This window comes from Schistocerca piceifrons, chromosome 9, assembly GCF_021461385.2.
Source record: "Schistocerca piceifrons isolate TAMUIC-IGC-003096 chromosome 9, iqSchPice1.1, whole genome shotgun sequence".
Lineage (NCBI taxonomy): Eukaryota > Metazoa > Arthropoda > Insecta > Orthoptera > Acrididae > Schistocerca > Schistocerca piceifrons.
Genome location: NC_060146.1, coordinates 148,672,586 through 148,816,764, shown reverse-complemented (window position 1 = coordinate 148,816,764; position 144,179 = coordinate 148,672,586). Strand labels below are relative to the sequence as shown.

The following is a 144,179-nucleotide window of genomic DNA, read 5'->3' as shown; positions in this document are numbered from 1 at the left end:
TGTTGCCACTTCCCCAACGATTTTAGAAATTCTGATGGAATGTTGTCTATCCCTTCTGCCTTATTTGACCGTAAGTCCTCCAAAGCTCTTTTAAATTCCGATTCTAATACTGGATCCCCTATCTCTTCTAAATCGACTCCTGTTTCTTCTTCTGTCACATCAGACAAATCTTCACTCTCATAGAGGCTTTCAATGTATTCTTTCCACTTATCTGCTCTCTCCTCTGCATTTAACAGTGGAATTCCCGTTGCACTCTTAATGTTACCACCGTTGCTTTTAATGTCACCAAAGATTGTTTTGACTTTCCTGTATGCTGAGTCTGTCCTTCCGACAATCATATGTTTTTTCCCCATCACAATTTAACGCTCATCTCTCTCTTAACTCTCTCAATATTTGCTATTTTCATCATGCATTCTTTCACTCTCTTAATCTCTGGAACTAGTTGGCTTGTGCTACTGTGGTAGGTATTGGCTTCATATCGAATTTGGTTACAATAATGCACGACTATGCTGCTCATAGTAGCTTACCCGCATTCCTATTTTCTTATTTGTTCTTAGATCTACTTCTGCATTACCCCAATTGACTCTGTACTTACATCCCTGTATTCACCTACTGGTCTTGACACCGAACTTCACCAATTCCCACTATATCCAACGTCAGTCTATCCATGACACTTTTTAAATTTTCTAACCTATGTAAACGTTTAGCGGGTAATGTGAGCAGCCCTCTTAGAATGTTTGCAGAAAGTACTGTCGTTGATGTGTACTAAGTCATCAGAATATCAAGAGTAATTGCAAAATGATTTAGACATGTTTAAGGCGAGAAGTGGCAATTGACTATAAATAAAGAAAAGTATAAAGTCATCCACATGAGCACAAAACGGAATCCGTTAAATTTCGGTTATACTATAAATCGTGGAATTCTAAAGCCTTTCAGCTGAATGCCTAACGATTACAATGACGTACATCTTAAACTTCAACAATCACATCGATAATGCTGTGAGGGCGCAAACCAATCACTGTTTTATTGACAGAGAATGTAAAAAATTCACTGCAGTGACTGTGTACACTACACTAGTGCGTTCTCTTCTGGAGTACTGCTTTGTTGTGCGGTATGGGATCCTTACCAGACAAGATTGACAGAGGGCATCGAAAAAGTTCAAAGAAGGGCAGCACGTTTTGTACTATCGCAAAATAGAAGGGAGAATGTCACGAATATGATAAGCCAGTTGGAGTGGCAGTCAGAGACGTTTCTGGTTGCGGTGAGATCTTTTCACGAAGTGTTGAATCACCAACTTTCTCCCTCGAGTGCGAAAACATTGACTATGCCAACCCACATAGAAAGCAAAGATCATTGCAAAAAAAGGAAACAAATCAGAGGTTCCACAGATATACACTACTGGCCATTAAAATTGCCACACCACGAAGATGACGTGCTACAGACTTTAAATTTAACCGACAGGAAGAAGATGCTGTGATATGCAAATGGTTAGCTTTTCAGAGCATTCACACAAGGTTGGCGCCGTTGGCGACACCTACAACTTGCTGACATGAGGAAAATTTCCAACCGATTTCTCAAACACAAATAGGAGTTGATCGGCGTTGCCTGGTGAAACGTTGTTATGATGCCTCGTGTAAGAAGGAGAAATACGTACCATCACGTTTCCGACTTTAATAAAGATCGGATTGTAGCCCATCGCTATTGCGGTTTTCGTATCGCGACATTGCTGCTCTCGTTGGTCGAGATCCAATGACTGTTAGCAGAATATACAATCGGTGGGTTCAGGAGGGTAATACGGAACGCCGTGCTGGATCCCAAACGCCTCGTATCACTAGCAGTCGAGATGACAGGTATCTTATCCGCATGACTGTAACGGATCGTGCAGCCACGTCTCGATCCCTGAGTCAACAGATGGGGCCGTTTGCAATACAACAACCATCTGCACGAACAGTTTGAACGACGTTTGCAGCAGCATGGACTATCAGCTCGGAGACCATGGCTGCGGCTACCCTTGACGCTACATCACAGACAGGAGCGCCTGCGATGGTGTACTCGACGACGAACCTGGGTGCACGGACGGCAAACCGTCATTTTTTCGGATGAATCTAGGTTCTATTTACAGCATCATGATGGTCGCATCCGTGTTTGGCGACATCGCGGGAAACGCACATTGGAAGCGTGTATCCGTCATCGCCATACTTGCGTATCACCCGGTGTGATGGTATGGGGTGCCATTGGTTACACGCCTCGGTCACCTCTAGCCCGCATTGACAGCACTTTGAACAGTGGACGTTACATTTCAGATGTGTTACGACCCGTGACTCCACTCTTCATTCGATCCCTGCGAAACCCCACATTGCAGCAGGATAATGCACGACCGCTTTCTGGATACAGAAAATGTTCGGCTACTGCCCTGGCCAGCACATTCTCCAGATCTCTCACCAATTGAAAACGTCTGGTCAATGGTGGGCGAGCAACTGGCTCGTCACAATACGCCAGTCACTACTCTTGATGAACTGTGGTATCGTGTTGAAGCCGCATGGGAAGCTGTACCTGTACACGTCATCAAAGCTCTGTTTGACTCAATGCCCAGGCGTATCAAGGCCGTTATTACGGCCAGAGGTGGTTGTTCTGTGTACTGATTTCTCAGGATCTATGCACCCAAATTGCGTGAAAATGTAATCACATGTCAGTTCTAGTAAAATATATTGGTCCAATGAATACCCGTTTATCATCTGCATTTGTTCTTGGTGTAGCAATTTTAATGGCCAGTAGTGTATTTAAGTGTTCTTATTCCGCTAGCGTTTTTCGAGAACAGAACGGCAGTTAAATAGTCTCGAGGTTGTTCGTTGAACCCCCCCCCCCCCCCCCCCCCCCCGCTAGGCAGTTAGGTGCGAATTGCAGAGTAGGTATAGAACACTAAGATTTTTTTTCTTTTGTTCTTTCTATCACTGTCAAACCACAACAACATATAGATGTTCTATATTGCCTTGATAGTTACACTGAGCCGTCCCATTTACTCACGCTCTGACACTCCACTCTTTTCACACTCGGCAGACATCAGCAAACAACACCCTGTGATTGCGTTAGCGTCACTAGAATAAATTAATGGGGTAGGAGTGGACCCTTATTCTACGACAGAGCACATCGGCGTTTAGCTGTACAAAACTAGTTTATTTTCCATATTATCTTCAATGAAGCACACTGGTTTACACAGAGCGTGACAAGACATTTTCAGGACGACTGTCAAGATAACGTATTACCTCCTGATTAACAGAAATAACGCTGAACACAACAATAATAAATTTAAATGGAGGTTCTCTACAAGTTGTTTCTTACACCTAGACAGTGAAGCACTGTCTGAGTTGGCCAATATTACGTCAAATCATCCTATTCCAGGTTCTAAGTTTGGTACTGTTTAGAGTGACAATCAAGTATATGGATGGTGGTTAGTTTTTGAGACAAGGTAGGCAAAAGACTATTCAAGGTTGCTCTTGTTCACAGAGGACGCAAGCTAGTGATCCAATATTTGTTTCGCCTCTGCCAGCGGCATTTGCCTTTACCTGCGACGTGTTGTCGGCTGTATGGCTGCCCTCGCCCTCTGAAAATCCTATAAAAGGTTAATCAAAAAATTTTATCAGTCGAAACTGCCCTATGTTTCTCATTAGGTGATAAAACATGCACTCATCCCTAGTCTAGAAAATATGGCGGTATACAGGCGCATAGATGGAGCAACATGTATACTTCAATGGTCTCTCATGAGAACAAGTAACTACGTGGATGATTCGTTTCTCCGCTATTGGAGCTCAACGACCTTTCAGCTAATATCTAGGTGAATATCAGCCGAAGTGAATGCAGTGTTCACACAAAATTCCTTTTTTTGCGTCATGCAGAGCGTGAAGCGCGCTGTTCTACTACACTTGATGCTAGTTCAGAGGACAGTCGTCGAAGTTTTCAGTATTCTGTCTTTCGTAACATATTGGCCCTACCTGTGTTCTTTCGTGCTTCGTGTCACGGCTTTTTTTTTTACCAATGGCAGCGTTTCTTTTAACTCGTGGAAACTACCCCGTCAATCGCTAAGTGTGTACCTTAAAATTGCTGTAATCTCGGCACTTCTACTCCTTCCGAGTTTATTTCAGCCAATCAGATATATTGTGCCCACTCCTGAAGCTACACGCGTACATCATGTGAGCACCACGGATCTTTCCAGCGATCAGAAAATGCGAGTCTCTTTTAACTGCATCTCAGGCCTGTTTGTATCCATCTGGAAAGTCCCCAACACAACTTTCTAAAGAATTTATCCGTTACAGGCAGCACTTGCCGGTCACCTGCTCCCTTCAGTGGAGTGCCTGTTGCGTTCACCGCAGGTCACACTCTGGTAAGAGTCTCCCACGGTACGTGGGCCATGGCCTGCGCAACCCAGGTACATCCCAAACTCAAGCGTCTCTTCAAACAGCTTTTTTTCACCTTTTGCTCATTGACATGCAGGATTTGGTTTAGGTGTCCTAATACCGTTGAATCGAGTGTCATACCTTTTTAGATTACATACAGTACATTTTGATAGGCAAATCTGCTCACTGTCACCGAAGTATGTCATGTGACATATCCATCTACTCGTTAGGATGTATAAAATCTCCTCTAAGCTGCGAAACTAACATTCATTTGAGCTGCCACCTTACAATGCCACTGATGTAACCATTCAAAACATTATTCAATGTAAAACTTTGAACATATCTGCTAAGGTTCAGTGACCGTGTCAGAATTATATTGGAACAAATAAGCCCTCGGTCACAAATATTAAATCAAAATTGACCTGCTTTCGTCGCTACTATGAGCGTCGTCTTCAGAATTAGACTAGATGGCGCTCGTAGCAACATCATGTTTACTTGCCCACACTTTCTAAAGTGGGCAACTCAGTCTCGTTGCAACCCTTGTTCACAGTACGAGCAGGCCTTAGCGGCTCGCCATCTCACAAGTTTCACGACGTCGCCTTTCCGGCTTAGATCTTTTTTAGTATGTGACTTGTAAGTACTTCATCTTTTCCAGTCAGTACAAACTTTAATTTCATTAATGTACTATATACCTAATATGTTTTAGAACAGTTAGTCTCATTCTGAAGACGACGCTCATAGTGGCGTCGAAACCACGTCAACTTTGACTTAATGTTTGTGACCGAGGGCTTATTTGTTCCAATATTATTCAATGTATCTTCTGTATAGATATTTGTATTATTTTCATGTCAAAACATACATGTTACCTTACTGTCAATAAATTTGATTTGGAAGCAGTGTATTACATTTCATGAATAACTTGTGTTAAATTTTACACTCCTATCCCTAAATGTTGTGACCCCTGCACACCGCAATGTAGGCTGTGCCTGGTGGCGTTGTGGGCAAGTGACCTTGTAACAGGAAGTATGTAAGCAGAGCAGACATGGACGGAAGATCGCCCCAGCAAAGATATGGGCTGCAAGTGGAGAAATCCATTGAGATAAGCGACTTTGACATGGGGCAGATTAACATGTGTAATACTATCTCGAAAATGGCGAAGATGGTCGAATGTTCATGAGTTACTGCCATGAACATCTGTGGAAAGAGGTAGAAAGACACCGAAAATACGACTAGACGCTAAATGATTGGATGTCCATGACTCTTCGCAGAACGTGGGGTTCAGGGGCTTGTCTATAAAGTAGGCTAGATGGTAATCTGTCTCGTCTCTTTGGGTGAATCACATTTTTGTTACACTAGGTCGATGGTCGCCTCCACAAACGATATCATCAAGGTGAATGATGGCTCGATACGTGCAGCGCACTATGTACGAAGACTGGTGGGAGCAGTATTATGCTATGGGAGACATTCTCCTGCACGAGCATGGGACCTGTATCCCGTCATGCTTGATGTCTTTCCTGACGGCAATATCATCTTTCAGCAGTGTAATTGTCCGTGTCTCGGAGCCAGAAACTTGCTACTGTGCTTTGAGAAGCATTATAGTGAACTCGCGCTGATGTCTCTGCGACAGAAATCGCCTGATGCATTCCTATGTAACCCATCTGTGTCGCTATCGGGCGCCTGCACCACGTCCACAAATCAGCGGCCAGTTATTTACGCAAATTACATGACCTGTGCATAGTGGGCATGCCATTTACCTCCACAAACCTATCAACAAACGGTTGGATCCCTAATACGCGGAATCAGTGATGTATTTCGTTCCAAAAACTGACAAACAAGCTATTAAGCAAGTGGTGATAATGCTTTGGTTCATTACTGTATAATCCGTTGGTTTCGATAGATGGAGCCGGCTGTGGTGGCCGAGCGGTTCTAGCCGCTTCAGTCTGGAACCGCGCGACTGCTACGGTCGGAAGTTCGAATCTTGCCTCGGGCATGGATGTATGTGATGTCCTTAGGTTAGTTCGGTTTAAGCAGTTCTACGTCCTAGGCAACTGATGACCTCCCATAGTGCTCAGAGCCATTTGAACCATTTGATAGACTGAAGTCTACTCCTTTCCCACTTGGAACATTTCATTCCAAAATTAATTTACATGAGACAGCATGTCGATAATTTTCGTCATCGAAATCTTCATATCTCTTCCTCAGTACCACTGATGTCGTTGGGGTAAAGCTGGGATAAAGTGTTACAGGTTGTAGTTCGTAAACTGGATCTATATCGGGACAACGTGAGTGGCTTCGAAGTGGTAGCTGGATGAAGTTGCAGTCGAAGAGTATGTGAAAGGCATAACGGGTGAGATATATGGGACACGGGTTCATTGGTGCACCATGACATGTGGCTAGATTATTACTGGGCAGCTTGTTGCATGTTGAAATTGAGTTTTTCTGTTGATGAAATGGATTCTTAGACGCCCTAGGAAAGGGAGGTGCGAGAAAAAAAAACAAGTATTATTTTTCCTTTACTGTTATTTCATCTCCCTCGCACCATTCTGGCAGACGTTGGCCTATCAATAATATAAACTCTCCACACCAATTCGTTTTAAAGTACATAAACTGATACGGTCAATGAGGTGAAATACCTACGTAGGTTCTTAGAATTATTTCAAAGACGATTTTCATTGCTTATACACTCCTGGAAATGGAAAAAAGAACACATTGACACCGGTGTGTCAGACCCACCATACTTGCTCCGGACACTGCGAGAGGGCTGTACAAGCAATGATCACACGCACGGCACAGCGGACACACCAGGAACCGCGGTGTTGGCCGTCGAATGGCGCTAGCTGCGCAGCATTTGTGCACCGCCGCCGTCAGTGTCAGCCAGTTTGCCGTGGCATACGGAGCTCCATCGCAGTCTTTAACACTGGTAGCATGCCGCGACAGCGTGGACGTGAACCGTATGTGCAGTTGACGGACTTTGAGCGAGGGCGTATAGTGGGCATGCGGGAGGCCGGTGGACGTACCGCCGAATTGCTCAACACGTGGGGCGTGAGGTCTCCACAGTACATCGATGTTGCCGCCAGTGGTCGGCGGAAGGTGCACGTGCCCGTCGACCTGGGACCGGACCGCAGCGACGCACGGATGCACGCCAAGACCGTAGGATCCTACGCAGTGCCGTAGGGGACCGCACCGCCACTTCCCAGCAAATTAGGGACACTGTTGCTCCTGAGGTATCGGCGAGGACCATTCGCAACCGTCTCCATGAAGCTGGGCTACGGTCCCGCACACCGTTAGGCCGTCTTCCGCTCACGCCCCAACATCGGGTAGCCCGCCTCCAGTGGTGTCGCGACAGGCGTGAATAGAGGGACGAATGGAGACGTGTCGTCTTTAGCGATGAGAGTCGCTTCTGCCTTGGTGCCAATGATGGTCGTATGCGTGTTTGGCGCCGTGCAGGTGAGCGCCACAATCAGGACTGCATACGACCGAGGCACACAGGGCCAACACCCGGCATCATGGTGTGGGGAGCGATCTCCTACACCGGGCGTACACCACTGGTGATCGTCGAGGGGACACTGAATAGTGCACGGTACATCCAAACCGACATCGAACCCATCGTTCTACCATTCCTAGACCGGCAAGGGACCTTGCTGTTCCAACAGGACAATGCACGTCCGCATGTATCCCGTGCCACCCAACGTGCTCTAGAAGGTGTAAGTCAACTACCCTGGCCAGCAAGATCTCCAGATCTGTCCCCCATTGAGCATGTTTGGGACTGAATGAAGCGTCGTCTCACGCGGTCTGCACGTCCAGCACGAACGCTGGTCCAACTGAGGCGCCAGGTGGAAATTGTATGGCAACCCGTTCCACAGGACTACATCCAGCATCTCTACGATCGTCTCCATGGGAGAAAAGCAGCCTGCATTGCTGCGAAAGGTGGATATACACTGTACTAGTGCCGACATTGTGCATGCTCTGTTGCCTGTGTCTATGTGCCTGTGGTTCTGTCAGTATGATCATGTGATGTATCTGACCCCAGGAATGTGTCAATAAAGTTTCCCCTTCCTGGGACAATGAATTCACGGTGTTCTTATTTCAATTTCCAGGAGTGTATAAAGTTGTTTTTTCTTATTTTAAAATCAAAGAATAAATTTAAAATAGATTAAGAAGGGGATAATGCAAAAAGGGGCATATACTGAGAAGATGCGCTATACATTCATTGAGATTAAGGACTTGCAATGGGAAATAATACAGTTCTGTAGGCCTGCAGGTGTAGATCTAAAATGAGGGTTCAGGTGAGATCTACATCTACATCTACATCCATACTCCGCAAGCCACCTGACGGTGTGTGGCGGAGGGTACCCTGAGTATCGGTTCTCCCTTCTATTCCAGTCTCGTATTGTTCGTGGAAAGAAGGATTGTCGGTATGCCTCTGTGTGGGCTCTAATCTCTCTGATTTTATCCTCATGGTCTCTTCGCGAGATGTACGTAGGAGGGAGCAATATACTGCTTGACTCTTCGGTGAAGGTATGTTCTCGAAACTTTGACAAAAGCCCGTACCGAGCTACTGAGCGTCTCTCCTGAAGAGTCTTCCACTGGAGTTTATCTATCATCTCCGTAACGCTTTCGCGATTACTAAATGATCCTGTAACGAAGCGCGCTGCTCTCCGTTGGATCTTCTCTATATCTTCTATCAACCCTATCTGGTACGGATCCCACACTGCTGAGCAGTATTCAAGCAGTGGGCGAACAAGCGTACTGTAACCTACTTCCTTTGTTTTCGGGTTGCATTTCCTTAGGATTCTTCCAATGAATCCCAGTCTGGCATCTGCTTTACCGACCATCAACATTATATGATCATTCCATTTTAAATCACTCCTAATGCGTACTCCCAGATAATTTATGGTATTAACTGCTTCAAGTTTCTGACCTGCTATTTTGTAGCTAAATGATAAAGGATCTATCTTTAGGGGCAGAAGGGTAATCGGGTGGCAGGAAACAGATATGGAGTGGGGGAAGGAAGAGAAACTGGAAAAGAGAAGAGAGGGTTTTACAGTGCAGGTATAAATAAAGGATTCGTGTTGGGTCTGAATTTGAAGAATGGAATTTGTTTAACTGTATCAAAGTGAGAATCGATTGAAGTTCCGTTGGGAGAGAGCAGAGCAGTTTTAAACTTTATGTTATGACTGGTCGCACATCAGGCATTTGAATTCGGTGCCTCATGTGTTTCATGGATCTACTGGTAATGATAGCCGGTTTCAAACGTGTTGAGGCTGTCGTCACAGTGTGCTACATTGCGTATAAAATAAATGTCAGTTTAACATGATAGGTAGAATTGCCAGAACTAATAAAAATCACTATATTTATTCAGGGCACACTATATACGGTTCATCTCGTAAGAAGAGTGTGAGAGTAAAATATACATGTCCATAAGCGGTCATTTAGATGCTGAGTTCAAACAAAATAAATGTTCAGTCCCAGTTTCTAAGTCAAATCCAGAGCGCTTGTTTGAAGAGCATTAGCCAGTCTGTAAACATTGATAGACCATAGAAGATAACATGAAGATTACATGGAAGTAAATCGACAACTACTGATTGGCAACTTGTTGATATCTCGCAGATGACCGCTGATTTCACTTCTGAATTGACTAGACTGCTCGACATTGTCCCACTACTCGGCCGGTGTGCAGCCGTGCAGACTCGTAAATAGCAGTCGAGGAGAAGGATAGTTGTTTGCGCTCTGTTTCTGTAGACGTGACTGGGGTAAGGAGGCAGTGTGGCAAAGTAGCTGCCTTCTGTAAACATGTTGTTATTATGCTGTTGGCCCCTGCCAAACGGGCAACCTGTCAGACACAGGTGCGCCACGGTAGGCCTCAGATGCGGCCATCGTACCCGGTGCCACGAATGCTGTGCCGGCTCGACTGGTCGAAGCGGCGGTCCACCTCCGGAGACATGCGCTGCCTGGCCCGGCCCACTGCGCCCTCCGTCATGAAGGCCTGGTCGGGAGGCGCTGGCGGCAGACCGATGCCGGCCCTCAGCCTCTGGACCACGGTGCTGTAGTTGGTGGCCGGGTCGTCCTTCATACTGCTGAAGCTCAGCTGCCTCACCTGCTCCTCCGTCACGCCCTTGCCCAAGAAGGCGGCCGTCTTGCGGATCGCCGCGCCCAGGTCCTGCAAACAAGCCACCAGCTACGTCATCCCAGAAGAATGCCACCCAATCTTCATTCGGAAGAATTTTGTCAAGACATCTACATCTACATTTCACAAGCCACCCAACGGTGTGTGGCGGAGGGCACTTTATGTGCCACTGTCATTACCTCCCTTTTCTGTTCCAGACGCGTATGGTTCGCGGGAAGAACGACTGTCTGAAAGCCTCCGTGCGCGCTCGTATCTCTCTAATTTTACATTCGTGATCTCCTCGGGAGGTAAAATTAGGGGGAATAGGATACCTCATTCAGAAACGCACCCTCTCGAAACCTGGCGAGCAAGCTACACCGCGATGCAGAGCGCCTCTCTTGCAGAGTCTGCCACTTGAGTTTGCTAAACATGTCCGTAACGCTATCACGCTTACCAAAGAACCCTGTGACGAAACGCGCCGCTCTTCTTTGGATCTTCTCTATCTCCTCCGTCAACCCGATCTGGTACTGATCCCACACTGATGAGCAATACTCAAGTATAGGTCGAACGAGTGTTTTGTAAGCCACCTCCTTTGTTGATGGACTACATTTTCTAAGGACTCTCCCAATGAATCTCAACCGGGTACCCGCCTTACCAACAATTAATTTTATATGATCATTCCACTTCAAATCGTCCCGCACGCACACTCCCAGATATTTTACAGAAGTAACTGCTACCAGTGTTTGTTCCCCTATCATATAATCATACAATAAAGGATCCTTCTTTCTATCTATTCGCAATACTTTACATTTGTCTATGTTAAGGGTCAGTTGCCACTCCCTGCACCAAGTGCCTATCCGCTGCAGATCTTCCTGCATTTCGCTACAATTTTCTAATGCTGCAACTTCTCTGTATACTACAGCATCATACGCGAAAAGCCGCATGGAACTTTCGACACTATCTACTAGGTCATTTATAAATATTGTGAAAAGCAATGGTCCCATAACACTCCCCTGTGGCACGCAGGAGGTTACTTTAACGTCTGTAGACGTCTCTCCATTGATAACAACATGCTGTGTTCTGTTTTCTAAAAATTCTTTAATCCAGCCACACAGCTGGTCTGATATTCCGTAGGCTCTTACTTTGTTTATCAGGCGACAGTCCGGAACTCTATCGAACGCCTTCCGAAAGTCAAGGAAAATGGCATCTACCTGGGAGCCTGTATCTAATATTTTCTGGGTCTCATGAACAAATAAAGCGAGATGGGTCTCACACGATCGCTGTTTCCGGAATCCATGTTGATTCCTACAGAGTAGATTCTAGGTTTCCAGAAATGACATGATACGCGAGCAAAAAACATGTCCTAAAATTCAACAACAGATCGATGTCAGAGATATAGGCCTATAGTTTTGCGCATCTGCTCGACGACCCCTCTTGAAAACTGGAACTACCTGTGCTCTTTTTCAATCATTTGGAACCTTCCGTTCCTGTAGAGACTAACAGTAGACGGCTGTTAGAAGGGGGGCAAGTTCTTTAGCGTACTCTGTCTAGAATCGAATTGGTATCACGGAAAGTGAAGAGATTGCTGATTTGAAAAGAAATGAAGAAAGATCGCACTGTCGTATTCTTTTCACAAGTAAACGTCATTTGTGAGACTTTAAGCAAGAAACAACAAGGTATGAGACGGGAAATAACATGAAACGGGTGCTACACAGACAGTTTCAGCAGCGTCCCGTTGCATGCGCAAATGCAGATGATTAGGAAAAACAGTTCCGTAATGGTCGAATACAAAATAACTGGTGAGCCTGTCTGATTCAGTCAGATAGATGAATTATCTTTGTATAATGCTGCAAAACCATATTAAAAACACGAGCACGTAAGGTCGGTACAGGGGAACACGAATGCTCGGATTCGGTTTATTGGTCAGGGAAATGTGATTCATCTTCAAAGAAGGCTATGTGTAGAATACCAGTGTGCTACAGTCTTGAGTATTGTGCTGCTAGAGTGTTCGGGACACCCACTATCTCGGATTATTCAGAGGCGTGCCGTAAGATTGTTCCTGGTAGGATCGCTGAACACGCGAGTAATGGAGAAATAATCCGAGAACTGAAACGGCATTCCCTGAACGGAAAAGGATGTTCTTGTAGCGAAACACTACTGAGGAAAAAGTTTGTTTCCGTGGCCATCATCAGCAGCAAGCAGAGAAATATTCATCTGCAAATAAAAAACGCCTTTTTCTTCTTGCAGTGCATTTTAATAGTTTCACACACGTTTCGCCTTTTACTTTTAAGGTATGTTCAGTAGAAACTAGAATGATACAGTTTTCTTTTGATATGCGATATTTGTTGATTATAAAACAGTTCATGTCTTATTTTTTACGTAAATAAGTGATTACTTAAAGTTATTCGAATTTCTGGCTGGCATCTGCGTTTCCTCTCATCTGTTGACTTGCTGAAGGTCACACTATAACTTCACTTATGAAACATAAGCACATTTTCACGTTACGAACTTTTTTCTTCACAACTTTCCTCTTCTTGACATTAGTTACTGTGGATCACTATTATTCCTCTGTCATTAGCTGTAGAAATTTTACCGAAAACTGTGCTGTAAGTCGTAATTGCTGAGCATGAACTTTACGTCTCTTCCTCACTACCAAAAAGAACTTGACGTAATAATGCAGGTAGCCAAAAACAATGGTTACAATGATAACATAGTCATGAAGCTAAACAACAAAATTAAAATTAAAATAAAAACAGAAAACACAAAGACAACAGAACCACACACAATCAGAAACGTTCAGTACCGTAACAACTACACAGAATAACAAGGTAAATATAAGAGAAGGCACAAGACGGTACTCAATGTCATACAAACACAAACTCGCGTATAAAGTCACCAACAGTTTCAAAAGACAGGCAGAAACATAACATATGCTAAAATACGTCACAAAACTGATGAAAGACATAGACGTATACCAGAAGCAGGTACATATAAATTACGTTATAACACTTGTGAGGCACATACGTGAGACAAGCACACAGAACGTTTGATGTCAGATACAGAGAAGTCACATGACGGCCTGGAAGTATCCGAGAAACCACTCCACATTTTCAGAACACCTAAGCAAACACACTCAGAAGCCAACCTCTAGAGAAGAAGATATGAAAATTATTATAATAAACAATAAAAAACACTTTTTAACCATGTAACAAAATTACCACATACAAAAAACCAAAGCAGAAAAGCCTATTGAATGATCAAGTATCAGGGTGATTCACGAATATATGCAAATACTTTAATATGATATTCTATAAGTAAAACTCAAGAAAAAAGGTCCGGAAATGTTTACTTACGGCGTTATGGCTAATAAAAGATTTTGGCTGAATTTAGCAACTTCTAAAAGGATGCGTCAATTAATCAGCGACGCGAGTTGTGGATGATCCTGAAATGTCGGCAAGACGTGTTACACAAAACGTGAGTAAGTTGTATACATTGGTAGGCGGCAGCAAAACTTCGTCTCACGCAAACGCTCCGTGAGTTGCCGTAGAGTTACGACAAGCTGGAAAGGCGTCATCAGAGTCGTGCCTTTCGTTAGTCCACGTTCCCCCTCTTAAAATGTTTAGCGGAACACGTCTAACGTACATCCTTCCTGTTCCTAGTATACTCAGTATAGTGGGAACAGAAAGCATCACATTACGGACTAGACAAAGGCAAAATGACATGTTCTGTTTATTTTAGACCGAGTCACATTATGACACAGTCATTACTGATTCAGACCTAAGATGGCCGTCATTAGATGTTATATTATGGAAGAAAACGGCAAGTAATAACTGATAATAAGTCATTTATTCATTATCATATATGCAATGTCCTAGCGCTAACGGGTCACTTCTGTGTTGGCGTATGTATGTTGTTGTAGTACTGCACCATGGTTCGACACCTTATCATCAGGCAAAAATGGCAATACAAAAATATTTAACATGTGTAGACTTCGATGTTCATCCTATAACCTTTATATTCCGCATGTGAAAGACATCCATTTCTGATTAACGGAGTAAGTCATAATTCTGAATCTAAATACTACAGCATAAAAATCTTTGTGTGTTCGTTTGAAAGCTTCTTGTAGTAATAGTTTTTTTTTCCATACCTCGAAAGACGCTGCAATATTAAAATAATTTAAGAAATTTCACGTAAAATGATGTCTGGCAGCGGGATCTAAAAAAACATTTTTCAAAACATGTGAGGTCACCCCAAGAAACGTTATCTCCGATCCAAAGGGAAGGCGAGACACTGGTCGACAAAGCTAACGACGAACAAAAAATGTGTGGAGACGAACTAGACGACGTCCAACTGTTGTACGAGAGACGACGACAATCATGTATTGTGTTATACATTTTGTAAACTAGCTCATGAGGACAATCACAGATTATATGAATATGTGATGGAGAGGCTGGCATTTTGCTGGCGCTGCCACGGCAGATTTTACCAAATTGATCAGACTGCGGCGGTAGCGTCATAACAGATTCGATAGAAAGGCCAACGCCGACAACGATATTTGAAGTACGCATGTCGACGTCGCAAGCAGGACGTAAAGTTAAATGAAAATCTAATGATCACGGTGGTTTTGAATGCATTGTAGGAGAAGGATGCTAGAAATGGTTGTGAAAACATATGGGGTTGGCAGTAGAAATGAGAGATTCTGCCTGTTTACGTAACTCTGTGTTTGAATACGCATGCCTATACCAGTCTCTTTGGCGCTTCAGTGTACAAGTAAAAGCAAAAACCGCGAAAGTTGGAAACACAAAAATAAATGTCACACTACACACGGGAAATGGCAGTTGAAATGTTACGAAACCACAACGGCTACACAAAAATATGGAGGCTTCCAGCCGGTTTCCTAGATCAGGGAAATCTGCCTTGTTTTCAAATAATGAGTTAGACTCTGATCTGTAGGTTGTTGTTGTGGTTTTCAGTCCAGAGACTGGTTTGATGCAGCTCTCCATGCTACTCTATCCTGTGCAAGCCTCTTCATCTCCCAGTACTTACTGCAGCCTACATCCTTCTGAATCTGTTTAGTGTATTCATCTCTTGGTCTCCCTCTACGATTTTTACCCTCCACGCTGCCCTCCATTACTAAATTGGTGATCCCTTGATGCCTCAGAATATGCCCTACCAACCGATCCCTTCTTCTAGTCAAGATGCGCCACAAGTTTCTCTTCTCCCCAATTCTATTCAATACTTCCTCATTAGTTATGTGATCTACCTATCTAATCTTCAGCATTCTTCTGTAGCACCACATTTCGAAAGCTTCTATTCTCTTCTTGTCCAAACTATTTACCGTCCACGTTTCACTTCCATACATGGCTACACTCTATACAAATACTTTCAGAAACCACTTCCTGACACAAATCTCTACTGGATGTTAACAAATTTCTCTTCTTCAGAAACGCTTTCCTTGCCATTGCCAGTCTACATTTTATATCCTCTCTACTTCGACCATCGTCAGTTATTTTGCTCCCCAAATAGCAAAACTCATTTACTACTTTAAGTGTCTCATTTCCTAATCTAATTCCCGCAGAATCACTCGATTTAATTCGAGTGCAGTCCATTATCCTCGTTTTGCTTTTGTTGATGTTCATCTTATATCCTCTTTTTAAGACACTGTCATTCCGTTCAGCTGCTTTTCCAGGTCCTCTGCTGTCCCTGACAGAATTACAATGTCATCGCCGAACCTCAAAGTTTTTATTACTACTCCATGGATTTTAATTCCTACTCCGAATTTTTCTTTTGTTTCCTTCACTGCTTGCTCAATATACAGATTGAATAACATCGGGGATAGGCTACAACCCTGCCTCACTCCCTTCCCAATCACTGCTTCCCTTCCATGTCCCTCGACTCTTATAACTGCCATCTGATTTCTGTACAAATTGTAAATAGCCTTTCGCTCCCTGTATTTCACTCCTGCAACCTTCAGAATTTGAAAGAGAGTATTCCAGTCAACATTGTCAAAAGCTTTCTCTACGTCTACAAAAAAAAAATGGCTCTGAGCACTATGGGACTTAACATCTATGCGCATCAGTCCCCTAGAACTTAGAACTGCTTAAACCTAACTAACCTAAGGACATCACACACATCCATGCCCGAGGCAGGATTCGGACCTGCGACGGTATCAGTCGCGCGGCTCCGGACTGAGCGCCTAGAACAGCTAGACCACCGCGGCCGGCTCTACGTCTACAAATGCGGGAAACGTAGGTTTGCCTTTCCTATTTTCTTTTAGTCATAAAAATTGCATTAATTCTTTTTAAATCTGTGACGAATATGTGACAGCGAAAAAGTCACGTAATGTTCCAGCACATCCACTGAAGAACTGAAGATGCTCCGGAAAAAAAAGTATAGCGTCTGATACACGAATCTTTAGTGCTATACTCCATCTGATTCCATTTCTTTGTAATCCTCTTCTAGATACATAAAGTTAATCAGTTACATGTCACTAATCCCTTGTAGTTGAAATTCGTAATAACCACCTGTATCGAATGCGATCACCTCCATAAGCACTTCGGACATCCGTCTGAGCCAGTGCCTCAGAATTTCAGTCTCTCGTAGAGTGAAAGCGTGTGACGCTGTTGATGTAGCTTCTGACGGGGCCGTTAAGTTCCTTTGATGTAATTCGAGCAGAGTAGTGTACATGTCCGCTTCGGGCTTAATCCTTCCTTCCCTGTAGTCCCTGATGAGTCAAGCGCCCTCAACACACTAAAGTGTTGACAGAAGGAAGACTAAAGACGTAGAGTCTGCCCCATGAAACCACTACCAAACATTTCATAACATTTTGACTCCAGCGAATCAGCCGTTACATTACATGCTAGCCTATGCTCACCTTTTTCATTACTTCATAGGTGTTCCATAGAATGTTTGGCTCGTTTCGGAGTTTCCAGAATTCCAGCGCGCTGCTCCAGTACGGAGAGCAGTTGCCTAAAACAAAACGAGATAGATTGTTGCAATTAAAATAGATCGCCTCTCAAGTGACAGACAACTCCATCTTGATCATGTTTAGTATCACAGCTGACATTGATGTTAATGATTAATAAAACCCAGCTGTATCAAACTGCCAGTTCAACGCTTTTCTCAAGCCTCTGTTATGCTTTAATAACTTCACTTGTATGGTGTCAAGATACAACATGATAGTGGTAGACTCTTTCACAAACTAGTTGTTGATGGTGCGGTCTTTTCCGAACACTTGTATGATGCACCATATCCTGTGCAAGCCTCTTCATCTTCGAATAACTACTGCAACCTACGTCCATCTTAATCTGCTTACTGTATTCATCTCTTGGTCGCCCTCTACGATTTTTACCACCCACACTACCGTCCAATACTAAATTGGTGATCCCTTGATGCCTCAGAATGTGTCCTACCAATCTTCTGGTCACATTATTTTAAAAACTCATGAAATAATTCTGAATAGTATTTATAGACATTTCAGATTTTTGGTCCACCAGGTGCGACCTACAGTATGTCCGTCGCCAGATGGGCGAGGAATATAAGCCAGAGTGGGTGGTACCTACCATAAGACACGGCGGAGGGACCGATCCATTGTTACTGCTTCTTTACTGACTATACAATACTCGTCCCGACCCCTCCTCTTATACTATCAGGTCCGCCTATCGTGATATCTGGTGGTCATTTCCGCATTACATAGGGTTGTTCGTGTACTTTTGGCCAGCCATTGTATCTCTATCGCAACAAAGTCGGAATTCTCTGTCTAATTACGCTTGCAACCCACTTACCCACATTCTCGAGAAAGGCTTCAATAAATTCGTCCACTGAGAGTTGCATGTTCATCAGCAGACGACGGTGGTGGTAGTACGATATGGCAGTATCCTTCGGATTTCGGCAGACGTACACAATCTGTGAAAGAAATAGCATTCACTGTTAATCGGGAAAACAAGATACAACGTGTGACGAAGCAAGCTGGGATCTTTTTATTTCCTCTCTTTTCTGCCATCATTAAATTCGTTTTTTCACTTTCAACTAATTACCATTAACATACGTAAATATAATCTGCATTTTCATAAAAGAGAAAGGTTGGCCCTCAGTTTTAAAGAATAAAACACCATATCTAATTTTGTGTATGTCATCAATTTCCAAATTTATTTTGATTATTCTTAGTTAATATCTTTCATTATAGGGTGAAATGAGTAATTCTTCCGTGACTTAAATTCTATTGTTGACTTTAAATATTGCAGTAATGATAAACATTCGGAATCACTACAATTCTTAATGTATTTATTTGGCTTAATTCAAAAACATGCTAGCAAAACCAGCTCTTAATTAATCCCAAAGTAATTACCAGTTTCGTCAAAAGTATTTGTTGTGTAACTATATCTGTTAATTTCGTCATTTAAACAAATAATTCGGCTTAACCCTAGTGGTAGAAGAAACTGTTAAAAAGAACCAATTTTTCAATGTATTCAGTTAATTTAATGAGTAATGTAATATTAAACATCAAACAATGTATAGTTTCAGTACCTATTATTCTGTTGGTATATAAAGGCCCGATTTTTGGTCACGAGACAGTCAGTCCAAGGCTGATTTTCAGACGAAGAATCTGTGCTAGTTAGAACAACAACGACGCATCAACTTAACAGTGGAATAAGTGTAACACAAATAGCTTGTGTGTTGAAAGAATGACAGTGTCTGTTGAATACGTACCGTATTATTCTGCAAGTACTATGAACTGTATGGTTATGTTTACACTGCTCATAGATAGTCAACAGTAAACTATTGTAGGAGTATGCTGATGTCTGCCTGCAATCTATTAATGAGGCTTATCAAAATTTGCCAATAGTTAACTGTGTACTATTAGGGGTGGAGAGGGGGGGGGGGGGCTACGAACAGTGAAAGTAAAGAACTGTGAAACGCAACTGTGCAGCTGTCGGCTACATCATTTACAGTAGTTAGTGTTGAACTCCCCCCCCCCCCCCCAGCCCCCATTTTTCAGCCAGTTTAACAACGCAGTACGTCGACACCGAGGACGATCAGCGAAGAAATAAAACAGGCGAACGTCACAAACGCTTTACATCATTTTGTACCCCAAAAAAAAAAAATTTCTTCAAAGGAAAACTGATTAATTTCAGTGTTTAAACAAATTATTTGCGTTTTGGGTAAACTCTGGCTGTAGCGTACACATTTCTGTGCTGCATGGAAATAATTTCTTGAAAGGCAAAGGTCCCGAGTTCGAGTCTCGGTCCGGCACACAGTTTTAATCTGCCAGGAAGTTTCAATTTCTAGAATGTTCGAGAAGTGGAGTAACCTGTTATCAGTTTGTAACCAACAAGCGTCGACGACTGTCAGTAGCAGGAGTGTTTCACTGACACTTTTTTCACCAGTCTTTCAAACGATTTGATCCAGTCTTCCGCCTTTTCCTATCTGGTGTTAGTCTTCTCATTTCTATCTAACCACAACACGCGACTTCTTCTACAACGTTTTTCTCACATTTCACTCTCTGATTTCAGAAACAGTATTTTTCCCTTGTACTGCTGCTTGCACGTCCCTCTATTTGTAAGTATTTTCTACAAATTTCTTTCCTCGCCGCTAATTTCACACCCCATCCGCCCTTCCAAATTTTTGTATTCTTCCTCAGTACCACATTTCAAATGCTTCCAGTTTCGTCTTCTCTGAAGTCCACGTTTGACTTCCACACAATACTGATCCCCAGATGTACTCTTTCAATACTTTTTCCCTTATTTTCGTATAATTAAGTGGCAGCAGCAGAGCTCTTTCATCAAAGAAAGGTTTATTCGCCTGGTAAAGATCCGACTATATCATCCGTACAACCGCTTTATTATTCCTTATTTAAAGTATACTGGCCATTAAATTGCTACACCACGAAGATGACGTGCCACAGACGCGAAATGTAACCGACAGGAAGGAAATGCTGTGATATGCAAACGATCAGCTTTTCAGAGCATTCACACAAGGTTGGCGCCGGTGGCGACACCTACAACGTACTGACATGAGGAAAGTGTCCAACCGATTTCTCATACACAAACAGCAGTTGACCGGCGTTCCCTGGTGAAACGTTGTTGTGATGCGTACCATCACGTTTCCGACTTTGATAAGGGTCGGATTGTAGCCTATCGCGATTGCGGTTTCTCGTATCGTGACATTGCTGCTCGCATTGGTCGAGATCCAATGACTGTTAGCAGAATACGGAATCGGTGGGTTCAGGAGGGTAATACAGAACGGCGTGCTGGATCCCAAAGGCCTCGTATCACTAGCAGTCGAGATGACAGCCATCTTATCCGCATGGCTGTAACGGATCGTGCAGCCAAGTCTCGATCCCTGAGTCAACAGTTGGGGACGTTTTCAAGACAACAACCATCTGGGAGAACAGTTCGACGACGTTTTCAGCAGCATGGACTATCAGCTCGGAGACCATGACTACGGTTACCCTTGACGCTGCATCACAGACAGAAGCGCCTGCGATGGTGTACTCAACGACGAATCTGGGTGCACGAATGGCACAACGTCATTTTTTCGGATGAATACAGGTTCTATTTACAGCATCATGATGGTCGCATCCGTGTTTGGCGACATCGCCGTGAACGCACACTGGAAGTGTGTATTCGTCATCGCCATACTGGCGTATCACCCGGCGTGATGGTATGAGGTGCCATTGGTTACACGTCTCTGTCACCTCTTCTTCGCACTGACGGTACTTTGAACAGTGGACGTTACATTTCAGATGTGTTACGACCCGTGGCTCTAGTCTTCATTCGATCCCTGCGAAACCCTACATTTCAGCAGCATAATGCACTGCACGACCGCATGTTGCAGGTCCTGTACGTCCCTTTCTGGATACAGAAAATGTTCGACTGCTGCCATGGCCAGCACATTCTCCAGATCTCTCACCAACTGAAAACGTCTGGTCAATGGTGGCCGAGCAACTGGCTCGTCACAATACGCCAGTCACTACTCTTGATGAACTGTGGTATCGTGTTGAAGCTGCATGGGCAGCTGTACCTGTACACGCCATCCAAGCTCTGTTTGACTCAATGCCCAGGCGTATCAAGGCCTACTTCTTTCCATCATTGAAATAACAACATTTCGAGGCGTCTTCTCCACTGCCGCTTTCCGCCTCTGGAATAAGGTGCCCTGTAATAAATACACCCCGCTTTAGCTTTTTTCCTATAAACAGGATGTTAAAATGTGTGTTTTGCGAAATATGGGTCTCTGCTTGGAGAAATGAGTAGTTGCTATATTCTTCTCCCGGTGGCACTTGTCTCACTTCTCATATCTCTATTGGGCAAGTAAATTTCCTTTTCCTCTCTTCATTACGTTTGTTCTACCACACTCTCATTTCTCTCCATCTCCCATTTCTCCTCTCACGACCATTAGTCCCACAGCCGTCAGTCTCAATCTGCCTTCCTGCAATTTATCTTTATTATTTCCCGTTTCGAAAACAAATACAAACTGCCGCTACTGTTTTAATTATTTCTGTCGTGGCATAGAATACCATGTCTCGTAACGAATGTAAGGTAAAATTTGAAAGCGGCTGCTTATACGTAGGAGAGAACATTAAGACTCTAATGGCATCAGCGTAAATAAGTAAATAACTTATGGAAATAAAAGAAAACGGCGAAACCCTCTACATCTTAAGACTGTGCACGTTTTGAAATGTGGTGGTTGGATTGAATGTTTAGTTTCCCTCAACAATTCTAGATACTGAAACTTCCTGGCACATGAAAACTGTGTTCTGGAGCAGAACACGAAGCCGGGACTTATGCCTTTCGCTGGCAAATGCTTTACCGACGGAGCAACCCACATGACTCACAAGCGGCCCTGATAGCTCTGCTTACTCTTCTCCTACCTTTCATGGGAAGATCCCTGTTTCGAAACCCGTTGGGCCGCGTTAGGTAGCCGCGCGATCTTGGGGCGTCTTGCCACGGTTTCTGCGGCTCTTCCCGCCGGAGGTTCGAGCCCTCCCTCGGGCATGGGCGTGTGTGTTGTCCTTACCGTAAGTTAGATTAAGTAGTGAGTAAGCCTAGGGACCGATGACCTCAGCAGTTTGGTCCCACAGGATATTACCACAAATTTGCAAAATTTTGAAACCCGCCCCGGTCCGGGGCTCAGGAAGTTTCAAACGAGCGCAGAGTGAAATTCATCCTGGAGTTCTAGAGACTGCTTGACATTTCTGGAAATGCTATGAGATCATTTACCAAGGCGTGGCGATTGGACTTCATCCGACGGCAGTTACGAGCAGATATCAGTCAATTAACGCGCACTGTTCAACAGCTGCCGTCAAAACATACCGGCTCAGCTGTGATAAGTGGATTGAACCCTCTCTGCGACACGCCCCTTCCCACGATAACACCTCTCTCCGATACCTACGATATCATTTCAGAATGCGCGACTTTCGTTACGGGTCGCCACGTCATGTACTCGTGATGTTTACAAAGCTGAATGTTTATGACTCATTCTTATTGAACGTACTTAACCTTTTGAATGGACGCAGTTCTGAAGATAACACGGTAATAATCTTTTAACAAGTGTTATTTATTTCCGTATTGCTTGTATAAGATGACAGTGCCATATTACCTGGGTTACTTGTCCACAGAATCTCCGAAATGCGGTAGTATTCGTAGACGAGCTAAGTAAATCTAGGCATGTCTTCTATAGCTTAACGTGGAATGCTCCAGACTGGGAAGTGAATCAGACTGGATTTACGGCGGTTCCTGTGGTAAACGTTACGGTTCACCTGTCCAAACAGATGCTTTGTGATGAAATTTGCAAAGATTAATTATTGCTTTTTTTCTTTGTTTCGTTTACGCCTTCTATATTGTGTAACATGTGTAAACATATATAAAATAGTGCACATGTATGTATTCTACTGTGGAAGTGCTGGGCCGAACGTAAAATTGTACGTACAGGGAGGCGGAGACAGTTCAATAGAGAGATGCAAGTAATGGCGTTTGTTTGCAGAATGAGCGAAAGGCAAAAAAAAAAAAAAAAAAAAATATATATATATATATTAAGGAACATTAATAGTTAGCTATCGGTGTAGAATGTTGTATAATATGACTGCAGACATTTGGAGATCGAGTTGTAATGTTCAAAAGTTACTGCTACAGAATGTATTTACGGTATGTTACACTTAAGCAGAGAAATATTGTTAACATTTGGAAGGACACTTGTACAAAAAGTGCTTCTGATCGAAAGTATCCGGAAAACAATTCGTGGACTGCAGTATGAGGTGTGTCAACCCTTTGCCTTTGTGACGGCTTGAACTCTGCGGTGCAATTTCTGTGAGGTGTCAGAATGTCTGTGGACGTAACATAGACCATTCACCCTAAGATGAAAGAAAACGTAGTGACGTCGGAAGCTTTTAGAGCGAAGACGTTCTAGCCTATCCCGAATGTGTGGTAATGGGTTCAGGTGGGGGCTATGGGTAGAGCAGTCCATTTCAGGAATATTATCGTTGACGGACATCTGGTTCACAGGTGGCGGTTTGTGATACAATTCGTTATCACGTTGGCATAATCATCATATCCCAACTGTATCTCTACTATATGCAGCACGCAATGCTTTTGATGGTAAATTCCTATCGGACCAAAACTGCTGAGGTCATCAGCCCCTAGGCTTACACACTGCTTAATCCAACTTACGCCAAGGACAACACACACACCCACGCTCGGTGGAGGACTCGAACTTCCGACGGGGGGAGCCGCGCGAACCGTGGCAAGGCGCCTCAAAACGCGCGGCTTCACCGCGCGGCTCACGCAATGCTATAAAACGTGTTCATATCCTTCCGCACTACCTTTTTTCTTCAGCGCAATAAGTTGCCTCACCATGACAAGTGAAAAAACCCCAAAACGATAACACGACTTTCTCGGTACTTCACTGTTGGCACCGATGGCAAGTAGCATTTTTATTTTTTTGGCAAAAATCAAAATTTTGTCGGATTTCCACAGGGAATTGTGTGATTCGTTGATACAAATCAGTCGTTACATGTCATCCACCATCTATTGTTGCTGCTCCGCACACCATCTGAAGCGTTGCTTAGCACTGACCACAAAAATATGCGGCTTATGAGGAGCTGTTCGACAACTGTAGCCCACTATTTTTAACTCCAGAGTCACAGATATGCACATAGGTACAAGATAGGCAGCTGCGCAGAAACCATGGGTGACAGAAGAATAACTTCAGTTGATCGACGAAACAAAAAAATACAAAAAAATACAGGTAGGTTCCGGAGCACGCAAAAACAAATCTCTTAGGAATACAAAAAACAGAAACTGCAGGGGCGTTAAGGCGAAATGGCTGCATGAAAAATATGAAAAAATCGAAAAAGAAATTACCGTCAGGAGGACTGACACAGCATATAGAAAAATGAAAACTGCCTTCGATGAAATTAAAAACAAGGATTGTGAAAAGAGTGAAATACAAATTCGTCTCTTAAATGCAGAGAAGAGAGCGGATAGGTGTAAACAGTACATTGAAGGCCTCTATGAGGGGGAGGACAAGTCTGGTGACGTGTTAGAAGAAGAAATCACGGTCAGTAGGTATGAAATAGAGGATTCCTTATCAGAATTCAAAAGAGCTTAGAACGACTTGAAATCCAGTAAGTTAGGAGGGATACATAACATTCCAACGGAATTTCTAAAATCAATGGGAGAAGTAGCAACAAAAACGACTATTTCAATTGGTGTAGAATGTGTGAAAATGACAATATACCATCTGACTTTCGGGAAAACGAAGATAGCGAGAGCAATCGGACAATCAGTAACAGCTTATGCATCCAAGCTGCTAACAAGAATAATATACAGAAGCATGTAAGAGAAATATGAAAATCTGAAGATCTGTTAGATGATGATCAGTTTGGCTTTAGGAAAGGTAAAGGCACGAGAGAGGAAATTCTGGTAGATAATGGAAGCAAGACTGAAGAAAAATCAAGACACGTTCACAGGGTTAGTTGATCTAAGCATTCGACAATGTGAAATGGTGCAAGACGTTCGAAATTCTGAGAAAAATAACAGAGCTACAAGAAAAGACTTAAATACGCAATATGTATAAGATCCAAGGGGGAACGACAAAACTGGAAGACCAAGAACGAAATGTTCGGATTGAAACAGGTTAAGACCGGAATGTGGTCTTTCACCTGCTACTGTTCAATCCATACATCGATGAAACAATGGTGAAAATAAAAGATAGGTTCAAGAGTGGCACTGCAATTAAAGGTGAGGGGATATCAATGATAAAAAATAAAAATGACATCGCTATAGTCAGTGAAGCTGCTGACAAATCACATTATCTGTTGAATTAAGTGAACAGTCTAGTGAGTACAATATATGCATGGAGATTAAACCGGAGAAAGACAAAAGTAATGAGTAGCAGAACTGAGAATAGGGAGAAGCTTAACATGAAAACTAATGATCACAAAGTAGACGAAGTTTAGGATTTTATGTTACCTTGAAAGCAAAATATCCAGTGGTGGACGGAGCAATGGTGATATAAGAGGCAGATTATCCAGGTCAAGAGAAGTCTACTAGTCTCAAACATCAGTGAGAAAGAAAGTTCTGAGGATATACGTTTGGAAGAGAGCAATGTAGAGTACTGAATTATGGACAGTGGGAAAACCAGAACATAAGAGAATCGAAGAATTTGAGATGTCGTGCTACAGAAGAACGTTGAAAATTAAGTGGACTGATAACGTAAGGAATAAGAAGCTTCTCCACAGAATGGCGAGGAAAGAAATATGTGCCGGCCGGAGTGGCCGTGCGGTTCTAGGCGCTACAATCTGGAACCGAGCGACCGCTACGGTCGCAGGTTCGAATCCTGCCTCGGGCATGGATGTGTGTGATGTCCTTAGGTTAGTTAGGTTTAAGTAGTTCTAAGTTCTAGGCGACTGATGACCTCAGAAGTTAAGTCGCATAGTGCTCAGAGCCAGCCAAAGGAATATGTGGAAAACACCGACAAGAAGAAGGGACGGGTTGATAGAACATTTGTGAGCTATTGAGAGTAAAAATTGTAGAGGAAGACAGAGATTGGAATATATCCAGAAAATAACTGAGGACACACAACCACCCTTCGCGGTACTCGAGGGGCTCCCAGTAGATCACATGAGGACGGTCTGGTCTTAGTTCAGCCGTTGTTCTTCCTTTGTGCTTGCACTTCACGATCAGAACACCAACTGTCGACTTTGGCAGTTTCAGAAGGACTGAAATGTCACTGATGGATTTGGTGCTCAGGAGATATCCAGTGACTAGCCCATGTACGGAGTCGCTAACCTCTCTTGACTGACCCATTCAGCTCTTACTACTGCTCACTATAGTTCCCACCTTCTGTTACACAGACGGATCTGCCAATCGTGACATTTAGTGGCAAATTTCGCATTTCGTGGGGGTATATGTATATCTTTGATTAGATACTCTATAAGTAATGACAGTGTGATGGCACACTATGTCTAATTCCTTTGAGTTAATATGCAATAAACGATAGCTCATTTCCTCGAACATAAAATTTATGTGCGATAACATATATGAAACCAAAGTGCATGAGTGTACAATCTCTGACCCACCCGAACATCCCACCATTAACTGTTCATAATAAAATTTATTTAACTTCTAGAAACAGCTATATTAGACCGCCTTACCTTCCGTATCCACCTTCCGTCCTCCACGCGCATCCTCTATGACCTCATCCCCTTCCCCCACTTTCTCCTTTTCCTTGAACACATCTGCACCCTGTGTATCGTCTGCCGATTCCCCCCACCCCCCTGGTGTCCCCCTCCCTCTCCACCTCCAGCCTGTTGCCGCACCTGTGGGGTTGTGTCTTGCCCCCTCTCCATCTCCACACCCTCCTTTACAATGCAACTTCCAGCACCCACCCCTGCCGCATAATGAGCTTTGCCCTGACATCTATCCCTCCTACCAACTCTAACCCCATCTTCCTCCCCCCTACTAAGCCCCTGAGCGGTTTTCCCCCTCCGACAACCCCTCACTCTTTTGTGTCTCTGCACTCCATCCTGCCTTGTCTTCCCCCTTGATCTCCCACCCCACCTGTCTCCTGCCTCCTGGATCCTCTCGATGTTCGGCTACTTGGAGATCATTTCAACCATTCATCGACGCTAAGTTCCCAAACAACAATCGAATTTTTGTGGATGACAATTCATCAGGTTTTCGCGACTGTTTGAAGAACATTCTGGACTATTTGAGCGAATGGTTTGACCACCAGATCGCCAGGCATGGATCTCAGATCGCCTGACATGGATCCTATCGAAAATTTATGTGACATAATTGAGAAGTCAGTTTTTGCACGAAATCCTGCACCGGCAACACTCTCGCAATTATGTACGACTATAGAGTCAGCATGGCTCAATACTTCTGTACGGTACTTCGTACGACTTGTTGAGTTTTTAATGTAACTAAACATTTTCTTAAAAAATTTCATCATTCATTCCACTTCCATAGGTGTTCAGTTTCCAGAAACTGTGATACATGTGTTCTTTTATTTCCAACTGAGAACCCAAATATAATTTTTTACAGGTTTAGCTTTGATAATGCTTTCATAAACTTATGAAATTTTCCATCCCCTATTTCACTCACTTAGGGGACTGAACTTCCAAAAAACACGGTTTTTTCTTAATTGCCAACCGAGATGTCATACCAGTTTTCACAGACGAAGCTTCAAACATTCTTTGGTAGTTCTTTAATAATTATTTGTTTTCAAAAAAATTTCGCACTTTATTTTACACCGTTAGCAGTTGAATTTTCAAAAATGCTGAAACACTTGTTTCTTTATTTCTGACCGAGACACCAAATACCAGTTTTGGTAGCGCTAGCTTCAAAATTGCCTTAACAGCGAGTATTTTCAAAAAAATCTTTCATCCACTATTTCACTCTTTTAGAGGTGGTATTTCGAAAAATACCTTCTTAAACGACGGTTACAGTATAAGAACAACATCCTGTCCTAATATCACGTTTCGGGCATTAACGTTTTGAGCTGCGCGTTAATGAGTCAGTGAGTCGGGACGTAGCCTATTATACACTATGTGATCAAAAGTATCCGGACACCCCCAAAAACATACGTTTTTCATATTAGGTGCATTGTGCTGCCACCTTCTGCCAGGTACTCCATATCAGCGACCTCAGTAGTCATTAAACGTCGTGAGAGAGAAGAATGGAACGCTCTGCGGATCTCAAGGACTTCCAACTTGGTGAGGTGATTGGGTGCCGCTTGCGTCATACGTGTGTATGCGAAATTTGCACACTCCTAAACATCCCTAGGTCCACTGTTTCCGATGTGATAGTGAAGTGAAACCGTGAAGGAACATTTACAGCACAAAAGCGTACAGCCGACCTCGTCTGTTGACTGACGGAGACCCTCTACTCTTGAAGAGGGTCGTAATGTGTAATGGGCAGAGATCTATCCAGACCATCAGACAGGAATTGCAAACTGCATCAGGATCCACTGCAAGTACTTGTAACGCCGGAAATGCGTATCCTCCTATTTCCATCTATTGTACTATAATTTTTTTCCTTATTTTTGTTACCTGAATATATGACATTTCTGTGTCCTTACATATTGTAATTGTTTTACTATTTGTATATATATATTTATGCATTTATGTCGATGTATAATTGGTTTGTTTCGTAAATATTATTTGTATTTTAACGCTGGGTCTTGCCTAGGGAAAACTGCTATCGAACGATTACATCGATAGGTCGTGTGAAGGATCAAAGTGTGTAGGATCTTTGGTAGTGTTAACTCCGCCGCGTGGAGCGCGGGCAGAGAGAGGGTCTGGCTGGAGTAGCGAGTGGAGCAGGTGTGTTGTGTGACGCTCCCGCAAGTTGCCGCGCTTTCGGGGTTTGGCAGCATGTAATTGCGCTCGACTTGCGATGATAGTTTCTGACACGGTGTCGCGGACGGGAAGCATTAGCTGGCGCACATCAAGAGCCCGTTTCGTCTGGTGACCGTGTCGAGAAGAAAGCGCGCCAACATCCAGCTTCTGCAACAGCGACGGCCGACAATGAGTGACTGTCGCCACCTCCTCGATCGACGGCTTCAAACCTTCAATCAACCAACAAGGAAGACTGGGAGCACGTAAAGTTTTAGAACTGTATGGCAGACCTCAGCTTTTCGAACTTTACCATTTTCGTAACTATAATTACAGCAACTCAGCATGAACATTTGTTGCTCATTGTCCCAATTGCATTACCAAGCAGGGTCCCTTCCTTTTCCGGAATGAACCCGAGTGTCGTTGAAATTCAAACGCCAGCATTAAAATAATAATATAGCATTTCACTGCTTTAATTTCAAAGTTCAGTTAAAGTTTTCATAGCTGGCTACAATATTTAGATTACACAAGCACGAATTAAGAGTGCGAGTTTTGTTACCGTATTTTAGCATACCTGTGACTGCAGCTCAGCTTGGTAGTACTAAATTTTACTATTGTTAATTGTTCAGAATCATTTAATTCAAGTTCAAAGTTAAATCTCTTCTTTCTAAATTGCGTAGATTCAAGTAGCTTTTGAAATGATTGTTGAGGTAGTCCAAGACTAACCGTATTTTACTGAATTTCGATGTGCTTAGAAAGCTCACTATTAACTTCAGTCACCAAATTAACTTTCGATTTTCCGGTTTTATTAATTCTTTTGCTAAATTAAGTCAGGGTGTAGCGAAATTTATTACTTCTGACAAACTTTCAGTTTTCACACTACACGTGTCAACCTTCAGTTGCCACGCTTCTAGTGCTAATTATATGTGAAACAACCTTTCTTTTTCAGTTACTATAGTAATTGTCCTTAGGACTGGCGACCGTAATTTCCCCCAAATCTCAAATACATAATTACCGCTAGTTAATTGTTACCGTAACGGCTGCACATTTACTTTCTTTATTAACTTTACCCCTTTTCAAAATTAATTTCCACCAGTTTCATTAGCACTTTTCCTTTCATTTAGATGTAACCCTTTCCTCCCTCTTTACCGACAGATTAACTTCGGTGACGATTGCTTTTCCCAAATTTCCATTAGGTACACGCTGTTTAATTTTTCACTGTCATTAAGGTCGATAAGTGAGGGGGAGGTTACACGTGGCGACCTGGTGAGCAAATCTCGTAACAAAGTACTGGTTACGAAATGGTCGATACGTCAGCGAGAATATTAGTGTGAGGAATCCTAATTATATTTGAGATTTGGCATTTATATTGAAAATTATTAAAATGAGTGAAGGCAACAATTGCCGAAATTTGGTAGACTTGGATATGGAACAATCGGTCGAACAGTGGGAAACGCGCACCGCGATACCCATTGTTCAGGGGCAGGCGGCTAGCATGAAAGACGCGACCGCCGAAACGCAACAAAGAACAGAAATGGAATTCCAAACTTTAGAAAATGTTTCGGAATCGGAAGTGAAAATCAAATGTGAATCCCTTGATGACGAATACGGGGGGACAATTAAAGAGGAAGCCGCTACGAAAGTAAAACCGGTAGTTTCCGGGAATTTAACTGATTTATTGAATGTTTTGATTAACGAAATCAAGAGTCAATCGGCCAAGCAAGAAGCTCAGTCTGAAAAAATTGAACGAAAGCTAGACAGTCAGAACAAAGCTATTAATGTTGTTAACAACAATGTCGGAGTTGTTAACACAAAAGTTGATAAAATCAAAGAAGATATTGTTGTGATTAATACCGAAATCGGTAATCTTAAACGGGAAATGATAGGCGTTCAGGCGGAAATTGCGAGCATAAATACTCGTTTTTATTCCGAAATTAGCAGAATCGAGAAAAGTGTAGGAGAATCAGTTGCGCCGGCCGGAGTGGCCGAGCGGTTAAAGGCGCTACCGTCTGGAACCGCACGACCGCTACGGTCGCAGGTTCGAATCCTGCCTCGGGCATGGATGTGTGTGATGTCCTTAGGTTAGTTAGGTTTAAGTAGTTCTAAGTTCTAGGGGACTTATGACCACAGCAGTTGAGTCCCATAGTGCTCAGAGCCATTTGAATCAGTTGCTCCGATCATCGAGAATAAGGTGACGGAACAAATTCAATTAGTGAAAAAAGAGGATCAAAAGAAGGTGGAAACTTTAAAGGCTTTAGTATCCGAAGTAGATACCAAAGTGACGAAGCAGGCTAATACCTGCGAAGAGAAAAAAAGGGAAGTAGAAACGCTTGCGACAACCACTTGCCAAGTAATTACGAGAGTGTCGGAATTAGAAAAGAAATTTGACGAAAAAGAGAGCTGCACATAGTTCGGAATTGTTGACGAAAGAGGAGCGGTTTGACCCCTTGAAAAAAGGCGGTATACACGCGACGGATTTCATTAAGAATTGTGAAAGAGTTTTACCCAGATCATGGACTAATGAGAGAAAAATTAATGCGATTATTGATGTGTTGGCTGGTGATGCCAAGCGTTGGGGCTTAAACCTCAACATTACGAACCTGACTTTTGACGAATTTAAAGATTTGTTTCTGGCTGAATACTGGTCAGAGCAAAAACAGCAAAGTGTCTGGTGCGAATTTGTCGTATCGAGGTCTTTCGATGCGAATTCGCGCGGTTCAATGAAGGAGTTTTGTGAGGGCTGGATCCGCAAGTTGGAATATTTGCGTGATCGCCGCACGGAATCCGAAATAGTCTGGGAACTCTACAAAAAGCTTCCAGATGATACAAAGCGCTACGTAGGAAGCAATTACAGGACAATAAATGATTTCCTGTAAAGAGTGGAGGACGAGGACAATTGGCGCAATAATCGCGACAGTGGTAGAGGCCGTGGTAACAACAACGGGTACCACAGCAACCACAACAACGATAACCATGGGAATAATGCATACCGCAACCATGGCAGCAATAACAATAATGGTTCGGATCGTAATAACAATCGGTACAATGCAAATAATAACAGGAATGACGGAAACCAGTATCATACTAACGTGATACGGGCTTCACAGAATAGTAATAACGCCAGAGGGTGTGATCAGCCGCCTCAGCAGCATCCGGGGAGCGTATCTGCTGGGACGAGACAGGGAAACCATTAGCCGCGCCGGTGAGGGGCGAACCGGGCGTGGAGAAATTTTGGCGGCCCAATAACAGGAGAAAACCCAGGTGTCACCGTTTTGAAAATTCCGTGTGGAATAATCAACGGCGGGAGAGTGTGCCAGTGTTAGGAGAAAGGAGTGCGCCCACAAGTAGTACATCAGCTGTATACACGGCAGTAGAAAATACATTCAGTGTCAGTGAGAACAATTTAAGTAGTGTTCCGGAAATCGATTATAAAGTAGCAGCTGTAATACCCACAGCGGAACTGGAGATTGAGTTTAAGAATGATTCGCAAGTGTTGAGAGAAGATCAGATGTCGGATAAAACGTCCGTCATCGAGCGAGGGGATGCAGAGAATGATGAGGTCTGGCTAAGGCAGTTCGGTCGCTTATACGACGAACTAAGAGATTATAGGGGCGTGTACGGGAGAAGTGTTTATGGGGAGCGCGGGCAGGATTTGCCGCGTCTCGTCCCGCAGGAAGATAGTGTTTGTGAAGTGATAGAAAGTTCTGGCCCTAACCGGCAGACTTTACCAGAAATAGTTGATGTTAATGGGGAGCACGAGCAAGATTCCTCGTGTTTCGTCCCTCAAGAGTTGGATGTTGAAGTAGTAACGGAAAGTTCTCGCCCTGACCGGCAGGCTTTACCGAAAGTTATAGTGGTAGAAATGGCCGACCCATCCGAAGCAAAACTCCAGTTTAAACATTGCGAGAGTATTAAGGAGAAAGATTACGAAAATTTTAGTGATAGCCGGACACGATTGGTAGAAAAGCACATAGATTACAGCGTGTATGAGGTTAGAGCTGACGTTATACGGTCAGACGGTAGCAGTGTGGGTTGCGCAGATCCAGAGGAAGTAATTGCAGATGCTACTGGGCACATTCCTCCAAGTAGATTGGCAGGTGAGATCAATCTGACCAAAGTGGAATCAACGAAGGTGACAATTAATGAATTGATAGCAAAGCAACACTCACTAGTTGACGAGTTACAGGAAAAGGTTTCGGTATTGGAGGCGAAGCTACAGACTAAGCCTCAGGACAAACGTGTTGAAATTAACACTGTATGTGAACAGAGGCTGAAAAAGCCGCCAGATAAGCCGGATTTAGGATCAAAGCCGGATGGTTTTTTCTGGAATGACCTGGATATAGAAGAGGATTTACTGTGGGAAAATAAAGAAACAGTCGAGGACTAGTGTAGACAGATAGTAGTGTCTGTTAATATGCACGACCTACAACTAAACGTGTTGATTGACACCGGTGCAGAATTGAGTGCTGTATCTGGGAAAATATTTGAGTTACTGAAAGACAGACCTGGCATCGTAGTTATGCCAGTAACAGGAGTGAAAATTATCGGTGCTACTGGGAAGGCCAGTAAACCGGTCACAAAACAGATTTTTGTCAACTTCGAGATATGTGGGGCACGATTTGAACAAGAGTTTGTCGTCGTGCCAGACTTGACTACGGAAGTAATTATCGGGTTAGATTGGCTATTAAAGTACCGTGCAGTGATTAATTGCGAAAGCAAAACTTTGACATGTACGTCACAAGATAAAACAATAGTAGTTAGTTTTGACGAGGCAGGAGACGGTGTGCATAGGCAATACCAGCCTATACACATTGTTAACTGGCCGGATGCTATTGACGTAGGTATGAATTTGATCTACTGTAATGTGAGGAATCTCGGCATTGACAATAGTGTAGAAAGTGAATTGGAAAGTATTGTAGACGGTGTGTCAAACGTAACACACGAACAAAGACGAGGCCTGTATGAAGTAATAATGAAGAATAAGAGTGTGTTTTCAGACAAACCGGGACTTGTGGAAGGATATAAATGCAAGTTGCATGTAATTCCGTACGAACCATTCTTCGTGAGACCATATGCTACACTGCTGTCCAAAAAGGAAGCAGTGCAACGGGAAATAGATAAGATGATCGAATGGGGAGTGATTGAAAGAAGTACGAGTCCATACAATAATGGTTTGGTCATTGTAGCAAAACGGGATGGTAGTGTGCGTATTGTGATTGACGCACGCACGTTGAATAGGGTCGCTCAACGTGAAACAGACAGACCAGAGAGTATGGAGGAGATTTTGCAACGTTTTCATGACGTTAAATTCGTGACTAGCCTCGATCTGACGGCTAGCTACTGGCAAATAGAACTCGAAGAAGAATCTAGGCCATACACCGCCTTCTTGTTTGCGGGCAGGTGTTATCAGTATAGAGTACTGCCGTTTGGACTTAATATATCTGTGTCCGTATTCATCAGGGCCCTAGATAAAGTGCTAGGACCGGCTTTGAGTTCAAGATTAACTGTATATGTTGACGACCTATTGTTGGCCAATGCCACTTGGCATGACCATTGTGACCTGTTAGATGAAGTTTTTAGAGCATTGCTCCGTGGCGGAATGACTCTAAAGCTAAAGAAATACGAATTTGTGAAGCAGGAACTGAAATTTTTAGGGCATGTAATTACCACTGCTGGTATTACGAAGGAGCCAGAGAAACTAGAGGCAATAAGGAATTGTCCTCCACCCAAGTCTAGGAAACAGTTAAAAAGTTTTCTAGGGCTAACAGGATTTTACCGTAAATTTGTAAAAGGACAAGTGTTTAATGATGAAAATTTGAATAACCTCTTACGCAAAAATGTTCCGTTTGTGTGGACTGACGGGTGTCAGGCCACTTTCGAGAGATTAAAAGACGAGTTGTTAAGATCTAACATACTATTTCATCCTGATTTATCACTACCCTTCCATCTGGGAACGGATTCGTCGAATTACGAGGTGGGGGTAGAACTGTTCCAAGAAGTTGGTAAAGGAGAGGATAAGGAACACCGGACGATAGCGTTCGCGAGTCGAACTTTATCAAAAAGTGAGCGAAACTACACGATTTCTGAGAAAGAGTGTCTCGCTATTGTGTGGGGATTCAAGAAGTTCAAGGGTTATCTATGGGACCGTAAGGTGATTATTCATACGGACCATAAGGCGCTCATTTATCTGAAGGATTGTAAACTACTTTACGAAAGACTGACTAGGTGGTCGCTGTATTTACAGCAATTTAACTATGACATTTGTTACGTAAAAGAGACCGACAATTGCGTAGCGGATGCGCTGTCGCGGTTGCTCGAGTCTAATCAAGATGTATTGAAAGATGAGTCAGATGGAGTTGTTAAATTATACTATTTTAAAGAAGTTGAGGGACGTAAATTAATAGTGAACATCTGTAAGAATCTACGTCGTCATCAGAACGAGCATGGTTGTTCAAATATGGTGAAAACCCGATATGACGAAAGGAGTCCAGAAGGAGAGAAATTAAGGAAGTATTACAAGATATACGATCATATCTTGTACATACGTAAGGGTGAAGATAGTAATATTTGGCGGGTATGCTGGCCCACCAAATACGTCACGGAAATAATAGACTACTACCATTTGGCGTATGCTCACTGTGGACCTAAGAAATGTACAGAAAAGCTGAGTCAAGTAGTGCATTTTAACAACATGTTAAAACGCGTTACTGACAGAGTGAAAACTTGCGATTTATGTCAGAAGGTGAAGGTTACCAACTGTACGAGTCGTGGTCCTATGCAAAGTATAAGGCCTAACGACACCTTTGAATTACTGTGCGTGGACTTGTACGGACCTTTGCCCAAGTCATCAGGAAACTTTGCCTATATTTCAGTAGTGCTAGAAGCTTTTTCCAAGTTCATCAAACTATACCCGATTAGGAAAGCTATGGCCAAAGCGGTCTATAGCAAGCTTGTGAACGATTATTTTGTTCATATTGGTAAGCCCAAGGCGATTCTATCAGACAATGGGGCACAATTTACTTCTAAGTTGTGGAATGAAGGCATGGAAAGTAATGGGGTCAAAGTGATCCATATTTCAGCTTACTGTCCGGCTGGAAATCCCGCTGCGAGGTATATGCGCGAGCTAGGCCGACTTTGCCGTACCTATTGCCATCACAATCATAGGGCATGGGGCAAATACGTAGCAGTATTTGAGAGAATTATGAACACCTTGAGACATGAATCGACGGGATTTTCTCCAGAGGAAATCCTGTTGGATGACAGAAGTAAAAGTTTAGTGGAAGAGATAATCAAATTCCCTCCACGGATTGACATTAGTATTGATGTGAAAAAAGATCGTTTGCGAGAAGTAATGAAGCTAAAAGCCGATGCTCGCATACGTCGTCATGACGCTAAGGCGCGTTTTGCTAAGTTTGCAATCGGAGACTTAGTACTTGTAAAAGCTCATGAGAAATCGAGCGAGATAGACCATGAAATCTCTAAATTTAAGTTTGTTTATAATGGACCATATAAAGTCATTGGTATACCTCACACAAATGCTTATTGCTTAGAGTATCCAAGCTCTGGAAAGCTATTAGGTATACGGAACATTGTAGACCTGAAATTGTACCAACCAAGGATTGATTAATACCACAGAAAGGGTAATTTGTACAGTATGTAAATATAGAGTGTAAGATTTAAGGATGTGCCATGTTGCGATGCTTTTGCCTGACCTAGAGGTCATTAAAGAAGTTGTAATTAATAAGCAATTAATGTTGATTAAATGATTTAAGAGTCACTGAATATTAATCAATTTAAAAATCCAAGTTGCTAGTTTAAGTTTTCAGCTGAGTCACAGTAGATTAAGCAATGTAAATATGATTTTGTAACTAGCTGTAAGATTTCATGAATATGTGTTTTACTAGTCACTGCCGATGTACTTAGACGCTGTTTTAAGTTTCAGGCTAGTACATGCGTGTGATGATGGACAGTGTTGAGTTATCCACTGTGATAGTATTAAGGGACTCCTTGAGATTACTCGGGAGTGAGTTTTTCCTAAAGAATTCAGTGAAACGGATGTTCTCGAAATGCCGTTACGCAGGCGAGTGAGATCAAGCGTGCCGCACAGGCGGGCGCAACAATACTGGCGAGGCGGAGCCGCTGTCGGCTCTTGTGCCGCTGTCGGCATTCTTTGTACTTGCGGGTACGGAAGGCGGAATTGTTTTTTCTTCCTGGACAGCTGAAAGAATTCTACTGTCAATATTTATGGTTTTTTCGATCTGCTGAATATTATTTTCTTGTTTAGCATTAAGTGGACTCTCATGGCGAGAGTATTAATTATGAAAAGGTTATATAAAATGTGTATTCCATGTAATTAATGATTAATTTGCGTATTTTGATATACCTCTTTTCTATGACTATGTACGCTGATTAATTTTGTAAATAGTATTCCATTTCTTGATACTGCTAGGAATTTAGATTTTTAGAATAGCTAAACCATTTTCTATGTTTTCTATGAATTTTAATATGTTGTCAACCTGTTTTATTTTGATCAAGATGACAGAGTGGAATAAGATTAGGAGTGTCTCCACTCAATTATTATCGTCTAAAAATTGGTTTATGGTTAATTAGGCGAATGCTAAATTTTGTTGATGTTTTGAGCATATGCATTTCCACTGTTTCTTTTTTGGGACATTTTCTGAGTCTGTTTAGGTTACACGAACATCTTCAGACAATGTGGGGCACGTGTAACGCCGGAAATGCGTATCCTCCTATTTCCATCTATTGTACTATAATTTTTTTCCTTATTTTTGTTACCTGAATATATGACATTTCTGTGTCCTTACATATTGTAATTGTTTTACTATTTGTATATATATATTTATGCATTTATGTCGATGTATAATTGGTTTGTTTCGTAAATATTATTTGTATTTTAACGCTGGGTCTTGCCTAGGGAAAACTGCTATCGAACGATTACATCGATAGGTCGTGTGAAGAATCAAAGTGTGTAGGATCTTTGGTAGTGTTAACTCCGCCGCGTGGAGCGCGGGCAGAGAGAGGGTCTGGCTGGAGTAGCGAGTGGAGCAGGTGTGTTGTATGACGCTACCGCAAGTTGCCGCGCTTTCGGGGTTTGGCAGCATGTAATTGCGCTCGACTTGCGATGATAGTTTCTGACACGGTGTCGCGGACGGGAAGCATTAGCTGGCGCACATCAAGAGCCCGTTTCGTCTGGTGACCGTGTCGAGAAGAAAGCGCGCCAACATCCAGCTTCTGCAACAGCGACGGCCGACAATGAGTGACTGTCGCCACCTCCTCGATCGACGGCTTCAAACCTTCAATCAACCAACAAGGAAGACTGGGAGCACGTAAAGTTTTAGAACTGTATGGCAGACCTCAGCTTTTCGAACTTTACCATTTTCGTAACTATAATTACAGCAACTCAGCATGAACATTTGTTGCTCATTGTCCCAATTGCATTACCAAGCAGGGTCCCTTCCTTTTCCGGAATGAACCCGAGTGTCGTTGAAATTCAAACGCCAGCATTAAAATAATAATATAGCATTTCACTGCTTTAATTTCAAAGTTCAGTTAAAGTTTTCATAGCTGGCTACAATATTTAGATTACACAAGCACGAATTAAGAGTGCGAGTTTTGTTACCGTATTTTAGCATACCTGTGACTGCAGCTCAGCTTGGTAGTACTAAATTTTACTATTGTTAATTGTTCAGAATCATTTAATTCAAGTTCAAAGTTAAATCTCTTCTTTCTAAATTGCGTAGATTCAAGTAGCTTTTGAAATGATTGTTGAGGTAGTCCAAGACTAACCGTATTTTACTGAATTTCGATGTGCTTAGAAAACTCACTATTAACTTCAGTCACCAAATTAACTTTCGATTTTCCGGTTTTATTAATTCTTTTGCTAAATCAAGTCAGGGTGTAGCGAAATTTATTACTTCTGACAAACTTTCAGTTTTCACACTACACGTGTCAACCTTCAGTTGCCACGCTTCTAGTGCTAATTATATGTGAAACAACCTTTCTTTTTCAGTTACTATAGTAATTGTCCTTAGGACTGGCGACCGTAATTTCCCCCAAATCTCAAATACATAATTACCGCTAGTTAATTGTTACCGTAACGGCTGCACATTTACTTTCTTTATTAACTTTACCCCTTTTCAAAATTAATTTCCACCAGTTTCATTAGCACTTTTCCTTTCATTTAGATGTAACCCTTTCCTCCCTCTTTACCGACAGATTAACTTCGGTGACGATTGCTTTTCCCAAATTTCCATTAGGTACACGCTGTTTAATTTTTCACTGTCATTAATGTCGATAAGTGAGGGGGAGGTTACATACTATGACAGATGGGAAGTGAGAAAAGTTGGATTTCATGGTTGAGCGGCTGCTCATAAGCCACACATCACGCCGGTAAAAGCCAAACGTTGCCTCGCTTGGTGTAAGTAGCGTAAACATTGGACTATTAAACAGTACTGAAACGTTGTGTTGAATGACGAATCACGGTACTGAATGTGGCGGTCCGATGGCAGGGTGTGGGTATGCCGAATACCAGGTGAACTTCATCTGCCAGCGTGTGTAGTGCCAACAGTAAAATTCGAAGGCGGTGGTGTTATTATGTGATCGTGTTTTTAATGGACGGGGCTTGCACCACTTGTTGTTTTGCGTGGACAGGCCTACAGTGATGTTTTAAGCACCTTATTGCTTCCCACTGTTGAAGAGCAATTCGGGGATGGCGACTGCACCTTTCAACACGATCGAGCACCCGTTCATAATGCAGGGCCTGTGTCAGAGTGGTTACATGACAATAACATCCCTGTAATGGACTGGCCTGCACGGAGTTCTGACCTAAATCCTATAGAACACCTTTGGGAGGTTTTGGAATGCCGACTTCGTGCCAGGCCTCATCGACCGACATCGATACCTCTCCTCAGTGCAGCTCTCCGTGAAGAATGGGCTTCCATTCCCCAAGAAACCTTCCAGCACCTGTCTCAACGTATGCCTGCGAGAGTGGAAGCTGTCATCAAGGCTAAGGGTGAGCCAACACGATATTTAATTCCAGCATTACCGATGGAGGGCGCCAAGTGTCCGGATACATCTGATCAGATAGTGTATATACACCGATGAGTCAAAATATTGTGACCACCTGTTCCATATCCTGTAGGTCCACTATGTAAACACAATACAGCAGCGATTGTGTTTTGCATGTATTCTGCAAGTCCTTGGCAGAATTCCAGACGTATGTGGCACCAGATATTTACGTACTGGTCTAGCAATTCCCGCAAATTACGGGATGGTGATATGCAAGCCCTTAGCTGGTGACCGATATGTGTTCCATTTGGTACAGATCAGGCACATTTGCTGGCCAAGACATCAATGTCACTATAATGTCCTCAAACCGCTGTAGCACTATTGTTGCCTTGAAACACGAACAGTTATCCTGCTGAAATATGTCATCGCGATAGGGGGACACATCAAGTAGGAAGCGATGCAGTTGGTCCGCAATAATATTCACATAGTTCAGTGCTGTCATGATGCCTTCGATTATCACCACAGTTCTAATGGAAGCCCAACCTAGTGTACCCCACAGCATAATTCCGCCCTCACTGGCCTGCATCTGTGGCGTGGTGCATGTTTCGTGCAGCCGTTTGCCTGGAAGATGGCGTGTATGGACGCAACCATCGAGCTGGTGTAACAAGAAATGCGATTAATTAGGCAGGTGGCACGTTTCTATTGATCCCTGGTGAAAGCTCAGTGATGCTGTGCCCATAGCAATCGTAACTGACGATGTCGCTGAGTCAACCCAGGAACACGTACAGATCGTATGATGTGGAGCTCCACGTTCAACAATGGCCTTTCTACATCTACATCTACATCTACATTCATACTCCGCAAGCCACCTGACGGTGTGTGGCGGAGGGTACCTTGAGCACCTCTATCGGTTCTCCCTTCTATTCCAGTCTCGTATTGTTCGTGGAAAGAAGGATTGTCGGTATGCCTCTGTGTGGGCTCTAATCTCTCTGATTTTATCCTCATGGTCTCTTCTCTAGATATACGTAGGAGGGTGCAATATACTGCTTGACTCCTCGGTGAAGGTATGTTCTCGAAACTTCAACAAATGCCCGTACCGAGCTACTGAGCGTCTCTCCTGCAGAGTCTTCCACTGGAGTTTATCTATCATCTCCGTAACGCTTTCGCGATTGGGTTAGATAGAGTAGCAATCAGTCGTAAAATTGCTTTAATATGACATTTATAGTCATTACTAAATGATCCTGTAACGAAGCGCGCTGCTCTCCGTTGGATCTTCTCTATCTCTTCTATCAACCCTATCTGGTACAGATCCCACACTGCTGTGCAGTATTCAAGCAGTGGGCGAACAAGCGTACTATAACCTACTTCCTTTCTTTTCGGATTGCATTTCTTTAGGAGTCTTCCAATGAATCTCAGTCTGGCATCTGCTTTACCGACAATCAACTTTATATGATCATTCTATTTTAAATCACTCATAATGCGTACTCCCAGATAATTTATGGAATTAACTGCTTCCATTTGCTGACCTGCTATATTGTAGCTAAATGATAAGGGATCTTTCTTTCTATGTATTCGCAGCACATTACACTTGTCTACATTGAGATTCAATTGCCATTCCGTGCACCATGCGTCAATTCGCTGCAGATCCTCCTGCATTTCAGTACAATTTTCCCTTGTTACAACCTCTCGATGTACCACAGCATCATCCGCAAAAAGCCTCAGTGAACTTCCGATGTCATCCACAAGGTCGTTTATGTATATTGTAAATAGCAACTGTCCTACGACACTCCCCTGCGGCACACCTGAAATCACTCTTACTTCGGAAGACTTCTCTCCATTGAGAATGACATGCTGCGTTCTGTTATTTAGGAACTCTTCAATCACACAATTGGTCTGATAGTCAATATGCTCTTACTTTGTTCATTAAACGACTGTGGGGAACTGTATCGAACGCCTTGCGGAAGTCAAGAAACACGGCATCTACCTGGGAACCCGTGTCTATAGCCCTCTGAGTCTCGTGGGCGAATAGCACGAACTGGGTTTCACACGATCGTCTTTTTCGAAACCCATGCTGATTCCTACAGAGTAGATTTCTAGTCTCCTGAAAAGTCATTATACTCGAACATAATACGTGCTCCAAAATTCTACAACTGATAGACGTTAGAGATATAGGTGTATAGTTCTGCACATCTGTTCGACGTCCCCTCTTGAAAACGGGGATGACCTGTGCCTTTTTCCAATCCTTTGGAACGCTACGCTCTTCTAGAGACCTACGGTACACTACTGCAAGAAGGGGGGCAAGTTCCTTCGCGTACTCTGTGTAAAATCAAACTGGTATCCCATCAGGTGCAGCGGCCTTTCCTCTTTTGAGCGATTTTAATTGTTTCTCTATCCCTCTGTCTTCTATTTCGATATCTACCATTTTGTCATCTGTGCGACAATCTATAGAAGGAACTACAGTGCAGTCTTCCTCTGTGACACAGCTTTGGAAAAAGACATTTAGTATTTCGGCCTTTAGTCTATCATCCTCTGTTTCAGTACCATTTTGGTCACGGAGTGTCTGGACATTTTTTTTTGATCCAACTACTTCTTTGACATAAGACCAACATTTCTTTTAACGGTGTGCTGCCGGCCGCTGTGGCTGTGACTGATGACCTCAGATGTTAAGTCCCATAGTGCTCAGAGCCATTTTTGAATGGTGTGCTCCGAAACACTTTCGCCTGCACCAGCATTGTGCCCTGTCGTCAGGTCGCTGCCTATCGTGGATTACACAGTGGGGGATCCTCCGACTTCTACGTTTTGTGATGGGACGTGGTCGTCCAATACCACACCGCCTACTCGTTGTTTCACCAGCCTTCAACCACTTTCCATAGCTGCTCACGACAGCACTACGCCAACAGGCGACCGGCTCCGTAGTTTCAGAGATTCTCGTTTCCAGCCGCAGAGCCATAACAATGTGCCCTTTTTCAAAATCGATCAATGCGTTTTCGCGTATTGGCCCGTATCTTCGTTGTAATGATTGCCCATTCGTCTCCCTTCGGCTTACTTTCCTCACTGCGTCACATGCCCGCAAAACCACCAGGAGGGATTCAACTTCGCACTGGGCAGTGGTCATAATGTTTTACCCCTTCACTGTATAGATTCGGCAATAAGTGATGCGAAAAAATAAAATTTAAAAGTTATCTTACTAATGTCAGTTGTATTTTAACTCATAGAATAAAAGAGGACTACCCGATTTTGTGAAAATATAAAAATGTAGAAAATACACCAAATTCTGTATCAGTACATCAAGAACTTTTCTAAAACAATAGTAAAAGAATAAAAGAGCTGCAATCTTTTATAACAAGTCATACAAGTGTTTTTTTCTAAAAGAAACTTCTCGTCCAACAACCTCAAGAGCTGTTTTTTATGATGAGCATAAATTTCAATTACGTCGAGGATATCTAGTAAGTGCCCTTTAACGGTCTTATGTAAAATTTTTAGCTTGTCTTGAGTAGCACCCTCATGATGTTTATTTTGTGTTAAGTGTTGACCAAAAAGTGAATTGTTGCAAACAGCCCCAGTTGTATGTTCTTCAAAACAAATAACGAAACTACGACCAGTTTGCCATATATAGGAATGAGTTTAGACAAATGGTGGGAAACTTGCAGAGTTGCACGCTGGGAGAAGAACTGAAAAGGTGAGGGCGGCCTCTGTCAGAAGACCGTAAGAAAGTACTGGTGGAATGGGCTCGGAAGAGGCCGACAGCATGCCGAAGCTGGCAGACGAACAACAGAACAATGTGGAAAATAGTGTTGATCGTGAACGCGTAGTCCACAGTAGCTCAACTACAGTGATATTAAAAAACTGGCCAGGTGCGAGTAGGACTCGCGCACTGAGGATTCTGTGCAAACTTAATTCATGCAACCCCGGAATCGAGAACTGAACGATTTTTGTCATGTAGATACTGGCAAAGTACCGGTACTGGGAATTCCAAGAAGGTATCAAAATCGCTACAATAGTTCTTCAAACTAGCTTGAACATACAAAAAGAAGCGAGGAGGAGTCTTCAGTTAATACGAGAGCAAATCAGAAAGTCGTTGCCTCTGTTTTTTTTTTTTTTAAGCCGGTTTACGGCTTGAGCAAGGGACGAACGCCTATCGCGATCTACCGGGAAATTCAGCCCACATGCCACATGTGGGGAAAACTGTCTTGCTTTGAGAACTATAGGTGGTGGTGTTGTGACGGCCGTGAAGTCTGACAATGAGCGATTGGGGAGTTCCACGTTCGTCTCTGTCTGACAGCAACATCTCCTGCGTTGATGCAATGGTGAAAGCAGACCGGCGCGTGCGCATCACGTCTGGGGGCAGCCGTCAGGTGAAGGCGCCGAGGGATTCTCCATTTGGGCAAGGTGACTCTGCTCTACGACAATGCGAGACCACATGTGGCAAACAGAACTGCCGAAAAGATCTGGGCATTTCACTGGGAGACGCAGGACCACCCACCATACAGTCCAGACCTCGCTCCTAGTGATTTCCACGTTTTCGGGCCGCTGAAGAAATTCCTGGCAGGACAGTGATTCACTAGTAACGATGAAAACCAAGACAGCAACCTGATGGTGATTGCTCAGTCAGCTGGACGGATTCTACAGCAGGGACATCTTAAATTTAGTGCCGCGATGGTACAATTGTGTGAACCGGTGTGGGAACTATGTGTAAAAGTAGTGTAATGCACTTAGAATAGGATGTATATTTCTATACATTACCATGCCTAGTAAAAAATAGAGGACAAGAGTTTCCAATTTGCTTTGGTAGATGCAGAAAATTTAGTAACATATTTTTCATATGCTTACGAAAACATGACTGCAACTTACAATTTACGTTTGCAAGCGGTAATTCTCGTCCACGACCCTTCTGACGCATGATGAATGCAGCCTACGTTCTAGAGGCAAAAACATATTTTTTATGCGATAGAATTACAAAGTAAGAATTTTCAGACTTTCTACTCTACTTGTAGTCTACTGTGGAACATTGCTTCTTGCTACATTTCATGATTCTAGGTCAATGGGGTACTGCAGATTTTATGAGTGGGTTTCGAGTGTCAAAATTGTGGCATAAATGGCAGTATCTTTCGATTGCATTGACAGAAGCTTCAAACTTTTACAACGCCAAGGCACCATGGGCTTTAGTATGTGACATAAATTTCAATTTGATATGCCACACTCTTCCCGAGAATAAGGGGTCTTAACAGACGGACAGACATACAGATCGATGAAAAATGATAAAAAAGTGTTATTTTAGTGTAATACTTAACAATTTTACGGTTTTTTCCTTTACTTGTATCGTAAAATTTGCTTGTTGCCACATTTCATGATGAGTGAGTTTTCGAGTATCCAAATACGTCACGTAAGCTGTCGCATCTTTTGTTTGAACTGACATACAAACTTAAAATTTTTACACTGTTAAGGGATCACAGACATTAGTATTTCTAAAAATTTGAATTTGCTACATCCATATGTTTTAGAGAAAAAGGGGTCTTAACAGAAGGAGAGACAAACAGGTAAAAAGAAAAAAAGCGACAAAAAATAATTTTTCGTGTTATGTTCAGTACTTATGAACTAACAATTTTCGGACCTTTTTCTTTTCTTGTACTGTTAAACCTTGCCAATTGCCAAATCTCGTGATTCCAGGTCAACAGTTGCTCTACCATCTAAGCTACCAAAGCACGACTCACACCCCGTCCTCACAGCTACACTTCTGCCAGTACCTGCAATTGCCCGCGAAAGGCAAATGTCCCGAGTTTGAGTCTCGGTCGGGCACACAGTTTTGATCTGCAGGAAGTTCCAGTTGACCGCCAGTTTAGAACTTTCATGCCCACGTCGTGGCTGCTTTCCACAAGTTCTTCACGTGTCAGAAGCTTCCGTCGCAGTCTCACAAGGAATAGATCGCTTGCCTTCGGGGACTCTCCCGGGACTGCCGGTTCTATTATGCCAACCTAGGGTGTAAGCAGTTGTGTGGCTCGGCCGTCGTTCACGACGATACCCTGCGAACAGATCTGTTGAAGCAGAAGGATCCCTCCTCGGACTGGTGTCTGTCGGTCATTCGTGCCAATTCCCGTTCATCTGCGGCGCTCCGAGGTCTTTGCCGCACGGCCGCCCCATCGTCGCTCGGAGCTTCAGTCGCCGGGACGGCAGCCACACTGACGGCCCGCAGCGGGCGCCGCCGCTGCCGCCGCCTCCCGACCGGGTTACAGGTTCTTGGGCTCAGCACCGTCAGAGGTTACCCTCCTGTCGTCAGTGCTTTGTTACGCACAAGCGCTGTGATCGTCGTTTTCGGCGGGTGGTCTGTTTTGCCTGAAGGATGAAGGGTCATTAGTTTGACGTTTGCTGCACCTCTTCATCAATGAAGTTGGACCTCACAGCGTTGGACCCTCCAGACTCAGGGGATTCTGACCAGCTGCCGAGCGTTTCCTTTGTTCAGACGGTCTTCCCACGTATGGCAGGGTCCATTGCTCTGATAGTCCAAATCAATGGGAGTCTAATGAAAAAATAGTTAGATCTACAGATGCACCCACATGTGCGATAGCTCCTGCTAGAGGGGGTAAACTGTCCACCCCGTACCAGCACCATTATCTACCGTAGAAGATGTAAGAAGAAGGCTTAATGTTTCCTGTTGGACATATGGTCCTCAGCTACTATTACTGATGGTGACTCTCACCGCCGCTTGGGTGCTCCGACACTCTGCCCATTCAAGACCCCCTTGAAGAGCTATAATAATAAAATTATCTGCGTGCAGGAGTGGTTCCTTGAGCAGGTGCAGTATCTTTCTCATGATGAAGGTCCAAGTTGGCAGATGGAAAGATCTTCGCCAAGATCTTAATGAAGCATACCTCCAGCTGCGAGTCGATGCCCCCTCTACAGGGGTCCTATCACCAATACTCCCTTTGGACTCTTCTGGTACAACTGCTTGCACTTTGGGATCGCCAGCGCGCCAGCCATCTTTCAATTCTTTTTGGAGTCAGTGAGTCAGAAGGTCGCCGCCACCGCTAATTACTTAGACGACATCTTAGTCGCAGGGATGTCGGCCCCAGACTTTTTAGCGAATAATCGAGGTTCTGCACGCTGCAGGGTTGTGGTGCAACAGGGCCAACTGTCAATTTTTTGTGTGCCTCAAATGACCTATCTCGGTCTTGTCTTGAGTGCTGCGGGCATTTACCCCACACTGCAATACCGCGAGGCCATTCAGCGGCTCCTTAGGCTGTCAAACGTCTGCCAGCTCAAATCCACCCTGGGTCAACTCAACTAAAATCGGCGTTTCATCCCACATGCTGCGACTCTGGCGGATCCTCTGCATCGCCTGCTTCGCAAGATGTTTCCTGGACCTGGTCACCGGAATGTGATGGGGCTTTCAATCATCTCAGATCTGCTCTTCTTGCTCCACCATGCCTCATCATATACGATCCCGCCAAGCCTCTTATTTTGGCCGTTCATGCGTCAGATTATGGGCTGGAGGCCGTGTTGCCTCATATCGTTGACGATGTTGAGCGTCCAGTGGCTTTCGCCTCGAAAACTCTATCACATGCACAGTGCAACTATAGCCACACTGAGGAGGAGGCCTTAGCCATCGTATTTCGCTTCAAGAAGTTCCACAACTTCATGTACGGCCGTCTGCCCACGCTCTACAGGGACTGCAAGCCCTTGGTCTCCATGTTCAGCGCCACATCCGTCATCTCTACACAGACCGCTCGCCACCTGCACTGCTGGGGGTTGCTCCTTGCAGGATACACCTACGACATCTGTTACCGGGTCACGACCCTCCACGCCAGTTTTAATCTTCTTTCTCGACTGTGGGGGTGGATTCAGACTTCAATGCTGATCCGGTTGCTTGTTTTCATTTGGATCACATGGCCTCCTCCTCTGCCACTGCCACGCTGCAACTGAAAACCTGCCTCGTAGCATGGCACACAGCCTCAGACTCAGTTCTCATGATGGTTCTGCACCACTTTCAACTTGGGTGGCCCTCCAATCGTCATCGGCTGTCAGACCCAGAGGTTTGGGCTTAGTTTCTCACTGCAGTGACTTTTCTGTCTGTGATGGGGTTCTTCTTCTCTAAGGGGACACTGGTCATTGGCATATCGTGATACTGTCCTCCCTCCCTCAGCAGGTTCTCGTGTTCCTAGATGTCGGGCACTGGGGAATCATCCTGACGAAGTACCTCACCCACTGACGTGTCTAGGGTCCTACTGGCTCATTTTGATGGATGCCAGCAGTTGTTTTCCGTATGTCACACACGTGTCTTTGACGACCACCACTCGCACCATTCCAGCCCTTTCTCATATATTCGCCATCAAGGGTCTACTGGAGGTGGTTGTGATGGACAAACGGCTTCAGTTCACATCAGCAGAGCTTACTTCCTTCTGTGCTATGTCGGGCATCCAGCTGCTCCATACAGCACAGTTCCATCCCACATCCAATGGGTTGGCTGAAAGGTTTGTCAGCACATCTAAATCGCAGATGGCCAAACTGTGTCAGCATTACTCGCAGGCAGCTGCCCTCGACCTCCTCCTGTCTACTTATCATTCTTCTGGTGACAATGGGTCTTCTTCAGTGGAGAAGCTGCGCGCTCGCCCTCATCAGACACTCTTGTCACCCTGTTTTCTGCTTCCCCTCGTCACGATGCTCTGGTCTCAGCGCATCTGCAGTTCTCTCTGCAGGGTCCAGCCTGGACGTTGGTGTTTCCCAAGTACCACCCCACTGGGTTCCCACTAAGATCTCCACGCTTCTCAGCTGCACCATGGCAACCGTCTTCCTTGACAACGGTTTCCTCTGTTGGAAGCTCTTCGACCAGCTATGCTCCGTCGTGGGCTGAGTATGAGGCTGCCATTGTCCCTGGCGCCGCGCCGACAGTCTGAGGTCTTCTGGTAGGCCACAGGCTCATCGGACCAACCTTCGCAGCCGCCGCCATCACAGCCGCCTATGCCGACTTTTGCAGAGTCCCGATGGGCGGGTCTGTCGCCTGTGGATGTCGATGAGGTTCCCCTCGCCACCAGCATCTCCACTGCCAACCGTTGTCTCGTTCCACCAGCCGTACCTGGGACCGACGTCGAGATGTGCCTTCGCCTCGCCTCTGGGAGGAGTGGCCTGAAGGACTGCTGCAGTCACTACAGACGCCTACTGCCGCGGCAACACACCAGACAGACTAGTGATGCGGGTTGCCGGCTTTGCTTTGCAGTCTGGACGACGCAAGAGTGTTTATCAGCAAGTACCACAGTTGACAACAAACACGTAGGTGCGGCCACCGTCCATCAGAGGGCATCAACCAACAGCAGAGCAAGGGGCGCGACGATCAACGAACTACTTCGTGTGCAAATAGTCGCGGAAGTATACTTCCGCCTGGGACTAGATAAGCCGGCGCCCAGCTGTTCAGCGGGCAGTTATAGACTTGCCTAGGGCGCAGAAGATCTGCCGGATTAGCGGTGTGCCACCTCGACTATCATCTCTTCCGCAACGATTCCGATACGTATCTTCCGTCGTGTTACGCTAGCCACCAGCTGCTAACTGCCGATTTCGACGTGTAACAGTTGTACAGGTATAGAGTCGAAGGGAACTCTGATTGCAGGAACTAGTTGTTATTTGCTTTATCCGCAGAAGGGATCCTTATTGTTTTGCTGGTTTTGAAATGTGCGCTACGTTCGTGGTTTATCGTAGTTTCCTTCATAAATATATTGGCAAAACGAGTTGGTTCTTGATCTGTAGATTTAGTAGAATTGTTACTGATGTGTCGACAGAAGTGCCGACACAGTGTGGTTTGAGCAGACCGAAATGCACGCTATAAGCTCACGCAGGATGGCGTGAGGTCTGAAACAGGATAAGTGACGAATGCTATAAAGAAAAGTACGTAGCTTCTGGAATACTTAACTTTAATCCATCATTTGTATACATCGTTCTTGATGAGACATGCTTCATACGATAACTATCAATTGCTATGGCGCCTTGCTAGGTCGTAGCCATTGACTTAGCTGAAGGCTATTCTAACTATCTGCTCTGCAAAGGAGCGAGGCTTCGTCAGTGTAGTCGCTAGCAAAGTCGTCCGTACAACTGGGGCGAGTGCTAGTAAGTCTCTCGAGACCTGCCGTGTGGTGGCGCTCGGTCTGCGATCACTGGCAGTGGCGACACGCGGGTCCGACATGTACTAATGGACCGCGGCCGATTTAAAGGCTACCACCTAGCAAGTGTGGTGTCTGGCGGTGACACCACAGTTACTACTACATTAGTGAATGACGAGTGAGATGAATTGGTCTCTCTAAGACAGCTTCCGTTATATCTCTAACTTCTCTGGTTATCTTGCTGCGCCCATATCGGGGCATATGTGCAGCCAATTAGTGCAGCAAGTTGCTCGTCTCTTCCCGGAGCGTGTGCTCTCAGTTTCAGAACAATCTTTCTCCTGGTGAACAATGCCTCTCTTGTTGGTCTGCCACTGCAGCTTAATTAACATCCCACAAACACGATTGCAATTACTAAACTATCGAATGAAGGACCGCGATGATCTTCTTTAGATTTTACCTGTCTGCTGTGTTACTACTACCAGGTAATGCTTAGTCCGACCAGCAAATGTCAAGAATTGCTGAATGAGCGTTTGGCGTTATTGTGATACATCAGTAGTTACAGGCGCATGCGGTCTACACCTTGGCGACAAAAGCCATGCATCGGACCCCCTTTTGCCCAACGTAGTGCAGCAACTCGATGTGGCATGGACCTGACTAGTCATTCGAAGTTCCCTGCAGAAATAATGAGCCCTGCTGCTTCTATAGTAGTCCATAATTGCGAAGATGTTGCTGGTGCAGGAGTTTATGCACGAAATGACCTCTCAATTATGCCCTGTAAATGTTTGAAGGGTTTCAAGTCGGGCAATCTGGCTGGCCAAACCATTCGCTCCAATTGTCGAGAATGTCACACCAGTCGCGAACAATTGTGGACCAGTGACATAGCACATTGTCATCCATAAAGATTCCATCCGAACATTAAGTCCATGAATGGCTGTAAATGGTTTCAAAGTAGCTGCACATAGCCATTTCCAGTCTGATCGGTTTAGTTGGGCCAGAGGGCTTAATCCACTCCATGTAAACATAGCATTATGCCGCCACCACCAGCTTGCACAGTGCCTTGTTGACAACTTGGTCCATGGCTACGTGGGACCTGCGCCACACTCGAACCCTACCTTCAGCTCTTACCAACTGGAATTGAGGCTCATCCGACCAGGCTACAGTTTTCCAGTCATGTAGCGTCCAACCGATATGGTCCCGGAGTGACGCTGCAGACGATGTCATAGTAGCAAAAACACTCACGTCGGTCGTTTGCTGCCGTAGTCCATTAACGCCAAATTTCGCCGCACTGTCCTAACGGCTAAGTTCGTTGTACGTTCCGCAATGATTTCTGCTGTTATTTTTGCATTGCTGTTTCCTCTTAGTACTGATGCACTATGTGATCAAAAGTATCCGGACACCAGCCTGATAATAACTTAAAAGTTTGTGGAGCCCTCCATCGGTAATGCTGGAATTCAGTATGGTGTTGGCCCACCCTTAGCCTTGATGACAGCTTCCACTCTCGCAGGCTTATGATCAGTCAGGTGCTGGAAGGTTTCTTGGCGAATGGCAGCCCATTCTTCACGGAGTTCTGCCCTGAGGAGAGGTATCGAAGTCGGTCGGTGAGGCCTGGCACGAAGTCGGCGTTCCAAAACATCCAAAAGGTGTTCTATAGGATTCAGGACAGTCCATTACAGGGATGTTATTGTCGTGTAACCACAGCGCCACAGGCCGTGGATTGTGAACAGGTGCTCGATCGTGTTGAAAGGTGCAATCGCCATCCCCGAATTGCTCCTTCAACAGTGGGAAGCAAGAAGGTGCTTAAAACATCAATGTAGGCCTGTGCTGTGATAGTGCCACGCAAAACAACAAGGGTTGCAAGCCCCCCCCCCCCCCCCTCCCCCATGAAAAACGCCACCACACCACCGCCTCCGAATTTTACTTTTGGCATTACACACGCTGGCAGATGACGTTCACCGGGTATTCGGCGTATCCACACCCTGCCATTGTATCGCCACATTGTGTACCGTGATTCGTCACTCCACGCAACGTTTTTCCAGTGTTCAGTCGTCCAGTGTTTAAACCCCTTACACCAAGCGAGGCGTCGTTTGACATTTACTGGCGTGATGTGGGGCTTATGAGCAGCCGCGCGACCATGAAATCCAAGTTTTACCATCTCCAGCCTAGCTGTCATAGTATTTGCAGTGGATCCTGATGCAGTTTGCAATTCCTGTGTGATAGTCTGGATAGATGTCTGCGTTGTCTGCGTATTACACATTACGACCCTCTTCAACAGACGAGGTCGGCTTGTTCGCTTTTGTGCTGTACGTGTCCCTTCACGTTTGCACTTCACTATCACATTGGAAACAGTGAACCTAAGAATGTTTAGGTGTGTGGAAATGTAGCGTACAGACGTATGACACAAGTGACACCCAATCACCTGACCACGTTCGAAGTAAGTGAGTTCCGCGGAGCGCTTCATTCTGCTCTCTCACGATGTCAAATGACTACTGAGGCCGCTGATATGGAGTACCTGACAGTAGGTGGCAGCACAATGCACCTAATATGAAAAACGTTTGTTTTGGGTGGTGTTCGGATTCTTTTGATCACATACAAGGGTCGCTGCTGTCGGTGAAGACCGTCGGCCACTGCGTTGTCCGTGGTGAGAGGCAATCTCTGAACTTTGGTTTTCTTAAGACACTCTTAAAACTGTGGATCTCGGAATACTGAATTCCCTAACGATTTCCGAATTGGAAACTCCCATGTGTCTAGCTCCAACTACCATTCTGTGTACACAGTCTACTAATTACCATCGTGCATACATAACCACATCGGAAACCTTTTCATATCATATGTATATCACTATCCTTTAATTTTTGGCAGTTCAGTGTAATTTTGATGAACTCGTGAAAGCACTTTTCATAACTTCGAGATCGATTGCAAATCGATTGCTTCAAATGAATAATTATTTGTAAACTGTAATGTAAAATTCTACTTAATAAATGTGCGTAGCGAGCGGAAGGTGTGGGTTAGGGAGTGGCAGTGGTGATAACAAAGTGCCGATGCTGACGTCAGAATTCCTGGAATGGTCTCAGTGCACGTGGCCGGATGCGATGATGTCATGGCTTTTAATGGTAACAAAGCGCTGATGCTGATTAAGAAGTTGCTGATGCTCATTTCAGCATTTTTCTGCCCAGAGACCACAGTGATTCGCTACTATCGTAATGCAGTGGAACTGCTTCTTTCAGAAACGGTGAGAACCATTGGATGCTCAACGTCTCCTGATGAAAGTGTTCATTAAAAAACCTGAAATACCCTCTAGCAATGTACACCATCTTTAATTGTAAGAGCTTCTAGGCAATAGGTCTACAGACGGAGAGGAATAGAGCGAATACTCTCACCTTTTTCAAAAATATCAGTGGACTTATGTACAGGGACAGATTTCTGACTGGAAATGAAAGAAAAATGGTCCTGTGAACATGTGTCCGGTAATGCATCGTGCCACGGTAGATGGCGCTGACGAACGAAAGTTCCTCTGACGACTTTCCGTCTGTTTTTTGTTGTGTTGAAGACTGTGTGATTGACGCAGCGTACTGTAAACAGCAGAATGGTCCGGTATTTACGTAGGAGCAAGCCGAGATGGTGTTTGTGTATAGCCAAGCAGATGGTCGAGAGGCAGCGCGGCTGTACCAAAACAAGTACCGTCACAGACACCAACCACTTCGCGCAACATTTATTAAAGTCCTTTCTGGGCGTTTGTGTGATCATGGGTCTTTTCAGACAGACGAACGTACAGGAAGGCAGCAGACTGTGCGTACACCAAATTTGGAGGAACGAGTTCTACAGAATTTTGTGACGAACCCTAGCACAAATTCAGGCAAATGGCCCGCAAATATGGTGTAATCCATGATCATACAGACGGCTTTAAGCGTTGTGTTACGTGCTTGGTATTGGTATACCCGTGCTGCCTCTAGACCGTTTCCATCTGCTTGCCCGTACACAAACACCATCTCGCCTTGTTCCCGACATGGATACCGGACAATTCTGCTGTTTACAGCTCGGTGCGTCAGTCACACAACCTGCAACACACGGCACGTGGTCAGAGGAACTTTCATTCGTCAGCGCCATCTACCGTGGCACGAGGCACTACCGGACACACGTCCATAGCTCTTTTTTTCCTCACTTCCAGTCAGTAATCCGTCCCTGCAGTTTGTCAGTTTTATTACTGTTCACCCTGTACACCCAGGACGCTCAAAAATTTAGTGCCCAACCTTAAATTCAGGACGCCCACAATGTTCCGGTTTCAAAACAATGTAGGAAGAGAATCATTGCACAGAATAACGTCAAATTTGAGCAGGATATTTTTGATGCAGCAATAAATTTACTGAACAAAAGAATTAACGAAAATTTTACCGAATCATGGCACTGCAAGTGTCGTAACGTAAATGGGGTCATCCCAAAATGACAGATTACTCGCCATACGACAACTGTAGTTCGAACTGCACATTACACCATCCATTCTGTTCAATGTGCATGAATGCACATGTGTGGTAGTCAACATTTGTGGCACTGTTGCTTAGGCAGGCCCTTCCTCCACGGCAAGGTCGTACCACATGGGATGGGGAAAATCCATTTATAATTGTCCTGAGGCCAAAAACCGCAAAAACCGCATCCCCTCCCAGATGATATCCTCTCTCCTATCAACTCTGGTCCTCATCTTCCTCTCCTTTCCTCTGTCCTTTCCCCAGGCCCCCTCTTTCCCCCCTTCATCCTGTTTTCTCCTCACCTAACTTCTCTCTGCCTCTCTTCTCCCCCCCCCCCCCACCACCGAGTTCTTTTGCATTTCCCCTCCTCTGCCTTTCCCCACTCCCTGTCGCGTCTGACCAGCCCCCCCCCCCCTCTTCCAGGTCCTCACCTCCATCGGCTCCACCTCCCTCCCCCCACTTCGTTTTTCCTCTCCCTCCCCCCTTTTTTTCCCCATAATCTGTCCAGGTTCCCCCTGTCTGCCCTCGGCTGTGGTATGTCATAGTTGTGCCAACTTTGTAGTGCAGTGTTCAAGCGAGGTACAGTCTTGTGTGTCTTTCCAAAATGTTGTGGTTCAAAAATGGTTCAAATGGCTCTGAGCACTACGGGACTTAACTACTGAGGTCATCAGTCCCCTAGAACTTAGAACTACTTAAACCTAACTAACCTAAGGACATCACACACATCCATGCCCGAGGCAGGATTCGAACCTGCGACCGAAGCGGTCACGCGGTTCCAAACTGATACGCTTAGAACCGCACGGCCACACCGGCCGGCCAAGTGTTGTGAACAGAAATCATGCTGTCGCTGGGTGCGAATTTTATATTTCTTGGGAACAGAAACCAGATTGTCGCCGTTTATTATTGTCTGTTATTTTACCTGTCTGCTTCCCTGGTATTTTATTTGTTTTATATTTTAAGTTCCACAGTTTTCCTCCATTTTACCATTTAAGTCACCGATTTTATCGCCTGCTTTTATTTTTTATTATCTTCTTCTTTTTAAAACAAATTCTGTAGGCTGAAGAGCGGCGTACTAAGCTGCTGCCAGCCCGCCCCCTTCGGGAGGAATCGAAACTGAATAAAGAAAAAAAACGCATAAAATGCAAAATGGCATCGGTTTCTGATTGCCGTGAGACTGGCGCAAGATGTGTTCAGTATTATGTGCACCGCATACTGCCACAATTTGAAATCCAGAAACCGCATGTTACATACGAGATCAAGAGATCACAGTGTCTTGGGGGTCACGTAAGGAATGCGTTGCACAATGCGGGCCTTCAGTTCAGCTACGTTCCTAATTAGAGCGTGAACACAACTTCTCTCAGATAGCCCCACAGATCACAAGGTTTAAGAACAGGAAATCTGGACTGCCAGACCGTATGGAAATAACGGCTGATAATTCTGTAGTGTCCGAAATGCCTCTGCAGCAGCCGATTCAAGAGCTGTGAAGTGTGAGGAGGAACGCATATTGCATAAAAATGATCCTACCCACAAATACATGCTGTTGAAGGGCTGGAAGACGTTGGTGCGTAAAACAGCGTTTACCAGTGACGGACGGCACAGATAACAGGACCCATAAGACTAAAACATACGGCCCGACCATAAACGATTCCGTCAACACGCACAACACAGACCCCATTGAAGAATTAATTGGTATCGGTTGATGTGCGTGCAGATATTCTACAATTCTTCATATTGACATGTCTCTGGAAACGAAAATGAGCTTCGTATGTCCACAGAATGCTCCATGGCCATTCATTGTCAACTTCCATGTGAGCAAGAAATTTCAGAGCGAACATTTGTCTTGCTGGCAGGTCATCAGTAAGAACGCAGGGTGTTTCGTAGGATGTTATGCATAGTGCTCGCAGGCATGTCCAGTTTTTGGAAAATTCCGACATTCACAACATTGCTCGAACCCTCCCGCGACATTGTGGCTAACATATTCGACAGATGGCGGATCAACTGCTTCCCTCCCTCTGCCACATTGCACTTCAAAGTAACCTGTCTTTTCGAATTTTGTAATCACTTTCTCCAGACTCTTAGCAGACATCAGAACAATGCCTTTTTTCATACCGTTGAGCGTCCGGAAATTCTGCAGGGTTACTGGAGCACAGCTACCGCTCTTGAAAAAGAGCTTTACCAGCAGCTTGCGGTCCTTCATGGACGCACTCGTGTTAAGCGTCTCGGGTGCGACCTGTGGAACAGGCGCGCGCCGCGCTCTGTTGGTGTGCGTATTCTGACACTTGAAGCTCCGTCTATTGGACAAACTTTTTTTTGTGTTCCGTGCCGTTTCCCCCTGTGTCAGTAATACGCTGCTCAAGTCTGACATTTCTGAGCTGTGGTTCCCTTTCTACAGCGTTTTAGACACCCCAATATTATGACGGAGCCAACGACATATGTGTTGCTTGAGGCTTTCCCGACGGACATGTTGTATATATGGTTCTCGGGCGAGAAGTCGGATGTCATGGTGAAAACTCCACAATATTTCATCAGCGCAACTGGCCGACCTCTTCAGGTGCGACGAACACACAGCTAAGTCCTGTTTTTTTTTTCTTTATTGTTTTTTGACACCTTATACAAAAGGTGGGCCGGCAGCAGCAATATTACGCCGCTCTTCGACCACAGTCAGTACAAATAGAAACAATGAAGACGTAGAAAAACATAACATAATAGTGGACAAAAAAACAGTAGACACATGAGTAAAAAACATGGGGCCATTCACAGGTGTAGTAAAAAATGAAAAACGGTCAGCACTGTACACGAACACTGATGACTGAGATAACACACGTGAACGGTGGAGCGTGGGGCGGTGAAAACACTGAAGCACTAACACGATGGCACACACACAGAACCGATGGTGGTGATCTCCGGCTTGCGAATGTTCACTTGACGTGTGTGAGTCTGGGGACTAGCCGAAAAAAAAGGGGAAAAGGTGGGGGAGGAGGGAGAGGGTAGAGTGTAAATGTCAGTGGCAGCGGAGATGGGGGTGGGGGGGGGAAGAAGGTACAGGGTGGTAGGGGAAGCCAGGGGGGAGGAAGGGAGGAGGAGTGTGCCCAAGGAAAAACATAGGTTGTGGAAGAGAAGGATCAAAGTTGGTAGGAGGGGTAGATGGAGGGATGAGGGCATCATCAGGGAGGGGGAGTTGGCGGAAGCCACCTTGGGCGAGGGTATGGAGAGATGGAGAGCAGGTGGGACGTGGGAATTCAGGCATGGCAGTGGATGGGGGTGGGAGAGGATGGGAGAGACAAGAGGGTGAGGGGGATCAAGTTTACGGGGGTGTAGAGGATCTGTATCTGTTCGAGGAAAAGGAGGAGGTTTAGGAACGGAATAAGGTCATACAGAATCCGTGAGGGGGGAGGGGAGATGGATGCGATAGGCAAGGCGGAGAGCATGGTGTTCTAGGATTTGAAGGGATTTGTAAAAGGTAGGAGGGGCGAAGATCCAGGCAGGGTGGGTTTAGCAGAGGACAGGGCGAATGGGGGATTTATAGGTGTGGAGGTTGGTGAAGGGATCCAGACCCCAGGTGCCACTAGAAAGGAGCTTGAGGAGACAGAATTGGGATCGTGCCTTGGCATGGATTGTCCGGAGATGGGGGGGTCCAGGAGAAAAGACAGTCAAGGGTGACGCCAAGGTACTTCAGGGTGGGGGTGAGGGTGATAGTATGGCCATAAATGGTGACATAGAAATCGAGGAGATGGAAGGAAGTGGTGGTTTTGCATACAGTGATCGCCTAGATCTTAGAAGGATTGACCTTGAGTAAGCACTGGTTGCACCAAGTGGTGAACCGGTCAAGATGGGATTGGAGAATTTGTTGGGAGCATTGCAGGGTGGGGGGGAGGGCAAGGAAGGTGGTGTCATCGGCGTACTGGAGAAGGTGGACGGGGGGTGAAGGAGGCGGCATGTCCGCTGTATACAGAAGGTAGAGAAGAGGGGGGAGGACAGAACCTTGGGGCACACTGGCAGAGGGGTAGAAGGTGTAGGAATCCGTGTTATGGACAGTGACATAGGAAGGACATTGGGAAAGAAAGGACCCGATCAGATGGATGTAGTTGATAGGAAGGGTGAAGGTTTAGAGTTTGAGACCGGAATGCCATACATGGTCGTAAGCACGCTGAAGGTCGAGGGAGAGGAAGATGGTGGATCGACGGGAGTTGAGCTGTTCAGAAAGGAGAGGAGTGAGGTGAAGATCATTGGCAGAGAAGAATGGTCGAAAGCCACACCTGGTAGTGGGAAGGAGGCGGTGCTGGTGGAGATGCAGGTGGATGTGTCGGGTGAGGATGGATCCCAGGACCTTGCCAAAGACCGAGGTAAGACTGATGGGATGGTAGGAGGAGACAGTGGATGGTGGTTTGTCGGGCTTAAGGAACATCAGGATACGGGAGGTTTTCCACAGGTCGAGGTAGTAACCTGTGGACAAGACCACATTATGTAACCTGGCCAGGGTGGAGAGGAAGGAGGCGAGAGCTTCACGGAGGTGGCGATAGGTAACACTATCATGACCAGGAGCAGTGTTGCGTTTCATGCAGAGTGTAGCAATGATATCCTGAGTAGTGATGGGGGCATTGAGTTCGTTGTGTGTAATGTTGTCCAAGTACTGGAAGCCAGGGGCGGCAAGAGGGACAGAGGTGTCAGTTCGATCGCGGACATCTGGGAAGAGGGAGTAATCGAACTGGGGTTCGTCAGGGAGGGTAAAGATATTGGAGAGGTAGGAGGCAAAGTGATTGGCCTTACTAAGGCTGTCAGGGAAGGGTTGGTCATTATAATGGAGAGGGTAGTAGGGGGTTGGTTTAGATCTTGTAAGGCAGCAGAAGGCTGACCAGTACTTGGACGAGTTGATAGGAATTGTAGCATTAAGAAGGGTGCATGTTTGTCGCCAGTCCCGGAATTTCTTAGCCGCGAGCAAGTTCCTGATGTGTCATTGCTGTTGCCGGTGGTGTCGTAGTGTGTCCAGGTCACGTGTGTGAAGGAAGGCATGGTAGAGACGGCGGGATTCATGGAGGAGGAGGACAGCCTGTGGGGGTAAAGTGGGATGCTGGGGCTGGATGGCAATGGAAGGGACGTGGTTCTCCACGGCCTCAGACGAGGTCTGCTGGAGAAAGGAGGGGGCATGGGTAACATCATAAGGGTGGTGGTAGGTGAGGTGGTGGCTATCGACCTGGGTAGAGAGGGTATCCCGGTAGACATTCCAGTTGACATGGGAATAATCATGGACATATTTCGGGGGAGGGTCGATGTGAGGATCAGGATGGGGGTGATTGTCTGAAATGGTGAGGAGAACAGGGAGATGGTCACTACCAATGGGGTCCAGGACATCCACCGCTATGTGGCCAAGGAGGTAAGGGGAGTAGTGGACGACATCTGGAATGATATTGGATTCAGGGTGGGTGTGCTGGGGAATGGGAACGAGGTTGCCTTGAAGGGAGGAGAGGAACCAATGCTACCGCCATAAATGGGCGGCAGAACGACTATGGATGTTGAGGTCGGTGGCAATCACGTAGGAGGAGAAGGGATGGTCGATGTGGGAAAGGAAGTCAAAAGGAACAGGGGCGTTAGGGCGGACATAGATGGTGGCACAGGTAATGGTAAGGCCGGGGAAGAAGAGACTAAGGATCAGGTGTTCTGTGGGGTCGGGAAGGAGGAGTTGGAGCAGAGCAGGGATCTGGCGGTGGTGGCCAATGGCTACCCCGCCTCGCGCTATCGGGAGGGGATTGCCAGAGTGGTGGAGGAGATAGGGCGATGTGTGTACGGTATGCTGGGGCTGAAGAAAGGTTTTATTGAGGAGGAGGTCATCCACGCAATGGGTCGTGAAGGTGTATGCATGAGGAGGTTCTTATTGGTAGGAAGGGAACAGATGTTATTAAACAAGATACAGTGCTGTCACACCATGACAGGGATTTAGACAAGGGTGTTGAGATGGGAGAAGGTGAAGTGGGCTTGGTTATGAGAATAGCTGTCATAGGTGTTGAAATGGAAGACAGATCGGGCAATGATGGATATCTGCTGGAGGGTGTGGGGGTGTTGGAACAGGTGGACATTCTGGGGGACGATGGTAACAAACCTGATGATGCCCTTAGCAGTGGCGGGAGGAGGGGGACGAAGGGAATTGCCAGGAGGGGTGGGGGTGTCCAGAGGTCAGACGGGGACAGTGAGTTCAGGTGTGGTGGGGGGGGGGTTGGGCCTTGCACTTCTGGGAGTAGGTAGGGTGCAGGTGGTTGCAGATGTTGTGGGAAGGAGGGGACTAGAGGTAGGGACACTGCTGGAGAAAGTGTGCCTGTTTACAGTGCGGGCATACGGGGGCCTTGTGGCACTCAGATGTTGGGTGTGCATTGTAGCACGGGCATGTCTGGCATCGGAAGGTTTGAGGAGGGGAACGGGAGTGGTCGACTTTGTTCCATCAATCAAATAGGAGGGCACCCTCCTTCAGGAGATGGTCGATGGAAGGGGCATGTTCAGAGAACACTCCCATAAGGCAGGTGGGGCTGGCAGGGTTGAAAACCCGGCGTAACGCCCATATTTCTAAGTATGGGTGCACCTTAAGCTCCGCCAACACCTCCTCCTCCGTGATCGTCGGACTAAGCAGTGAGGGTCAGCAGGTGACGTGGCGGTTGGGGTTGGCGGGAGGGGGATGGGGAAGGAGCAGGGGTGAGGGGAGGCATTGGGGGTCAAAGCAGGTAATGGGGATTCTGGAGAGGGTGTCTGTGTGAAAGTTGGGGCTAGGGGTGTTTATAAGAACGGAGTCTCGGCAGGGAGTGAGGAGGGAGATGGGGCTCTGGGAAAGTGCTGGCAGAAGAGTAGGGTGAGGTTCCAGGCTTCGAGCAGTATGGGATCCGGACGGGACAGGAGGCATTTGCAGAAGGAGGAGGAAGAGGAGGTGGTAGAAGGGACAGGTGGGGAGACATCCATGGCATCCACAGGGGTGGGAGGAGGAAGAGGCTGAGATTTTTTGGGAACAGAGGCGGCGGGTGTGCCGCTGGGACGCTTAACAGCGACGGAAGCGTGAGAGGGGGCATGGGGGACAGGAGCAACCAGATGGTGGCGTGAGGTGGCAGGTCCTGGTGTGGGAGCCGGAGCTGGTGTGCTAAACCTGACTAGAGCCCCCTATTTATGCCAGTCTTAGGCAGGAAGTGCGCATGTGTGCAGGCGCCAAATTCGATGGCCAATAGCGACGAAATCAACTGATAGCTGGATGGACAACAACGCTACCTGCAAGACGAAGAACCAAAGACTTCGGCGCACGTGCGGAGGCTGCCGCTGCTGGTCTGCACTGCCATCGGCTGCCCCAGCAACCTCTGTCGGAAGCAGCAAGCAGAAATGCGCGTCTGTGTTGGCACGTGACCATCCTCCCATTGTCAACAGAATATTTATGTTGCTGGCGAAACGTCATCCATCGTATGACCAATAGTACTCCTCTCTGCTCGATGCGACTTCAATATGGCCACTGCTGGATCCCAAGCTGTACTGAGCTGAAAGCCCGTGTCTGTTTACAAGACTCGCCGAGCCACGTATTTCCACTGCTTCCTTAATAACACTGTCCCAGTACGAACTCGTGAGACTCTTTGTGTGTTGATAATTCATAGAATGGCCTGTACTGAGACAATGCTCGGCCACTGCAGACTTCTCTGGTTGCTGCAGCAACATAAATATTCTGTTAACAACGGGAGGATGGTCACGCGCCAACATGGACGCGCACTTCTGCTTGTTGCTTCCGACAGAGGTCGCTGGGGCGGCCGATGGCAGCGCAGAGCAGCAGCGGCAGCCTCCGCACGTGCACCAAAGTCTTTGGTTCTTCGTCTTGCAGGTGGCATTGCTGTCCTTCCAGCTATCGATTGATATCGTCGCTATTGGCCATCGAATTTGGCGCCTCCATGCATGCGCACTTCCTACCTAAGACTGGCATAAATAAGGGGCTCCTGTCAGGCCTTAGCAGTGTGTTCGTCGCACCTGAAGATGTCGACCAGTTGCGCTGATCAAATATTGGTGAGTTTTCACCATGACATCCGACGTCTTGCCTGAGAAACATATATACAACGACACACATATATATATATATATATATATATATATATATATATATATATATATATATATATATATATATATATATATATTGCTGAACAACCAGGCATCGGAAATGCATATTGGGTGACCACTAAGCATTTTGCTCAGAGCAGTGCTTCGAAGCTTGTGCAACAGAAGTAGTATTTCATAATAAGTCCTTCATAATAGTAGGTGTATACAGATCACCTTCAGGAAATTTTAACCTCTTCAAAATAAAATCTCGAAGCTCTGCTGTCCCATCTCATAGTAAAAAAAACAAAAACAAAAAGGAAATAGTGGTTGCTGGGGATTTTAATGTAGACTTATTGAAAAGCTCTGTCAATGAACAATTATTGCAGTCAGTAAAACTATCATTCACTTTAGTTCCTACTGTGAATTTTGCTACTGTTGTTGTTGTTGTGGTCTTCAGTCCTGAGACTGGTTTGATGCAGCTCTCCATGCTACTCTATCTTGTGCAAGCTTCTTCATCTCCCAGTACCTACTGCAATCTACATCCTTCTCAATCTGCTTAGTGTACTCATCTCTTGGTCTCCCTCTACGATTTTTACCTTCCACGCTGCCCTCCAATGCTAAATTTGTGATCCCTTGATGCCTCAGGACATATCCTATCAACCGATCCCTTCTTCTAGTAAAGTAGGGCCACAAACTTCTCTTCTCCCCAATCCTATTCAGTACCTCCTCGTTAGTTACGTGATATACCCACCTAATCTTCAACATTCTTCTGTAACACCACATTTCGAAAGCTTCTATTCTCTTCCTGTCCAAACTGTTTATTGTCCATGTTTCACTTCCATACATTGCTACACTCCATACAAATACTTTCAGAAACGCCTTCCTGACACTTAAATCTATACTCGATGTTAACAAGTTTCTCTTCTTCAGAAACGATTTCCTTGCCATTGCCAGTCTACATTCTATATCCTCTCTACTTCGACCATCATCAGTTATTTTGCTCCCCAAATAGCAAAACTCCTTTACTACTGTTAGCGTCTCATTTCCTAATCTAATTCCCTCAGCATCACCCGACTTAATTCAACTACATTCCATTATCCTCGTTTTGCTTTTGTTGATGTTCATCTTATACCCTCCTTTCAAGACATTGTCCATTTCGTTCAACTGCTCTTCCAAGTCCTTTGCTGTCTCTGACAGAATTACAATGTCATTGGCGAACCTCAAAGTTTTTATTTATTCTTCCTGGATTTTAATACCTACTCCAAATTTTCCTTTTGTTTCTATTACTGCTTGCTCAGTATACAGATTGAATAACATTGGGCAGAGGCTGCAACCCTGTCTCACTCCCTTCCCAACCGCTGATTCCCTTTCGTGTCCCTCGACTCTTATAACTGCCATCTGGTTTCTGTACAAATTATAAATAGCCTTTCACTCCCTGCATTTTACCCCTGCCACCTTCAGAATTTGAAAGAGAGTATTCCAGTCATCATTTTCAAAAGCTTTAAGTCTACAAATGCTAGAAACGTAGGTTTGCCGTTCCTTAATCTTTCTTCTAAGATAAGTCGTAAGGTCAGTATTGCCTCACGTGTTCCAACATTTCTACGGAATCCAAACTGATCTTCCCTGAGGTCGACTTCTACCACTTTTTCCATTTGTCTGTAAATTATTCGCGTTAGTATTTTGCTACTGTGAATTATTAAACTGATAGTTCGGTAAATTTCACATCTGTCAACACCTGCTTTCTTTGGGATTGGAATTATTATATTCTTCTCGAAGTCTGAGGGTATTTCGCCTGTCTCGTACATCTTGCTCACCAGATGGTAGAGTTTTGTCAGGACTGGCTCTCCCAAGGCCGTCGGTAGTTCTAATGGAATGTTGTCTACTCCCAGGACCTTGTTTCAGTGCTCTGTCAAACTCTTCACGCAGTATCGTATCTCCCATTTCATCTTCATCTGCATCCTCTTCCATTTCCATAATATTGTCCTCAAGTACATCGCCCCTGTATAGACCCTCTATATACTCCTTCCACCTTTCTGCTTTCCCTTCTTTGCTTAGAACTGGGTTTCCATCTGAGCTCCTGATATTCTTACACGTGGCTCTCTTTTTTTCCAAAGATCTCTTTAATTTTCCTGTAGGCAGTATCTATCTTACCCCTAGTGAGATAAGCCTCTACATCCTTACATTTGTCCTCTAGCCATCCCCTGCACTTCCTGTCGATCTCATTTTTGAGACGTTTGTATTCCTTTTTGCCTGCTTCATTTACTGCATTTTTATATGTTCTCCTTTCATCAATTAAATTCAATATTTCTTCTGTTACCCAAGGATTTCTACTAGCCCTGGTCTTTTTACCTACTTGATCCTCTGCTGCCTTCACTACTTCATCCCTCAGAGCTACCCATTCTTCTTCTACTGTATTTCTTTCCCCCATTCCTGTCAATTGTTCCCTTGTGCTGTCCCTAAAACTCTGTACAACCTCTGCTTTAGTCAGTTTATCCAGGGCCCATTTCTTAAATTCTCACCTTTTTGCGATTTCTTCAGTTTTAATCTACAGTTCATAACCAATAGATTGTGGCTAGAGTGCACATCTGCCCCTGGAAATGTCCTACAATTTAAAACGTGGTTCCTAAATCTCTGTCTTACCATTAGATAATCTATCTGATACCTTTTAGTATTTCCAGGATTCTTCCATGTATACAACCTTCTTTTATGATTCTTGAACCAAGTGTTAGCTATGATTAAGTTATGCTCTGTGCAAAATTCTACCAGACGGCTTCCTCTTTCATTTCTCTCCCCCAATCCATATTCACCTATGTTTCCTTCTCTCCCTTTTCCTACTGTCGAATACCAGTGACCCACGACTATTAAATTTTCGTCTCCCTTCACTATCTGAAAAATTTCTTTTATCTCATCATACATTTCTTCAATTTCTTCGTCATCTGCAGAGCTAGTTGGCATATAAACTTGGTACTACTGTAGTAGGTTTGGGCTTCGTGTCTATCTTGGCCACAATAATGCGTTCACTATGCTGTTTGTAGTAGCTTACCTGCACTCCTATTTTTTTATTCAATATTAGACCTACTCCTGCATTACCCATATTTGATTTTGTATTTATAACCCTGTATTCGCCTGACCAAAAGTCTTGTTCCTCCTGCCACCGAACTTCACTAATTCCCACTATATCTAACTTTAAACTATCCATTTCCCTTCTTAAATTTTCTAACCTACCTGCCCGATTAAGGGATCTGACATTCCACGCTCCAATCTGTAGTATGCCAGTTTTCTTTCTCCTGATAACGACGTCCTCTTGAGTAGTCCCCGCCCGGAGATCTGAATGGGGGACTATTTTACCTCCAGAATATTTTGCCCAAGAGGACGCCATCATCATTTAACCATACAGGAAAGCTGCATGCCCTCGGGAAAAATTACGGCTGTAGTTTCCCCTTGCTTTCAGCTGTTCGCAGTACCACAACAGCAAGGCCGTTTTGGATAGTGTTACAAGGCCAGATCAGTCAATCATCCAGACTGTTGCCCCTGCAACTATTGAAAAGGCTGCTGCCCCTCCTCAGGAACCACACGTTTGTCTGGCCTCTCAACAGATACCCTACCGTTGAGGTTGCACCTACGGTACGGCTATCTGTATCGTTGAGGCACGCAAAACTCAGTACTAACAGCAATGTCCATGGTTCATGGGGGGAGGATTTTGCTACTAGGATATGTTAATGCTCTGACTGCTATTGATAATATCTTTATAGACAAATCTAGGGAAAAAAAAGTCATATCACAAAACCAGTAGTAAATGGGCTATCTGATCATGACATGCAGCATCTTGTATTAAATTATTAAATGTTGAAACTTGTCAGGATAAAAAAATCTATTAAATCTTAGTACAGTAGGGTAACAGGTGAGTCAAAAATTGAGAAATTCAGGAAATTGCTCAAAGACTTAACAATACATGTGACTCACATGGAAAATACAAAGCATTCATTAATAAAGCTGCCTCCACTTTTGCAAATTTTTTTCCCCTAAAAATAACTCAAATCACACAGAAGTCAAAAAATAAACTTTGAATTACACAAGGTAACAGTGTACATGAAGGATAGACCACAATGTCTTTAACTGGAAGGACGTCCGTGTTGAGCTGGATAAGGATAGGTGGCCACTGGTGTGGCCGAGTGTAGATAACTGTTCACTTTTAACCAAGTTCAAATTAGATGAACTTGTCCACACATGGTCGCAGTCGGCAGAGTTGGTGGGGCGCATTGTGCCAAAAGTCACTGGTAGATTCACTGTGGCGAAAACAATGTGGGCTGGCACACGAAGTTCATAAATGACGAAAACAAGCACAAAATAACTCACGATGAGACGATGGTGGTTATCACTTAGGATCTGTTGGAGATAACATACACTAAGTATCGAATACGCATTTATTAATCACTTATATATAACAAACATGGCAGTAGAACGAGTTACGCGCCGAAAGGAAAACAGTCCAAAGAAGCAAAGTCATGAAGATAGGGTGCTCTGCGCCAGAGACGCCACATGCTCCTCTGCTAAATTTTTGTAGCAGTATCACATCTCCTACCTCATCTTCATCTGCTTCCTTTTCCCATTTCATAAAATTTTACCTTATATAGACCCTCTGTGTATTCCTCCTGCCTTCCCTTCTTTGCTTATAACTGGCTTGTCATCCAAGTTGTTGTTACTCATGTATGTGTTTCATTTATCTGCAAATGTCTCTTAGTTTTCCTATCGTTGACACCGACCCTTCTCATAATCATGCAGGTTTTAAGTTTTGAATTTCTCCTCTGGCCAATCGTGCTTTGCCATTTTTCACTTTCTTTCAGTCTCAGCTTTTACAAGCCTGTAAAACATTTTCCCTGGTTCATCAGTTGCAATTTTATATTTTTCTCTGAAAGGACCCAGTTTTCTTCTGTTGTAATCCTTTTCCCTGTTTCAGTTGAATGTTGCGTAATTCTCCCGTCGGAACTCTCAACAATCCCTGATATTTTAACTTATCCGGTACCCATATCCATAATTTCCTACATTTTTGGTCACTTCTTCAGTTTTAGTCTGCAGGTCATAAACAATATATTACAGTGTAGGTGCATGTCTACCATTGTAAATCATTTACAGTTAAAAATCTGATATAGAAATCCCTGTCTTACCATTTTTCCATCTGCCTGAAACTTTCCGGTGTCGCCAGATAAAATTGAGGAATACAATAAACCAATTGTTAACAAGGATCTAATTATGCTCTGTGCAAAATCCTACCAGGCAGTTTCTCCTTACAATCATTTGGGTTATTGTACTATTTTTTCTTGTTTTCCTGATACGAAAATATTTATGTCCCTAGAATCAGAAATGGTTGTTAAATATTCTACAAACATGGCAACTGGAATTGATCATATGGGTTAACCTATAATATTCAAATTATCAACAGCAGATTAAACGTGCTTCTGTAAGTTTTCCGTGTAACATAAATAAAAATTTAAATTCTTGAGGTCTGAACGAAATTAATTATTGTACCTGTATTCAAGCCCATCAAAAATACAGATGAACACTGCTGAATTCAATTTTATATTTTGGTCTCTATGAGTGGTTTTGAGCAAAATACTGCATTGGTGTATCAAAGAAATACATGAAGGAGTGAGTGTTGGTGTCACTGCCTGGTATATGTAAGAGTTCCTAGTGCTTATGTGTCCTACAGCATGCAACAGTTTAATCAGCGAGAAATTGGGCTGCCTGTTAGTTTACTCTTTATGTCGCATCAACATTTATTCTGACTATACTTCTTAGTAATTTGAGTGACAAATCTATACTTATAAAAATATGTGAGTGTGTTTGTTCCAGCAAAGCTCTGGTACGCCTGGAGTAACTTCAAATGGTCTTGGTTCACTTATACATCTTAATATATGGAAAGCATGCTGTTGCTGAAACACACCCTTAGTGGATATAATGGCGGTGTGAATGTAGGAAGGTCGCGGCATGTAAAAATAATGACACAAAGTACATTATTGTCCCATCCTCAGTTTTGTGCTTGTTGAATCTGTTGGTAAGAGTAAAAATGATATTCAACCCTATATGTCACCAAGGTTGTTAAGAGTACACAGTTTCGCTGGGAAGCCCTTACACATCGTCCACACAGTCCAGATCTCTCCCCATGCCATTTCATATTTTTGGAGTCCAAAAGAGATAAATTCACGGCTGCTGATATGCTTTGGATGAAGAGTTGCACACCTGAGTCCACTCATGGTTCCGTAGGCAGCCGCAAATATTTTTCCTTGAATACACTGACGACCTTGTCGCACAGTGGGGTAAATATATACAGTTATTACGATTATCTTTAAAATAACAAACAGTTTACTTACCCTGTTTTTCCAACAGTCTTGTTTCCATATGACTGTTCCTTATATTTTGCAATTCAGCCATTATGTTGCACTGTGTTAGTTCAAAATGGTTCAAATGGCTCTGAGTACTATGGGACTTAACTTCTGAGGTCATCAGTCCCCAAGAACTTAGAACTACTTAAACCTAACCAACCTAAGGACATCACACACATCCATGCCCAAGGCAGGATTCGAACCTGCGACCATAGCAGTTGCGCGGTTCCAAACTGTAGCTCCTAGAATTGCTCGGCCACCCCGGCCGGCCACAGTGTTAGCATTTACATGAAAAATACTAGTTTTCACACTCAGTCTTGTTTGAAAAAGATATGTTCCTACTGCTGAATGCATGGCAGTGTCGAAAACCTGCTTAAAATGGCAATGGAAATCTGCTCTTCATTATTGCACTATATAGTTGTGTGTGTTGTTTTTGAATATTTGGAACATCCAAGTAGTAAAAGGTTTCTCATTTCCTGTTTATGCTCTGCACATTAAGGAGAATTTGTTTGTGTTAATCTATACAATATCACTTTATTTGAACCATGCACCAGCCCTATGCTAGCATGTTAATTAAGGAGGTCACTATTTTTCAAGACTAGAAACAGTGACTGAACGCTGAAAGGCATAATCAGTCTTAAATGATGATGATGATGATGATGTAGAAACAGTCGATGTACAAGTTATATGTCGGAATGGATGACCTGAATGTATCACAGTGTCTGCCATTTCTGTTCATGATCAAACCACCACTGAATGAAGTACTGCCTGTTATTGTGCATCCAGCCTGTAGAAGAAAGGAGTCCCATCCTGTGCTTTGTTTTGTAGCTGGCCTATAATTTCAATGCAGTGTATGCCCATGTTGGCCTTAGCCCACACTAGGTTACTGATTTCACAGCATGTGTTTGCCTTTCTGATTAGCTCCAAAACGTTGTTTGTACATGACATAACGGGTATAACTGCAGATATTATTATATGTGGTGAGTTACTATGTACATACATGAGTGTGATGATTGTTTTTTCTTTCTGTCTCAAACAGTCTTCCTACAAACATGTCGCAAGCTTTATGACCTGATATTTTCCACATGGTCGTAACTGCATTGTGAAGGGGACTACTCCTGTCAGTATTCACTAACCGTCTTGCGTCCACACATCAATATTTGAACACCTGACCTGGTGGCCAGAGGAAAACAGAGATTAATGGCTTGCTTCTGCCATGTGTACTTGGAGGTACTACAAAACCTAAAAACATACTACTTGTAATAGTATAATTATGTAATAGTATTATTATATAATAGTACTACTACTCTGCAAATGACATACATTCTGGCTTAATGTTATTCAATGCACCATCCCTAGTCACCGATTGAAGCATCTGTACTTAAACCCATTGCACCCTGTTTATCTGCACACTCCATATTTAATGATCTAGATATTTTAAGGTATTTTTGGGTCTCAAATTTCGAATCTCAACATGGTGCAAAAATTGGTAACTCACTTTAAGTGCTCATAAATATAAAATCATGCACTACACAAAACAGAAAAATGTAGTATCATATCACCACAATATCAAATCCCTACTGGAATCGATGAACTCACAAAATATGTGGGCACAACAATTTGTAGCAAATTTATGGCTCCTTTAACACTCAATGAGAAACGTTGATAACAGGAGAGCTTAGCCAGGAATACATTGTGTACTTCTGTGGAAACAAAAGCTACAGGAGATCAAAATAAACAAGTCAAAGGATCTGTCAAATTGAATAACAAACACGAGAAATGCCTTAATTCTGATGAAGAAAAACAAATTACGAAAGACTGTCAGAAAACAAAGGAAAGAGCTTAGAACTGATTCCCATATGCCTGATAGTCTTTCCAGCACTCAAGCACATATGAAAGAATGCTTCTTTATTTATTTATTATGGCTTTTGGTTTCATGACTATACAACCAACCCTAGGGTAAACACACCAGCGGCAATTGCATAGTTTGAATTATTATGTAAGTACAAATTTCAGTGTGGTTATGGTGAAAGAAGGTTAAATTTTATAACACTGATATACACACACTCCACTTATCTCTGTGCAAAATTTAATTTAAAGTCAGTTACAACAAAAGATGTATTATTTTAAGTTAACAAATGCATACAAATACACTGCACTTTATGTGTCCAATTTGCCTTCTGGCTGGCAAGTGATTGGATCATAGATTCAGCAGCCACTGATCACACAACATACCATGATGAACGATTTTCAGCACTTTTCCATCCCCTTCTGAAGTCCATTTTGCTAATAATTCCGCTAAAATGCTATTAGGTGATGATGAATCTAGTTGAACGTCTTCATGATTAGCACTGATATTAAAATGAAAATGAATATTTCAAGTACATGAAGAAATCCATTGCCAGCAACATTGGCACCTTCCCTCTGCACTGCACTGATCAGTGGCGTATCTCCATCCCCATCCTGCCGATCAAATTCTGCCCGCTGTCCATGTTGCCTGTCTTCCATGCCGGGCCACTGCCATGTTTTGCCAGCACATCCAAATCTGCTTTCGTGAGCAGCCAGAGTGCTGTCCAGCTGAGATGGACTCTCAACCGTATCTCTTTCTAAATTTGTAAGCACACGTTGATTGTTGGCATCACCAGTTTCTGCACTGTGATATAGTGACGAGTATATGCCACTCTCGTCACTATACTTCAAGTGCCATGGTTGTGTCTGGCTACTGCAACTGGCGGCTGTTGAAGACCTCACCTCCTGCAGCACCACATTACCCTCTACCCGGAGTGGAGTGACACCAAACAGGATCTCTGTGGCACAGCTAGGTATGTGGCTCTCTCCCCACATAAGTCCATGTGCTGGAGGACGAATCCTTGACCATTGTGGATGAACATATTTGGGCTTCACTTTCTTCCCCTTCTGCGAAAGAGTTCTTCCTTTTTCTGCTGTTCTGATCTTCCCGTGTAAGAGCATGCTGCGCACCTGAAAACAAACATGAGTCTTAAACATATAACTGCAACACAGTGGTAGACCTGCATCTATTTTGTACTGTTTTTACGATGAATGTTGAATAAGTAATGCTAGACTACTTTTTTCTGGGGCTGTTTCGGTTGAAGAAAATGCGGAATTTGTTTTGGGATCGTCGAACATTACTGCTTCAGCCCTTATAGTTTCATGAAGTTCCAATAGCTGGTGGAACTATATGTTGCCTTCAAAATGTCGTCTGTAACGGAACTGCGCTCGAAGCACAGAGCTGTCACTGAGTTTCGTTTGACAGAAAATCACATCGTCGCAGATATTCATAGGTGCTTGCAGGATACCAGTGAACGAAAGCATGGCGAGTCGTTTGGTGAGGCATCTGCCATCACAACAAGGAATAATGTGCATTGGAATCTTGAATAACACCAATTTGCTTTTAGAAAAAAAACCATGTTGGGTCACTTATTGAATGCCTCTCATGCATAAAATAGTGCACGTGCTGACTGTTGCCACTAATCTATGTTTTTCCAAAAAACACATCAGCTAAACCAATCCTGGGTCATCCCTTGTGATCTACAATACATTTATTTATTGTTTAGAGTGAACCCTTCAGTGCACTGATTTCAGTGGTTTTTAAATTCGAAGTGGAGTGCCGCTACTACGTAGCAGTCTTAGCTCAGCGATGACGGAGGAGTCCAGAGATATAATGCAACAGTCAGTGGTATTCAACGAGGGGTAGGTCTTCTCTTCCAGTGTTGTCTGCTAACATTTAACTTCTTTGGTGATAATACTCAGTAAATGCCTGAAGATGGCCTTGTAAGCCGAAAACCGGTTAGCAATAAAAATAATATTGTAGAACAAAAGCAAACTGGTGCTTTTCATTTATTATTATAATGTTGTTCTACCAAGATCCGACGGAAGATTCTGTTAATTTGATCATTTTTATTCGAAGACACATACCTCATTCTCGTAGATTGAGCGCTTTTGAGGCAGAAGTCTTTATTATTTCATCATGCCAGTTTGACTTAAAAGCAGACTGATTAGCAATTTAACGTATAGTCCATCACCTACCCAGTTAATTATTATTATTGTAAATCTACTTTCTTTGTGTTTAGTATGCCTTGTTGGTGTGTGACTGCTTGAGCCTGTGACTGAGTGTTCGTATTTGGGGTCCTTATAGGAGTGTCAGGCAGTGCAGTAACAGAGAAGTTTGTTTATGCATGTAGTTTGCGATTGATTAGATGTATTTTAGCAAACTAGTACCAACGTTTTGCGGATGTTCAGATTAGTAGTAAAGATAGTGTTGCTACAGGTTCTGGAAAACAGGGAATATCAGGGAATTTCAAACACGTCGGAAAATATTAGGGAAATTTGAATTACTATTACTTCTCCCCATCCTACAACTCCCCTCAGCTTGCAGTCAGTGCTGCCACCATTTCTTGCCGCTAGCCTAGCAGTGCCAACGACAGGCAGGGAGATATGAGAAGTGGTTTGTTTGGGTCTGAGTCTCAGAGACAAGACGGCACGGCCGGAGACTGCAGTCATGTGTGCATGAGCTGTCTGAATTATTGTGTGAATGTGTGTGTGCTCTTGTTTTCTGACAAAATATGTGGCTGAAAATTTAGTCTTGACAGTGTGATTCTTTTCTATGTGGCTGTCTGCAGCTCGGCACCATCTTTATGGTGAGTTCCTACCTATCAGTATTATTGATTCTCAGAGTATTTGAACAACTTATCTGTTGCATGGATTAATCACCATGGTCTCATTTCATCAACATGGTGTCTGTGGCTCGTCAATAGCTGGTGGCACTATTGGATTTCCATGACGGGCCAAAACTGGAGGCAGTTTCTGCAGTTTTCTGTAATGGGTTCGGCCTGCCAGTCTGAAGCCATTCGATTCTCACTAATGTGTAGGCCCTGCCCATCGGATCTAGTCTCACCCATCTGCCCACAGGCCAAGTCTGTTTGTATGTGCCATAATCAAGTGGATTTTCATGGTTTTTCCATGGACCCAACATTGTGCTGCTCCTCAGCAGGACACACACAGGCCATGGGCGATGGATTTCAGAGATTGGGACTGTCTCATCCCCAAGTACATTGTACAGCGTGGCGTTTTATTCACATTATGGCACTTCAAAAGTAGTTTATATGTTAGAAAGCATCGACAAGAAGAAGAAGAAAATTGTTTCAACCACTGGCAGTTCTTACGTTATGAACTCATATATTTGTCGAAAGAGAAATGACACAATACCTGTAGATTAACAGATATAAAACAGCAGGTAATAACCGACAATAATGATCATAGTAGAACGAACATTTGATTGGCAAACATCTACAATGTTGGTTTACACAATTCTTGCCAGCCTTATACACTTCTTTCAAGAGGCCTGAGATTATATCTCAAATCAGTGAAGGTATTATACATCTGTCTTGCAACTCCAAGTAAATCCATATTTCTGTCACCAAATGTGCTTCATTTTATTGAAATAAAATAACATCAGTTACCTAAATGGAACACATACGGTATACCATTTGGCTTGCTTTCTCCATCTAAAAGTGCTTCATTACAGAAGATGTTCATGTTAATTCTTAAGATTTTTACTCACATAAGGAAACGCCATCTGCTTGCATTTTTTTTAGATATTTCCTCGTTTGCAGTTTTGTTTCTTGTACTGGAGCTACAAAGACACATTGTCAACTTATCAAAATTTGTCCACGAGAAATGCTAAGGCATTCCCACAGTCCAACGAAAGCTTACAGAAGCCACCACTGTCATGTGAAATTTTACAACTGGTAAAGACACATCAGAATCAGGTTTTGTGTCAATATTTTTTGAATGAACACAACACACATCATCTTAACTGAACTACTATATAGAAACACACTGCACAAACCGCAAATTTTCTAGAATCTGTTGATCACATGCTTAGAGAAACACAAGCTGAGAAAAAAAAATCATAAACCACTTAGGGAAGAAATAAAAAAAATCATAGAAAGAGAACAGAAAAATCACAGGAGGAAATTACATTGAAAATACAAAATTTATCAGTAATGGAAGAAATTGAAATGATAATCAGCCAATAAACAGTTCTGTAAATCAGAATAATGACAAGGACAAATTGTCAGCTAAAATCAACACTGTAGTTCTGAGTGAAATAATAGTTACACAGATAAAAGAACAGAACAAACATATAAACACAACAGTAAAAGAAAGTAGTGAACAAGTGGAAACTTTGACACTAAGTTCTGAAGAATTAATCAGTGAAACACATTTGCGCAATGACAAAGTAAAACAACAAAAAAAAAAAATCAAGGAAAACAATGTATCATTGCAACTAATGGAGAACAAGAAATTGAACATCTGGCTGTCCCAACCTGTGAGGTACATGAACAAAAAACAGCTGTCATTTCGAGTAAGATATGTCGAAACTCAGATAACTCTTCACTAGTTTGTTCTTCACATATAAAGATACACAAAGCTTTGATGCAGCATATGGACAGTCATGTAAGACTTTAAGGAACAAAAGCATACACACAGTAAAAGAAAGTGCAATTGCAATGATCTTGGTCATTCTTACATTTTTTTTCATTTTCAGTACCTATAGGTATTCATGGCATTTAGGTGACTTTGTTAGAACATTCTCTCTCGCAGTCAAAAACTGAACAGGCTTGGCGGCATACCAGCAAAGTTTTGTGGATACGGAAAGCTTACAGTTATGTTTACAAACATTTTCATATAGTCAACTTAGGCAATTATTTTCTTATACAAAAATGCACTCACACATAAGACATTGAACAGTCCTTGCGCAGTTATACTGAGCATTAGAGCACAATAATAACGGAAATTCAATTTCATGGTAGACTCGTCTTCTGTCGCTAACCATTTAGTCGATAAGTACAAGAAACTTTCTTCTACTGTCCTAATGTCAATATGTTGTTGTTGTTGTTGTTGTTGTTGTTGTGGTCATCAGTCCAGAGACTGGTTTGATGCAGCTCTCCATGCTACTCTATCCTGTGCAAGCTTCTTCATCTCCCAGTACCTACTGCAACCTACATCCTTCTGAATCTGCTTAGTGTATTCATCTTTTGGTCTCCCTCTACGATTTTTACCCTCCGTATTCCCCTCCAATACTAAATTGGTGATCCCTTGATGACTCAGAACATGTCCTACCAACCGATCCCTTCTTCTAGTCAAGTTGTGCCACAAACTTCTCTTCTCCCCAATCCTATTCAATACCTCCTCATTAGTTATGTGATCTACCCATCTAATTTTCAGCATTCTTCCGTAGCACCACATTTTGAAAGCTTCTATTCTCGTCTTGTCCAAACTATTTATTGTCCACGTTTCACTTCCATACATGGCTACACTCCACACAAATACTTTCAGAAACGACTTCCTGACATTTAAATCTATACTTGATGTTAACAAATTTTTCTTCTTCAGAAACGCTTTCCTTACCATTGCCAGTCTGCATTTTATATCCTCTCTACTTCGACCATCATCAGTTATTTTGCTCCCCAAATAGCAAAACTCCTTTACTAATTTAAGTGTCTCATTTCCTAAACTAATTCCTTCAGCATCACCCGACTTAATTCCACTACATTCCATCATCCTCGTTTTGCTTTTGTTGATGTTCATCTTATATCCTCCTTTCAAGACACTATCCATTCCGTTCAACTGCTCTTCCAAGTTCTTTGCTGTCTCTGATAGAATTACAATGTCATCGGCGAACCTCAAAGTTTTTATTTCTTCTCCATGGATTTTAATACCTACTCCAAATTTTTCTTTTGTCTCCTTCACTGCTTGCTCAATATACAGATTGAATAACACAGCCCTGTCTCACTCCCTTCCCAACCACTGCTCCCCTTTCATGTCCCTCGACTCTTATAACTGCCACCTGGTTTCTGTACAAATTGTACACAGCCTTTCGCTCCCTGTATTTTACCCGTGCCACCTTCAGAATTTGAAAGAGAGTATTCCAGTCAACATTGTCAAAAGCTTTCTATAAGTCACCAAAGCTAGAATCGTAGGTTTGCCTTTCCTTAACCTATCTCCGAAGGTAAGGTGTAGGGTCAGTATTGCCCCACGTGTTCCGATATTTCTACGGAATCCAAACTTCTACTAGTTTTTCCATCCGTCTGTAAAGTATTCGCGTTAGTATTTTGCAGCCGTGATTTATTAAACTGATAGTTCAGTAATTTTCAAATATGTCAGCACCTACTTTCTTTCGGATTGGAATTATTATATTCTTCTTGAAGTCTGAGGGTATTTCGCCTGTCTCATACATCTTGCTCACCAGATGGTAAAGTTTTGTAAGGACTGGCTCTCCCAAGGCCATCAGTAGTTCTAATGGAATGTTGTCTACTCCCAGAGCCTTGTTTCGACTCAAGTCTTTCAGTGCTCTGTCAAACTCTTCACGCAGTATCATATCTCCCATTTCATCTTCATCTACATCCTCTTCCATTTCCATAATATTGTCCTCAAGTACATCGCCCTTGTATAGACCCTCTATATACTCCTTCCACCTTTCTGCTTTCCCTTCTTTGCTTAGAACTGGGTTTCCATCTGAGCTCTTGATATTCATACAAGTGGTTCTCTTTTCTCCAAAGGTCTCTTTAATTGTCCTGTAGGCAGTATCTATCTTACCCTTAGTGAGATAAGCCTCTACATCCTTACATTTGTCCTCTAGCCATCCATGCTTAGCCAGTTTGCACTTCCTGTCGATCTCATTTTTGAGACGTTTGTATTGCTTTTTGCCTGCTTCATTTACTGCATTTTATATTTTCTCCTTTCATCAATTAAATTCAATATTTCTTCTGTTACCCAAGGATTTCTACTAGCCCTCATCTTTTAACCTACTTGATCCTCTGCTGCCTTCACTACTTCACCCCTAAAAGCTACCCATTCTTCATCTACTGTATTTCTTTCCCCCATTCCTGTCAATCGTTCCCTAATGCTCTCCCTGAAACACTCTACAACCTCCGGTTCTTTCAGTTTATCCAGGTCCCATCTCCTTAAATTCACACCTTTTACCAGATTTTTCATTTTTAATCTACAGTTCATAACCTATAGATTGTGGTCAGTGTCCACATCTGCCCCTGGAAATGTCTTACAATTTAAAACTTGGTTCCTAAATCTCTGTCTTACCATTATAAAATCTGTCTCAAACCTGTCAGTATCTCAAGGCTTCTTCTACGTATACAACCTTCTTTTATGATTCTTGAACCAAGTGTTAGCTATGATTAAATTGTGCTCTGTGCAAAATTCTACCAGACGGCTTCCTCTTTCATTTCTTACCCCCAATCCATATTCACCTACTGCGTTTCCTTCTCTCACTTTTCCTACTGCCGAATTCCAGTCACCCATGACTATTAAATTTTGGACCCTTCACTATCTGAATAATTTCTTTTATTTCATCATACATTTCTTCAATTTCTTCGTCATCTGCAGAGCTAGCTGGCACATAAACTTGTACTACTGTAGTAGGCCTAGGCTTCGTGACTATCTTGGCTACAAGAATGCCTTCACTATGCTGTTTGTAGCAGCTTATCCGCGCTCCTAGTTTTTTATTCATTATTAAAACTGCTCCTGCATTACCCCTATTTGATTTTGTATTTACAACCCTGGATTCACTTGACCAGAAGTCTTGTTCCTCCTGCCATCGAACTTCACTAATTCCCACTACATTTAGCTTTAACATATTCATTTCCCTTTTTAAATTTTCTAACCTACCTGCCTAATTAAGGGATCTGACATTCCACGCTCTGATCCATAGAACACCAGTTTTCTTTCTCTTGAAAACGACATCCTCTTGAGTGGTCCCCGCCCAGAGGTCCAAATGGGGGACTATTTTACCTCCAGAAAATTTTATGCAAGAGGACGCCATCATCATTTAACCATCCAGTAAAGCTGCATGCCTCGGGAAAAATTACGGCTGTAGTTTCCCCTTGCTTTCAGCTGTTCGCAGTACCAGCACAGCAAGACTGTTTTGGTTAGTGTTACAAGGCCAGATCAGTCAACCAACCAGACTGTTGCCCCTGCAACTACTGAAAAGGCTGCTGCCCCTCTTCAGGAACCACACGTTTGTCTGGCCCCAGATACCCCTCCATTGTGGTTGTACCTATTGTATGGCCATCTGTATCGCTGAGGCACGCAAGCCTCCCCACCAGTGGCAAGGTCCATGGTTCGTGGGGGGGAATGTCAGTATGTTGAAAGTAATTTACTGACTTGAGAGCCATGATTAAGAATGAGTCATACTTGCGGCAAAGAACATTCCGAAACTGAAAAATTGAAAACTTTGATTACAAGCATTTTATGACTTTAACAAGATGTGACCCAGTTAAAAGTAAAAAAAATTTAAAATGAAAAATCACTGGCATTTAATAAATATTTGACCCCATTAGCAAAGATGTAGAGAAAAACAAACGGCATTTTCATTTAAGCTTGACTGCAGCACACACGTAAGAATACACAACAGGAATGTACTACACAACAGCGCCTTGGAATTCCAGCAGTAATTAATGAGTCACATCACACAAAATATAATGCTCCTACAGCACTAAACTTTTTTCACTTGTAAAAATATCTAGAACATCTTATTGATCATCCCAGGAATTTTGCTCTCAGTAAACATTTTGTAATACGAAATTTTTGAAAGTAAAACGCAGACTGGCGAGACAGGGATGCAGCTTTGAACACAATTATTTTTACGTACAACATTAGCAGTCATGACTTACAAAATGAAAGTTGCCTATTATATTTATGTCATTTATTGTGTTTGATCAAAATGTATGTTCTCTGTATAAATTGTTACTATAGGATGTGGCACCATTAGTACAAAAATTATGTAGAGTATAGTACTGTTGGGAGCTCTCATGAGTCATTTAAGATGTGTAAGGAGGAAACAAAGAGAAAAAGGTAAGAAAGAACAAAGAAATGGCTGGATGACAACAGTGAATGAAGGTATCGTGACTTGAGGCAATACAGGTTACCGAGATTATTATAGGACTCGTAGAATTGTACATGACAATGTTGTAGAAACTGAAATGATTCAGACACACAAGAGCAAGGGATGTCATCATATTTCGCATGTCAAACCGTATATAGAATAATTAAATTGAAATGATTCAGACCCACAAGAGCGAGGGGTGTCATTCTATTTGCCATATCAAACCATATATGGAATAATTATATTTACCAATGTTGTACCCATGTAGAGGACTACATGTCACCTATTCAAAAATATTTCTTGCATTACAGAGCACAGCAACAGTTAGCAATAAACAATGCTATAGCACTGCATGACAGAGCCACTCCCGTCGCGCAACAAACTTAATTTATTCCGCAACAAATCAAGTGATTTGCTGCAATGATGCATACGCTGGAGAAACTGCTATGAACTTTGAAATTTCATCTATAATCCACATAGAAATAAATAATTTCTAATAAAATGAACATTGACAGTATTTTTTTAAAACAGTTCAGAGAGGGAACACTGGTTATCAGTAATGCATTGTCCTCTCCAATATTATTTTTGGCTATACACAGTGCTGTTAATACAGAGACATATAACATTTTCTACCACTTTTGATGAGGTGTCCAGGATGTTATAGGATGGTAATTGTGTTGTCTGGAAAGAAAAGTGATAGGTATTTTGATGTAAGAAGTTTTTCAGAATGAGGTGAGCTAGTGAAGCTACGTTTACTGAACAGTAATACAGGGTGTTTAAAAAATGACCGGTATATTTGAAACGGCAATAAAAACTAAACGAGCAGCGATAGAAATACACCGTTTGTTGCAATATGCTTGGGACAACAGTACATTTTCAGGCAGACAAACTTTCGAAATTACAGTAGTTACAATTTTCAACAACAGATGGCGCTGCGGTCTGGGAAACTCTATAGTACGATATTTTCCACATATCCACCATGCGTAGCAATAATATGGCGTAGTCTCTGAATGAAATTACCCGAAACCTTTGACAATGTGTCTGGAGGAATGGCTTCACATGCAGATGAGATGTACTGCTTCAGCTGTTCAATTGTTTCTGGATTCTGGCGGTACACCTGGTCTTTCAAGTGTCCCCACAGAAAGAAGTCGCAGGGGTTCATGTCTGGCGAATAGGGAGGCCAATCCACGCCGCCTCCTGTATGTTTCGGATAGCCCAAAGCAATCACACGATCATCGAAATATTCATTCAGGAAATTAAAGACGTTGGCCGTGCGATGTGGCCGGGCACCATCTTGCATAAACCACGAGGTGTTCGCAGTGTCGTCTAAGGCAGTTTGTACCGCCACAAATTCACGAAGAATGTCCAGATAGCGTGATGCAGTAATAGTTTCGGATCTGAAAAATGGGCCAATGATTCCTTTGGAAGAAATGGCGGCCCAGACCAGTACTTATTGAGGATGCAGGGACGATGGGACTGCAACATGGGGCTTTTCGGTTCCCCATATGCGCCAGTTCTGTTTACTGACGAAGCCGTCCAGGTAAAAATAAGCTTCGTCAGTAAACCAAATGCTGCCCACATGCATATCGCCGTCATCAATCCTGTGCACTATATCGTTAGCGAATGTCTCTCGTGCAACAATGGTAGTGGCGCTGAGGGGTTGCAGCATTTGAATTTTGTATGGATAGAGGTGTAAACTCTGGCACATGAGACGTTGGCGTCATTTGGACCGCAGCTGCAACACGGCGAACGGAAACCCGAGGCCGCTGTTGGATCACCTGCTGCACTAGCTGCGCGTTGCCCTCTGTGGTTGCCGTACACGGTCGCCCTACCTTTCCAGCATGTTCATCCGTCACGTTCCCAGTCCGTTGAAATTTTTCAAACAGATCCTTTATTGTATAGCTTTTCGGTCCTTTGGTTACATTAAACCTCCGTTGAAAACTTCGTCTTGTTGCAACAACACTGTGTTCTAGGCGGTGGAATTCCAACACCAGAAAAATCCTCTGTTCTAAGGAATAAACCATGTTGTCTACAGCACACTTGCACGTTGTGAACAGCACACGCTTACAGCAGAAAGACGACGTACAGAATGGTGCACCCACAGACTGCGTTGTCTTTTATATCTTTCACATCACTTGCAGCGCCATCTGTTGTTGAAAATTGTAACTACTGTAATTTCGAAAGTTTGTCCGCCTGAAAATGTACTGTTGTCCCAAGCATATTGCAACAAACGGTGTATTTCTATCGCTGCTCGTTTAGTTTTTATTGCCGTTTCAAATATACCGGTCATTTTTGAAACGCCCTGTATTTATGATTATAGGCAAGGGGTGTTGTTTGTGTGGATATACATTGATGAAAATAGAGCAGGGAATTGTTATTTGAAGTGTATATTGAGACAGAGGCAGCGAATATTGCATTAGGATAATGTTGCAATAGGACACTGAGATTTCTGTTGGTGAGGTACATGAGATTTATGAGACATACTGTAATAGAATGAGGCAATGATTATGGTGATTAATGAGGAAAAAGAGTGAGTAAGTAATGGTTAGGGCACAGGGACCCTGTTTCTTGTTGTAGTCAGTTTTTATGTCATGTGGATGCATTTTGTGTCTATAAGCGTAAAACGTAAATTTTTAAAAAGGTGTGGCTGGATGACAATAGTGAATGAAGGTATCGTGACTTGAGACAATACAATTATTTCTTTCATATGGAGTTCATAATTATATGATGCAAATTATTCAACCTTTTTACCAAACAGATACTGTCACTTTTTTCACCTGAACAACACAGCATGTAACAGTTACACTTTACAATAATTTGAGAAGTGTATATTTTTGTCTCCATTTGTGCACAGAAAATTTTTTGCAAAGATGTGGCTCAGCATTGATTGCTACTCTGTACTGTGAAACACTCTTTAATATGTGGTATCTCAATGAATTTTTTGTGATTTTGTCTTTGTGGTAATGTCTATTTTCTTGTTTATACTGATGAATGACATTGTTTTTTTCTGATTTATATGCAGCCCAAATTTAAGTCCTACTGAAATCTGTAAGCTAATGTCTCTTTTCTTTGTCTAACAGATAAACTTTATGTATGTACAAAATGATTCATTTTTTTACATTTCAGCTTTATTCTTTTTGCCATGGCATAGTATAAGATGCTTCTATATCTGTTTTTCTACTAACATGTGTGACATTGCAGACTGTCCCCTTCTATTTACATATGATGTAACATAATTACATAAATTACTTTAACTTAAGGAATTTTCAGATTGTATTTGCCTATTATATTTATGTCATTTATTGTGTTTGATCATAATGTGTGTTCTCTGTATAAATTGTCACTATAGGATGTGGCACCATTAGTACAATAATTATGTAGAGTATAGTACTGTTGGGAGCTCTCATGAGTCATTTAAGATGTGTAAGGAGGAAACAAAGAGAAAATGGTAAGAAAGAACAAAGAAATAACTATAAAGATTAATATGACAAATGGTTAGGTAGGACGAAGATGAGAAATGGCTAGGTAGAGCAAAGACAACAAATAGTTAGGTAAGGCAATGGAGCTAAAAAGTATGAACTTGTGAGAATGCCTGATACATGTGACAGAAATAAGCAGAAAGTACAGTAAACAGTGGTATTTGTTGAAAGTCTGATGAAAATATAGGCAAAAGTACAGAGTGATTCAAAAAGAATACCACAACTTTGGGAATTTAAAACTCTGCAACGACAAAAGGCAGAGCTAAGCACTATCTGTTGGCGAATTAAGGGAGCTATAAAGTTTCATTTAGTTGTACATTTGTTCGCTTGAGGCGCTGTTGACTAGGCGTCAGCGTCAGTTGATGCTAAGATGGCGACTGCTCAACAGAAAGCTTTTTTGTTATTGAGTACGGGAGAAGTGAATCGACGACAGTTTTTCAGCGTGCATTTCGAACGAAGTATGGTGTTAAACCTCCTGATAGGTGGTGTATTAAACGTTGGTATAAACAGTTTACAGAGAATGGGTGTTTGTGCAAAGGGAAAAGTTCTGGACGGCCGAGAATGAGTGATGAAAATGTAGCACGCATCCAGCAAGCATTTGTTCGCAGCCCAGGAAAATCGACTCGCAGAGCTAGCAGAGAGCTGCAAATTCCACAATCAACTGTATGGAGAGTCCTACGAAAAAGGTTAGTTATGAAACCTTATCGTCTGAAATTGGTTCAAGCACTGTCTGCAGCTGATAAGATTAAAAGAGTCGATTTCTGTGATTTTATCCTTGCTCAAATGGAAACAGATGAATCTTTCGTTTCAAAGATTGTGTTTAGTGATGAAGCAACTTTCCACACTAACGGGAAAGTCAATCGTCACAATGTCTGTATCTGGGGCACTGAGAATCCGCGGGAAACAACTCAGTATGAACGTGACTCGCCTAAGGTGAACGTTTTCTGTGCCATTTCAGCCAATACAGTTTTTGGTCCCTTTTTCTTCGAAGGTGCTACTGTAACTGGACTACAGTATCTGGAGATGTTAGAGAATTGGCTGTTCCCTCAGCTCGAACAAGAAGCACAACAATTCATATTTCAGCAGGATGGAGTGCCACCACATTGGCACTTATCTGTCCGTAACTACCTGAACGTCAACTACCCGAGGCGATGGATCGGCCGCCAGGCAGCCCGTGACAGAGCACTTCATCACTGGCCTCCAAGAAGCCCTGATCTTACCCCCTGCGATTTTTTCTTATGGGGGTATGTTAAGGATATGGTGTTTTGGCCATCTCTCCCAGCCACCATTGATGGTTTGAAACGAGAAATAACAGCAGCTATCCAAACTGTTATGCCTGATATGCTATAGAGAGTGTGGAATGAGTTGGAGTATTGGGTTGATATTGCTCGTGTGTCTGGAGGGGGCCATATTGAACATCTCTGAACTTGTTTTTGAGTGAAAAAAAACCTTTTTAAATACTCTTTGTAATGATGTATAACAGAAGGTTATATTATGTTTCTTTCATTAAATACACATTTTTAAAGTTGTGGTATTCTTTTTGAATCACCCTGTATTACAAGGTGCATGAACTAAAGCATGAAATATATCTAGATAGCAAGCTAATTACTGACCATATTAGGTGCAATCATAGGCTCACATTTGTCTGATTGCATAAACTGACTGCATAAAATATTCTTTGATGTGAACCATGGTTAGTCCCTAATCCATGTTTTTCCTAATTATATATTTGTGTTCTCCTTATCTGTTGGTGTGACCACTATCCTTATTTGTTTATTTTTTGTATGTGACCACTATCCTTACGTGTCTCTTTCTACCTTACTCCCTACACTTTTTTGTATTTCACTGATGTCCACACAAACATATATGTTTGAATAGATTTAGAATCTCCTATAGGACAATTCTGTACAGATATTATAATTGTTTATTATCATGCCTATTACAGTACACTGCGTCACATGACTTACATGTCTAATGTTTCTGTACTTCATTATTATAAAACAATGCTGCTATATTTCTCTTAGTTTTTTTAGAGACATACAATTGAGAGTTGCCAGGGCAGAAGAAATATGTCTATTGAAATATTGTCGGTCACATGTTGACATACTTTACTGACACAAGCCGCAACTGACTCTTACAAAGAACTCTATGATACTGCAAGATGGTTTTGGAGTTATCAATGGACCTGCAATCTGCTTCAAGCAGATACAACGACGTTTTACCGTTTGTGCATGTGGGGCTGTCAGCTGAGTGTTGTGTTTAGTCTCACTGAGTGTGCTTCCACATCATTCCTTACAATAGCGACATAACTGCAACAACCTACAGAAAGTTAGGTCATTTGTGAGAAGGACACTCTTCCACCTACTTTCATCATGCAAATCACTATTCACATATGTGACTATGTAAGCCTTGTGTGATACATACACTGTGACCTACTTCCTGCGTGCTACAAAATACTACTTCAATACAGAATGTGACATATAAACTTTGAATATAACCCTATGCAGTAATCATTCACACAGTGGTGAATATTGTATAAATTTTCACTTATAGTCTTTTAACTCGTATTCCTGTAAAACAATTTTACCCCTTTGTATTTGTAACGTGTTTTGTTTGTTCCAGTCCACAATGTTTAGAATTTTGTCCTCATCCCATTCCTACCTGAAATGAACCTCATACAAAATTCTACTGGGGGAAGGTGGGGGATATGTAAGGTGATCACATCATTTTGATTTTTGTATGTCACTGATGTGCATGTCAGAGAGAGAGCAAGATATGTTACTGTTAAATAATCTTTGGTCATATGTAGTTTGATACATTCTTAGTTTAAGTGTGGTAGGTGATGGTGCTGTGTTGACTTGTGATTGTATCTGTTAGATAAAGATTTATTGTAAACGACAACAAGAATGAACATAAAGGTGAAAGGAAAATAAATTTTTAATAATTTAATAGTTTTTGAAGAGAAGAAGTTCGAGGTAAGACTGCAGCACTGTGCATCTAATTTTTTGGAATGATTGTTGTCAGCTAGTTAACTTGCTCAAAGCTGAGAGAAAGATCACCTCACTTCCCTGAGTCCTGGATTAACATATGAATTGATTAAGCTATTTGGTTTTTATAGAAATTCTGTTAACACTGTACCCTCTGTAAATCATTGTTCACTTTGTTAAGCATAGTATTGTTCAGACCCATGTTATGTGTGTAGATCATGTGAAGTATTACTCTGTCTTTCTGAATATATACTTCATTCTAAAATTTTTGTCTTGGCATATCATTTCATAGGAATAACTCTCCCAAACCAGTTGTTTGTCATTACGCATTATCACAACGTACAGTTTGGATATGTATTTAGAAACAGAAATCTAACTTAGCAGCTGCCTGCTTGCTGTTTGCCATTGTGCTTTTGAGAAATGTGCAACATTGTTGTCAGGATGTGAGATAAGTAAAAATTTTGATTAGGGTCAGATAATTGTTTTACTTCAGTTGTGCTTTTAACATAAAAAAGTTGCATCCAGATCAGATCAGTTCAGTTCAAATTAGGTTGTGTTTAGTCAGAGGTTAGTACACTAATTTAAGTCGAATAACAGTTCATGGGCACATAGTTTTGGTACATAGTTTATGGAGTGGGAGGTAAAGTTGGGCTAAATTTCAGACAGGAACAAATATAGTGGGGAGATTACAATTGATTCCCCATTCCTCAATGGCCTGATTATATACTTTCCTTGCCGCTTTGGCTCACCAGATATTGAGTACATAGGCTAAGTGTAATAAAATACATTGTACATTTATTACTCCTGCTGTTTTATAATATATCATACTATCTGCAATACCCAGTTTTCCCTGGTTCACAATATATCGCATGTTTGACAGCATGTTGACCATTATCCCTAGCAGATATATTCAGACATACATTCCATTAGACCTAGGATGTATACAGAACATACTAAATTACAATGATACAATAGAATATAATCTAAATAAAACAGATGAGAATAAAAAGTTACTTAATTTAATAATAAATTTGATTTTTATTCTATATACATAGACTTATTTTTCATTTTTTGAACTATACTTGCATGCACAGTGTATTTGTAGTTTCGTTGTTCAAGGTATAAATGAACAAATTTTGAGGTGACCCAACTCTTGAGGATGTGACTTAAAACTGGTCTTGTGAAAACCACGATTCCTTTAAGTTAACACCACAATATCAAAATCTTTGAACTTGTGTTTTGCTGATGGTCATACTATAAGGCAGATTTACTGGAAAAGGCAATCACATTAAACTGAAGGGCAGCCCAGATGCGACTGACTAAAGCAGGCTGAGCTGCTATTTATATTGGCAATCTAAATTTGATTTCGATATTCTATAACATTCGGATATATTTGATTTTGGGAATTGTTACTCCCAATCTGACATTACTAAACGCTCTCTTTTACATCTGCCATTAACGTTTTCTCCCTTCTGATGATTCTTGCACCACATTTTTTGGTATCCTGCCTCCTTCCAATCCCATTTCTTGTCCACTCAACATAATCCTTCTAAGTTTTGTATTTTCCATAATGTTAAATTATTTTATTAGATCATACTCTTTCACATTTTCTTCGATTGCTCCATCTTCCAATGATGAGACCCTTCACCACTCCAAAAATTTTACGTACTACTTTGCTCTTAAATATCCTTTAGAGTCCAGATTTTTACATGCATATGTTAAAACTGGAGTGAAAGTGTTCTATAAAGGGTCATCTTGGCGTTTCTTTAGACGTATTTGCACTTTCTGATATCACAGAAGGCATAAAAGGTTTCGTTTTAATGTTATCTTTTGCATTATGTCTGTACTTACAAGGGGAGCTCCTCATCGAATCCCCCTCAGATCTATTGGTAAGAAGGTCCAATGGATAGCCCATCAAAAGGTGAACACAGATCAAGCATGACAACAGGAAGAAGGTGTACTGAACTGTGAAAAAAGACGAAAACTTGAAACAGTGAAACGGTACAAGCTCAAGATGTGCGATATCGAGTGAACTGGTAGAGCCACCGCGTGGTGGCCATGTCGTCATGGTATTGGACTGCAAAGCAGGAGACCACTCATGCCCAACCCCCTTTTTTTCCCCCACATAATTATGAGCTTTCCATGAGGTCACTGGCGTGTCCATTCACCGTATTTAAATTTGTGTTTGTGACGTGGTGTTAAAGTCCGTTTGCAATAGCGAGGTGTAAGGAAGGGACCTATAATGAAACATGATTTTGCACAATGACTCTATTAGCAAACAAAAGGAAGTGGTTCTCGAATGGGAATTGCAAACATTTGATGACATGTTACTTAGAAATGCTGCCACCAGGTTTTAGAGATAGCATTCCTGCGGACGCACCAATACGTTGAAGTGCCCGAACTATCTGATCAGTACAGTCCCTTCCAAACAACGGCCTCTCAGTAGCGTGGGATTACAGGACTACGCCACAACTCCCAGCCAACCGAACCCTCCACCGGAAAATACGCCTGGTGTGTCATTCACAACATTGGTGACATACACGTCATATGATAGGAATTTCTTATCGATGCACCTATTTTTACTCCTGGTGAGTTAGTGAGATACGCCCCCTTGCCAGATCTAGACTCTCCTATGGATGTGGATGCGATCACTCCAAAAGAAATTATGAAATCGTAGTACTTTGTCGCAGAATCTGCAACAAATGAACGCAACAGTCTCACAATCACACAGTTTTCCCTGTGCGCTATCAAAATATGTTTTTAACATTTTTGAATTTGTCCACATGTACACCATCAAATCCGGCATATGTTCAAGCAAATTTGAACTTGTCCTGAAATTTCAGAAAGTGAAGCTGATTATGTGTGAGAGCTTGGACTTTGATAATAGGTGCACCATCATGTAAATAGTACTGCTCTGTATATCCGTGCAGCTTTGTAAAATGGTAGAGTCTTCTCACAAAATATTTCACTTGTCTAAAGCCACACACATTTAACAGTTGCACAAGAGATGTACAACTTGGAGAAATAGGAACCAAGTCCACTCCCACATCAAAATAGTATAATTCCTGATCCTTCTGTCCTGTGTAGCTGCCAAGGAGTAAAGAAAACTCCTTGTTCGCTAAGCAGCATTCATTAAAATCTTTCACTAGTATTTTCTCCATTCTGTCTGACGCACTACAATTCACAATGACATTGGGGGTTTGCACAAGTATCCTATTGACTTGTTGCTGAACTTGGAGACCAAATACACCATTTTACCTGCAAACTTGAGTAAAATGTAGGTAAAAGAAATTCTGCTTGGTCAAGGCAATATTGTATGGTGCAACTGTGGGAAGTGGCATGCAGCTGGTCTACACTACATTTAGTGACATCTCCTCCAATGAAGGACTATGTGTGGGTCATTTTCATTTCATAGTAAAAACAGGACTGTTTTGCGTTGATGATATATCTGTATTCGTATTGTTGGAATTTGACGTTAGGTTCTGTAACAAACTTCTTGGAACAGTCTACAAATGAGCGTAGTTTTTGCTTAGATATTTGCTAATCTTTCTGCTCGTAATTTTGTATTTCGTTTTGAAAGTGAATAACTTTAAAGCCCAGACCGATTTTTTTAGCATAATGCATCACCAAATTTGTGAGTCTGTATCATGCAATGCACTTAATTCATTTCTGGCTTCAATAAATTGTTGGTATTGTCCCTATATGGTTTTCTAATTCACTTAACTTCCATCTTCAGGTTCCTCCTCGTTCCACGAATTCTTTACAGTATTTAGCTGTGCTTTCTTCCTCCATCGCTTTAAACTTCTTGAATTTATTTGTAACTCCACTTCATAACCTACGTTTGCGTCTTTTAATTGGTATGGACAATACTGTGTAAGGAGGATTTCTTTCATGTAACCCAACAAAATGTCATCAGATTGACATTGCAGCGTCTCTTTTTCATGTTCTTTGTATGGATCATCAACATTCTCATCATCTGGTACACACAGCCCTGTGTCAATCAACACCGCATCTTCATCACCATTTCATCAATAAATGTTGGAAACAATCATACAAATATTACACAGTTATCCAATCGCTTAAAGAACTTGTACTTTAGGTTGCATAAGTTCGGAAAATGTTCATGGATCCTGTTATGCAAGCCGTGAGCTATATTTGCTGGATTCATATTACCCACGGAATATCACTCATGTATTTAACACGCCCACATGTAGAGGCACAGACAATCCACTGTCAGCCAGGTAGCTTCGTCAACAGGAATCTTCTCTCCGCCGTGCACTGTAGTCAGTTGATATCCGTTGTGTGTCTGATCCGTTTTGTTTTGATGTTTGTTTGTTTAGGCGTAGTGTCCTCATACCACAGTGCGGTTATCTTGCACTGGACCTACAGCTTACAGTGGTGTCTGAACCATCACCAGTTTTGTATCCGAGATCTTGTGTGTTTTCACCAGAATTCGACACTGGAATCCCATGATTAGGTGGCTATTTGTACTTGCGTTCCAGTTTGGAAGCTTTGACTCTTGAACTCCTATGTTGTAACATAGTTCACAACAGTTTATTGCCGGCCGCTGTGGCCGAGCGATTCTGGGCGCTTCAGTGCGGAACCGCGTGACTGCTACGGTCGCATGTTCCAATCCTGCCTCAGGTATGGATGTGTGTGATGACATTAGGTTGGTTATGTTTAAGTAGTTCTAAGTTCTAGGGGACTGATGACCTCAGATGTTAAGTCCCATAGTGCTCAGAGCCATATGAACCAGTTTATTTGTTGTTTTCATTTCTGTGAGAAGTCTATGCAGCATATCACCTGCTCTCTCTATACATCACATTTACTTGGAACTGTAATACGTTCTTACCACATTATTCATATTCTATAACCAATGTACAGTATGACAATTTCCAAGACTACAGGAGAACAGACACGTCAATGGCTGGATGAACAGTTCATAATTTTGTGGATACAAAATATGGGGCACAAGGGAGATCTGAACAGGAATCTCCCTTTTTGCAGTCCAACATCGTGACCATAAAGTACGACGTGATGCCTCCTCCAATTCTCTCTGTGTTGCGCATCTTGAGATTAGACGGTTCACTGTTTCCGGTTTGCTTCATTTTTCACACTTCGTTACACCTCCTTCCTGTTATCAGGCCTGATGTGTGTTCAGTTTCTGACAGGCTATCCACTGAGCCATCTTACCACTAAATGTGATGGGGAGTTTCCCTTGTTAGGAATCCCCTTTTCACACATATTAAATTTCATTTATTTGTTCCAATGTTTACACTTTTAAAATTATCATTATCTTGTTAGTTGACAGTGTATAGTTGACAGTGTATGTGAGCACAGAATATTTTATTTTGTTGTTAACTTACATTAACTTCACTGTAAACCAACTGAAGGTGAAAATAATAAATGGAAATTTGGACCCTCAGGAACACTAGAACATTTTCAGGTATCAGATTATTTGAATATTGCAATTCTAGTCAAACAAAATCATGTAGAATGCCAAAACGACAATCATCATGGTTTATAGAGACAGTAACTGATCTCAAATGAGCAAACAATATAATAGACTCACATAACATGAATTTATTTAAGACAAAATTCAAAAAGTGGTCTTCAGAGATGAATAAGAGAGAAAGAGAAAACAGCCTCTTAACATCTACCAGCTCTGGGAAAAGGGATCAGAATATATAAAATGAAGTGAGTCATGAGAAAGAAGAGTGTACGTAGCAAGAACTGAAACATTCACTTAATGTGGTCTTTAAAAGACTGTTCGAATAAATAAAGAAATAAATAAACATTCAAATACTGTGAATTTTCTGTACCCATGATATGATCACATTACCATACCAGTACAGCAAAAACACAACCAGAACAGCACTGGAGCACAACTGGCCACTTAATGTTACAAGAGCTCTATAGAAGTTAATGTGAGATTGTAAAAGTCGATAATTTTTGCTGGACGAGGCCTTCAACCCCTATCTCCTGCTTAACGCGAGTAGTTGCCTTAACTACCTCGACCATCCGGACATTGGAAGCATGTATTAAGTTGAGAATTTGAGTCAGCTGGGAAACATGTCCAGAAAGCTGTGGCGGTTAAGACAATTGCTCATGTTAAATGAGAGATACGGGCTCGAGAAGTAGTCTGGTTCAAATTTACAGTTTTCACCATTGAATTATTGCAATTCTCGATTTTAGTTAGCATAGGGCTTTCCGTAGAAACAGGTATTGTAATCTGTTGCTATGCTTACCGTATGGTGTCCTTCCTCCCTGGCCTTTTCGGCAATGACTCTGAGCGACTGTCTTGGCATTTTTGCAGAGATCACGGACAGAGCAAACTGGAAAACATCAGAATACGTCAGTAGAGTGAATTTCTTCACGATATTACTGATGATAAACAAAGTAATTAGTAAGAAAGAGTTTATAGGATAAGAAATTATTCATTGATACCATAAGACTTTTCCAACAATGAAAATGCAATGTAGATTCAAACACAATTATGAAGCACCCTCCAAAGTATATGGAATTTGTGGCACGCTTTTATGGAAAACATGGCAAAGACCTGGATAGTAAAGTGACTGCAGTGGTTTTTTATGTTGTGTTACTGCAGCACAGATAAAATGAACATGTTGCAGCATGTCCACGTATTGGCCTTGTCAAGTGAGTCTACTGTTCCGCTCACCTGTGATTTAATCATGTGTCTCACCTCCACATTTGCACTTTTAAGAGCGTATGAAAACACAACACCATTGGTTTTGGGAAAAAAAGACGCCATGATCTGTTAACATATACTGTTTCGAGCAGTGTTGGGTTTTTTGGCAAAGAATAATTCATTTACGACTGTTGTGAATCTACTGGTCATAATAGTTGTCAGTTACACGGCATTGTTTATTCAGTGAGCTGTGCTTCTATAATCTTTAATACCATTCATTACTAAACACTGACTGCACATAAATGCAGAGTTTGACAGAAGCATGACCTTTAAGTGTGGTTATTCCAGGCGTGGAGGTGTGGTGTTTCCTTTGCAGAAGTGAAAGGCGATTACGTAGGAAAGTTAAACATGTTCGTAGAAAACTAAAACTACCAACAAAGTCTCTCTCTAGTGCAGTGAACATATAAGCTTCTCTTGTAAAATGGTTATTACTTTCCAAATACATCTCGTAAACATTGAAATGAAATTGCGTGCAAAAACCTTAAACTACAAAACCCATCCTTATTTCCGTTAGTCACGTTAACAAGACTCTTGCGGCATCCTGGTAGGAATGATGTGTTATGTTACGGGAACGTTGTTTTGGTGACTTATGATGTACATAATAATTTTAATTTTCATGTGCCACTGCATTGCTCGTTTCATCTGTCATGTACCTGGAAATGCAATGGAAGGATTTTGTGTGTAGCTGGGACAAGATGTTTGTAATAACCTTTGTGAAGATCTAGTGATGGTAACCCAGTTTTACTGAAAACAGTTATCTGCAATAAAGTTTTTATAGCGATCTCGGCTAAGAAGTTCTTCTTCTTCTAAGTAATCACTACAGATCACCCTTTGTGCTCAACATGAGTACACCAAACCTTTCAATCTGTCGCTGGCGATATGGACTACGAAGAGGAAGTGCGATTTGGAAATTTCCATAATTATAGCATTTTGACAGAGAGGTGCGACTGGGAAAGAATAGCAACCACCAAATAACTGACATCAAGAAACAATTCACGAATATGTCTTAATTTATTATTTACTCTACCAACATTTATTGAAGGGGTTAAGTTCGCAGGTCGGAGAAAGGTAGGAAGGCATGCTGTAAGTGACGGAGGGACGCAAAGACCCATTAAAACAGTGCATAGAAAAAATAAAGCAGACCCCTTGGCCCGAACATCAGGGAGAGCCAAACCTCTCACCAGCTGGGATCTCACCATAACCTCACAGCGCACATGGAGAATAGAGTTTCGCCAGATAAACTTGCTCTATAATCGTTGTAGCTCCCAGGACATCATTGCAGGAATGTGAAAAATTTGGCCGAAAAAATGGGCTTTGCTCAACACACAACTTTCCAAGATCCAAATCCCATGAAGTAACGAGAGAGCAACGCTTGTGTTGAAGGATCACTCCTTGAATCCTGTCAGTGAGGCACTTCCCGGCAGACAACGATCAATTGTAACGCCCAACAATGGATGGCGGGCGACCGCCGCAGCCCATGGAATGTCAACTGCGGCACATTCCAGCAAACTGTTTAACCGACACTGCCGATCGGTACTCTGTGGTCCTGTAAGATGACAAAATGTATCCAAAACGTCCTCGAGCACCAGTAGTTGTCATGAGGAAAAAGAAGTACCATAAGGTCATCGGCATATGCGTGAACTATTAACCTTTCTCCCAAATACGACCGTCCACCCAATCGAGCAGCTATGGTTCGTAATAAGGGTTCCAAAAATAGCACAAATTATAACATAGATAAATGGCTCCCCTGTGGGACACCTCGACACATTTCTATAGGTGGAGTAAAACGACCGATCACATCAGTAGATGCCTGAATACCAGTAAGTAGAGAGGTGAAGTTCCGTCGTGCAGAATCATTAAAACCAACACCCATCAAAAAATCATGACTAACTCAGTCAAATGCATGATAACATCATTAGAATGCAAAGCTCCCAACACAGGAAATGTGGAAGCAATCGAAATGGGATCACGACATTCAGCAATGGTAGCCAGGAGACTACGACCTGGGAGACAACTTTGATAACACGCGGCAGTGCCAGCAATCAAAGCCTAAAACAGCTATTTATCACTACGATTTTATAATAAATATTGAGTATCATTAGCGGTCAGACCTGAATCGTGGACAGACATCCGGTCTTTTGTAGAACTGAAACAATTTTTCCGATCTTAAATGAGGGCGGACTGTGTACCCTGATACCACTTCATTCACCAAGAATGTTATCATGTCTCCTTTCACAGGCTAAAAACGAACAAAAAATTCTTTGCAAAGCCCATCTAAACACGGAAATTTGCGTGAAGGAGAGCGAACTACAATGTTATGATACCTCTTTACGATAAATGCTGTCAAAAGCTCCTCATGGAGAGCTAGTGTAACAACACCATCAAGGAGGGCACTAAAATCAGCAGATAATGTACTGTCTGATACCACTTTAGTGTAAAGATTGGAAAAATACCAGTAGAGTTCACGCATTATATCATGTTGGGATGACCACTCAGGACCATCTATAGAACGAAGTGATAGAGACATGCCAACTCATCCTGGGGAGTCGAACGTGGCTGGGGTCACAGAGGCGAGATTGGGGACAGGTGACTATAAAATCTTCACCGTTCTGAGTTCGCCGGCGTTTAAACTGTAGTATCAGTACCGGCGCCAAATGACAGCAGCAGAGCCTGCATCTGAACATTCCGATAATGACAGAGAGTCGCGCCGAGTGGGGGACAACGTCTCCCCAACGTCTAAAGCTAAATCGGTTTTTTCGCAATAACTGAAAAAGTAGATGAGGTATCTTCATGGAAACGCCTACCGTATGTTTTATGATGAATTTAACCTGATTCCAAAGTATAGCTTTAATATTGCGTGATTCTAACATTTCAAAAAAATGGAATAATTCAAAAAGTAAAAGAGCTTGCTGAAAACTTTTATCATGCATTTTTACGATAAACTGCATCCAGTTCCGAAAGTAGAGATTCTTAGCTTTAATATTATTTGCCCCTCAGAATTTTACAAAAAGTAGGTTTTTGAAGGCACCATGTTGAGATTCACAATATTTTAACTTTCCATACTCTTACACTATACGACCAGTCTCTGAGACAATACTTAAACATTTTATGTCATTTAAGCAAAGCATCTAGTGCAATCTCTTTGCTAGTGGCTCAAGTGATTCGTCACGAGCCCTATTGGACTGACTTTGGCCATGCAACTGAGAAAAAACTCAATACTTCACTTGTCGCACTATTGTCGGCTTGTTTTCCCACAGGTAAAGTATTTACCCACAAAATGCAAAGGTACAGAAACCAGATGGCAGTTATAAGAGCCGGGGAACATGAAAGGGAAGCAGTGGTTGGGAAGGGAGTGAGACAGGGTTGTAGCCTCTCCCCGATGTTATTCAACCCGTATATTGAGCAAGCAGTAAAGGAAACAAAAGAAAAGTTAGGAACAGGTATTAAAATCCATGGAGAAGAAATAAAAACTTTGAGGTTCGCCGATGACTTTGTAGTTCTGTCAGAGACAGAAAAGGACTTGGAAGAGCAGTTGAATGGAATGGACAATATCTTGAAAGGAGATAAGATGAACATCAACAAAAGAAAACGAGGATAAGGGAATGTAGTCGAATTAAGTCGGGTGATACCGAGGGAATTAGATTAGGAAATGAGACACTTAAAGTAGTAAAGGAGTTTTGCTATTTGGGGAGCAAAATAACCGATGATGGTCGAAGTAGAGAGGATATAAAATGTAGACTGTCAATGGCAAGGAAAGCGTTTCTCAAGAAGAGAAATTTGTTAACATCGAGTATAGATTTAAGTGGCAGGAAGTTGTTTCTAAAAGTATTGGTATGGAGTGTAGCTATGTATGGAAGTGAAACATGGACGATAAATAGTTTGGACAAGAAGAGAAAAGAAGCTTTCGAAATGTGGTGCTATAGAGGAATGCTGAAGATTAGATGGGTAGATCACATAACTAATGAGGAGGTATTGAATAGAATTGGGGAGAAGAGGAGTTTGTGGCACAACTTGATTAGAAGAAGGGATCGGTTGGTAGGACATGTTCTAAGGCATCAAGGGATCACCAATTTTGTATTGAATGGCAGCGTGGAGGGTAAAAATCGTAGAGGGAGACCAAGAGATGAATACACTAAGCATATTCAGAAGGATGTAGGTTACAGTAGGTACTGGGAGATGAAGACGCTTGCACAGGATAGAGTAGCATGGAGAGCTGCATCAAACCAGTCTCAGGACTGAAGACCACAACAACAACATGCGTACACAACTTTCCCACTAGAGCGCGCCCCGCTAAGCACAACAGCACAGGCGCAACGCTTATCCGTCTCCGCACTACGAGATGGCGCTGTCTTAGAGACGGACCAAATTCTGCTTCCGCCGATCCGCGTATTAGTATGTCACGCAGCCTATGAGATTGCTGCTAATGTAGAACCTTTTCTCCTCGCAGATCACACTCGTGCAGTGATACAACAACGCGCGAAGTATTATAACGAGTGTACAGACCTCCGATTAGTAAGTCTGCATTAGTCTGCATTTGTCTGCATTAGTCTATAGTCAAGTTTCAGTCTGCGCCTAATAAGATTATCATATTCCTGTACGTAGCCATGAAGAGAAATGTATAGACACTTTGTCAAGTATCAGAGATATGTGAGAATAAGATTAACGTACCAAGACCAAAGGAATTTCAGATTGTCAATTGTAAACAGCATCCAGAATCAAGTTACGTAATGTCTATATTTTTTATTATTTTAATAAATGTGTGTGAAAATTAATCAAGTTCTATTTAAAGTTGGTCACCGTCAATCTGCTACTCTAAGCGTGCAAGTTGCGTTTCTATCGTCTGACCTAAAGGCAGAAGATAAACACGCCACGACAAGTCCACGAGACATATTGCTGACACTCGCCTACTTCGTTAGAGCGACAAGTCAAATAATCTGATGGTGTGTATACCGAAGGTCTTATAGTATGCACACCACACAAAGGTTCTGGGTTATAGTCCCAGCCAGAAAGGTTTATGTTAGTTACAACTACGTAAAATGTGATGCGTGATTTTTTTTTTTTTTTATTTACCTGCATTTGAGTACCTACGCCCTTCCACGCTGCCTTGGCTCTCCATGACGTATTGTTCAGCGAGAAGATGTGTTCGTACAGGGCCCAGTACCCGCCCCGTTCGAAGGCGCCCAGCAGCTCTGCGGGATCGTGCAGCCTCAAGCGGAAGTCCCCCAGTTGTTTGACGTCACCTCCCGCCTCCAGCAGGGCTTTCACGGCGGCCCAGCGACCGCCCTCTGCGGCGTACCTCATCGGCGTCCACCCGAGCAGGCGGTCCTCCGCAGACAGCGCGCCCACCCCCGCACGCCTGCACAGCCGCCGCAGCAGAGGCAGCGGGCAGCGCAGGCGGTGCGCCGCCGCCAGGTGCAGGACGCTGCGCCCGCACGCGTCTGCCTGCCCGACGTCGGCACCCTCGCCCACCAGCGCCGCCATCTTGCGCTCGTCGCCATCCAGCAGCGCCTCCAACAGTGGCAGGCCCCTCGCCGCCCTCCGGTCGAAAGACTCGAGGAAGAACTCCAGTCTCTTGTTCACGTAGGCCTTGCGGTACACCCTCGCACGAAACTGTTTTCTATCTGTGACGAAGCACAACTTGGCAAGGAAGTGTTCGGCGAAGGTCCTGTGCAGGAATGCGGGTTTCCCGTTGGTGAACTGGTACACGATTCCAGATTTCACAAAGTAGTCCGTATCGAATGACAGCTTTGTCGGTACAGCCGCAGTGTGCGACAGAAGTGATTCTGCGAGAGCCATCAACTGTGCCTCGTGCTGCTCCTGCTTCTCCACGACCTCTGCCTTCTTCCCGGGAACGGAAATGTTTTGACACAATTTCTCCTCGTAAAGCCTTCTGAAGTTATTTCGGAAGAAAGTTTCGTACAGAGTCACAATGTCCCATGTCTCAGCTACTTCCTGTGACAGATTTACGAACATTTCGGCGAAGAGAGGGATTCTCAGAAGATCCCTTAAGCTCTTGTTGAGACCGGCGATGGGTGGAATGTTTCCCCTCAGCGGGTGGAGTGTGAAGAATTCTTTCAGCTCTGAGTCACTGAAAGGCTCCAGCGAGTGCGCCAATACGCCCATCCGCGCCGCCAAGACCTTCAACGCTGCTGGCCTCGTCGTCACCAGGAGCTTTCCCTTGCGTGGTGCCACGAGAGGCAGCACTTCGATACACTTGTCGACGTAATCCGGGCACACCTCGTCGAAGCCGTCCACGAGGCAGACGACTCGCGGGGACCGCAGCAGGCAGTGGCGAAGCAGTGCGCACTCCAGTCTGGCCAGCTCGTCCTTGTTAAAGACTGCTGCCCTCAAGATGTCTTCTACAGAACTGTCACTGTCATCTAAAACTGTGTAAAACTCCAACAGATTAATTCTCAGTATCCAGCAGGCAGGGTCCCTTCCTTTTATTTGCTCCGCCACATGTGACAGCACCTTCGACTTGCCCACTCCGGGCCTCCCCTCTACAATTACCGTATTGCTCGCAGTGTCTAATGCCTTATACTGCTCTACCTTCTGCTTGATTCTGTGCTCTCCAATCCTGTCAGGATGCCCAAAATAGTAAACAATGTTCCATTTCTTGTTAGAAAACTGTAATACGTAGATTTTCAAAACTGGCCATGTTCTGGCAGCTTCACGAATACTCTCCAGCTCCTCAGTTAACACAATTAGTGGCCAATCGAATTTGAATTGAGTGCGGAACCAGCTTTTCATCTGCGCAAAACTCGTGACCGAATGTATGCCTATTTTACATGACAGTGCCCCATAGGATGCGCTGTCGATGACGCACACATCCCAGCGCCCCAGAGACGAGAAGAACTTGTTTGTCACCAGGCGACGGTCCACCAGCTTCCTGGGCACGTAGTAGGCGGGCAGCGTTTCCAGCTCCCGGCCCATCCTCAGAGGCTGTGACGGCTGCGCCAGAGCCAGCAAGTGTGTCGGCTTGCCGTCCAGAAGCGATTTCAGGGCATCGACATCTACCTCCTGGTCCCGCAGGCGGCATTCGTAGCGGTCCCCGTTTAGTCTGACTTTGACATCCAGAAGCTCATTCCAACTGTTATCGCTGATGTCAGATGTTTGGAAGGTGTCGTCGAAGCCTTTATTTTCCCTCAACGACACAATGACGAGACGGCGTTCATTTTCTATCTGGGCCGCCAGCTCAGACAATATGTCAGAGTCTTTTCCGCTGTCTACAAGCACCTGTAGATGATTGAAATAGGTTAATTACATTTAAATAGTTTCAGACTTTCCTTTATTATAAATGGGTCATGCAAGATTATTCCAGAAAATATGAAATTCTACTCACCTAAATTTTTGTATACTCAAACATACACTAGTGATAAATAACAATTTTTGCAGCCAATATCGTATGTTAAAATATTTTCATCCGAAGATGACAGTTAGACCAGTCAAAACTGGTCACTCAGGACATAAAAATATTTCAAAATGCAATCATGGCTACAAAACGTCTTATAAAAAATTAAAGACCAGATCACACCCAGCAACATGTGCAACATATAAATACTTTTGACTTCAATATAAAAAAAAGAACCTTCAAATTTCTTGTTTCTTCTCACACCAATAATTTTTACATAGAGTTATTCTATCAGTTATCTTCATATGATTCAATTTTTAATTTTGATTTCTTTCAAGGATAAAAGATAAAGCCCGATAAGATGTATTGGCACTATGAGCCACCATTTGTTCCCAGTGAAATAAGAGGTTTTGTGGGGGACAGCCATCATCAGCTAGCTGCACCAAACTTATGATACAAGCGAACTGAAATTCCTAGTATTAGGAGACTTTGAGAAGCAGCTTATTCAAGAAAATGAATTATCTGGATAGTAGTAGGAAGTCACATTATGTCGACTCATACACTTTCCCACTCCATCATAACTAACCTGAATAATTTACGATGTGGATTACCTTCCAAATATATTTCATGGGCAAAACATGAAAACAGATTCAAATTCCTACATCAAACAAACGTTACTGTTGGAAACGCTTATCTGTAACATGGTACTCAACCTTTATTTCAGTGCTAGCTCCAATGCCCTGATGTCAACCTGTATGGTCCGTATCACACATACATGATTATATGTACAAGGAAGTCGTACTCTATCACTAATAGAATTACACAATAAATTTGTTCATTGTGTTAGTGCTGACTAGAGTCATTACTTAATGTACAGTATTTAATAATTATAAACTAAAATATACTTATAATATACTGACTACGTAATACAATTGCCTCGGGGACCAAACACAACAGTAGTGTTAACACAAATTTGTTAAAATAAAGCTCGCATTAGGCCCAAGACTTAATTTTTAATAAGAAAAAAAATTCTGTCATGATCCATATACACATTTATTTAAAAGCGATGACCGGTTTCAATCTGTTTTAGGTCATCATCAGGCCATACTCTGCAATAGGAGTAAAATCAGAGACTTACAGGGATATCTAAACAAGAATTGTGACTTACTAAAAGTACCGATAGCAATTGCTTTTGAGTCCTAATGACTGGTTTGATGCGGCCTGCTGCAAATTCCTGTCCTTCGCTAACCTCTTCATCTCAGAGTAACGCTTGCAACATAGGTAAGCAATCATTTGTATGCATTCAAACTTCTGTCTTCCCCTACAGTTTTTACCCTCTACACCCCCCTCTACCATCACAGAGGCTATTCCTGTTGTTGTGACAAATGTCCTGTCACTCCGTCCCTTCTTATTGCCAGTGTTTTCCATATGTTTCTTTCTTCACTGATTCTGTGGTGAACCTCCTCATTCCTTGTTAGTCCACCTAATTTTAACATTCCTCTGTAGCTCCACATCTCAAACACTTCGATTCTCTTCCTTTCTGATTTTTTCACTATCCATCATACACTATTGTACAATGCTGTGATCCAAATTTACATCCTTAGAACTTTCTTCTTCAAGTTAAGGCCTATATTTGACGCCAATAGGCATCTCTTGGCCAAAATTGCCCTCTTTACCGGTGCTAGTTTGCATCTTATATCCTCCTTGCTTCAGTCTCATGGGTTATTTGGCATCCAAGGTAGCAGAATTCCTTAACTGTGATATGAACTCATAATAGTCGAGATTGCACTGTTGATCAGTGGAAATGTGTAGTCTTGCCGAATGGATCACATTTCTTACTATACCAGGTCGATGGTCGTGACCTGATAAGCTGTCATCCAGGTGTATGCCTTGTGTAAAATGTGCACTGTACCACAGTCGCACAGCAGTGGGGGCAGTACTCTGCTATAGGGAACACTCCTCTGGGCCTGCAGGAGACCTATAGCAGTAATCAAAGGCACCATGCCATTTTGTGGACTACGTAAACATTATTGTGGACCACCTGCATACCTTGTCGACATATGTTCTACCAGACGGCAGTGGCATCTTCTAGCACAATTGCTCTCCCCATCATAAAGCCAGAATCGTGCTGTAGTGTTTGGGGACCATGACAGTTAACTCATGTTCATATCTCGGTCACCAAAATTGCCTTACCTGAATCGTATGGTGTACATATATTGGATGCTATTGGGCACCAGCTCTGCACCCACAACCACTGGCCTTAATTTGCAGGAACTGTGTGACCAGCACATTCACATCCGAAGGCACATATCTCCAGAAAACTTCCAAGGACTTGTTAAATCCATGTCATGCAGAATCGCTGCTGTGTTGAGTTCCAAAGGCTGAACCAGTACACTCTTAAGCACATGGTAATAATGTTTTAATTCATCAATGTTCATATGTATCATATATACGTATTTCTAAATACTTTATGCATAAAGGAGACCATGGTCCGAAAAGCAGAAGTGTTGAGTTGCTGACAGGCACACACAACAGACAGAAAACTTACTAGTTTTTAATGTTATACTTTGACAACATAGATAACAATGTACAAAGACACACACACACACGCACACACACACACACACACACACACACACACACACACACACACCTATGTCCCTACATGATGCCAGCTAGACGAACAGTGCCAATCCTATTTTGCAGTAGGTGGATTGGTTGTAATGAGGGTAATGTTAGGTGTGGTGGGTGGAGTGAGAGGGAAATGGGAGACAGGGAGAAGGACTGGGGTTGGATGGCTAGCAGCTTTGAGGTACACAGCTGGTTTTCTAGTTAGGAATGTGGGAGGGTGATGTGGCAGGTATATGGCCTGGCACAACTGTAGCCACTGGTGTGAAGCGACACACGCTGAAAGCGATGTGGGTATGTGAACTGGGAGGGGGATGACAGGAGGAACTAATGGGCGGAGATGCAGGGACGATTATGAGGATGTGTTATAAGGTTAACTCCCATCTCTGTCATTCAGAGGAGCTAGTGGTGAAGAATCTAGACGGCTTCAGTTTTGAAGCAGCCATACACAACATGAAAACAGATTCAGGCCTAATCATCCTATCTGAAGACAAAAGATCTATCACTGTTATGGTGAGTTGTAGTGACTACCTAATCGAAAGCCTCTGCCAACTGATTCCTTCATCTACAAGTTCGCCAGAGAGCTCCCATTCTAGAAGCTAGAAGTCTAACACAAACTCCCATTCTCACTGAAATCCATAGGCCCTTACCAGAATCTCTCACCATACCCCAATGACACACCACACACACACCTTCCACATGCTTTCCAAAATCCAAAAATACATCCTTACCAAAATCCAAAAAACCCACAAATCCAGATGCCCCACTGCAGCTATTGTGCTTGCACTGAAAGAATTTCTGCTCTTGTTGACCAGCACCACCAACCAAATGCCCAAAACCTAGCCTTCCACATCAGAGATACTAGACACTTTGTTCACAGACTTTCCACCACTCCACCCCTTCACCTCCTGGATTCCTAATCGTCACTATTCGTGCCACCTCCCTATACACCAACATCTCTAATGACCAAGCACTTGCCACTATTGAACAATACCTCTCCCATAGTGCCTTCAGACTCCAAAGCCACCAGCTCTTTCTACTATCTGATGCTGCTTTCAATTGTTCTCATGACAGCTGTCATGATTTGTGATATGAAGTATTTTCTTTGATGCCATCAAAGAGAAGAGTATGTACAAAATTTTTAAAAAACTATGTCTTTCATACTATTATCATGCTAAAACGTACCAGCCATCGGCAAAATGGGCCCCAACAGCAGAGAATTTGGTGCCGGAGGTCTGGGAACCGCTCCAAATCCACCATGATGTGTGTCTCGTGAACCAGGGCTTGGTGGATCTTTGTAGCAGAGAGAGCCGCTGTTCCTCTTTCTAGAGGCCTCACCCACGCTGGGTTACAGGACTCCACGTGGTCTCGAACATCTGCCACACTGCGGTACTCGAGGCTGGTGGTCAACGCTTTGCACCTGGTGACCTGTGTCCTGACGTATTTGTCTACAAGTGCCTGCCAATCGTTCCAAGCACTCGTCAAACACACTCCCTTACGCTTGTTCATCCACTTCCTAATGCTCTCGCACAAACTGTCACTGATGGATCTGCATAGGTCACCAACGCCCAGCAACTCTTCCAGCTCCTTGTCAATGTCACTCAATATTTGGACGGAATTCCTCTGCTGGCACAGCAAGTAGAAATGCTCCACGAAGCCAGTGTTCTCTCCCACTGCTTTCCACACCTGTTCGTTGTTCGGGTTGAGCCTGTACATGTTGCCACCAGCCTGTAGCAGCTCCAGTTCTGGAGTGCTGTCCACATCTTGGCGTTCCAACAAGCTGAGGCTGCTGTCACCCAGAGAGGCGTTCGTCAGCAAGACGAATGTGAGTCTGCCCATCTCGAGTGACTCGCTAATTTCTCTGTAGGAGGTGCAGTACTTGCTGAGCCCAAAGTCGCAGTTCTGGGCCTCAGACAACAATGCGCTACTGTGGATGAACGCGGATTTCTTGTGCTTCAGCTGGATGAACATGATGCGCGCTTCAGGGTGTCCCTTAGGTCGCCACACCAGGACCACGTCATCGAACTTGCCTGCATCCCCGTTGTTGGCAGACAATTGGAAGATGAGCCCGCTCCTCAGGCAGCGGAGGAACACCAGGGCCAGCACCCTCTCCTCGTATCGGTCCCCCTCTCCTGTATTGTGTGCTCCCTTATTGTATTTCACTGCAGCAGACCTACAACGGAAAAGATGATAAAGATGGTCATTATGGTGATGATGATGGTTTTATTATAATCAAAGGTAAGAGTATGGGCATCCTTGCTGAATATGGATGTATGCATTTAGTATGAAAATAAATCAAACAGTATTTGCACAACATTTTTCTACTTTAGTACAACATCAGTATGAAATTTATAATGGCACCATTTTCCTGGACAAACAACCTGCCTGTCAGTGCAATCAGTCTGTCATTGCACTAGTTTTCCAGTACCCTTAGAGACAAGTATCTCAGTTGAGCAGCAAGCGACGTACATTATGTTAACTTTAAGACGGCAGAGTTGTGAGGGGAGTGCGGGGAGAGGAGGAAGCAAGCATTGGCTGGCGAGGGGTGAGGAGCCATTGGTGGCGGGGGGCGGGGCGGGGGGGGACAAGGCACGCCTACCAGTTGCAGTGCTGGCACTACAAATTGCGCGTCATGATTAGACGAAAGGCTTGGAAGTAAAACTCGCTTTAAATGTTGTTCGTAAGCGAAACTGAAATCGTCATATATATATATATATATATGTTTGTCTACTATGCGCTCACAAACCATTCATCCGATTGCAATAAAACGAGATCGCCAGTGCACAATGTCTAGACATTCTAACAACACATTCCTCTTGTTTTCCACCTTACGCCATATGAATCCCATAGACAAAAGTACTTTTCTCCGCGAGACAATACTCCACTTCCAGCCTATTTTGTCGTGCAAAAATGGTAGCAGTGTTCGCAGGCTCGGCACAATCTTCCGCACTGAATAAAATTCCGCTATCGTGTCGCGAATGACACGCTGGTTGAAATCATCGATCATTACTTCGATTTCTCCACTTCTTTTCCTAAGTTAAAAGAGAGAGAAAGATTTATAAGAAAATGCCTTCTGCACTCAAGTATTTTTTTGAATTTGGAAATGTACTGTAATATGAATGTGTTTCGAAATAATACAGTAACCAGTGGTGTTTCCATACAAAGCAATACGGTAGCAAGGAAAAATGAAATATGAGGTAATTCGGATGAAATAGGGGGCCCCTTCAAAGTGATCGCGAACAAAATATCTGAAATGGAAACTCACCTTTTCTTGCCAGGCGTTTGTGGTGATACGCCACGAAGATTCTTGGAAAACTGTTTGAATCTTCCAATGCTACGCATGCTTTGTCCTGTGTATGTAGCAGCTCTCACTGAAGATTTGTAAATGGGGTGAAGCAATTTTTTCTGCTCCCTTTCCCTTTCGCAGCATTCAATCACACGCAATATAATTTTGCGAGCATCGCTACGTAATACTGGTTTCCTTCTAACCGTAGGCCTACCGGTAGGGGTTGTTGGCGACTCCCGAGATGGACCAGCAGCTGCCTCTTCACTCATTTTGATAATGTTTAGCACAACTCCACAACAGAAACACGCAGAACAGTACAGCGCAAAACAATAACGAAGCAGACGACAATGGCTACCTTGTACAACACAGACAGCTACGTAATGTTGGCAGCAGTCGAAACTGCGTGCCTACCGAAGCCTCCCGACGTTTAAACACTGCTCACTCCTTTCATCTCTTTCTTCACTTAAACCAGGCTGCAACCTAGTGGTCAGCACCTCAAAAATTTATAATTAAAAACATACTGTGCTGTGAGACCCCTCAGTCGTATAAGGTGGAGACGTAATTATTTTGTATTGGCTTATTCAGCGGAATTTCGCAGTGGACAAGCTGATACGAGTCGGCATTCACCTCTCAGTCTTCGCTCTCCGTCACATGAAATCCCCAGAGGTACCCACATAAACACATGGCACTTCTTTTGGCAAGATCGCAAGACTTTTAAGAGAATTGTTGGTGGAAGTTTGGCTGTTTCATGTGAATTTGATTCCACGGAAGGCTGATTTTAAGCATACCAGTTCGCTCAAATCAGGCCCCACAATAACACGTCACTCACTGCTTTCTCAATACAAATGTCGCTGTAAGAACTTACTTGCCACTTGAGATCACAAAGAACAGTAGGAAAATGTTTTTAAAACTGAAGTTGATAAAAAAAGGCCTCAAATCTTCATATTAGCCGAGAAGGCTCAATGTTTTGTCATCGTTAGGTATTGAAAGTTCTATTTTAAGAGAAGTAAACTATGTAGATAGTATATGTAGCTTCATTAGTATCAAATACAGGCATGAACCAATTAGCTAATAATATTATTTAAAACTTTCATTTTAAGGCAAATTATTTGCGAAACTGTTGTACTTAATATTAATATAGGTAAACTTTGTCTGGTCAGTACAGTCCATTGAATACCTCAACTTACAAGTTCGCTTCTGGTTACAATATGGCTTTTTTTAGAATTGAAAACCAGACTATTTCATGACATGAATCTCAGCTCTTATTCTGCTTAAAAAAATACGGTTGTTCATTGTAATCTTGGTCAATCTTGTTGAATACCTCAATGAGTTCAGTTCGTTTTATTTTTTATCTCATAAATTCATTCAGTTACAAATGATACACTAAAGTTCTTTACGCTTAGCGCTTAGCAAGGGAATGTAGTATTAAAAATATTGTAATGGAGCAAGTTGCAAAGAAGTAAACAAAAAAAAAAAAAACAAGACAGTGGTCCCATCCGACATGTCGAAGCCCACTCTGAAATTTTTTACGCAGGACCAATAAAACGAAAGAAATGCACTGTCCAAATTTTACCTGCTAAGACACACTGTAAGTATCTTTTTTAAACTGTTGAAGCTAGTCGTTTTTGTCGGCCGAATAACCGCTTAGATGTTTGTACAGCCCTTCGTGCCTAGCTTACGATCAGCCGTGAGAAGAGAGCGTAGCGCCACATAGTGCTAACATCCGAAGTAACACAAGCAAATCTGAAGCAGCTAATCTATACAATAATGTCACGTATCATAAATATTTTGAATAGGAAGCAGTTTACATCAATAGCTTATGTTGCATATGTAATTCTTACAAAGAAGACCAGAGGAAAATAAATGAAGGCAGAGGTTCATGTTATAGATGACTTACATCAGTCATGACTTTAATATTTGAAATGTATTTATTACACACACACACATCATTTTATAACAATTCCCGTAGCAGATTTCATATAATAATTTATGACCAATTTGTATTTTAGTAACAATGAAACATTTCCTTGTTTTAGAATTATATTAATACCTCCAGCTGCTGACTGACGTTGATATACACTCCTGGAAACTGAAATAAGAACACCGTGACTTCATTGTCCCAGGAAGGGGAAACTTTATTGACACATTCCTGGGGTCAGCTACATCACATGATCACACTGACAGAACCACAGGCACATACACACAGGCAACAGAGCATGCATAATGTCGGCACTAGTACAGTGTATATCCACCTTTCGCAGCAATGCAGGCTGCTATTCTCCCATGGAGACGATCGTAAAGATGCTGGATGTAGTCCTGTGGAACGGCTTGCCATGCCATTTCCACCTGGCGCCTCAGTTGGACCAGCGTTCGTGCTGGACGTGCAGACCGAGTGAGACGACGCTTCATTCAGTCCCAAACATGCTCAATGGGGGACAGATCCGGAGATCTTGCCGGCCAGGGTAGTTGACTTACACCTTCTAGAGCACGTTGGGTGGCACGGGATACATGCGGACGTGCATTGTCCTGTTGGAACAGCAAGTTCCCTTGCCGGTCTAGGAATGGTAGAACGATGGGTTCGATGACGGTTTGGATGTACCGTGCACTATTCAGTGTCCCCTCGACGATCACCAGTGGTGTACGGCCAGTGTAGGAGATCGCTCCCCACACCATGATGCCGGGTGATGGCCCTGTGTGCCTCGGTCGTATGCAGTCCTGATTGTGGCGCTCACCTGCACGGCGCCAAACACGCATACGACCATCATTGGCACCAAGGCAGAAGCGACTCTCATCGCTGAAGACGACACGTCTCCATTCGTCCCTCCATTCACGCCTGTCGCGACACCACTGGAGGCGGGCTGCACGATGTTGGGGCGTGAGCGGAAGACGGCCTAACGGTGTGCGGGACCGTAGCCCAGCTTCATGGAGACGGTTGCGAATGGTCCTCGCCGATACCCCAGGAGTAACAGTGTCCCTAATTTGCTGGGAAGTGGCGGTGCGGTCCCCTACGGCACTGCGTAGGATCCTACGGTCTTGGCGTGCATCCGTGCGTCGCTGCGGTCCGGTCCCTGGTCGACGGGCACGTGCACCTTCCGCCGACCACTGGCGACAACATCGATGTACTGTAGAGACCTCACGTCCCACGTGTTGAGCAATTCGGCGGTACGTCCACCCGGCCTCCCGCATGCCCACTATACGCCCTCTCTCAAAGTCCGTCAACTGCACATACGGTTCACGTCCACGCCGTCGCGGCATGCTACCAGTGTTAAAGACTGCGATGGAGCTCCGTATGCCACGGCAAACTGGCTGACACTGACGGCGGCGGTGCACAAATGCCATTCGACGGCCAACACCGCGGTTCCTGGTGTGTCCGCTGTGCCGTGCGTGTGATCATTGCTTGTACAGCCCTCTCGCAGTGTCCGGAGCAAGTATGGTGGGTCTGACACACCGATGTCAATGTGTTCTTTTTTCCATTTCCAGGAGTGTATATCAATGGGGACAGGTGAAAATGTGTGCCCCGACCGTGAGCCGAACCCGCGATCTCCTGCTTACATAGCAGACGCTCTATCCATCTGAGCCACCGAGGGCACAGAGGGTAGCGCGACTGCAGGCACTATCTCGAGCATGCCTCCCGCGAGACCCACATTCTCACCTTGTAAGTCCACACACTACATTCGTAGTGTCCCACCCCAACACACTCATTACTCGTGGAAGACATTCTTACCAAGCCCCGTAAGAGTTCGGGGAATACGCGTGCATACGCACAGAAGAAAAGGTCATGGCTGGTATTGCCAGAACTACATACTTATATGGATATTGTGTCTGTTCTTTCGGACATCTCCTCTTCACTTTTATTTGAAGTAAAGTTCGTTCTTTTGCGACTTAATATACACAATGATTTCTTGAATCTGCTTTTAACCAGGTTGAAGAAGCCTTGAAATCAGCAATGTTCGTCTCGATAGCAATTTCGAGGGCTCAGTCTCATAGACCTCCGGTGCATTGCCTGTCATGAACGGTTCTACATTGTTGATATCTGAAGAAAACAGCTCTAAAGAAATTTTGTGAAGATTCAGTATTCAAGTTTAGGAGATTACATTATTTATTAATGGTGGTAATGGGACTTTGTGACGGCCCTATACAGTAAATCCTACGGACTGTTTTCCTTTCATAGATCTGTGAGTTTCATTTTGGCACGTATTTCTTACTTCATATACGCTGGTGTCAAAAATTAAAGCAACAAATGGAAATTTTGCATGATTGCTTTTATTTTACCAGAAAACACTACAAACAGGTGACAGTAAAGTAGAAGCAATGTAAAGAATGGAGAACGTAAACAAATGAAACATGCATAACGGTAGACCTAAATGTTATTTGTTTTTTCCAACTTTACAGGTTTGCACCACGTGCTCACAATTGACTAATGTGCTCACTATGGGGTGTGACCACCTCTTTACAGGTTTGCACCACGTGCTCACAATTGACTAATGTGCTCACTATGGGGTGTGACCACCTCTGGCAGCAATACAGGCCTGACAAACGACGGAGTATGCTGTAAATGATGTCATCAGTCTCATATTGGGGCAATAGCGCCCATTCTTCCTGCAGAGCTATTCGCAAGTCTGGGAGAGTGGTTGGTGGATGCTGATGTGATGCAACCCGTCTCCTTAGTGTATCCCAGACGTACCCTATGGGGCTCGAATCGGGAGAGCTAGCAGGCCACGCCCGACGGTCATTATATTCCGTTTCCAAGAAAGCATCAACCAGCTGTGCTCTATGAGGTTCCTTCAGTACGAAGTCTGAGTCCACAGCACCTCGTAACAACCGTACATGAGGTCACAAGATCTCGTCACTATAGCTGGCAGCAGTTAAATCTTGCTAATTCACCCCTACCATGTCATGAACAACGTTCGAGAGGTCAATATAATCCCTGTCCGCATCATTAAGAATCCTCCTCGATATCGGTATCTTTGCGCAATGTTTGGGTCCCGAGATCGTGTTCTACGTTCCCTCCAGATGTGATTCCGTCGAGAACCACTCTCCAGACCAAATCCGGACTCATGTGTGAAAAGAATATTGGCCCTCCGTTCGACCGCCCAGGTGGCATATTGATGACTCCGCTCTAGACGTTTCCTCTGTGAAGACGCGTTAGAGATACACATACAGCCATACAGCAGGCCTCCGACAATAAAGGCTACTCTGCTGAAGCCTTTTCTACAGCGTTTGCCTCGATATAACATGTCCAGTGGGTGCTGTGAGGTCAGATTCCAGTTGCCATGCAGTACTAATGTGGTATCGTTGCGCCCTTACAGCCAATTAACGGTCCACTCTTTCCGATCTTACACGAGGTTGGTCCTGCCCTGGTCTTCGGGATACAGTTTCGGTCTCTATAAACTGTCACCACATCCGAGAAACAACAGAACGAGTCACATCGGGCCACATGAGATTGTGCGACTGCCCTGCATCCTTTCTTTCTATGGTCTTCCACTGCAGAGCGTCGGGTAGGCCTCTTGTCTGTGCCATACTGCACCGTCTGTGGCTGTGTACACAGCGATTGTGTTTGTGGGATTGCCCAGCAAACACTACTCCGTTTGACAGGTGCCCTGACGTCATGGTTGGCGTGCTTGTCCGTTGACTGGAATACCATCAACCGTGCAGAACGCTATCGTACACACGTCTGTTGACCGTTTGTTGCCTTAATTTTGGACAACAGTGTAAGTCTTTCATCCATTCATACAGTTCACAAAGATTTTATAAAGCAGAACGGGGTTTGCTCTTGAGTGTTAGCCACAAGGAATATCAATTCAGTTTCAGCTCCATTCTTGACACTTGTGCTACCTCAAAAGCAACTAGTAATTGTTACGTTAAATGAGTAGCAAATTTGAGTGAACACTAACAGAGGGCAATTGTTTGAGAGAAACTATGAACAAAAACTGAAATTAGCTTCACAAACTATGAACGCGCCGTGTCGTGTTATTTGTTTGCCGATGCACCCTCAACCAAGGATATGGGCCTGCCGTGTTGCGCATGCGCAGTCCGTGCTCCGGTAAGGGTGTACATGCCTACAGCCGCCTAGTGAGCTACTAATTTGGTAATTTTCCACATTTCTTAAAAAAGCCTGTAGTATATTTTAGCAGCTAAAATCTTGACAAGGTCTTTCATTCGGCGTATTCTTCCTGTATAAAAAATTTCAGGGTATGCATCGACAAGTCGGATTGGACCATTCCCTTCTAAGCAATAAACTTTAAATGCTGCGTCTTAGGCTTTTAGTTCGATAGTTGTTCTAAAATGGCATTTGTGCAGGTTGATCGACACACAATTTCTCGTGCTATAGTCCGCAAAACACGTCTTGCCCAAGGACCTATTTATCATAAATACATGTCTATCTTAATTCATCTTTAAGCGAAACAAACAAATAAAGAGACTCAAAACATTCCAGAATCGGAGTCGGAGTCTTTACTAAGGACCACATTTCCGAGTAATGTTTAAGAATGTGCTCCCAAAAACACTGTGGGCATCATGTTTCCTGCAGAATGTTGACTTTTTTCCCTTTGTCCAGAAACCTGTAGTTGACTTCACGCTCTGGCATTTACTCTCTAATTCAAAGCCATGAAGCAATGTTTCATCTCCACTGACGATTCGTTTCAAAACCATTTACTTCTGTTAGCATGACAGAATTGTAACGAGTGACAGATCCTCACACGATTGCGCTTATGCTCCTTATTCTTCTGTTAGCATGACAGAATTGTAACGAGTGACAGATCCTCACACGATTGCGCTTATGCTCCTTATTCTTCTGTTAGCATGACAGAATTGTAACGAGTGACAGATCCTCACACGATAGCGCTTATGCTCCTTATTGAGTTGTGTTGGGACACGTCTTGCACTAACTTTACGGAAGTTGCACCAGTTGTAAACAGCTTCACAGGCAGAAGCATGAGTAATGTACTGTCATGCTGAACAGCATCCGAACGACCTGAATTGCGTTTCGTCTTCTTCGTATGCAGCCCACATAACGTAACTGTCTTGCAGGTTGCAGGTCTTGTGCTCTCTTTTCGGTACACCAGTTTGACTGAACAAAATGATTACTACAAGCGACCACAAGGAATAACTGCGCTGTATACTTATCAATATAGATACGAATTAACATCACAATAAAGGAAAAATCAGAAAATACGATTTTAGAGGTGACACAGTCATTACGCTTGTAAACTGAGATTTATTACAGCCGGCCGAAGTGGCCGTGCGGTTAAAGGCGCTGCAGTCTGGAACCGCAAGACCGCTACGGTCGCAGGTTCGAATCCTGCCTCGGGCATGGATGTTTGTGATGTCCTTAGGTTAGTTAGGTTTAACTAGTTCTAAGTTCTAGGGGACTAATGACCTCAGCAGTTGAGTCCCATAGTGCTCAGAATCATTTGAACCATTTATTACAGTAAATGACATTTTAAAAAGCAAATATGAACTTGACATTATATCGAATTTGTACTGGACTAACACCTGGGCCTCGAATCGAGCAACTATTGTTCCTAGCAACTAATTATGAATGATCTTAAACATCGTTTCAATCTCAAGTAACAAAGTGTGCGCTGGTTTAAACTTCAAATGACACAGCATAAATTTTTGTTTTGGTCGTGAATTCGAACCAAGCACCTAATCAGACTTAACCAAGCACAATCAAATGCCAGCTATCAAAAATTTTCGCCAGTAACGGGTAGACTGAAACTGAAATGTCACTACGAAAAACTTTTGTCTTGCCTGGCTTTTAGCACGACGCCTATTGTCGTAGACGTACGTAGTTGTAATCATTTCAGCGCACCACCAACCTACACAGAGCACTCGTTCCTGACTGTGTCGTAAAGTTCTGTTTTCCTGGAATTTTATTGCAACCTGTACGAAACATTAATTTTCTTGCTCGTCCAAATCGGTGATCACTAGCTATCTTGGCTACCCGAAGCGTGCTTTTCACTTGATTTTGTAATCAGTGAAGTCATATCACGAAGAGTATTGATGTACGTAATCCATCGGGGTAAAGTTTACCTAAGAAAATCGGACAAGTGCGAGTAGATCTCGATCACTCAGGGTTCCGTACAAATTTCGTAGATGAGAATAATAATAATAATAATAGCCGGCCGCGGTGACCGAGCGGTTCTGCTTCAGTCCGGAACCGCACGACTGCTACGGTCGCAGGTTCGAATCCTGCCTTGGGCATGGATGTGTACGATGTCCTTAGGTTAGGTTTAAGTAGTTCTAAGTTCTAGGGGACTGATGACCTCAGATGTTAAGTCCCATAGTGCTCAGAGCCATTTGAACCATTTTGAATAATAATAATAACAATAATTTTTGTAAACCATCGTCGCCAACTTTTGTAAAGGCCTCGTCGTTACTGCTGTGAAGGACGAGTTGCCTGCAGTACAGCTCTAAGTCAATTTCTTCCTGCCACTATTACATAGCTATGCCCCAGGGTCATGTAACAGGATAGGAGAACGAAGGTTCTACAAGACTCCAACAAATTAGTACCAAAGTCACACAAATGAGTTAAAAAGGTTTACTTATCTTTGAGACTTGTTGAATAATTAAGTCTGCAACACTGCATGTAATATAACACAAAAAAAGGTCCTTCAATGGCCAAGTGCAAATAATTGTAGGTGAACCTCATATTACATAGCAAATGCAATTACAACTGTCTGTTCACTTCTAAGAGTTCACTAACCGACGTTCCCTGTCTAAGTCAACCCTGGACGATGATCTGTATCCAAGTGGGCGAGAACTGCTCTTCTGCCTTCCGAGTAGGCTTCTGTCCGTTGTCTTCCGGTCATTGGCGGATTCTACTCGCCCGGAAATTGGCCGAGACTAAGTCGATATCTTCATCCTTAGCGCCGCCCGTAGCACAGGTGGAACTCGCGCAAGAAGTGAGTCTCTGTATCACCAGCTCGCATCTTTGCTTGTGGTGCTTTTGCCCTGACTGTGTCTTGTCGGACGACATAGTAATAATAATAATAATAATAATTTCGTGCTGAATGCTCCAAAATTCCAGTAAACAGATATTGGCCAAATAGAGTTGGTAAAAAATTCAAATATCTAGGGGAGATAATCCAAGAAAATGCTCCGGAAAAATCTACACTACAGGAAAGGTTGCATAGAATGGGGAGAGCATATGGTATCACCAAAGACTCTACAACAAAAATTGCCTATCCGAAAATGCAAAAATAATGCATTACAACGCAGTAGTGAAGCCAGACTGCCTAGATGCAAGGGAATGGTTCAAATGGCTCTGACCACTATGGGACTTAACATCGGAGGTCATCAGTCTCCTAGAACTTAGAACTACTTAAACCTAACTAACCTAAGGACATCACACACATCCATGCCCGAGGCAGAATTCGAACCTGTGACTGTAGCGGTCGCGCTGTTCCAGACTGAAGCGCCTAGAACCGCTCGGTCACAGCGGCCGGCGCAAGGGAATGCCTGGCTTAGTTTAGATAAATTAAAACTACTAGGAAGGGGAATTATAAGGAAACTATTAAGACCATTAAATAAAAGATTGGGAATTACGAAGTATTACTGAAATATACCAAAATATAGAAAATGTTTCAAACGTAATGACAAAGAAAAGACGTATGTTTTTTGGGCATTTATTTCGAATGCAAAACAGTAGATTGACAAATAAGATTTTCAAATATTTTTGGGGTAAGAAGTGCACAACAAGCTGGGTCAACGAAGCAAGAAAGGATTCAGCAAGAAACAGTATAAAAACAGAAGATATAAACAACACAAAGCCTTTTGGGAAAAAGTATTGAAAATGGAAAGATTCCAAGGCAGGGCGGCTAAAAAGACTGGATCAACGAAGTAAGAAAGTATTCAGCAAGAAACAATATAAAAACAGAAGATATAAACAACACAGAAGTGTTTTGGGAAAAAGTATTGAAAATTGAAAGATTCTAAGGCAGGGTAGCTAAAAAGACTGGTTCAAAATGCTCTGAAGACGGGAAACAGAAACACAGTGAACAGATGAAAGCCTACTGGAAGAAAAGAAAAGAATAAAGAAGGAAGAACTGAAATTGGAAAGTGGTCCTCTGATGGTCTATCCGCAGTACAAAAAATTCGTGCAGCTGAGTGCCCAGGTTGGATGCCACTTCGGCGACGTCCGTGTCCCTAACATTCACCAGTTATCCAACCAGGGGAAAGGGACCAAACGTTTAGAGAGAAATCCGAATCACCTCTCGTCTCTGTCGATTTATCGCATCGCTGGGATGTGAAACGGGGCTGAAAAGGAAGATTGGAAAGCCCACGATCCGATTGTAAATCGATCCCACGACCTTTCGATTTCCAGGCACTCCTTTTATCGCTGGACCACCAGGACCGACAGGCTTATCATGCCGGGGGAAGCGGGTTCGATTCCCGGCTGGGTTGGAGACTTCCTCCGCTCAGTGACTGAGTGCTTCTGTCGTCTTCATCGTCCTCATTTCATCCTCATCGACGCGCAAGTCGCCGAAGTGGCGTCAAAGCAAACGACTTGCACCAAGTGAACGGGTCTACCCGACGGGAGGCCCTCGCCAAACGACATTTCATTAATTTCATCCATAGGATAGGACGACTGAGTTTGCGAGTATCAAAATATGTGACCTATATGGCCGTATCTACTGACTGCACTGATTTAAAAGCCTAAATTTTTTACGCCGTCGAAGAATCGTAGACATTAGTACTTTCCATAAATTTCGATACCTCGGCCTGTTCCCGAGAAAGAGACGTCTTAACAGATCGACTGACAGTCGAACAACAAACGAGAAATAAAATCGATTTAAGGAAATAACGGAAAACCTAAATCAGGATGGTCGGATAGGGATTTGAACCACTGTGTATTAAATTCATAAACAGGAAGTAATGGTGGACGCTATCAGGCGAAAATAGAAGCATAGACCAGTGGAATCCTCAGAATGTAACGTTAAGCATCTAGTGGCATAAAGATGTTTTGTGCTAAGAAGAGCAGTTGGCATTTTTCTCCATAACTGTGGAGCTCTGCGGTCGTGAAGTAGGAAAAGCGGCCGAGGAAACCGCAACTAATGTTGCTGGTACACGAGAACATCCGCCTACACTCTGCTGATTTCACAAAAGAACCTATCTAGGACATTGGTTGCAAAGATATCTCTATCGGACTTCTCCCTCTTATCTAGTGCTCTGAAACGTTTATCTTTCTGACTCCTTATCGAACCACTATCAATACAATTTCTTTGTGGACGAAAGTGAACTTTAAACTTAGACTGACGATGTCTTTATCTCCCAAGCAGTAGTTTTCTACAGGCGTTCAATCCAAAAACTGCTTGAGTGTTTTAGTAAAAAAAAAATGGCGTGTGGCGAGAACCCACCGGCGAGTGGACCTGATTGACGGGTGCAAGTCTTTTGCTTTGACGCCACTTCGGCGACTTGCGCGTCGATGATGATGCAGGCGACACAAACACCCAGTCGCTGAGCAGAGAAAATCTCCAGCCCAGTCGAGAATCTAACCCGAGCCCCTCGGCATGACAAGCCGGCGCGCTGTCCACTCTTCTTTTGCTGAACTTTTTTAATTCATAAATAAGTTGCAACAACATTATAAAATTGCTTATTATAGTGACATACGCATAAAGATAATCTTCTACATTACTGGAAGCCTTTGCGAAAACAAAACATATCTTGAAAGTGATGTTTGTCGATTGATCGTAAGTGTTTTTCATAGATCAGATTTTCTCTCGTTTTTCCATGTTCTGAACCGCATCATCAAAAATCGGAGTTCACATGACGGTTGTTCTGAGGAAGTTGGCGTATATATCATAGTAATTGTTGATGCGTAGTAGCTTGTGAAGCTGGTCAGGGATGTACGTCCAAAAATCTCCTTCGCTCCTTTCTTCACTGGACAGTAGGTAAAATACCACGAATCCCTTCCACCAGTTGCCGGCCGGGGTGGCCGAGCGGTTCTAGGCGCTACAGTCTGGAACCGCGCGACCGCTAAGGTCGCAGGTTCGAATCCTGCCTCGTGCATGGATGTGTGTGATGTCCTTAGGTTAGTTAGGTTCTAGGGACTGATGACCTCAGAAGTTAAGTCCCATAGTGCTCAGAGCCATTCATTCCTTCCACCAGTTGACGACATTGTTCTTCGAGGGGAGGTATAGTTCTTCCTCCGGGTATAAAAGGCACGTTGTTATCAAATACGGCGGTATTCTCTGCACAGATGCTTTTTTTTCTGATTGACAACGAACTGTTATTTGCATTTCCACAGACAAATTGATGTTCACCTGTGTCAATCAGGTTGCAAGCGGTACACAAAGCGGAATCCGCCAGATGAATGGAATGTAGTCTGGAGTTCGTTGGAAATTTCCTATTCACAAAATGATACCACAATGACCACACTTTTGTTGGTAAATGCGGGCGGTGTATGTTCCTTCAGATATCACGCCAAGAGTGACCGACGTACTTTTGTTCTGTGATGTTCTTTGTCTGAAGGTTTACTAAGTTTTGGAAGACTTTCTTGACTTTGATGACATCTTTCTCGGGAGAAATGTTTTGGGTCCATTTGGGATATGATGAACGTAAATTGGCTGGCCGGCGCTATTTCATTTAACAGAAATGCGGCAACACTGTTGACTGACCGCTTCCACAGTTCATATGTTTTACAGACATACAATGCTTGTGCTTTATTGTACACGTCTGTGAGATTCAGTCCACCGTTGTCAGTCGGTAGAGTGAGCGTCTGGTATTTGAAGATGTGGCTGCGGCTGACGAAGTGGCCAAAAGCAGCCACAAATCTTTCGTCACATCCCTCCGCATTGGCAGGGCTCGCGCCACGTAATGTATCTTAGAGGATAAATACACTACTAGCCATTAAAATTGCTAACCACGTAGATGACGTGCTACAGACGCGAAATTTAACCGACAGGAAGAAGATGCTGTGATATGCAAATGATTAGCTTTTCAGAGCATTCACACAAGGTTGGCTCCGGTGGCGACAACTACAACGTGCTGACATGAGGAACGTTTCCAAGCGATTTATCATACACAAACAACAGTTGACCGGCGTTGCCTGGTGAAATGTTGTTGTGATGCCTCGTGTAAGGAGGAGAAATGCGTACTATCACGTTTCCGACTTTGATCAAGGTCGGATTGTAGCCTATCGCGATTGCGGTTTATCGTATCGCGACATTGTTGCTCGCGTTGGTCGAGATCCAATGACTGTTAGCAGAATATGGAATCGGTGGGTTCAGGAGGGTAATACAGAACGCCGTGCTGGATCCCAACGGGCTCGTATCACTAGCAGTCGAGATGACAGGCATCCTATCCGCACGGCTGTAACGGATCCTGCAGCCACGTCTCGATCCCTGAGTCAACAGATGGCGACGTTTGCGAGACAACAACCATCTGCATGAACACTTCGACGACGTTTGCAGCAGCATGGACTATCATCAGCTCGGAGACCGTGGCTGCGGTTACCCTTGACGCTGCATCACAGACAGGAGCGCCTGCGATGGTGTACTCAACGACGAACGTGGGTGCACAAATGGCAAAACGTCATTTTTTCGGATGAATCCAGGTTCTGTTTACAGCATCACGATGGTCACATCCGTGTTTGGCGACATCGCGGTGAACGCACATTGAAAGCGTGTATCCGTCATCACCATACTGGCGTATCATCCAGCGTGATGGTATGGGGTGGCATTGGTTACACGTCTCGGTCACCTCTTGTTCGCATTGACGGCACTTTGAACAGTGGACGTTGCATTTCAGATGTGTTACGACCCGTGGCTCTACCCTTCATTCTATCCCTGCGAAGCCTTACATTTCAGCAGGATAATGCACGACCGCATGTTGCAGGTTCTGTACGGGCTTTTCTGGATACAGAAAGTGTTCGACTGCTGCCCTGGCCAGCACATTCTCCAGATCTCTCACCAATTGGAAACGTCTGGTCAATGGTGGCCTAGCAACTGGATCGTCACAATACGCCAGTCACTACTCTTGATGAACTGTGGTCTCGTGTTGAAGCTGCATGGGCAGCTGTACCTGTACACGCCATCCAAGCTCTGTTTGACTCAATGCCCAGGCGTATCAAGGCCGTTATTATGGCCAGAGGTGGTTGTTCTGGGTACTAATTTCTCAGGATCTATGCACCCAAATTGCGTGAAAATGTAATCACGTGTCAGTTCTAGTATAATATATTTGTCCAATGAATACCTGTTAATCATCTGCATTTCTTCTTGGTGTGGCAATTTTAAGGACCAGTTTTTCAGTTACATTCAACAAACAAAAGACAAACGCTACACAAAGATGCCTTGTTCGAATACATATTATTTACAGTTTACCAGGATATCCTTATGACAAAAAGCTAATTTAATAAAACAAATAATATCTGGAACACGAACATGCGCAAAACATTAAGCATTAGCAAGACATGAAGTACTTGTGAGCCAAATGTGGTCTGTGTAGTGAAGTCCTGTGTCCTACCTAACAATCATTTCTCGATTACCATTAAAAAACATATAAACCTCACAGTAAGAGTATACTCAAGACTAGACCAAGTTAAGAAATTATTCAGTGCCACACACAATCAATTGGATTGCGTATTCACAAAAAACTAAGATGTGAGTCGGTATAAGCAAAAAGGTGTAATTTTTAACAAGTATGCAAGAACAAAATTTTTTAAATTTTTTAACTTTAGGTCTAGGGGTGCTAAAACGACATTCTGATGAGACTTAAGATTGTGAAGTTAAGATTTCCTTAACTCACTATACTAACTTTTCTTATGTGTTGTCCGCACCGTTTTTTATTTCCAAAACCACAGTACGCGTTTCGACATTCCGTCATTTTCACAGGCTACAAACACAAAACCGGTATCAGAAGATATGATAATAAGTTACCTTTCACCACTAGAATATGGCATTCTCGCTTGCTAGTGTTAAGTCAATCACATAAAATTGTATCACGTCAACATTCCCAATCACGAGACAAGTGCAAACTGCTACCAAGGAAAATTTTGGAAACGTAGTAGACTAAATCGCTGGACAGCGCTGGATACTTCGTACACATCGCATTTTGTTTTGTTAACAGCCACAATTTTCATCATTAGATCGTATAAAACAATTTCATCAGTAAACATGAAAATCACTTCACAATGTTTTGCAAAAGGTATTTCTTTCAAAACAATGTGTGGTCGAAATTAATACAGTGGAAGAAGGCTCTGATTGGTGCTGGATCCATTTGTCTGTGAAACATTTTTGACAATTTACAGCATATAAACTACTGGCATCAGTAAAAGTTAATTAATATCATTTTTATAAGAATTTACAAAATCTAGAGATACAGCTGAGGCATGTAGCATTCACTAATAAGGAACAGATGGCGCCCAAGCGCTGCTATTTACGCCAATGCGAGCAATTGCATGTCTACACAGGAAAATCAAACAATTTGAGAGGCGCAATCTTGCAACACTATACATCAGTTCCATCAATAATATACGGCAACCATCCCACATTGCACTACGTGATTGAAACGCATTAACCCTCAGAATCAATTTAAAACCTTAATGATTTTTGATGTGGAACCTTGCAGCTCGATAAGAGAAGACGTGAAAAGCAGACCATTGCCATCCCTGCACAAAGCGGGCGCGCAACTACTTAGCTAGCACTTGGTAATGCTATGATTATGCTCTCATTGTGGTATTGTTGATTAATAGAGATAATTGCTAATGTTAAATATGCTGTGAGTAATGACCTTCTTGGAATCAAATAATACGAGGGTAATCCAAAAGTAAGGTCTCCTATTTTTTTTAAAAGTACATAGACCTGTTTATTTCTGCAATGGTTTACATCAGTTTACAGCTTGAACATTTAGCTATTTTTCGACATAATCACCATTTCTGTCGATGCATTTTTGGAGACGCTGTGGCAGTTTTTGTATGCCCAGGTCATACCAGCTCGCCGCCATGCTGTTTAGAACGCTATGAACCTCTTCTTTCACATCGTCGTCGGAACTGAATCGCTGGGACCACAATTAACGGTGACAGGTACTGTCAGACTCTGAAAAAACTCAAACGGGCAATTCAGAACCGGAGAAGAGGAATGTTGAGCAAGGGCGTACTCATTCTCCATGACAACGATCGCCCACAACTCGCTCGGCAAACCGTTGCTCTCCCGCAACAGGTTCAGTGGAACATAACCACCCACCCACATGCTCCCTAGATTAAAAGAACATTTGGCCGGAAAGTGATTCAGCTCCGACGACGAGATGAAAGAAGAGCTTCATAACTTTCTGATCAGCATGGCGCCGAGGTGGTACGACATGAGCATACAAAAAATGCCACAACGTCTACAAAAATGCATCGACAGAAATGGTGATTATGTTGAAGAATAGCTAAATGTGCAAGCTGTACACCGATCCAAACCATTGTAGAAACAAACAGGTCTAAGTACTTATAAAAAAATAGGAGACTTTACTTTTGGGATTACCCTCGTACATATGACACGCCAATACTGAAAAGGCTGCTGCCCCTCTTCAGGAACCACACGTTTGTGTGGCCTCTCAACAGATCCCCTCCGTTGTGGTTGTACCTACGGTACGGCTATCTGTATCGCTGAGGTACGCAAGCCTCCCCACTAACGGCAAGGTCCACGGTTCATGGGGGAGGGAGGGGGGGGGGGGATGGGTGGCGGGTCAAAAGGATAAAAGGGCCAAATCCCATAACAAACACTGCCCCGCGCTGCACGACCAGGAACGCAAACAAGAAAACTATCCTTTGGTTCCAAGAGAACACTGGGGCGAGGATGATTTCAGTTGATTAAGTGATTTTATTTTTTTTACATTAAATGATGGAATTTTAACTGTTATGTAACTGGACATGTGTATGCAATAAAGGATTGTGAATTAAGCAACTGTTTTGCGGTTTCTTCATTTTTCGAAATGTACTTGGAAAGTTGTGTCTGCCCCAGAACAGGCGCTAACTTGTAGTGCATGGAAAGTGATGTGTACACAGGAACGAGTCCACAAAAATGTATTATACTCTTGGGAGCCTTCATGAAGGACGTGCTAGCTTTCAGTAAAATTCTGGACAGTGAAAGAGAGGTGGCACAGAACTGATTATTTATCAAACTGAAGCACACGGAGTATGTGCAGAGACCGTCATTTCGCTTTTGTACCGGACAATAAGATTTGTTACGAAAATTACCTGTGGAATTAACAGGGCCGGTTTTAGGCCCAAGCGACACAAATCGCTGAATGGGGTGGTGGGCAGGGGGGAGAGGGGGAGGACCAGCTGGATTGGTGCCAGAGATGCCACACTGGGCTATCACAATCAGTGGTCGCATTTGAACTGCGCACACCGGGCTCCACCTCATTGCGTTGGCATGTGAACCGCGGACAGAGCCGGCTTATCGGCTTATCGACAAGTCCGATAATCGCCCCTCGACTTTCTCTGTCGCAACTTGTGAACTGCGAACGTTCCAGAAACACGTCGTTCTGCTCATCCACTCAGTTTTGTACTCTTTTATTTACTCATGACTCATGTCACATTCCCATTTCATCATGTCCAATATGTAGCACAGATAAGTCACAACACGCCAGAGAGTTATTACTTGAAAAGCTTCTTCGGGCTGCCTTTGTTGGGTCCAGATTGAGGTGATGGAGTCCTTCACTCATGATTTCACGGCATTTATCCCTGGTGAGTGAGTGCAGCAAGATGGGGAGAACGTGTTGAAGCAGAAACCTGCAATAGTAAAATTTACCGACTACGTTTGTGACATGTATACATCCCCTGAAGCCTTGTTTCCGGCAACTATCTGGGCTGAACACTCGCCCATTTGCAACCGCACCACCAAAAGTTGCGAAGCCTTCCATTCTAAACTGCGCGGTTCGTTTTATTCTGTCCATAGTTCTGTCTACCGTTTTCCGGAGATTCCGTGAAAGACATGGGTGCCACGCGACAAAAAAAGAAAGACTGTTCAGAAGGAAACATTTTTACGTAAGCAGACTGATGTTTTAGTTGTAATTTGGGTGGCGAATATGGAAGACAATCAACCATCATCCTCGTGGTTAACGCTAACTGGCTAACTAATCCTCTGCCCGCAGTTCACATGTCCCCAGTTTATTACTCTTATCCGCAGTTTCACATAACCGACATAGGGCTGTCCGCAGTTCATAAGTTGTGCAGCCAGTAGCGGCCGCTTGCTGCTCCCCTGGCTCCCCAATGCGAGATTTGTATACTGCAATTAGTAACGAAAATTGATGCGGGTGAGAACGTACGAGAGAAAAAGGGGGAGAGGGGGGGTGTCGCCAAACAATAAGTCGCTTATGTGCACAAATGTTCTCGATCAGTCGCATCATGTAAAAATGGGTATAACCGTAGCAAGCAACGAATTACGGCAGCGAGCAACAAGCTCCTAAGAAGAGATAACCCCGCACAGTAATAGATAGTTAGGCAAATGTGGCAGCGGGGCCGGTTGTGCTCTCACTATCCTTTAAGCAATCTGTCCACCTACCTGGATAGGTTTCACCTTGTCTGCTCCTTCACTCTGCGGTAGTAGATACTGGTTTAGCCGACAAAAGCAGCGTCGACGAAAATTCGACTAAATACCTATATTCCGTTCATCATAAGGATAAACCTCATGTAAACATCACACTATGTATTCTTCCGCGTTTGCTGGAACCTCATTGGGTTTCGTTCTACGTGGAGCAGAAGTGCCGGCCGCTGTGGCGGAGCAGTACTACGGGCTTCAGTTCGGAACCGCGCTGCTGCTTCGGTCGCAGTTTCGAATCCTGCCTCGGGAATGGATGTGTGTGATGTCCTTAGGGTAGTTAGGTTTAGGTAGTTCTAAGTCTAGGGGGCTGATGACCTCAGATGTTAAGTCCCATAGAGCTTAGAGCCATTTGAACTAAATGTCGTGTTATTTCTCGCGGCGAATCCCTTGACATTGCTCCAGATCAATTCTATTTGGTTCAGATAGCAGTGCAACGGTGATAATTGTAAAAACGCAGTATTTGTAAAGTGTGCTCGACACAGTGCAAATTTTTTTCTTGTGTTTCTACGACGCTTATCACTCTGGTTCGTGTGGGAACACATTTGTCTTATAAAACGGTGGGCACATTCATTGCTTTTTCATTTTTCTCCAAAAAATTTGTGTAATGTTTTCTTAACTTCAAAATCTGTAACAATCTTTTATAATGTATCCTCGTAAATATATAATATATAATTTATAATATATATAAATATATAAAGTATTCTTGTAAAAAGAGATCTATTGATGAATAATCCTACTACTACTACTAATATATCGATAATTAAGAATATGTATCTGCAATGAAAACCAGAATTCTGCGTGTGGTATGTTATTAAAAACCAGAAGACGTGCATTTTTCTTGAAGAAGATGATGGTTAAGTTAGAGTTAATTACCACATATTCATAAATGTCATATTTAAATGATTTAGGTATTCAAACGGAACAAAAAATTTTATTGATTGTTGTTCGATAAGGAGCGAGACAGCTATACGTTAGAGAGCAGTAGATAAGAAGAAGAAGTGTGTTAGGGACTGCATTCCTAGATAGGTTCTTTTGTGAAATCAACAGAGTGCATGCAAGCGTTCTCGTACATTTCCTTGGTTGCTTTTCGTACTTTTCGATCGCAAAGTGCGTCAGTTATGGAGAAAGATGCCAACTGTGATGCAGTTCTTACGCAAATCAGCATCTTTGTGCCGTTAGATACATTGACCTAGGCCTCTAATTTTTGCTGTTAGAGCCAGCCATTATTTTCTGCTTATGAAGTTAATACACAGTGGTTCAAACACCCATCTGACGATTCTCCTTTAGGTTTTCAGTTACTTCTTTCAATCTATTTCTTTGGCGTTTGTTGTTCTTTTACCTGTCTCACTGTCTGTTAAGACCTCTTCTTCTCAGATGTGATAATGATGTTTTGGTTGTAGGGTGCTCAACTGCGCGGTCATCAGTGCCCATATTAAGTCTCAGGTTTTACACAGTCCCATTTTTTTCCACCGTGCAATTTAGCCATTGTCACGAATGATGATTATGATGATGAAATGATTACGTCAAGAGAAACACCCAGTCACCGGGTAGAGAAAATCCCCAACCCGGCGGTAATCGAACACAGGACCCCATGATCTACAGGCAGCAACGCAAGCTACTACACCACGAGCTGCGGACTCTTTTTCTCGGGAACGAGCAGAGTTATCGAATAAAAATTTATGGCAAATACTAAGATGTAAACTCTCTTCGCGGCGAAAATAATTTAAGCTTCTAAGTCAGTTCAGTCAAAAGATACAGCCATATGCGTTACATATTCTGATACTTGCAAACTCACCCATCAAATCCTATGGATGAAGAATGTACGTACATGTCTGCCCTGGTGGTCCAGAGATAAAACGTGTGCCTGGAAACCGAAAGGTCGTGGGATCGATTCACAGTCGGATCGCGGGTTTTTCAGTCTTCCTTTCAACCCCGCCTTCACATCCTAGCGATGTGAGGAGTCGTCAGAAACAATACGTGATTCGGATTTTTCTTCAGAATGTAGGTCCTCTTCCCCTGGTTGGATAACTGGGGTAGGTTAGTAACACGCAAGTCGTCGAAATGGCGTTCAGCGAAACACTTGTACCTGTGTATTGAGCTACATGAAATTTTTTATTACTATTATTATTGTTATTATTATTATTATTGTTACTATTACTATCTACAGTCATAATTAACCCATTAAGTGCCACGATCCCCATTTGGGGACTTGCCTTTGTAACGGAAATTTTGGAATTCTAATAATGCTGGCAGCAAATGCTACCATTTCCCATTGTTGTCCAGACCTTTGTCGAGCGCTTGCATTGAAGATTCGTCACTTGTTAAACGGGTGAGTTGTACACTTATTTCTGTGAGGGAGGTACGTTTTTCAGCGTTACAAGAGTTGCACATTTTCAAATATATATACATATTATTATGTAAATAACTTCCAATATCTCCGTACAGGCGTGTTCTGTAATGGTTTGAGAAGATGTTTATAGATCATTTATTTCAAAGACCTATTTCATTTCTGCATGACACCCGACTAACCTTCGTTGCCCATTAGGGGCTCATGTCAGTTTCCAAGTAAAACTTTAGTTTGCTTTTATTTGCTCCTCAGGCACAACGAGTCGCTACGAAGCACGTTCTATGTGAAAAACTGAAGAAATTGTAAATGACCGGAACATAATAGCCTCTTTTGGTGATGATGGTGATGTGAATGAGACTATTGACATTGTCTAACTCCCTCCAGATCGTGTAAATGAGATGTCTTACTGTGAAGATATCGACGAAAATATATTTGAAAGTACTGTTCCATCTGATGTGCCATATTCCTTGGAAATTCGTGCCAATGGAGAAAAGGAAAACGAAGAACATGCAGGCCAACAAAAGAAGAAATTGAAAGCTATTACCATTTCTAATTGAACAACAGAAGATGCGGATTTCTCCTAAACCTATCCTGATAGAGCATAAATTGAACAGCGAAAATCCAATTTGGTAGCAGCACTAAAAGGAAAATCTGCTGTTGAATGCTTTGAAGAATTTTTTGATGAACAGGTATTGAAGTTTATATTCAGCGAAAGTGTCTGACATACTATACAGAACAATAATCGCAGCTATGAGTTATCCAATGGATGCATAAAAAAAGTTCATAAGTATACTACTCTTCACTGGATACCATACTCTTCCACATGAAAAGCTATACTGAAATGAAGATGAGGACTTTGATATAAGGTGTGTACGACACTGTATGTGTCGCAAAAGATATCTGGAAATAAAGCACCACCTTCATTTCAATGATAACACATGTCTGAACAGAATCCCACCAGACGAAAGGGATAAACTTTTAAAAATTCGTCAGTTGATGTATTTACTGAATAATAATTTTATGCAATTTCAAGTTTATCCCCGACAGCCTGAGTACTGATGAACAAATGGTACAATTTGGACACCATTACTGCAGTTCATTCGCGGGAAACCAGTGAGATTTGGATTCAAACAGTGGGTCATGTGTTGTTCTCAAAGCGGTTTCTGTTACCATATGTCCGTCCATGAAGGAAAATCGAAGGATACAAGTGATGTTTCAGTTCCGGGGTTGGTGGATCAGTTGTGTTGGATATGATTTCTGTTCTGCAGACTCCTGATCTTCACATAATATGTTTCGATAGCTTTTTCATGAGCTTCCGTTTGATGAAAGAGCCCTCAGAGATGAGAGTAAGGACAACTGGAACTGCCTGTATGAACGGAATGAATAACTGTTCAATAAAATCTGAGAACAGCATGATGTAGAAACTAAAAGGAGTTTATGACTATATATTTGACAAGAATACAGAGATAATAGTAGTAATGTGGAAGGATAACAGTTGTGTAAAACTCTTGACAAACAATGAGACAGTAAGCCGAATAAAGAAATGGAACAAATCTGAGAACAAAGGAGTGCAAGTTCCACAGCCAAGGACGATTTCAGAATATAACAATCATATAGGAGGTGTGGACAAACTGGACTGGAACGTGCAGAAATATCATGTGAGAATTCGAGGTAAGAAATGGTACTTCACGTGTTCCAATTGAACTCAGGACTTCCGGAAATTGACACGTGAATGAACGCGCAACACTGGGGAAACAAAGAAAATGTGCAATTTGCAAGAAGAACGTGAGAGAACAGTGTTCTGTGTGCAATGTGGGACTCCTTATTGAATGTTTTTTTTTTGTGTGACACCAAAAATAAAAGAAAATGTAAAAAGAGAGTGACATGTGCCTTGATCCCCATTTGGGGATCGATTACAATAAACCATTTATTTCAAGATTATTGCATTTTTTAATTTTTTTATATTCCTTTTCTTCTCATCTATGTCAGTCAGGCAACACAGAAATAAATGTTGATCGAAGAAAAGAAATATGGTACTTAATGGATTAAAATTGTACGGAACCCTGAATGCGCGAGTCTTACTTCCACTTGCCCGGTTTCCTTAGGTAAATTTTCGCCAGGTAGATTACTTCATTTAATATGCTGCATAAGAAAAGGTCACTGCACCTTACCTACGTAATTATATGACATGAAACGAGGCTTAAAAAGAATGTGCTCGATATCTTGCCTTGGCGGTTACTCTGCGCCATATTGAGAAATACACCATAAATGCATGCATTGGCACAAAATCACAAGTGCAAATCAGCATTTCTAACATAAATTTCCGCATGCTACTGAGTTGTCAGTTCGTGCAGCTGCCTTTTATGTGATTTTATATCAGCGATTACAGAATCAAGTCAAAATTATGCATTGGGTACTCAATCAGCTAATGCCTATCGATGTGAACGTAAAAGAAAATAAATATATCGAGCTTGTTATGAGCAACCTCCAATGAATAAGAATTGTATTTCAGTGTGGAGCATTCTTCTCTACGATACAACAATGAACCAATGGTCTGTGAAGGTTACTGGTCTATTGGAACCATTCTAGCTATGTATGTGTAAGATCTGGGTTCGATTCACACAAAAGACAGCCATTTTTAACAAGCACAAAGTGACCCTCTTCACCTCTGGTAACGCAAGCTGAACAATGAAGGTCTGCACCCGTCCCATACCCATATTAAACTTAATGTCCTTTCGCAACCTACTGTAGGGGCGTCGGTGTAGATTTGGGATCATGACAGAAGCGGAAATCACTCTACTTTGCAACTCTGTCACCAGTAAGCTTGCTTACACGAGAGATTTATTTTTATTAATTAGCCAATCGTCAGGTAAAGTGACAGGGCACTTATTTCTTATTGTATCAAATCTTGAGAGGTTGAAAATATTCGTGCTGGACTAGGATTCGATTTCAGATCCCTCCTTTCTTGACCATGTGAAACGACTCATTTCCGTCGTTTAATTGTTTCACCAAGATTCCGAAGTTTTCCAGTTCCCCACGGTGGATTGATAGCCATACGGAGAAATTATCTCCTGTGGCCCCTTGTTCTAACCATTTTTATAGTGAAACGAGTGCACCGAGTAGAGAGCAGACGAGCGCAAGACAGTTACGTTATGTGAGTTGCTTACAACTCAAACGAAACGCAGCACATGTGTTTCGGATATTTTTCAGCATGATATTACATGAAACGATAACACTTTTCTCCCACTCAAGGAGGACTGCTTCACGAGATAGGGATTTGCGGAAGGAAACGTATTTATTTCCCAAATTGTAAGACAAGAGCGTAAGGAAAGACCCGTAAAGAGGAGCGTTTGAATTTTATAACATTAAAAGAACGGAGAGAGTGAACTGCGGTGCACAGTTCTCTCGAACGACACCCCGACGACCTCAGAACAGATTTGAACCCTATATATCTGAGTCGAAGGTCAAATCACGCCAATTCGTTACAGCGTTCTCCACAGAGATGTGTACATAGTTAGTGAGACTAACATATTGGCGTCCCAATACTGTCTGGCACTGTCAACTGGCTGGCGTAGAAAGAGATTTTGCAGATCTTTTAAATAATAAACAGAACACTCACCCATCAAGAGCAGAAGTCACTGCAGTTACTATCTCCCGTAGTGCAGACATTCTGGAAAATAAAATGGAGATATGAATCAAAAAATATCCAGTTATTCGAGGGCTATTTGGAAAGTAAGGTCCAATGGGCCGCGAAATGGAAACCACAGTGAAAATCAAAAATGTTTTATATGCAAGAGTGTGCTGCATCTTCCAGCTACTTCTACAACTAGTCGCCACTCCGATTTTGACATCTGTTGTATTGTACCAACTTCCCAATACCCTCGTCATAAAACGAACCCTCCTGTGCTTTCCGACAATTTTCTACACTGGACTGCTGCTCGTTGTCTGTGTCAAAATATTGTCTTCACATCCAGCGGTTTATTTGAGCAGAGATGAAAATCGGAGAGAACCAAGGCCAGGGTGTGTGGTGGGTGATCAAACACTTTCGATCCAAAATGCTGCAGGGTCATCCTCATTGCCCCTGCAGTGTGGGGACGAGAATTGCCCTGAAGAAGGAAGTGTCTTACAGATACGATATGTGGGGTTGCATGAAATCAGGCGAAACCTCTCAGTGGGGGCCCCTACTCGGCAGGACACACTATTGTTCTGGGCATCTTTAAGTGCCCACTGTGTGCTCAGAAGTGAAAAGAGCGACGTGGCGCGATCGACAGGGCCGCTAGAGACCCCGCCCAACACATCTGTGCAAAGCTTCATCGTATTTTCAGTGTCGTTTCCATTTCGCGACCGATTGGGCCTTAGTTTCCAAAATGCCCTCTTATGTATAAAAATTGCACTGCACATATCTCCATAACAGTATGCAATGCGTGGCTTATTTGGAAACAAATTTACTACTTTCACTCAGCCGGCTGGTGTGGCCGAGCGGTTCTAGGTCCGGAACCGCGCGACCGCTATGGTCGCAGGTTCGAATCCTGCCTCAGGCATGGATGTGCGTGACGTCCTCAGGTTAGGTTTAAGTAGTTCTACGTTCTAGGGGACTGATGACCTTAGATGTTAAGTCCCATAGTGCTCAGAGCCATTTGAACCATTTTGAACTTCCACTCATGGAACTTCCAGTCGTCAACAAATATACCGACTTGAATCTTTGCCTTCAAGCTTGAATTAGGCACTGCTCCGTTCTGTCTCGGGTTTGTTTCTTCAGCATTGTTAGTGGCGCATTAGCAGTGATATCAGTATTAATAGATTTACTGATGAACAGTTCCATATCGTCTATGGATTGACTAAATGCCATGGGAGAGCGACAGATTGGTGCTACATTGAGCTGTTCCCGCAGTGATGGCAACCACATCTTGCTACTTCCTGTACGTATATCTGCCTGGATACAATGGCTGTGGGGTAGGAGGTAAGCAGAGATCAGTTGCTTATTTCAGTGTCTGCCCACACCAGAGTTATGACACTGATAAGCATGACACTGCAAATGGCTGTGGAAGTTAAGCAACGACACGAGCTGGCATCACATGAAATAAGTATAACACAATCCATTATCCAAAAACAATATCGACTCGATCCTTTGTTAATGAAACTATATGGTTCGAGGGACCTTATCAAGTCTCAAAAATCTATGATGTATACAGGGTGTTACAAAAAGGTACGGCCAAACTTTCAGGAAACATTCCTCACACACAAATAAAGAAAAGATGTTATGTGGACACGTGTCCGGAAACGCTTAATTTCCATGTTAGAGCTCATTTTAGTTTCGTCAGTATGTACTGTACTTCCTCGATTCACCGCCAGTTGGCCCAATTGAAGGAAGGTAATGTTGACTTCAGTGCTTGTGATGACATGCGACTCATTGCTCTACAGTACTAGCATCAAGCACATCAGTACGTAGCATCAACAGGTTAGTGTTCATCACGAACGTGGTTTTGCAGTCAGTGCAATGTTTACAAATGCGGAGTTGGCAGATGCCCATTTGATGTATGGTTTAGCACGGGGCAATAGCCTTGGCGCGGTACGTCTGTATCGAGACAGATTTCCAGAACGAAGGTGTCCCGACACGAAGACGTGCGAAGCAATTGATCGGCGTCTTAGGGAGCACGGAAAATTTCCAGCCTATGACTCGCGACTGCGAAAGATCTAGAAAGACGAGGACACCTGCAATGGACGAGGCAATTCTTCGTGCAGTTGACGATAACCCTAATGTCAGCGTCAGAGAAGTTGCTGCTGTACAAGGTAACGTTGACCACGTCACTGTATGGAGAGTGATACGGGAGAACCAGTTGTTTCCGTACCATGTACAGCGTGTCCAGGCACTATCAGCAGCTGATTGGCCTCCACGGGTACACTTCTGCGAATGATTCATCCAACAATGTGTCAATCCTCATCTTTACGAATGAGGCTTCGTTCCAAAGTGATCAAATTGTAAACTTTCGCAATCAATATGTGTGGGCTGACGAGAATCCGCACGCAATTGTGCAATCACGTCATCAACACAGATTTTCTGTGAACGTTTGGGCAGGCATTGTTAGTGCTGTCTTGATTGGGCCCCATGTTCTTCCACCTACGCTCAATGGAGCACGTTATCATGATTTCATACGGGATACTCAACCTGTTCTGCTAGAACATGTGCCTTTACAAGTACGACACAACATGTGGTTCATGCACGATGGAGCTCCTGCACATTTCAGTCGAAGTGTTCGTATGCTTCTCAACAACAGATTCGGTGACCGATGGATTGGTAGAGGTGGTCCAATTCCATAGCCTCCTGACCTCAACCCTCTTGACTTTCATTTATGTGGGCATTTGAAAGCTCTTGTCTACGCATCCCCGGTACCAAACGCAGAGACTCTTCGTGCTCGTATTGTGGACGGCTGTGATACAATACGCCATTCTCCAGGGCTGCATCAGCGCATCAGGGATTCCATGCGACGGAGCGTGGATGCATGTATCCTCGCTAACGGAAGACATTTTGAACATTTCCTGTAACAAAGTTTTTGAAGTCACGCTGGTAAGTTCTGTTGCTGTGTGTTTCCATTCCATGATTAATGTGATTTGAAGAGAAGTAATAAAATGAGCTCTAACACGGAAAGTAAGCGTTTCCGGACACATGTCCACATAACATATTTTCTTTCTTCGTGTGTGAGGAATGTTTCCCGAAAGTTTGGCCGTACCTTTTTGTAATACCCTGTATATTTAGTGTCGCACTGAAAGAGAAGGGTGTTGAGTCAGATGCGCAGTAACAGGTAAGTAAATAAGTAAAAAACTCATCCAGGCGAATTCTGGACTGGTTAACCGCTTCCGCCTCAGTTACACGATGCACAAACATTTAGAATACAAAATAACATATCTGCATATTAACACAAATACGCAGAAACATTTTAACACTACCTTTGGACAGAACCTTGGATTTCATCGTCCAGATCTTTGAATTTAGATTGTTGTAAAGAGGTGCAAGTTTTGGAATTTATAAATGTACTTTGCTCATTTGTACTGCTTAAGTGGTAAGAAATGGTAGTGAAAGTGGTTCTGATACACTAATAAGCGCAGTGGAAACAAGGAAGCCTCAACTATGAGTGTTACATAAATATATGCTTATACACTACTGGCCATTAAAATTGCTACAACACGATGAGGTGCTACGGACGCGAATTTAACCGACAGAAAGAAGATGCTGTGATATGCAAATAATTAGCTTTTCAGAGCATTCACACAATGTTAGCACCAGTGGCGACACCTACAGCGTGATCACATGAGGAAAGTTTCCAACCGATTTCTCATACACAAACAGCAATTGACCGGCGTTGCCTGGTGCAACGTTGTTGTGATGCCATGTTGAAGGAGGAGAAACGTGTACCATCACGTTTCCGACTTTGATAAACGTCGGATTGTAGCCTATCGCGATTGCAGTTAATCGTTTTTTTTTTTTTTCAGATGAATCCAGGCTCTGTTTACAGCATCGTGATGGTCGCATCCGTGTTTGGCAACATCGCGGTGAACGCACATTGGAAGCGTGTATTCGTCGCCTCCATACTTGCGTATCACCCGGCGTGATGGTATGGGGTGCCATTGGTTACATGTCTCGGTCACCTCTTGTTCGCACTGACGGCTCTTTGAACAGTGGACGTTACATTTCAGATGTGTTACGACCCGTGGCTCTACCCTTCATTCGATCCCTGCGAAACTCTATATTTCAACAGGATAATGCACGACCGCATGTTGCACGTCCTGTATAGGCCTTTCTGCATACAGAAAATGTTCGACTGCTGCCCTGGCCAGCACATTCTCCAGATCTGTCACCAATTGAATACGTCTGGGTACTGATTTCTCAGGATCTATGCACCCAATTTGCGTGAAAATTTAATCACATGTCAGTTCTAGTATAATATATTTGTCCAATGAATACCCGTTTTATCATCTGCATTTCTTCTTGGTGTAGCAATTTTAATGGCCAGTATAAATGAGAGCAATGTACAGGGTGTTCAATTTATCTTAAGACATAGAAACATCTCGAAAACTACACATCTGATCCAAACGATTTATAATTAACATTTGTTCATCTCAGAGGGTAACACCCAACGATACCCAACTCAACCCACCACCCACTTCATGTGTGTGTGTGTGTGTGTGTGTGTGTGTGTGTGTGTGTGTGTGTGTGTGTGTGTATGGGTGTGTGTGTGTGTGTGCGTGAGTGCGTGGGGGGGAGAGAACAACTTTGGAATCTTAAATGGGAACCCTCATTTTATATGGCAGACTCGGATTCTGTGGAAAAAATATACAAGTTTTGTCTGAAACACTTTTTTCGTTTCCCGACAGATGACGCTGTGACCGAGTGATTAGGTCATCAATTTAAAAATAATCGTGTCGTATGTGGTTTCTGATCACGTCTCGTCGCAACTTAAAGAAAGAGAATTATCGGTGATGGACGTAAACCAGCGGGAAGAGAGAGATTAAATAAATTTAAATTAAAGATGTTTTTAATAGAGTCCACAACGTAACTCTGTCACGAAATGGTCGCATGTAATGTACACCAGCGGAAAGGCGCAATCAATACCTTCATTGCACGATAGCAGTGGTGATGTTACTCATGACAGTGCCGCTGAAGTTACTTTTCCGAAATTCTTCAGCAAAGAAGACGAAGTAAATATTCCAGAATTCATATCAAGAAGAACTACAAACAAGTGTATGTTAAAAGTGGGTATTCTCAGTATAGCGAAGCAGCTTAAATCACTTGATAAAGGCACGATTTCCGGTCCAGATCGTATTCCACTGAGGTTCGTTTGAGAGTACGGTGATACAATAACGCCAACTTAGCAATAATTCCAGTCGCTCGTCGCTCGTAAAAAGATCCGTACCCGAAGACAGGAAGTCACACCATTACCCAAGAAAGAAAATAGGAATAATCAGCTGAATTACAGACCCATATTACTAACGACAATTTGCAACACATACTGTGCTCGAACATTATGGATCACGTCGAACAAAACGATTTATTGACAAATAGCTATCACGGATTCAGAAAATATCGTTCTGTGAAACATAACGAGCTGTTTATTCTCACGAAGTAATAAGTGCTACCGTCAGGGGATGTCGAATTCATTCCACATTTCTAGATTTCCAAAAGGTTTCTGATACCGTTCCTCACAAGTGACTTCTAATCAAATTGCGTGCAGACAGAGTATCAACTCAGTTCTGCGACTTGATGCGTGATTTCGTGTCAGGAAGGTCACACACAGTTCGTAGTAACTGACGGAAAGTCATCGAGTAAAACAGAAGTAACATCTGGCGTTCCCCAAGGTAGCGTTGTAGGCCCTTTGATGTTCCTGATTTACATAAACTATTTAGGAGACAATGTGAGCACCCCGTTAGATCGGTTGCAAATGATGCTGTCATTTACCGTCTTGGAAAGTCATGGATGATCGAAATTAATGGCAAAATGATTTAAACAAGGTATCTGTAGGATGCGAAAAGTGGCACTTCATTCTAAAAAATCAAAAATGGGAACTCATCCACATGAATAGGTACTAGGAGAATGCGCAAAATTTCGGTTACAGGATAAATCACAATCTAAAGGGTGTAAATTCAACTAAATAACAATTACGCGTTACAGTTACGAATAACTTAAACTGGAATGATCACATAGTTAACGTAGTGAGAAAAGCATAGCAAAGACAGCGATTTACTAGCAGAATACTTAGAAAGTGCTACAGAGCTACTAAAAAGACTGTTTAGACTACGCTTATCCGCCCTGTTCTGGAGTACTGCTGTGTGGTGGGGGATCTGCACAGTCAGGATTGACAGAGGATATCACAAAAGTACAAAGAAGGGCAGCTCGCTTTGTATTATCGCGAAATAGGGGAGAGAGTGCCACGGATAAGCGAATTTGGGTGGCAATCATTCAAACAAAGGCGTTTTTTGGTGCGAAAGGATCTTCTCACGAAATTTCAATCATCAAGTTTCCCCTCAGAGTGTGAATATATTATGTAGGCGCCCACCAACGTAGAGAGGAATGATCATCATAATGAAATGAGAGAAATCGGAGCTCGCACGGAAAGGTTTAAGCGCTCGTGTTTCCCTCGCGCCGTTCGAGTGTGGAACGCTAGAGAAATAACTTACAGGTGGTCGTACGAACCCTCTGTCAGATTCTTAATTGTGAATTGCAGAGTAAACATGTAGAAGCAGATGCAAATGAAAGAAGTGGTTGTTCATACATACAAATTTACTGTGTTGCATTAGTTATTGAAACAGTGAACTTACGTTTTGCGATATCGCCGACTCGTCGTATGACACAGCCACTGAGGACTATCGCTACTCGTGTCCGAACCTGCAGAAGCTTGCAGCACGCTGCGCATGCGCTATTCTGTTTTCCTGTTATTACGTCAGCACAGGGCGGCCTTCAAGTCGCAACTGTCGGCGCAGTGCCTCATATCACATCTGCCCTTCCTGCTTCTGCATGTGTTTGTGCGTTTATCTCTCCTACGACAGACGTTCAGCGACTGCGTCCTGCTGGGACGTGTAACTATGGACTTTTGATTACGCCACAAAACTCTCACGCGTTTGTAACACTGTCTGTCAATCTGCAAAACTAGAAATGTAACATTTCCAAGCGCGACGGCAAATACAGCAACTTTAGCAACTACTTTCTTTCCACCACTTTGAAATGTAGAAAGGTCTTGATCGCACAGTTCTTTATTAATTGTTAAGCGTTTCATAATTTCGGCTTCACACTGAAGCTGTGGAATAAAGTCCACAAGGAAATTAACGATAGCAAAAACGTACATAATAACACAAGTATGCATCTTAGTAATCCATAGACAGAATTTTCAGTTAATATCGTGCTTACATTTAAATCAAACATAAGTAAAAAGCTAACGAAAGTGAAAACATAGACTGAATGTAATACAGATCTCATCTCGTGTAAGCATATTTGACAGTGCCTTTGTCTATTCGAAGAGAGCCGGCCAGGGTGGCCGAGCGGTTCCAGGCGCTACAGTCTGGAACCGCGCGACCGCTACGGTCGCAGGATCGAATACTGCCTCGGGCACGGATGTGTGTGATGTCCTTAGGTTAGTTAGGTTTAATTCTAAGTTCTAGGCGACTGATGACCTCAGAAGTTAAGTCGCATAGTGCTCAGAGCCATTTTGATGACCTCAGAAGTTAAGTCCCATAGTGCTCAGAGTCATTTGAACCATTTTTTATTCGAAGAGAACCAGTGGGTGAAGCGATTAAGCTGTCTAAGAAGCAAATGAAGGCAGGTAGGTGGCGCTAGCATAGAAATGAAGTCAAGGAATTTCACAAACAAGTACAGTATAAATAGTAAAGTGTAAATGTCGTGCCGGCCGTTGTGGCCGAGCGGTTCTAGGCGCTTCAGTCCGGAATCGCGCGCCTTTACGGTCGCAGGTTCGAATCCTGCCTCGGGCATGGATGTGTGTGATGTCATTAGGTTAGTTAGGTTTAAGTAGTTTCTAAGTCTAGGGGACTGATGACCTAAGATGTTGAGTCCCATAGTGCTTAGCTCCATTTGAACCATTTTGTAAATGTCGTGAGACTATGGCCTCCCGTCCGATAGACGGTTCGCCAGGTGAAAGTCTTTCGAGTTGACGCCACTTCGGCGCCTTGCCCGTCGATGGGGATGAAATGAAGATGATTAGGACAACACAACACCCAGTCCCTGAGCGGAGAAAATCTCCGACCTAGCCGTGAATCGAACCCGGTCCCTTAGGACTGACATTCTGCCGCGCTGACCACCTTTGTTTTTTTTAATCGTTGAGTTTGGTCGTTGCGGACGTCACATGGCATCCGTTAAAGTTCGTTTGTTGATCGTTCCACTCAGTTTTTTTTTTTTTTTTTTTTTTTTTTTTAATGAGGCCAACCAGCCCTCTGACCGAACACGCTGAGTTACCGTGCCGGCCACCATTCAGCTACCGGGGACGGATGGTATACATAGTGATGAAGCACATGTCAGAACATTGTGAACAGCTTGCCAAAGATACATTTATGCTATTTTTATGCAGGAGAAACTCAAATATTCACAGCATGACATGTGCCACGTTACCATCGTGATAATGTTACAGAGATCGTCGTTTGGTCAGTAATGAAAACAGAAGACATATTTGCAACCATTTTCTGGAGTGGTACAAAACAAACATAAAAACGACACAGATCAGAAGTAAAAAATAAGTAGTTAAAAATAGGTTTATAACCATCGTTAATAAAATGTACATTAAGTATCACCAAATGTAGTCATATTCCAATAGTCAAACGTGTCTGTAAGGAATGACATATAACAGAATCATTTAGATGAGCCTAGATTGGTGGCAAACCAAACAGATAACAATAATCGATACAGATCAGAAGTAAAAAATAAGTAGTTAAAAATAAGTTTATAACCATAGTTAATAAAATGTACATTAAGTATCACCAAATGTAGTCTATTCCAATAGTCGAACGTGTAATGAATGACATATAACAGAATCATTTAGGTGAGCCTAGATTAGTGGCAACAACTTGAAATAAAGAGAAAGCCATCATCACAATAAAAAGGATTTTTTAAGTTTTTAAAGAACTTAATGGTATAGAATTAGATCGTAACAACAATTCAGCTGTCCACAGATCGTGGTCGTGCGGTAGCGTTCTCGCTTCCCACGCCCGGGTTCCCGGGTTCGATTCGCGGCGGGGTCAGGGATTTCTCCGCCTCTTGATGACTGGGTGTTGTGTGCTGTCCATAGGTTAGTTAGGTTTAAGTAGTTCTAAGTTCTAGGGAACTGATGACCATAGATGTTAAGTCCCATAGTGCTCAGAGCCATTTGAAAAATTCAGCTGTTATGAGTTTACAACTATCACAGAATGAAATGTTACAAGTGTATGACAAATTGTGGTACTATTATAATCGCCAAACATAGAATGGATGACATATAGCAGAACCATTTAGGTAAGTCTAGATGAGCGGCAACAATTTGAAGTGAAATAGAAGCTAATACTACAATCTTTTATACTACTCTTTTTTATATTAAAAAGTGTAAAGGTATAACATCAATATGTTTATCAGTATAAATGTATCTTTCTCAAGTTGCTTCTTTTGCTTCTTAGATATCTTAATCGCTACAGTCAATATGGCATTGATTCTCTACGAAGAATGTTAAGTCCCATAGTGCTCAGAGCCTCTACGAAGAGACAACGCCACTGTCAAATATGCCAACATGAGATGAGATCTGTATTGTATTCAGTCTCCGCGCTCACTTTCGTTACCTTTTTACTTAAGCTTGGTTTAAATTTAAGGTTATTTTCATCATGGCAGCAACACCAGCAAACTTTACGAAATTGTCTCGAATGAAAAACAGCCCACTGTTGCACTAATTATGTTTATTTTATACCTTGAACATGGTTTCTACTATAATAATATAGCCTTCTTCAGAAGTCATAAGATTTTAAAAATGAAAAATGTCTTAACCCAGCGTCTGCGTCAAGATCAATAAAATAAAATTTACTTATGATCGAAGCAGGCTTATGTCTGATGAAGTTATTTTATTGATCTTGACGCAGACGCTTGGCCAAGACTTTTTTTTTATTTTTAAAAGCTTATGACTTCTGAAAAAGTCTATATTATTACAGTAGATACCATGGTCAAGGTCTAAAATAAACATAATTGGTGCAACTGTGGGCTGCTTTTCATTCGAGACAGTTAAATTTAAGAACTATATTAACTGAAAAGCCTGTACATGGATTACAAAGATGCACGTTTTTGTTATTATGTGCGTATTTGCTATCGTTAATTTCTTCGTACACTTCATTCCTCAGCCTCAGTATGATGATGAAATTTTGAAACGCTTCACTCTTAATAAAGAATTGCGAGATCAAGACCTTTCTGTATTTCAGAGTTGTGCCAAAACTGAATGGTGTCCTGCCTCTACCATGGATGTGTTCCCCAATCAAGTAATAGTCTTTTAATCCGTTGGCAGATTCAGCTTAGTTCTACAGTAAAGTCACAGACAGGGCTGAAACGGATTCCCAAACTTCTCTCTTTCTCGTGCAGACCCTATCGAACGGTATAAAAGCAGCAGCCTGATGATCGAATTCTCCAGCTCAGATTAAACAGACCAGTCCTGAGTAAACGTGTCGTCATCCGCCACCACTCCCCGCACAGAAGCACAACAGAATCACGACAGTGGCCAATCGAATACCCATGCTGGCTGGCTAATTATACTTTCTTGCACAGCAGTGCAATTGAATCGGTGACCTAGAAAAGGGTTCATGTCCCAGAAAGTCAACTTTTTAGGAGGCATGAAAAAACTGTTTTGCTACACGACGGCTTTGAGGATGGTGTCGTGGGGTATGCATGTAGCAACTGGTACCAGGGTGTACAGTTTTATTCATAATACAATAATACAACCACAAGCAAAATTCAGTAAAGCTAACAATGGTTATGTAAGACTGCAGGCACTCACTAAAGTTACAATCTTCTGGGATTTTAGGCCGCGTCATATTTATTCAAACGATCGACCTTTCGACCCCTCTGCTGCGATCCTCATCAGGACCTTGTGGTGCCCACTGTAGATCGAGCACTATCTGCAGTGTACACCACAAGATCCTGATGTCTGAGCAGAGGCGTCGAAACGTCGATAGTGTGAATAAATATGACGCGGCCTAAAAACTCAGAAATTTTAACTTCATTGGTAGTTAGGTTCCTCCTTTACCTTGTCCATCCTTCACTGGCCACTGGAGGATACTTCTATAAAATGGTTTCTACTCGTCAGGTATGTATTCTAGAATTTGCTTTCCATCGTTGAGTTTTTTCTTTTCCTGTGGGAGCGGGCCCACTATGTGCTCGTTTATGTGGACGTGATCTCTTCTCTAACTCATAACTTTATCCTTTTAACGATGACTTCTGTGTGTGACGGCGTGTGCGTGTGTGTTATGTGTATGTGTGTGTTGTGAGTGAGTGTGTGAGTGACTGATTGGAGTTAACGAGCCCTGAATGGCGAGGTTGTCAGCGACCTTACACATATTAAAAGAAACGAATGTGGATAAAAGGGCTGAACTGATTATCGTCTTGCGAGGAGGAAACTTATAAAATGACACTCATTCATTCACTCACTCCCACCTCGTTTTGACCCACACAGCCACTCTATCTCATTCGCCTTAAGACGACGGAGAAAGGCTGAAAGGTGCTGAACCTGAGATTAAAACATAGGTGAAAGGAGCTAAAAGAAAGGCACAGGGAAATATGGCCGGCTGACCACTTACAAGAACATGGGTCAGCCAGTTAGTACTGTTAACACAATAAGAACAGTTCTCTAAAGTTTTAGGAAACATGTTGGACACACACTACTGGCCATAAAAATTGCTACACCACGACGATGACGTGCTACAGACGTAAAATTCAACCGACAGGAAGAAGATGCTGCCACATGCAAATGATTGGCTTTTCAGAGCATTCACACAAGGTTGGCGCCGGTGGCGACACCTACAACGTACTGACATGAGGAAAGTTTCCAACCGATTTCTCATACACAAACAGCAGTTGACCGGCGTTGCCTGGTGAAACGTTGTTGTGATGCCTCGTGTAAGGAGGAGAAATGCGTACCATCACGTTTCCGACTTTGATAAAGGTCGGATTTTAGCCAATCGCGATTGCAGTTCATCGTATCGTGACATTGCTGCTCGTGTTTCTCGAGATCCAATGACTGTTACCAGCATATGAAATCGGTGGGTTCAGGTGGGTAATACGGAACGCCGTCCTGGATCCCAACGGCCTCGTATCACTAGCAGTCGCGATGACAGGCATCTTATCCGCATGGCTGTAACGGATCGCGCAGCAACGTCTCGATCCCTGAGTCAACAGATGGGGACGTTTGCAAGACAACAACCACCTGCACGAACAGTTCGACGACGTTTGCAGCAGCATGGACTATCAGCTCGGAGACCGTGGCTGGGGTTACCCTTGACGCTGCATCACAGACAGGAGCACCTGCGATGGTGTACTCAACGACGAACCTGGGTGCACGAATGGCAAAACGTCATTTTTTCGGATGAATCCAGGTTCTGTTTACAGCACCGTGATGGTCGCATCCGTGTTTGGCGACACCGCGGTGAACGCACGTTGTAAGTGTGTATTCGTCATCGCCATACTGGCGTATCACCCGGCGTGATGGTATGGGATGCCATTGGTTATACGTCTCGGTCACCTCTTGTTCACATTGATGGCACTTTGAACTGTGGACGTTACATTTCAGATGTGTTACGAACCGTGGCTCTACCGTTCATTCGATCCCTTCAAAAGCCTACATTTCAGCAGGATAATGCACGACCGCATGTTGCAGGTCCCGTACGGGCCTTTCTGGATACAGAAAATGTTCGATTGCTGCGATGGTCAGCACATTCTCCAGATATCTCACCAATTGAAAACGTCTGGTCAATGGTGGCCGAGCAACTGGCTCGTCACAATACGCCAGCCACTACTCTTGATGAACTGTGGTATCGTGTTGAAGCTGCATGAGCAGTTGTACCTGTACAAGCCACCCAAGCTCAGTTTGACTCAATGCCCAGGCGTATAAAGC

At 43.1% G+C, this 144,179-nt stretch overlaps 2 protein-coding genes across 2 annotated transcripts; both read right to left on the bottom strand.

Moving 5' to 3' along the window:
- Positions 1 to 10,254: 10,254 nt before the first annotated feature.
- On the bottom strand, positions 10,255 to 49,301 carry LOC124716774 (luciferin sulfotransferase-like). Its single transcript, XM_047243321.1, has 4 exons — positions 49,284 to 49,301; positions 18,282 to 18,402; positions 17,372 to 17,466; positions 10,255 to 10,551 (listed from the first exon to the last, which is right to left on the bottom strand). The coding sequence occupies exons 1-4, from the start codon at positions 49,299 to 49,301 to the stop codon at positions 10,255 to 10,257; spliced, it is 531 nt and encodes a 176-aa protein (XP_047099277.1).
- Positions 49,302 to 71,116: 21,815 nt separating this feature from the next.
- LOC124717056 lies at positions 71,117 to 137,950 on the bottom strand. The gene is made up of 6 exons (XM_047243737.1): positions 137,881 to 137,950; positions 131,189 to 131,239; positions 104,592 to 105,579; positions 98,498 to 100,663; positions 92,967 to 93,053; positions 71,117 to 72,307 (listed from the first exon to the last, which is right to left on the bottom strand). Exons 2-6 carry the CDS (start codon positions 131,236 to 131,238, stop codon positions 71,654 to 71,656), a joined length of 3,945 nt encoding a protein of 1,314 aa, XP_047099693.1. The 5' UTR covers position 131,239; positions 137,881 to 137,950; the 3' UTR covers positions 71,117 to 71,653.
- Between the last annotated feature and the right edge of the window lie 6,229 nt (positions 137,951 to 144,179).

Coding starts and splice junctions, on each gene's coding strand:
- LOC124717056 (XM_047243737.1), bottom strand. CDS start 131,238: ATGTCTGCACTACGGGAGATAGTAACTGCAGTGACTTCTGCTCTTGAT. Junction 105,580..131,188: donor GTGACTTCTGCTCTTGATGG/GTGAGTGTTCTG, acceptor TTTCCGTTGTAG/GTCTGCTGCAGTGAAATACA. Junction 93,054..98,497: donor GCGTAGGTACTCAAATGCAG/GTAAATAAAAAA, acceptor GATGTTTTCCAG/TTTGCTCTGTCCGTGATCTC.
- LOC124716774 (XM_047243321.1), bottom strand. Junction 17,467..18,281: donor AGCCTTTCTCGAGAATGTGG/GTAAGTGGGTTG, acceptor GTTTTGTTTTAG/GCAACTGCTCTCCGTACTGG. Junction 10,552..17,371: donor CCTATGAAGTAATGAAAAAG/GTGAGCATAGGC, acceptor GCTTGTTTGCAG/GACCTGGGCGCGGCGATCCG.